Source organism: Notechis scutatus, chromosome 7, assembly GCF_049901735.1.
Source record: "Notechis scutatus isolate UNSWTSFEM ecotype Mainland chromosome 7, rNotScu1.2, whole genome shotgun sequence".
Lineage (NCBI taxonomy): Eukaryota > Metazoa > Chordata > Lepidosauria > Squamata > Elapidae > Notechis > Notechis scutatus.
The window spans coordinates 11,462,020-11,606,198 of NC_142015.1; the positions used below are offsets into that span (position 1 = coordinate 11,462,020).

Here is a 144,179-nt window from a genome sequence, read left to right on the forward strand (position 1 = left end):
TGTGAGTCAGTTGTCAAGCATCCACATGTAAACTTTTTTCAGTGTCGTTGTAATTTTGAACAGTCAGAAAATGAACTGTTATAAGTTGAAGGCTGACTGTATATTTGGCAAGGCCAGGACCACTTTTGGGGATGGATAGCGAGGTCAAGGAGAAAATGCAAGGTTTAAGGCACCCTATTGCCCCTCTGCTATTTCTCACTCAATGTGTGAAAAATAATTGTTTGGGGACCAGCCCAGTCTTAGGAATATGATCTCAAGAGTCTATGAAAAGGATGCTTGCAATCCATTTTTTGAGCCTGTGGTAACTGGAGCACCAGGTACCTGAAGATCCATTACTGACTTCTTCTTGGCATTCTTCAAAAGTACCATCTGCTTGCCCACCTTCTCTATGTCAACCTAGCTTGGTGCTGTTCTTAGAGCGACAGACAATCCTCCCTTAGTAATAGACTTTCTGAACTGCACTCTTCTCACCAGACACCAAAACAAAAGTCCTGGATGTGGCAATAAAAATCCAAGCCAATGCATATGACTCTCTGCTCAAAGCATCCATATCACCACAGGACAGAAAAAGGAAAAATATATCTTTAATAGCTTTGTAAGTAGCATAATATTTTGATTCACAACTAGTTTTATTTTTAAGAGAAAGAAAAGATTGGGGGAGCTCAGGGACTGGGATAGGTCAGTTTGGATTGCATTTAGCATTGCACCTGCACTGTAAAAGACTGGCTAGCAGGATGTTCTGTACCTTGCAGTTATATATAAGAACCAGAGAACCCTGTTGGATCAACATTTCAGAGATATTTCTTCACTTAAACACAGAAATAGCATGAGCATGAGCAGACAAAATAGCAGAAGGACCTGGGAGTGATATCTGACTTCCTGCTGGCTTCCCCACTGACTTTCCTTGTAGGAAGCTCACAGGCTCCTGGATTTTGGATGCATTCTGTAAGGTAACCTGTTTGAGGAACGTTGATTCAAGAACTGTTGCCTTATGAATGCAACGTTTTGCCCATTTGAAGTTTACAATCAATCAGATGTGAGAGTTTTAGTAGCATATAGATGAAGTCCAAGATGAGAACAATCAAGTGACTCCCAAAATTAAAAATAAAGGACCTGGCTTTTACCTGGATAAGGAATCTCACCTGGTAAGTCCAATGCATTCTACGATTGCTATTGAGTGTTGAAAATGCCAAGTAGAATTCAGACCCATAATCTGCTACTCTTTTATTTGGGGGAGGTGTGGAGTTAAATCTGGAGCTTTCTACGAGTCAAGCATGTGTTTTATATTGCAATGGGCTCAAAGATACACCATTTAACTATTCCAGAGATGCACAGAGCTAGAAGCATTTTGCTACAGAGAAAAAAGGAGAGGATATTTTTTTTAAAAAATTCACACATATTTCTGCCAAGATCACTTATAGCATGAGGCCAGGCTTTCAAGTAGATTGTCAATATGTGAGTTACAAAACAGATTCCACGGTAAACATTTTCACCAACTGGGGTTTTCAGAAGGAAGGATGAATATTCCGATGGATCTTTAGCAATGCATTCTGTTTCAATAAGATTTTAGTCAAGGTGTACTTTTTAAAGATGGGGGCAAAATATATACAGTGGAGATACAACCCATTATCATTTACTAACACTCCAGACATCAAACCTGGAAAGAGAGAGCTTTGCATTAAAATGCAGAAATTCCAAAGTTTGCCCTGGAAAACCATTATTTGCATATGTGCCACTTCCAATCTTGCAATTGTGTCATCTGTCTCATCTCGTGTGCGCACGCACGCACAGGCAAGCGGATCATGACTGGCTGCAAGATCTTGTTTGGCCTTCTGTTAGGCAGACACTGAAAGCTGCTTTATTCTGAAGCTGCACTGCCTTTCCTATGGAATGATAATAATGAGGGGGAGAGGTTTCGCACCCAGCCACCCCTCCATTGGCCACATGAGGTAGGTCAGCCCCGTTTCTCATATAGGGATCAGGCACAGCACGGTTAAGAGATCACCCTGCATGTTGGCGGCAGAGCCAGCAGGTTTCCTGGCTTTTACAAGCAGAGCCATCCTGCTTCCTATCAGAATTATTCCAAACTTTACTTGATTCAAATAAAGGGAAAGCCCCCCCCCCAACAACAAAAACCCTACATTATAGAGCAAATGGTACAGCAAAGAGCTAGTAGGCAGTATTAATACTGGTAGTCAGAGAACAATTTCAGCTGCAATCTCTTCCAAATCTCAGATCCAGGGGTAGGTTTGATGTATATTGGGATCCCTATCTATCCTTCCCCTGTGGGCTGCTTAGCAAGCCACCCAATCTGAGCATGTTTTCTGAAATGCCACAGAAAAGATTAAAGATAGCAAAGATGCGTCAGGTCAGATGAAGCACAGAAGTTGAACCATAAAAGCTTTGAGAGAGGGGTGGGGTGGGGAATAACCTTTCCCTAAGGCAACCTTGCTTCAAGGGGAAGCAAACCAGAAACATGCCTCTGATTAGAAATGCATCATGGCCACTCCTGGAAAGGGTGTTCTGCCCAGAGGGTGTTCTGCCCAGACCAAGTCCAGTTTAAGTCACTGCAGTTAAAGTACTGAAGCCAATCACAGGTGCTGCTGTTTCCCCTATAAATGCAACCTCAATGGATATACAAGAATACAGGTATAGGTGCTGAAGTCCCTGTCACACCTGCCAATTACCTGCTAGTGCTCCACTGCCATCAACACAAAGGAAGAGTCAAGTGCCTGGGTATCCAAGCAGATTCTCTCCAACAGAGGGAATCCCTTAGGCCTCTGCTATTAATTCTCCTTAAGAGTCAAATTCTCCAAACTGTCTTTGACCTCCTTCTGGGTTTTGTCACCAGCAGGTTTGTTGGGGTAGCTGCGCTCTCCAAAGATGGTGCTTCCAATTCTGACATTGGTAGACCCCACTTCTATCTGTGCAGAGTTAAAGGTGAGAGAAAGAACCACTGTTAGGAGCGTGACATGAACTGAAGTAACCCTCAGCTAGGAATCTGGAGCAAGAATGGAGATCCCCAACCTTCGCAAACTCAGAATTCTGGGTTCTGAAGCACACCTATCGTTGGCTAGTGTGGAGAAACACTGGTTTTAGGTAACTGGTGGAATGGAACGAGAGAGCCCGCCTCACAAGCCCACTGATCAAATGGCAATAGTAGAAAACATCTATTACAATAAAAATGAATGAATCATAGTCTGAATCCATACAAGCTGATTTATAGGAGCACATCTGGTGTATCTGGCCAGTACTGTCTAGCCGTTACCCACCATGATCTCAGGACTTAAGGACTTCTACCGATATCTAGTCCTTCTAATAGGAGATGCCTATTGGTCTTCTGAATATGGAGATGTGCTATCTTTGAACTACAGCTCCCCGTAATCTATCCTAACGGATAAGCCATTGTGGAAGCTACCATAATTTATGTTCTGTGGTAAATTACATGCTTTGCATCCCTACCAAAAACCATCCAAATTCAGATGATAAGGGTTCTGAATGAGAGATTCTAGCGGATGATGCTTAACTTTTCTTTGAATAAATCCAAAGAGAAAGAACTTGCCTACTTTCTGGTCCACGTTTAACAATGGAATAGATGGACCATTCCACTTAGCTGGAAATAAGTCTATTCATTTACAGTTTGATAATTAGGAGGTTAGGAAAGATTATCTAGACCCCCCAGTAGCTTCCTTCAATGGGAAAGATGACACTGTCAAAAGGTTTCTCAAAATCTTTGGCAAAAGTGACAAATAGACTTACTGCATGTTGAAAGTCTGTAGACATCCCCATGCTCAGCTCAACCATTCCAATTGGGATATTGAGCTTTTCACAAAGTTCTTGACGCAGAAATATTAACAACTGGAGAGAGAAGTTGGGGGAGGGGGAAAAGAACATAGCTCAATTTTTTCCTTAAAATCCAAGATTTGCCTACCAGTATTATCTTTCAAAATTTTACCTACCTGGAAGTCAGGATTGGGACCCTTACTGAGATCATGCCCAAAGCTTCCAATTGTCATCAAGCCAACAAATTCTAGACTGGGACACTTCTGAAGGATGTGTTCCACCGTTGTGATTAGTTCCCCCGGGGGAAGCCCATGTTTACCTTTAAAAGAGAACATATCAATGCACTTTCTGTGGGAGGAGTTCTTTGTAGGAAGATACCCCCAGCAAGATGCATTCACAATTATGGCAAGAAAGATTCTTTATCTAAGACTAATGAAACACTATTCCTCCATACTCATGGAGAATGACCTTGAGGCCGTTTGCTAGCCATTTAACTATCTCAATACAACTGGTGAGGTATCTGTAAAAGGAAGCCCATAAGTAAAGTTGTTGGGGGTATAGGTTTTCCAAGTGATTTCAAATCCAAACATTGTAAGGTTCTGTGCATGCATACCTGTAGGCCCATGTCTTTTACAGATATCCTGCCAAACTCTACAAAATGTAGATGTCCCTTCTCTCCAGCCAGTTCTCAAAAATGAGCTTCTTGACATTATAGTCAAGTGGACAAAGCAGCCAAAACCTTATAATGACTCAGTCATGTTCATGTGTGGAAGAACAACACCTGGTCTACTTACTCATTTCTCCACTGGTGTTTATTTGCACCATGATCTTTAGCTTTTCAGAAGAGTTCTTTTTTTGCCAAGTACTGTTCACCTTATCTGCCAGTTTAATGGAATCCACTGTTTCCAGCATAAATAGGTTTGGCACCACTAAAAAAAATAAAATGGGTCTTAGCAAATATAATTTGTGACATACACTAGACCAATGTTTCTCAACCATGGCAACTTTAAGGCATGTGGACTTCAACTTTCAAAATTCCACGAGCCATGCAGACCCTGCTGAGAAATATACCTTATTATTCCTAAATTCATTAGTAAATGGTTAATAAGTTTCTTTTGTAAAAATTTTATTTGGGTTTTAACAAAACATAATACAAATAAAGTATCTTTTTTTGAGAATAGCATGGTCCTGGGTTATCACTTCTCCATATGGACACAAACTCAATTTCATATTCATCTTTGTGTTCTATTCCATATCTTATTACTATTTTAACATTTTCTCAATAATTTTTCCCTTCCCTTAGTTTTCTCAACCTTGCTTTAAATTATCTCATTCCTTTCTAAATTCAATTATATATATATCTTTTTCTAAGTTTCAATTTCTTTCTAATCATAGTATTTATACTTTTGTCTGTCCTGTTTCAATTTCATATTTTCTTTTCTCATTAATCAGTAGTTACTGATTGGAGTATGACACCTTTGTATCTTTTAATTTTTGTCCCTTCAACTCTCATTTAAACTTCAATTTATGCCTTTACAATTATAACATTCAATATAACACATAACTTCCAGTCGAATTCTGCTTGGTACATTCTTAAATACACACTAGGTTCTTAAAGAGAAAGTATATATATAACAATAATAAATAAAATACTTATTCTATTCCAATTCAGCTCTATCATTAATGTTAGTTACAATCTTTAACATCTTTAACATTTCTTTTCAATGGGATATCATATTTCCTTAGGAACACTTATAATATTTCCACATTTTTCCCATATTTCTTTCATATTCCTCTTCACTTAAATTTTTATAACTCATTAATAATAATTAAAATGTTCCCATCCTTTCCTAATTTCATTCTCTCATTCTCTTTATTTCATTTATTTATTAACAAACATTCCATTACATTACAATGAGTATTTTATCTATCATTTTAATCACACTTGTTTCATATTTTCTAAGTTCATTTCTATTTCTAGTATAATACTATCTTATGTACCCTTGCAGAATCCCTCTTTCAATTAAATTTTCACTCATAGTAAGTGGTTAATAAGTTTTGAAAGTGGAAGAGGATTTGCTCCCACTGATACTTAAAATACATCGAATTAGACTACTGTAGTCCAGTGAATTGGCTGTATGTGTTCCGATCTAGGCTTCCTCAAAAAGCACTAAGCAGACTTTTTGTCCCAGTAAAACCCCTTTTATTAAACAAAGGTGAATTTCTTGCATTCACATTCAGCCAAAGGCCTGGCAAACAGTCTTTTAAGGGTCTAATTAGGAGCACAGACCTTATCTAGCCTGGAGAGCTGCCAAGTAAATATTTTCAAATGCAGTGCTGACAAGGAAGGGCTTGGCAGTCTCTGAGATGCAGCAATCTCCACACTGCTGCAACAAATGAACAAATTGTTTTCTGCAAAAGCCCCCTCCCCTTTTGCTCTTCTTCTAATTCCTATGGGAGGGACTGTTCACCTGTGGCTTTACTCCCACATCGACCCTTATTTCGTAATTGTTCTTTTCTTTTGGCAGCTTTGCGCATGCGCAGGCTGGGAACCAGCTCCAGCTGCTCCCCTGCCTCATTGCTGTCCGACTCTGAAGGCAGCTGATAACTGCCAGTCTGCCTGGCCCCATCTCTGCCTCTGATGCAGAGCCCTCATCCAAGCTTTCCTAAGCCTCCAGGACTGGCCCATATTCCTCCCCAACCTTCTCAGTGTCTGACTCTGCTGCCAGCTCAACTAGCTGCCGACGGGCCACAACAGTATGTTTATTCCCTGCCTGTTCAAAATTCTATGCATTTTCCCACTACCTATTTTCTTGCATCAATTCTAGAAGTCCCTTGGATACACGTGTTATATTATCATTTATTAAGCATCATTTACATAGGTGGCACAAAATAATTAAATACAATAAGGCATAGATTCTTAGGATTGGAAGATTTGCGCAGAAGAAAGGAGAGAATGGACTGTTCATTACCCAATACAATCTGATCACTAACATTTCCTAAGCTTTATTTCATCCCCCCATTCAATTAACTAATTCACAGTTACTTGATAGTGAGATGAGTAGTACATACACTTAATAAAAAAATAAAATAAACATACACATCATAATCTGACCTTCCAAAGCAAAGTGAGACATTCATTTAAATTGAACATCAGGCCTTTCTTGCTATAGTAAGTTTTTCTCCTACCACCTCTTAAATCAGTACTAAAAGCACATATAATTACCAATTAGCTTGTTGACATTATTCTTCTGCAGATGGCCAATAAAATGCCATTTAATCTCCGGACAAGAAGAAAGAATCTGAGATAGAGACAACAAGAAATGTGATACTCTGGCTTGAAACTTAATGGCATTATTTTATATTTATCCATCAAAACTGCTATATAAAGATACACAGGGTTATAAGTCACAGAACAATTGCAATTTTCAAACAAAGGCAAACAAACCAACCTCTTATAGTTGTGTGTGTGTATTGTTGTTGCTATGTGTTCATGTTTAACTTTACTTAATCACTATTGTTAATCACACTGACCAGATTCCAGAACAATCCAGATGAGAAAATTGTTTCCAATTACTAGGGCTTTCAAGTACAAAGAACTACCTTATTCAAGTTCTAGGTCTCTTATTTAGACCCAGACTAAGCTGCAAAATTTCAATAGGGAGGAATCATCTGCAGAACAAATGAGTATCATTTATTCCAACAATGGTATGTTCTACATTGATCAGAATACAGATCACTTGAAATTTTTATCTAATAAATACACATACCCCTACTTACTCTGGAATCTGATGCCTTTTCTAATAATTCTTGGACCTACGGAAAATAAAAACATCCAATTAAGGTTTCAAAGTTTATTTTCATTTACTTCATGCAGACTGTTATAATTGACAATGCAAGATAAAGAGCATTAGGAAAAGTAAGTACAGGAAAGAGAAGAAATTTCTGCCCAAACTGTGCATGGTGTCACCACCTGCTTATTCGTCCTATCTTTGTACATATACATCCAACAGAAGTGTGATACCCTATCTTATTTGCTTGAATAAATGAATTAGGGTTATAAAAACAAATTAACTTTGGATATGTATCAATACTACTACCTATTGGTAGGTAAATCATAAAATGAAGGATAACACATAATTTTCCATGTGTATCAACTCTACCAGGTAAATCACAAAATGAAAGATTCTATAATGAACTCTGATCCATTTGCAGCATAAGAAGATTCTCATATCTGTTGGGAAGTACTCAAATCTATTTTAACTGCTTTTAAACCTCAACCTTTGAGGTGTGTGTGCATGTATGTATATAGTATGTGTTATGTGTGTGTAGGGATATATACTTTCTTTTGAGAGCAGGCAATTTCATTTTTAGTGTATGCCAGTGTGCTCACAGTAAAAAATTACAATGTTATCTTATCTCATCCCATCTTATCAATTAGACTGGGCACCAGGAGCTCATGCCTCATTTCTTCCTGTCTTTCAACCTTAGATTAAGCCAGGTACTCACATAGTTTTCTCCAAAGCTGCGCTGCCCATGATTGTAAGCTTCAATGACCATTTCTGCTGGTTTGGTTTTACTGACAGCCACCAAACGAGGTGGTATGGTAGGTAAGGTCTGCATTTGCAAAGAAAAAAAAAGAATATGAGCAAGTCTATACAGGCTTTCTGATAAGCTTGGTAAGTGAAATGTGGAAAGCAATCACTAAAGATCCATCAACGTATCAGGTAAAAGGCAACCTGGTTCCCTTTCACATTTTGGATCACTCCTACAAGCTTTATTCATTGGCAATGTTGGGGCAGACACAATCCAAAGGACATGGAGAGGACCAGACTGCATACTGCAGGAACAAGGCAAATTCATTCTTTATTGGATTTATATAGCTACTCATCTCTGGGCATACAATAAGCCACTAGTTAAACAAAAGTTAATCACAAATAATACAAATAAAATGAATACATGGGTGAACAGATCAGAGCCCATCTTACAGGCTACCCTATCTCTAGGATTTCCCAAGCCTGCTGGATAAAAACCAAGTTGTCAAGGATTTCCTATATTCGGTTTATCTAACCACAGTGATGATTAACATGTAAAAACAACAGCTTTATGGCACCTTAAAGAATGCATTAAAATCGAATGGACGTTCTCACAGACAAAAGGATTCTGCATCTTTAGATGCCTCACCCCTTTCACTCAGGACAAGTCTGACCAAACACAATGGAACTTAATACTGGAGAGTTAGGTTTCAGATTAAAAACTCAGAAGCCTGGGAGCCCCTTTTCCTACTAACATTGAACTAAAAGGCAAAAGCATTTGAGAGCTGCTGTTCACTTCATCAGATGCACAGAACGGCTAGGCTTTAAATTGAAATGAATGGGGGAAAAGGCAGAAGGCAGGTTGGCTACCTTCTCTCCCCATGACCTTATTTAACCTGGACATCAGCCTAGCCATTCTCCACACAGCTAATCATTTCATAATAATACATATATCAACTTATTTGTTTTTATATTTATGCATTCTCGTGCTGCTAATGATAAATGCATACAAACTTTTAAACATTTTTGTGGTAAGCATGCAGCTAAGAGTAACACATATTAGTTGGTTTAAAAAAATAGATCGTGCATTTTATCTATTGTATTGCAAGCCATCTGGCGCCCCGCAAAAGTCAGAGGGGGATATAAATCCGATAAATAAATATATTTGCATGCCGTCCTTCTCTCCACCAGTCCCGGGCGGGGATGAAAGTAGTTGCGGCTACAAAAAAAAAAAAAGCCTTTTGAATCAGATTTGTGGGTCGGGAAAGGACCTCCTCCCACACAGGATTTGGATTTGAAGCAATTGGAAGGTTAACAGTCTCGCAGCTGATCCCGCCTTTCGCCGCCCGAGGAACTCCAGAGGCGCGGGGACTACGCCTCCCAGCCAGGGCGGCCTCTGAAGATTATGGGAGTTGTAGTCCCCAAGCCTTGGAAGGCGTCCATCAACGGTCCGCGGGGAGTCCCGCCGCTCCGACCGCGGAGGAGCCCAAAGCACCCATTGCGAAGTCCAAGCGCAGGGCCGATTCAGCGATGCCCATCCCGACCCAGGCGAGCGTAGGCCCCGGCGGGTCCTGCCCTCCACCCTCGTCCCGGGACAGCACCTGGGGCCTCCGAGCCGCCGCCTGCTGCACTTGCTCCCGGACCGCCCGGAGCATCTGCGGCAGGCCTTCCCCGGCAGCCATGCCGGCTCTCCACATTCCTCGCCGGGCCTCCTCTTCCTCTGCGCTCAGCCCCTCTAGGATCCCGAGTGTGCCAGCTTCCGCCACACACGCGGGAGCCAATCGCCGCTCGAGGTTGCGCTCGGCTGGCCAGTGGGATTGGGAGGAAAGGCCGGAAGGAGGCGGGGCTAAAACAGCTGACCGGCCCTCGTCTTCGGCCATTTTGGAAAGGTCGGTGGGGGGGAATCGGCGAAAGAACGGGGAGACGTGGAAGTTGCAGCACGCATGCGCCCCACTAGTGGGTTCCGACAAGGCTTGAGGCGCGTGTGCCACGCTTGTGCTGAATGGATGGGCAGCTCTAAGAAGAGCCGAGGGCGAGGGTGGAGAACATGCATGCATGAAAAGCTCTGTACCTAGCGGGGTTGTATTGAAGATTAAGGCTGCAGGTTACAGACCTGGTTCTACTGCCAAAACAGTGTTGCAGTCCATCTTCACCTTCCTTGAAGATTGCACAAGTGACGGATGGCAGGTGTGCTTTTCTCTGGGATACATGAAGTTCCCCACTCAACATCCGTTTTCCAGGGTTGTTGCAAACAGTCAGGTTACCTGCTGAGGAGTTTGCTAATTTTCAGTATTTCTGGAAACCTTTGGTTCCCCTATGTTTCCATTGATCCTGCTTTCTCCCCTCTTCTGTTTCTACTTTGGCTGTGTTTCTGAATGGCTCACCACTTGAGCTCCTAGAATATTCTATGTCAGTTGACACCAATTGGGTGGCTTGTGCATGCCGGTTCCAGTACTCATCTTCCCCATTGATCAGAGAGAAGCTGAAGCTGTCCTTGGAATACAATGTATCTGAAAATGCAAGATTTTCATTTTGGGAAGAGGGAAGGATAGGATGGATATCATTAAGAATTCCATCCAAATCTCCAAAACTCTATAAAGTCTTAGTAAGACCACACCTAGAGTACTGCATCCAGTTTTGGTCATCACACTATAAAAAAGATGTTGAGGCTCTAGATAAAAGTGCAGAGAAGCGCAACCAGGATGATTAGAGGACTGGAGACTAAAACATGAAGAATGGTTACAAGAACTGGGCATGGCTAGTCTAGTGAAGAGAAGGATCAGGGGAGACATGACAGCAGTGTTCCAATATTTGAGGGGCTGCCACCGAGAGGAAGGGGTCAACCTATTTTCTAAGGCACCCGTAGGCCAGACAAGGATGGAAACTGAACAAGGATAGATTTAACCTGGAAATAAGGACAAACTGCCTTTTGTCAGAAATGGTGTAGGGTTTCCTGCTTAGGCGGGGGTGGGTGGGTGTTGGACTAGATGACCTACAAGGTCCCTTCCAACTCTGATAATCTGTAATCTCCCATATTTATAGAGCCACTAGACTGATTGGGATAACTTGCTCATCTGTAATGCTTTTGGCTTCTGCTGCCAAAAGCATTACATTAAATAAACCACAGCATCACAGAATATGAATTCAACTGCCACGACCATCACTCAACCTTGTTCCCCAAATATGGACTACCCCATCTGGGCTTGTCTATAAGGAACACAGTGCTTCCTTTTTTTTCCTCCAGGACATTCATAAAGTAAAGAGTTACAATACAGTAGGGAAACTCATTTCAACTTTATAAATGCATCAATTAAGATCTCTGATAATCAAGTTCTAATGACCCCCACAGGAATGCTTGGCACCCCAGCTCCATAAAACGTCTTAATTTAAAACAAGATTTTTGTGTGTGTTTCTTGTGTTCAGGAAATGTTTCCAAGATACTATCCAATTCTTAGATTCTTTATATATTTTTGTGCCCTACTGCCAACATTATTTCAAAGCCCAGCATATGTGCAATAACTCCGTACTTTTCACCCTGAAAAGAGATCCCCTGAATATACACATTAGGGTGTACTTATTCTAAAAGCAAAGAACATTTTATTGAGTAATTACAATAAATATCAAAATGTACTGGCAGTTTAATACACAATTTTCTAAGGAAACAATCCAACAGATTAGAAACACAGCAGCATGGTGGAACGGCAAATGTCCCAAAAGACAGCAACATTGATTGCCTCCTATAGAGAGCTCATTTGAAGCATAAAAGTCTTTTCACATCCTTGCATATAAAAAATAAGTGTTACTTTGTTCAATGGTAATACAAAAGGAAATAGAAAAATTAGTTGATATGAATCCAGAAAGCAAGCAGCTGAGAAAGGCTCATTTTAACAAAGCTGCTCTCTTGCACGCACATTCTTTCACACATACACAAAAATCAATATTTCTACCGTAGTACCTAATTAGCTGGACAGATTTAATTATCAGGAAAAATCACCCACATCTTAATTACAGAACGCTGTTTAAAAAAAATTGAAAAGAATTTTAAAGTTTCATTTAGTTAATCCATATATTAAAAAAATCCTAAAGATTTATTCTAAGCCACATTTTTACATCAGTGTTATATAAAAAGTCATAGTATACTTTGCTGGGATGTAGTATTTGCTAGTTTAAAAAAGCTTGAGCAGAAGAGTAAGAAATCCTAATCTTTTATACATGAAGGGAAAAAAAAATCAAATGTCACTGCTCCCATAAATCTTATGTGAATGCTTATTAACTTTATTTTTATATTCCAGTGCACGCATAATTGTTTCTGCAAACTTCAGTAAGAAGGAAGCTAGAAAAATAGCAGCTTTCTTCTATTGCAGGATTGGACATAACCCAGGCAATGAAATTCAGAAATTAAGACAAATGATTACAGACCCATTTTAGTGCCTAAGCTATTTTATCATACAATTTCTGAAATATTTGTTTCAAACTTTCTGTATTTTCAGTTGAAAAGGAAAAACCCATGACTTCTACATGAAAACAAGCTTAAACAAATAAACAAGAACATGGCTGAACCCAGAATTGCAGACTTAGATATATGATTTTGATTACAGTATTTTTGATATGAACAGAATCTAGATAAATTTGGCTAGTGACAACTTGCTAGCCAATTAATTGCCCTATAGCAGCCACATCAATCTTTTGGTGCTGAAAGGTCAGGTGATAACAGGATGGCAGTGTGTGATAGAGAAAAACATCTATGAAGAGAAATAAATTTTCTAATATACCCCCTCCAGCCCAGTCAAATTCTACGTGGTATATGCATTCCATGACCTCCAGATGTCTGCTTTCCTAACACTGGACAATATCAGAATGAGGAAAACTAATCTTGTACTGCACATTTCACTATCAAAACTTTGTCTTGGGCTCATTATGGTCCCAATATTTTCAGAATTAGATTTGATATAGCTGCGTTCACCCTTAAAAAACCATTCCTTCTCTTTCTTGTTTCATCTTAGTGAGAAATGGGCTTCTTTGAAGAATAGAGGAATACATTACAAAGCCACATGCTAAAGGATCTAATGCTTTATAACTTGCATTTATCAGACATGGAAGAATGCCAGGTTACTTTATAAGGTGTGAGATAAGTCTTTAAATCAGAATAGTAAAAAAAAAAAAATCTACTCCTTGATGTTATTGCAGTTCTAGGAATTTCAACAATTCAGAACAATGCATTGTATGGGAGCCAATGGCACACTTAATGGACTTCTCCCCATGAATTTGGGGGTAATGACGCCATAACTCTCACGTTTTATTCATACACAAAAAATTACACAAAGGGAAGTACACTTGATGCTTCTTCTGCTCTGCTTTCCCTACAACCTATATTGTGTTGTACATAATCACTGCTTAATGCAACTGCAAGAAAAGGCCAAATTCTAACACAGAATGGGAAGCCAGTATGTCACCTGTACCCTTGTCAATTGAATGGTGAGGGTTCATATGACTGAATGCTCCTATACTAAAAATGTATTCCCCAAAAAGTTAATATCTCAAGAATACCAACTAATCAGATACACTTGCAGGATATTTCTATATTTAATTAACCTGGCCAATTATGTGACCTCTTCAGTGCTGGCAACTTGAAGTATAATAAACCCAAATATAAATCTTATCGCTTCCATAAAAACTCATATAATAGCAAAGGTTGTTCATAAGACAGCACTGTTTCCTCTGGATTCATAACTAAGGGTACCTTAGCACGCTTATGCTATTTTTTCTCCAGTTTTAGTGGAACAGGCAAATATTCTCCATACAGCTTCCTTCACTCCAGAGGAATTCTGGATGTTCATTACATTAGCTCAACTTTACACAATGAAGACACGTGGAAGAAAGCAACTGCAAGTGGAGGAATAGGCTAAGGCGTCCACCTTAGCAACATTAAGACTTATGGACTTCAACTCCCCGAAACCCCAGCCAGCATAGTCTTAATGTTGCCATGGTTGGACACCCCTGGGCTAAGGAAAAGCTCATTTGAAATTTAAGGCACATGTGGCAAAGCACTTGAGATTCCCTTTATTTAGTTTGCAGGCTACAAATTCCGAATCGTAGTCCCCATTTTATAGAGAGGCTTGCTTCAATCCCTCTTGCACATTGAGAAATGTTAATGTGGAAACACCCCTCTCCCAAAGTCACACTTCAAGAGCAAGGACTATAATCAGACTGACAGAAATCTCCCATGAAGATTAAAAACCAGCAGGACAAAAAGATCACCTTTCTCAATTAGATGATGGAACAAAACTGAAGAGGGATTTTTCACTGGCATATTCCAAGAAAGGTGCAGGACACCTCACTTGATGACAACTGAAAATTGACCAAGTTGTTTGAAAAAAATTAGAAAAGGAAAGAGAACAAGAAGTGAACAGAAAGTTTTTCTACTTGGTCTTTGTCCAGCATAGGCAAAGCATACTTTAAAAAGGACCTAGGAAAGCTTGCATTCTTAACACATGGAACAGACACAAAAGATGATTTAGCAAGAGGGCTTATTCAGGCCTTGTGGCTACTGGGCACTGATCTTATAGTGGGAGGCACCGATTAGACTTAGATGAGTCTTTTGAGTATCATCACCTAAGAGATCCGGGGTTCCTGGTTCTGCCAGTTACAAGACATTATAGTCCTACTTGCTGCAGCTTAAAAGCAGGAAAATATATGCTACTGATATACCAGCTATTCAACTCGCAAATGCTGATTAGTGATTTTTTTAAAAAAAGGTTCCCCTACTTCAAGGAGAAAAAAAGGCTTTTGTTACAGACTGTTTGGATTACAAATAGGATTTCAGCCCTAGAAATACAAGAATCTTGGGGTTAGAACTGAAAATTTTGGCGGGCTGCCCAGTTAGTCTACATCACTGTGTCTCAACCTTTACAACTTTAACACATGTGGACTTCCAACTCCCAGAATTCTTCAACCAACCATCATGGCTGGCTAGGAATTTAGAATGTTGAAATCCACACTTCTTAAAGTTGGTTAGGCTGAGAAACACTAGCCTATGCAAAATAAATAGCACAGGCCAACACGAAGAATGAAAAAGTCCTGTTTCGGGGGAACAGAAAGTTCTCTCAATCTGTTTTTTGGAGCAAGCCATTTCTCGGACCACATGCAACCCCCACCTCCCCATTCTTAATGGAAAGATACACACCAAATGGAAAAAGCAGCATGGGATTTACAGAGTCACTAAGGGCACCATCTGAGACATCATTGGTTGCTGAAGGAGGGATTTGGATACAGCTTGGTGTTTTGGATTCCTGCTTGCCGGGCTGTCCTCAGAAAAAAAATGGTGTTAAAAATCAGTTCCCAAATTATTTCACCTACTTGTGGATCACTTCAAAGGGCAGCCTTCTAGAATATAGAAATGCTGAATGTGTCTACTTTATCCATAAAGCAGTGGAATAGGAGAGACCCCGATGTTGCACCATTGGAGATTACCCAAGCCAAAATGCAGCCCTCTATGATGAGTCTTGATCAGTCAGATCTGGGTTCTACAAATAGGCTGCCAATTACCTAGTGAACAACCATGACATGGCTAGAAGACTGTGTTAAGATTTTAAATCAGTAGTTACGCAGGTTCATTCCAGACCATGAGCTGAAAACCAGAATCAAGTTATGCTTCTCTATGGATTCCTGCTATGAGCTGCATATTATAGAAGAACTTCCAGACAGAGGACAAGCACTTCTCCATTTAATGTAAGGACAAAAGAACCATTTCATCTGACATTTGTCCCATAGTGTCCCAACCAATTTCTACAGGGTAGGAAGGTGGACATACGGTCTAGATGTGCTCTGCAGATCTTGAAATAAGCACCAACTGACATATCTTTAGTTAATGTTTAATGCTCCATGTTTCTATTCCAAGGCTTTTAATCTGTAGTGTGTGTACTTCTTGTTTAAAAAATTCAAAATTAGCACCTTTATTTTTGAAGGAATAGGCTGCAACTGATGACTAGTAAAATCCAATTACTGGAGACGATGCTCATGAATGCAAATAATTCAGCATGCAGAGATGATCTGCTCATCCACATAAAGTCCAAAAAAAAAACAAACAGCCTACTGAACCTTATCCCTTCAGAAGGGTTGGGACTGTAACTCATGGACTTCCCAGTTACTCCAACAACTTACATTACGGGGAGTTGGAAGTCCCAAAACTTCTAGAAGGAATAAGGTTGGGCTATATCAAGACTAATTTGCCATTACCAAAAGAGGGAGCGAGTTCTTTTTTCAATTCTCTCTCTCCCCCGAAAATTCCTATGTGGTGGACTTGACCTGTAGTATATGTACAAGTATAAGGGGATAGTTGGGTTTCTCACATGAAAAGACTTCTCTGGCTCCAAAAATAAAATTGAGCATGCTTCATCTTATTGAAGTGGAGGCAGAGTCAATCATGGGCACGCTGCCTCTTCTTTTACCATGATTCACTGTTGCTCCCTCAATCGGCACAAAGATCAATAAGGCAGCATATCTTGACTGCTAAGAAAGATGAAGTCAGAAGACTGAGTTGCAGTGCTTCTTCAGGCTGTCTTTACAGAACAGAGGGTGTTCTTCTTTCTGGCCTAGTAGGTTCAGTGCTTCATCACATTCTGGAAGGTAGAAACCACACATCAAATAGCCAAATGCCAGTTCGGATGGATTCAGACAAGGATTGTGCTGTCCTTCTGGCTGCTCATGACTTCACAAATCTTCCCCTGCTTCCAGCCAACTTTCATCTTTTAGCTCCTCTGCCTGCCCTTCAGAAAACTTAGTGGGAGTCCCAGCGTGATCCATAAACATGTTGGGTATATCTTTGCCGAAGTAGATTTTGCTGTTAGAGGCAATCGCTTTGTATTTCATTAACTGCAAGTATTCCGGGGTCAGTTTTAGCTGCAAGGAGAGAGAAAGAGAGCGCACCCACAGTCCAGTTATGAAAAAGAGTTTTCAAGACTTCTGCTCAGGCTTTGGATTAAATTATCAATCTTGTGGCTTATAATACTTCGAAAATACAAAAGTAGAGCAAAATAAATATGCAAGATAAAGCTAAAATGAGGCTTGTTAATTGATTCAGCCACTACCTTACTGTGTTATACAAATAGGCTACTGCATTCAGCCACAATAACAGCTTGTTTGAATATAGCACAATATCCAGAGACATTCTGAACAAATGGTTATCCAGTGGCTTCTGCTCTTTGCGATTATGATGACGTACAGACAACAACCCTATATATATCTGCCTTTTGTGTCCCAATCTGGATCTCATGGCAGCACGACAGAGCACAATCACTGTTGCTAGTTTTGGGGCTAGTTTTTGTATATATTTTAATGTTGTATATTTAATATTTTATATCATATAGTCTGCCTTATTTTCACTGTGATGCTTCTGACACAAATGAATCAACAATATGTACATGGGAGAAACATACTACCAATCTACATTTGGGATTTAGCATGTTGTGTAAATACCATATTTTTTGGTGTGTAAAAAGTGGGTGGAAATGTCTGTGCATTTTATACAGCAAATGTTGCTGAAGCCCTGCCCACCTGCTGGGGGCACACGGAGGCCAAAAACGGGCTGCAGAGGCCAAAAATGGGGCGTGCGGAGGCGGCAATAGGCAATGGCAATCCCTGCAGCCTGAAACAGCTGATCGTCGGGAGGCTGATCCAACCAACAATCAGCTGCTTGTGCTAATCAGGCTGTGCTGAAGCTGAAACAAGCTGTTTGCTGTTTGCTGCAAGGAGGCAAATTGCTGGGAGACAGAGGCAGATTTTTTTTTGGAGGGGGGTCCTCCCCAAAAGCCAGGTGCATCTTATACTTTGGAGCATCTTATACTCCGGAACATACGTTATCTTCTCCTATGTTTCTTATAATATCTCAGTGCTGCGACTATAACTATGATGTAGGGATCACATGAGAGAAACATCTACTTCTATGTTGTGGTTAGACCGTTGAGGAGAGCGAGGACTCAGATGAGGGGCCAGGACCATTAGGGAGTGGACTGCTGCCTTCAGAGATTGGGGGGGCTGGCAGCAGCGCTGAGGAGGTTCCTGAGGAGTCTGTGCCAAGTGCACGTGCGCGCAGGGCTGCTCATAGGAAAGAGCAGCTGCAGCAGTACGGGTGACTTGGGAGTAAGGCTGCAAGGTAATGGCCCCTCCTTCAAGAAGATAAAAGCCACCTGTGAATTAGACGTTCTTTGTAGGAAGCAAAAACGTTTTGAAACTCCAGCCTCATGGACATTGCAGTATCTTAAGTTGGTATTTGAAGACTCTTGTGTTGTAAAATATTTCTTATCTGTTATTCTTGGCAGCTTCGCAGAGTTTTGGCAAGGCTTGTGTTTATCAAAGTTAATTAGTTTGCAGCAGCCTTTTAACCGGGGAGTCGTAAGAATCATTAAAAGGTTTCTGTTCCCTTTGGTTCATGTTTGTTTTATTGGAAAAGGGTTTGGGTCAGAACAGTCTGTGTCCAAGAGGAAGAGGAAAAACCTAGCATAATTTGCCAGCCACAAACTGGTTCATAAATAAATAACTAAAAAAATCAATGGTTAGCAATAATCAAGAACAACTTTTTAAATCAATAAGATTTTTGGAGTCACACAGATTCCATCAACAACCTGAGGATGGAGAATCTCAGACAAGGGGACAATTGCAGTGAGAACAAAGATCAAAACAAGTTACAACTCGCAGTTGTTGCATCAATAAACTGAGCTCCAGGCCATGGAAGCACAGTGGAATCTCTCACCTTGTTGGCTTCTGCTATCTTCATAGCTGTGTAACATTCAGCATCCGCCTTCGCTTTTTCTCTGGCAAGGTATGCAAAATCTGCAAAAAGAGGGGAGGTGGATGAATAAGACTTCCAAATGCAGAGAAGCCTCAAGTGATCCTGAAAATTTGAAAATTAAAAGAGGCAGGCATTTTCTAGAAGAAATGCTGATTTCTATCTTCAGAATTGGTCAAATACTTTCCATCTGAAGTCATTTTTTCTCTTAATCTTGATCAGAACAACAAGGAAAAGAATACAGCCAATCATTAAGAGAACAATCTGGAGGAGGAAATGAAGCAGAGCAGTTTCCCTTAACCTGATATCGTGCAGGCATTCTGAGCATCAACATAGCCAGTAGACTTTGTGTAGTATGAAGGGCACTAGGTTAGGCAATGCTAAAATAAAGCATCACCCTAGCATGCTCAAAACCTCTTCCACTCAGCTTATGGTAAGTGACAAAAAGAAATCTGAACAAGAAGGAACATGCTCCAGTTAAAAACTCAAACTTTTCTGTGTGAAACCTACTGGTAAATCAGATACTTTTCAGAATCAAGTGGAACAGATATAATTTAGACTGTTCTAGTTATTGAGCAAAACTCTTCTGCCACACACCCACAAGTCAGTGAGGTAGAGATGGTTGAAATTAGATCTGGGAGATATGAAATCAATTCCCTATAAAGCGCACAGCTGAAAGACAGTACTGATAGAAAAGTACAAAGAATTATGATTCCGCCTACGCTGACAAGCACATGTCACCCTCCACTTCCCCTGAAATGTTTGTGTTCAGCAGAAACATAATCTATTGCATAATCTTCTACCCGCCACGAAAACAAACTAATAAAATATTAGTGTTTTGATAGTTAGCAAAGCTATTATTCTAAGAGAAAGAATTTCCAAGTTTAGAAAGCCAATTCATAAAGTAACCGCTAAATATGACCACAATTAAGCCTCAAATTTCTGTTGCTAAGCAAGACAGTTAAGTGAGTTTTGCCCCATTTTATGAATTTTCTTGCCACAGTTATTAAGTGAATCACTGCATCTGTTAAGTTAGTAACACGGTTGTTAAATGAATCTGGCTTCTCTGTTGACTTTGCTTGTCAGAAGGTCCCAAAAGGTGATCACATGACCCCAGGAGTCAATTGCCAAGCATCTGAATTTTGATCATGTGACTGTGGGGATGGTGCAATGGTTGCAAGTGTGAAAAAGTCATAAGCTTTGTTATATAAAAGCAATACAGGTAGTACTAGACTTACAACCATTTGTTTTAGTGACCATTCGATGTGACAATGGTACTGAAAAAAGTGACATGACTTTTTCACACTTAGGACCATTGCAGCATCCCCATGGTCCCATGATCAGAATTCAGATGTTTGGCAATTGGCTCTTGTTTATGACAGCTGCAATGTCCTGAGGTGATATGATCACCTTTTGCAACTCCCCTGACAAGCAAAGTCAATGGGGAAATCCATACTCATGCGGTTTTGACACACTTCCATCCATTAACATCTCCATGTCAGTTCATATACCAATGCACTAATGTCAGCAGCCCAAAGTGCGTGCAATTCAAGAAGTATACAGCACAGTATCCAATTGCCAGAACAACTACACGAGTCTGAACAAAGCCCCAAGTTTGCTACTTAGGATACGCTGAACATCCTGTCTCCTCTCTTTCACTCGCTTAGGATACAGCTGGATCATTTCAAAGGCCTGGCACTCAGCAACACGTCTCGATGTAAAAGCAAGCTATTAGCCTTCTGCCAGGGCCTGCCTGGTGAGATGCGGCTGATCTGTAAACCACTAATTAGCTCCTTGGGGACATGCTGCATTGCTTGACAAGGTTCATAATGAACTTAGCTTAGCAAACCGGTGCTTAGAGGCAGGCCAGAGAAGCCTTTTCCCTGCACCAGCAGCTTATTCCAAAAATAGGATCAACAAATGGGAAATCCTTATGTCAGCATCTCCTTCTTACAAGGGTAGCTTGAAGGCTTTTGCTTGGTGGCACAGCACATGCTTTATAGGCAAAGTGCCCAGGTTCAGTTCTGGCTTGTGATGTAGAGAAAAACTTGGGTTTAAAATCCTTAAGAGCCAATGCCAGTTGGTGGAGATATCACCCAGGCAACTTGTGATCCAGATGCTAATCCCATGTAACTTCAACTAATTTCAAAGCCTGTGCACAAAGGGGGTAGGCTCAGAGATATTTGGATTGTTTTTAAGGTCTGCAGGTTGGGGGAGCGAGATAAATTGTTGCAGAGAGGAGGAGTAGGTGATTCATTCTGCCTCATTTATAGCATGGTGGCATGGTTAGGACACTGAGTTGACAAGTAGTAAGCCCATGTTCGAGACCCAAATGCTAACATGGAATAGGGTGAATTCCCATCATTTCCTCCAGCTCCTGCTGACTTACCAGTTCAAAAGTGTGCATTATCAAGTAGGTAGGTACCACTTTGCTTGGGCACATTAACAGGGACATGAAAGCAGCTCTCAACTGGGCATACCCTGGGCAACAATGATGTCACCGGCTAGTCCTTTGAACACGGAAGCAGCCTGGTGCCTCTGACATAAGTGCAATGCAATTTGTTGCTCAAACCTGCCTACTGCACACTCCTTCAATGGAAGTTAGGAGAAATTTCCTAATGGTAACAAGTAATGGTAACAGTCAATTTTCTGATTCTTGGTTTAATGGCAGTTCAAGGAGGATTTAAAAGTAATGAGTAGCCTTTGCTGGAAGTTTTCAAGTGAAGCTGAATTGTAACCAATGCTTTAATTTGGATTTTTGCACTAAGCAGGGGTTCAAACTCAATAATCTAAATATTATCCTTCCCATTCCATGATTCTATGATTTACCTCCTTATTGCTTAAATAAAAACTGGAATAAGCAAGGAAAAGATTCTTCAAACCTCAGTGAAATGGGGAGATGCTCCTAAAGCTGAAAACAGACAAATGTGGTTAAACAGAAGTAAATCACAAGATGCTGCTTCTACAGAATTACACCATAGACACTATTGATTCACCCAAAACAAGATAATCTCCATTAACATCATTAAGATTTTTGGAATTTCCTTGTTCTCTCTGTAAACTGGATTTATCTCTTTCTTAGATTTCTGGTGATCTTCAAACATGGAACATAGTGGTTGAAATCCTCAGACAGGATAAACACCTCTAAGACACTGCTGCTTACCTTCAATCTCAGATATTCTCTTCTCTGTTTCTTTTTCCATCACCTTCTGCCCGTATGTTATCTCAGCCACCTGGGCAATTTTTTCTGCCTCTGCATAGGAGAGAAAACACACCCAGTTATTATAGGAGGCAGCAATGATGTTCAATGAAGCCACAATTTCCTGGAGCAGGCAGGCTTCATTCACTGCCTCTCTGTGGGTGCTTCCCTCAAGGGTGCTTAGAAATGATGACTTGTACACCTTTTCAGAAGGTTTTTTTTTTCTCTCTCTTTTTCACAAGGGTGGCTCATATTTTAAATTAGGATTTATCTAATGATCTCTGATTAAGTTAATTACCCTAGAGGAAATTGTTTGTTCCCCCCATCATTTTACAAACTGATTATTTTTTATTCTCTCAGAGAATTCACAGCTTGCAGTCTAAAATAATTCTGAGTTTATATCCAGTTTGGTTCAGATCCAGTGGGAAAAACACTCCCTTAATTGTTATATGCAGTTGCCATTTGAGCTTCTTCGGCGACAGACCGAAACCGCGACTCTGCGTGGTTTCGATCCGTGCTTGCCGCTGGAGCGCCCCGAGCCGGCTGGTTTCGGGGCTAAGCCACCCTGTAGAGGTGGTGAAGAAGGGGGAAGACTGCCTGCAGGGTTGAGGAGAGCCGCATCTCTCCTCCTCAGCTGGCCATTACTCTCTTTCCCGAAGGCGGTTGTAGCGGTGGTCAGAAATGGCCACCACAAAGAAGAACTCGACCGGAAAAGAATGTGCAGGAGGAAGATAAGAAGAGAAAGTTTTGGTTGACCGGGTCAAACAGCAAAAGCAACAAATAAGGTACCCTGGAATTTAAACTATAAAAAAATAATACTGTTCCCAAAGAAGATCTTTAAGCAACAAAGGAGAGAGAAAAGGGAAGGGATTTGGTTTTTTTCCCTTTTCCTATACTGACAGCTAAGAGACTTAAGCAAGAAATTGGAAAAAAAATCCACTTTGATATTAATAGGCATTTAATGCTGAAAATAAAAAGTCAAAGGGATAATAAAGATTTCTGGATACTTAAAAGCTTTTGAAAACAGGAAAGGAGGGAAAAAGAATAAAAGGGTAGGATCTGGAAGGGAGGAGACTGCCTGGAATTAAAAAGAACTCACAGTAAAAGCTCAACAAGACTTCTAAAAGATACATTTTAACTGAAACATGGCAACAAAATAGTAAAACCCCAGGAAGAGAAAGTGAAAAAAGAAATAAGAAGAAATAGCTCGGGAGTATTTGGATTACTTGGTGATCTCTGGATTCTTGGTTACTGCATTTGAATGACTAAAATCAATTGGGTGGTTGTTTAAAAGTGTTTAAAATGGCTCCACTCTTAGAAGAACTGAAAATGGAACTTAAAAAGTACAAAGAAGATGGACAAGAAGGGAGAGGTTCTTTTGGCTTCGTATTTCAGTTCTTAGAAATGGAGATTTGGAACTATGAGAAACAACAAGAAATGCCTGCAGAACAAGAAGATTGGGACAAAGAAGAAGCCATCTTTAATGAACAAGTAATCTTAGGTGGGGGAAAAAAAGGAAAGGTGGGGGAAAGAGAATGGAAAGTTTAAGACTGGGAAAAACAACCCCCAAAAAGAATAGATTGAAAAATAAGTATAAAATCAGAAAGCAATAGAAGAGGGAAATGCAGAAGAGAGAATTAGAACTAGAGAGACAAGGGGGTAAAAAGGGGAGGGAGAAGAAGAGAGGGAAGAAAGAAAGTAAAAGTTATAAAGGAGAGAAACAAGATATAGAGAAATAGGGCCTATTTAGAGATAATGGGTGAAAATCTAATTGAAAAAGGGATTCTGCAAAGATACATAAGATAGTATTGTTATATTAGAAATAGAAATAATTTCAGAAAATATGAAACAATGTATGATTAAAATGTTTGATAAAATAGTTATCGTAATTTAGTGGAATGTTTGTCAATAAATAAATGTAATAAAATGAATATCTAATGATTTATAAAACATATGGGAAAAATTAATTATGGAGATTATATGTCTCTTCAAGGAAGTATGATATTTAATTGAAAAGAAATGTTAAAGATGTTAAGACTTTAATGAGTATTAATGATAGAACTGAACTGGAATGGAATGAGGGTTTTAATTACATATATTTATAATCCTTTTTAAAAGAATATAGTGTGTATTATAAGAATGTACCAAGCAGAATTCGATTGGAAGTTATGTATTATGTATTATATTGAACGTTACAACCTTAAGGTATATATTGAAGTTTAAATAAGAGTTGAATGGATAAAATTAGTAACTACAGGAGAAAATTTGTTTAATGAGAAAAGATAATACGAAATTGAAACAGGGCAGACAAAAGTATAAATATAATGATTTGAATTGAGATGAGATAATCAAAATAAAATTGAGAAAATTAAAAGAGGGGAAAAACTATATAGAAAATGCAAAATAGAAATAAGATATGGAATAGAGCACAAAAATGAGCATGAAACTGAGTTTGTGTCTGTATAAAGAAGTGTAACCCGGGACCATGCTATTTTCAAAAAAGATGTTTTACTTGTATTATGTTTTTTGTGTGTGTGAAAACCCAAATAAAACTTTAATTAAGAAAAATAGTTATATGCACAGTGTATACTTCCTAACCTCTGCTTTTGATCTCCCTCTACTCTTTTGGAAAATGCAGTTCACAGAGACAAAACAAGAAATACCACCTTCTATGTTCTGCATAATTCTACAAGAATATTTATACATGACAGCAAGAACTGCACACCAACCAATGAGAGCCTTTTTGCGTTCTGTTTCAGCCTCTTTCTCCACAACTTTCTGCTTCTGAGCCGCAATCAACAGTTTTGTCTTTTCACTCTCCCTAGAGGAGATCAAGACAGGCTTTAGCTAAAGGATTAAAATGACTTCCATAACAAAAGGCATCTTCAAGTTTCTGAACGGATTAAAATACATACATATATAGAACAGCACTTATATATACCGCTCCACAGTGCTTTATAGTCCTCTCTAAGAAGTTTATAGAGTCAGCTTATTGCCTCCAACAATCTGGGTCCTCATTTTACCGACCTCGGAAGGATGGAAGGCTGAGTCAACCTTGAGTCAGTGAGACTTGAACCGCAGAACTGCTGGCAGACGGCAGTCAGAAATAGCCTGCAGTACTGCATTCTAACCACTGCACCACCACAGCTCTTATATGCACAAATAATAAGCATAAGAGATTCTACAGACAGCTCAAACTGATCCATCATTCGATCATTCATTCCTATAGTAGCCCATCTCAGTCAATGACTCTTGGTGAGTTACAATTCAAAAAAAAGATATTGCAATTGAAACATTTTAAAACACTAAAAAGTTCAGATTAAACATACATAATGGCAAGATACTTGGCTAATTAGCAGTACAGTTAGGAAACGGGGTCCTTAACATACTTAGCAGATAAAACTGGGTGAGCAGTGTTTTTTTTTCCATATGTCATATGACTGTAACTTTATAGTCCTATAGCGTATGTGTAATGTATGCACAAACACATGTAGTGACTATAAAGAAGAGGACTGCAGAAACTTACATGAGCTCATAATTTCTCCGAATTGTTTCTGGGATGTTTGGCTTTGTAACTCGAACTGCCTGATTGAACAGAAAAAGTGAGGATTATGTGGAAAGACTCTCAAAATGACCACAATATTAAGAACCACAGAGCTGATTGTTCAAAAGGCATCCTGAATCTGTGAATAGGAACCAGCAAGACTGAAGCAACAAAGGAAAAACTAGTTATCAGTTGGATAGAGCTTATAAGAGGTTTCAATAACTCCTTGTTTAGATAAGCACCAATTTTTTTTATAATCTTATAATCTATTCAGACATATAAAACTAATCATGGAAGTTGCCTAGACCAGATCTTGAAACACTCCCATTAGGAGAAAAGATTATAATCTAGAACCAACCTAGAACCAATATTTTGTCATCATGTTTGCAACAATGGTAGAATCTCTGAACTTCAAATGGGATAACATTAAGATTAGTTTGCAATCCTCTCCTCTATTCCAGTGATTCTCAAAGTCTCTTTCAGTAGTATTTTAAATTTTCTCCATTTTAATATCTAAATATTGTTAGATATACCCTGCATTAACCAAAGCTCTTTGGGGTCCCTCAATCATTTTTAGAATGTAAAGGGATCCTGAAACCAAAACATTGATCTTTCTATCTAGTTTTGCACCAGAATTTTGTTCTTGAAATATACTCCCGATTTTTTTGTTACCTGTATGATGAGTCCTGGAGCCATAGTTGTCAGATCTTGTTGGAGAGCCAGTTTTAGGTTTTCATCAATCTGATCTAAGAAGGGATAAAGCATGAAACAAGAAATTGTGAACAAGCATGAAACAAGAAATTGTGAACAAGCACATCAGCAATGTTGATTCTTTGCTGATACACTTTCATGTGTAAACAGAAAGAATGAAGAGAAGAAAAGCAGTTGCACTTGCTTGCTCATTTACCAAAGACAAGACAATATTGTTGCAATAAAAATGGGAGAGAATATGGATGACAAGGCATTTATTTTCTGTAAGGAATTATAGGTTATTGAGACAGTAGTTCCTTTGGAACCAGAAGGCCTCACTTTCAATTCCAATCCCTTTTATGCCAAAGATCACAGAAAATATATGGATTTTCAAAATTTGCTGAACTTCCAGCAATATTAGCCATAAACTTGTGAATTTATGGTGAGGAATACTAAGTGAGGAATACTGGGACTTACAATTCAAAAATATTTTAAGTATATCAGGGCCACTGATAAGTAAGAGGAATATAATCTTCAGTCAGTCATATAATCAGTGACACTTTCCAATGTTCCTGTACTGCTAAATAGTTGTAGAGGTAAAAAAATGGTGCAAATTTTCACTCCTGCCTCATCAAGCAGATCTGCCAAAATTCCTGATTATGAAAACTTAAACTACAAAACCACTATTTGACTGATTTGCTTTCTGAAACAAGATGAGGGTAGATTAATGAAGAATATGTAATGTACTATCATGCTCTAGTTGTGGGTTCAAAGGAAATGATATATCACACATTGCAACATTTAATTACTTCCACTGAGACTAGCTAAAAGCACCATTAATTTTTTGATTGATAGATTTTGTATCATCAAATTGGTCTCTGTTCTTAGCAACCACATATATTTTCTGTCTTTAACCTGATCTTTCAGGTTTTTCAATGCTGCCATTAATATTAGAAAAGTAATATCTATTACTGTGGATTCAATGATTTAACAATATGCAAATCCATAAATGCTCTCAAATTATGGGAAAGAGAAAGGAAATTCACAAACCTAACCCTTAAATTCCTTTCATTCTAGAGACATTGGTAACCCCAACAGTTCTCTAAGGTATTTTAATTCAAGAGTTCTGCACGTCATGCCAAAGACACTCACCAAACAATTCAATATAAACTTCCTGAAGTGTGTGAACACTGCAAAACTGGTTCAGCTCATGGTGAATCTTGTTGAAGATGAGAGCCTTATCATAGTCTGCAGTATAGTTCTTTACTATATCATAGACTAGGGAGAAAGAAAAAGGGGTCTTAAAAAATTGTGCAGGCAAGAAATGGCACCTCAATTGTTATCACTACAGCCATGGTTTGAAAACAGGAAAAACTCAGTACTTCTGTCCAGGCAGCAAAGAACCCTGGGAACTGAGTGATTTTTTTAAAAAACCCAAATTTTATTTCCTTGGTATAAAATGTTCATACAATATATATTCCTTCCAGCACAATTGGTGCAGCCAACTAATACAATAAATGCAATCCCAAATCCAGCTCCAAAAAAGAGGTTGGCAGCAATAACTCACCTGCACTTTGGATCAGGAAATTCACAACCTCAATTCTGTCAAAATAGATCATCACACCTCCGCTGCAGGAAAAAAAAAATCAAGGGTGGGGGGGGGAGAGGTGAGCATCTGGTGGGATGGGTCACTTGGAAGAGAAGTGATGTTGAAAGCTGTGCTAATCTAAAAAAAAACAGGAGTTTGGTAGCACCTTTTTCCGATGAACACCTTTTATTAGAAGGCGTAAGTTCTTCTCACGTAAGCTGACACCTTTTATAAAATGCATTAGTTGGAAAAAAAAGTGCTACCAGACTTCTGATTGAAAGAATAAGGTATCAAGAGGTAGCTCAGAAAGTGAACTCTACCTGCCCCCAAACAGATTTTTGTTAAAAAAAGAGTAGCAATTTTAGATCCATTGGTGCCTATTAAGACTACTGCAAGAGGTTTCTCTGTGGATAAGTAAAAGGAAAAAAGTGCCATCTAGTGGTAGAGCAGAGCATTCTTTGGATTTATAGAATGCAATCTGGCCTCCCATCTGAGTGAGAAAAATAAAGAAAGCAAAGATAATACTAACAGTAATATTGCCTTGGGTGCAATCCCAAAACAATTGGAGCACCATTTGAACACCAGCGGCATTGACAAATTCACCATCAGTCAATTGCAAAAGACAGCTTTATTTGGAACAGCTTACATCCTGTGACCATACCTCTAACACAATGAAACATCAACATCTGCCTATCCCACTCAGATCCTGGGGAAGGACTTGACAGGTGGATAAAAATGGCAAATCCAGTCTGAACATCTGGCTAACTGTGTGACAAGCCATAATAATAATAAAAATTGCATTGAAATAAGATGCCTGGATGAGAATCCTGCTCAAACACTTACAACATCAGGATTGGAAAAGGGGGAGAGTTTGCATTTTCTCACATGGGCTCCATAAATGGAAAAAATATAGAAATGAGGGGTGAAATTAGAATAGAAATTGGTGGATTTCTTGCAGACATTTCATGATGTTACCTAATTTGGGTAACAAAACGTCTGTGCAAGAAAACAAGCAAGCTCAGAGTACCAAGGACCCCTCATTTTAACCCTGAGCTACTAATTTCTATCGAAAATAGAAACATAAGAAATGATTATATTAATTAGCCAAGCTACATAACTTGAGGTTTTTCTTAGCAAAGTAATTGCAGCTTTGAATGCCAAACATCTTAGCTCCAGGTTTCAAGACCGACAAACCTACTTGCATTTTTATGCCATCTTTAAAAACAGACTCCTGGGCTGTGGTATTATTATTTTTATCTTGCCTTTATCATTTTTATAAATAACTTAAGGCAGTGAATGTGGCTAATACTCCTTCCTCCTCCTATTTTCTCCACAACCACCTTGTGATGTGACTTTGGCTGAGAGAGATTGACTGGCCTAAAGTCATCCAGCTGGTTTTCATGTCTAAGGCAGGACTAGAACTCATGATTTCCTGGTTTCTAGCCTGGTGACTTGATCACTACACCAAACTGGTAGTTATGGAAAGCCAAATACAGTATCATAGATACGAGATGATTCCATTTCCTATTTATGTCATCTTATCTGAAAACAGGAAAAATAACAGCACCATATTTTCTGACACATCTATACACAGGAGGGAAGCACTAATCAAAGTTACAAAACAAATTCTAGATTTATGTATGTGAAAAACTCCATCCACCTGTGGAGAAGATAAAGGCTAAGAAATGGCAGATTCATAGATAGGGGTTCAACCTCACCTTGTGCCACATGGAACATTCTTTACTTCATCTGTTTGTAAGGTGGTCTAGAAAGTAGAAAGAAAGAGGACTACTAAGGAACTGCTTTCCTTAAGCTGAATTTCACTTCTGCAACAAGAAAAACAAACTTTTCTCTGGGATGGGAAATAAACAAAATTTGGCAGCCGACACTCACATAATCTTTTGGGAGGGATAAACAGCTGCAGGAAACAAGGTAATGTTGCATAAAGGAGATCACAACTGTGAAAAGCTTCATATTTTACTTTTCTCCCTGACTTGGAGGATTTTTAAATTATTGTACTACAACTTTTTATTTCCTGGTGCCAAATGATGTTTTTGGTCCAAGCAGAGCAGAAAAATAATTTTGGGGAGTGCAGAGCTCCATGGGCTGTAAAAAGTGGTCCTGGAGTTACCCATCTTTGCAGAATAGCTTGCATAGCATTGGTCAGTCTCTTTGGCCCTACTCAGGTAAATGTCATCCGTCTGTCTACATCTAGCACTACCTGATTATCTTAGCCCCATCTTCTCTGCAACCTATCTGAGCCAGAAACAGACTGGCCATTCCAAAAGTTGCTCAACAATAGTTCAAGACAAATATATTCAACATGCTGATTGAGAGAAGGTCTTGAAGAAAATTTCTTACCCTTATTGTGAAAAAGTGAAAAGATTTGTTTGAAAACAGGTTTAAGGTCCATTCAGATAAGACAAAAGGAAAGAATGTGAAGGAGTCAGAAAAATGTGGCACATGCAAAGAACAACTTTGTTTGCAGATCTGCAATTGTATGAGTAACTTTACAAGAACTTTGCATAGGCTCATTATCAAAATTTACAGAGGTAAAATGCTTAATAAAACATAATGGAAAAAATATACATATTACAGGACAATAAAATAATAAAGGGCAGTTAAGATCTATGTCAATTTGGGAAGTAGATAATAAGAAAAATAAATAAACCTTATTGCCAAATAACAATGTTCCATACACATGAAACCAGTTTTTCTACTGGATGTAACAATTAAACAAATTGGGGTATGTAAATAATATTTGTGTCACAAGCTTGTATACATCTTGTCTGATTTATATGTATTATGTATTATTATATTATTGTAAACTACCCAGAGTAACATCTTGTGAGATGGATGGCTATATAAATTTGATTACTAAATAATGTGGAGTTTATAGCTTGCTACACTATATGAATGATGGTTATTGCAAACTATAATTCCTGGTCATGGAAACCAAAACTGTACTCATTCTAATTTTCCTCTGGAGACAAGCTAGGATCAGTCACAGTTTCAGACTAAGCTATGATTATCATGGAGAATTGAGATCCAAGAATAAAAGGTTACATTACAAATTTAAGAATGGGCACAATTCTTCTTCATGTCACATTCCATTTTTATTCTACTTTTAACCTCCTCAAGCATTTCCCACATTATTTTCCTTACCCAAACAACTTGTAACAGAAAACCTGGACTCTGAACTATAGGGTGTGGCAAGCTTCTTTAGTTCCTTTCACAACAGTTATTACATAATGAACCACTTAACAAAGCAGTTCCTCAGCCTTGCACCCAAGATACACAAAGAGCATTAGAGTTATATATTAACAAAATTGCCCCAAGATGCATTTAAGAGCATCAAAATATACAACAATTATGAATATTGAGCTATATAAAATATATATATATATATTGGACTGAAATTACACCTCATATTGTTGAGACCATAAATTAGAATCTACCAAGAAATGTCTATTCTAAGACAGCATTCAAAACTACTCTGGCACAGTCAGTAAGAGATCTCTGTGCTTCTCCCCCATAAGACAATTATATATAAAGACAAGATACCTGTACTGATTTATAGGAAGTTATGAAAGGGAGCATTAGATGGAAACCAGGTCCACTTGTAGATGTCAGAAGTGCTCCTCCTCTGTAGGGGAGAAAGGTATATATTTAAACAGATAATGCTCTGATTCTCTGATCAGCAATTTTAGCCTTTTGACATTCCCACCAACCAATTCCAGATTATGTAGTACATTAACAAATGCAAAGCTTGCTTTCTCACCATCACATTTTGCCTGTGTCCTTTTATCAGAACTTTATTTACAACATTTGTATAGCATCTACAAACTGAAGATCTCTGGACAGCTCACCATAAATACAATTACACGGAGCTTGCAACAACCTCAGGTTCAAAGCCCAATTTTTCAACCTAAATACTCAAGTTATTTATGAAAGGAGGGGGGTCTTCTCCAGTGCCAAAAGACCACAAGTGTCCCAAGCTAACCACTCTGGAGGTACTATTTTGAAACATGTACAGGCAATCTCAGCAAGCATATTCAGAATGAGATGCATTTGCACACACTCCTCAAATGGTCCTGGAGAAGCAGATTTTCACAGCTATGGCATTCAACTTAAAGAACACTCTCCTAAAGAAAGTCATGCGTGGCACCAGGTTGAAGTGAAGGAAAAAATCCATTTGTCATTTATTCAATTTTGCAAACCACATTTCTTAGCACACATGCAACAATATAAGAAAGCACAGCTCTTTCCAAGTATCTCCCCTTACCTGTAGTAAACACCAATATGCCCTTCTTCAATCTTGTGTATTGCAGAAAAAAGAGAAGCTGCCATTAAGCTAGCAGCCAAAGCTGCAATGGCACCTAATTGAGTCATCCCTGAGAAAGTAACCTGAGAAAAGCAAAAAAAAGGAGCAAGATAAGCACTTATGTGAATCTGTGCAAGACACAGGTTCTCTGCTTTGGGACTGTCTAAAGTTATAGTTAACCTTACATGATTGTATCACATGATAATAATTGCATGATTGGATCAAGGTCCACAGACCCAGCATACTTTTTCCATCAATAGCTAAGCCGACTGTTCTTTGAAAGAACTGGAAATTCAGTTACATATTTACTTATAGCATTTGATGACCAAGCCTACTGCCAGGGAATATTCAGACTGTTTCATGTCATGGCTATAAGATATGTTAACCTATATTTCTTATTAACTTTGATTAAAATACTTGACATCCTACAAACCTCAGCTGCTTTTTAGGGTGGCAGGAGCAAACTTTCAGTCTTCCTGGTAACAGGAATCAATTTCACACAATCAATTCTTTAATGTTTTGTCAACTTCAGCATTCATGTGAAATAAAAAATGTGATCAGAAGATAACTGTAAAAATTGGGCTGCTGTTTGTAACTTTTGCAATGTAGGGTCTGTGGCTGTTGGCATATTCTTCATGCAGAAATTAAGTGTCTCTAAAGGCAGGACTAGAATCACAATGTGGAAACAAGAGCTTGGCTAAAGTCTATAAGCGTAAAAAATTTCCAACTGTAGAATAGACTACTGCAAGTGATAGGTCCTCCCTTTTGATATCAAAGCAGAAATTATTATAAAACGGATGTTTAAGCCTCAACAACTTGATTCTAATTAAATATATTGATTTGCAATTCCCAGAATTCCCAATTTCTGGGCAGCACTAGGTTAGAGGCAAGAATACTTCTGGTTTATCCTGATGAATCAGAGAACTGGACTAAATTATCCCATCATCCTATTCAGTTCTAAGATTCATTTTGCACAGAACTTTCTGACTGTGCCTGCATTTTTCTTATCAGTATGACCCAAATTCTGACAGATACTACTTTGTGATGTTGTGTTGTGTTAAAAAAAAATTAGCAGGTTGCAGAGCAAACAATCTTTAAATGCTACTGCTTGACTCTCATTAAAAATCTCCAGAAGCCTTCTGACTGACTCACAGAAGTGCCCAAGTTGCCAGTTCTTTGAATTTTCAACCACTGCTAGTGATAAGGAAACCAAGCAGGAAGAACTTAAAAGTGTCTTTTCAATTCTTGTAGCTTATGCTTCTCTCAGCTTGCCAAATACCTCTTTAGACAACCAAGAAGAGATTAATCTGCAAGTACGCCTATGATTTGTGGTATATCCAAATAGCAGGAAACATACATTAAGCAATCAGTTTCTGTGAGCTGCAGCTATAGCAAAGATATACCCCTTATTACCCAATTCAAAATTTTCACTACAATTGAAGAAGAAATGCCCACCAGCTTTATGAATAAAATTCCAATAGAAGAGAATGAGCTAAGCTGCAAAACTCATAAAGCTCAAAATTTGTTGACAATGAACTGTGACTGCTAAATAATGGCAATTATATGCATGAACTAAGCTTGATTACTTATCAACTGAACCAATTGTAACTTGTTCAACAAGTCCTGGCCTAGTGAAGTCAAGCATATTAGCCTAATCTCCAGACAAACTTGTTAATGATTTTTTAAAAAAGTTCACCTGGCACCTTTATCTGTAAATGAATTTCTATTTTTCCCACCTTACCTAGTCCTTTAGAATAGCAATGTCCAACCTTGGCAACTTTAAGACTTGTGGACTTCAATTCCTAGAATTCCCCAGGCAACGTGTCTTAAAGTTGCCAAGATTGGACACTCCTGCTTTAGAAAGACAACTGTTTCATCCTTTCAAGCTTCTCTGAGCTCCTTCCCAAACCCTCATTTTCTTTGGATTTCAAAGACGGGATTGTATTGGAGCATATCTGTTGAAAAACATATTAAAAAAAAAAAATACAAGAGTTCCTTTTGATGCATGCATCTGCAAGCACCAAGACTTAAGCTCTCAGTAACCATGGAGCTCAGTTACTCTCACCCAACCATTCTCATTCCAATGAATCTCGCAGGATTGTTGTGGGGAAATTCCCAAAGAAAGACCCTCTCGAGCTCTTCAGAGAACAAACAGGACATAATGAGAGAAGAGCCACATAACAATAGAGGAAAACGCTGTCGAAATTGTTGCAGTAAAGAATTGTTGCAACAGACTTTTCCACTGGGAGTCCAAAAAGGCTACCTGGAAGTTTCTGTAAGAGGTTTTTTTTTTTTTCCCCCAACACCCCTGGAAGGCCCAGATTGGGGAAAGACGACTGGAAATGGAAGGACCTGGCTGTGCCATAAGCGGAGGACAAAATTTGCAGCTGAAAACTGGGATGTTATTATTATTTTCCCCCTACTATTGTGCGCTGCCCAGAGTTCACTGAAGTTGGGCGGCCAATGCTTTCAATGGAGCATAAATAAAAATAATCCTCATTCTTATTTCTCCCCAATGAAAGAAATGGGAGGCTCTCCGGGCCATCTAAAAGGGGCGAGAGAAGCGAGGAGGCGGCCTAGAGAGAGCACCCGGTTGGGGGGCGAGGGAGATAGAGATAGTAACGAGAGACTCCCTACAGCCGGAAAGAAGACGCGGAGCCCGGCCGGGAAGCACCGCCGAGAGGGAGGAGAGGAAGCGAGGCGCGGCCAAGCAGAGAAAGACTGCCGCGCTTCACAGCCCCGGCACACTTACAGCCGCCCGCGCCTCCTGCTGCTATGGCTGCCCTGGCTTCCGGATCAGTCGCGCGCCTGACGTCACCTCCCTGCGCCACCGCCGCCAGAACCTGTTGGACATTCGCCCCGCCCCCCTGAAGTATGGCCGTTGCTGCCTTCTTCTCTCCGACAGAGGGCGCCAGAGCTCTTGGAACCGCTTCTTCGCCAGAGACTCGTCTAGTGCCTTCTTATGCGTGTTACCCGTAACGTCGGAATGGTGTACCGAGCCGCCATTTGAAGTAAGGAACGCGCGTTCAACTGAGTGGACAGGCAACGATGCGGAGACGCGTTTCTTAGACGGTGGCTGCCTTCAGCCTCTTCTGGGACAAGGGTGGAAGTTATGATTCGAAACGTGGGGCCTACATGGGTCACAATGGGCTTGCTTCCCTATTTGAGTTGGCAGCCCGTTCGGTTTAAGACGTTCAGCGATTTCGTAGCAAGAGAGAAATATTACATGATATAGGCTGGCCTCGTACGTTGCATGAAGACAGTAGCAAATCATGACATCGTGGTTTAGTCAAATGGCTTGGTATGGTTTTGCATCATATGCGGTGTTGCTGTCGAATAATCGTTGAGTTCATACCCCAGATTAAGCCATTAACCATTATTTACAAACAACAGGACTTGGACACCCAATGCACAAAATGGTCTGGTTCGTTTTTACCTTACTGTGTCATTGTTATTTTTAAATTATACTTTCTGAATTGTATAAATCCAGCCAGTGTTGATATCCTCAGTATAACTTAGTTATACTGGTTATAATTAGCTGGTTTCATTTGAACATGTATGAATAAGATAATTAAGATTTAATCAGGTTGATAGTCAATAACTTAAAAATATTTTTTATAATAAATTAACCAAAGCATGACTATTTGCAGATGTTACTGAATTGCAACACTTAGCACTCCAGATGACACAGTTAGAAACATCTGGAATGGGTATTTCTTATTTTCAGTCCTGATTTGATTTTGTGAAAAAAGAAATTCCCTTTCATTAGAACTTTACCTTTGGTGTGTAGATTAGCAGCCATTATAGTTTGTAGTGGTTTCAAAATCAACAAACTGTTAACTGCTTTTGAGATTTAAGAAGTTTGCTAAGCTTACTTCACCAAATTAAAACCACTAAAGTATGTAAGAAAAATGCATAAGCTCTTGTATTATTCCCAGTTCTATAAATCTGATTCTCCAAATTATTGTAACTTCTGAAAAGACTATCCAGAAGCATAAAGAGAAAACTCATCTAAAATATCATCAAAGGAGAATAATTTCATCTCCGCTTTATAACAATCACTATGTATATGTATAGAACAAACCTGTCCAAAGAATTCTGTGCCAACTTATAAAACCAAGTAATGAAATATCAGCAATACAGTATTTATCCATCCAAATGTTTAGCTCCAAGCCAAACATTAAAAGGGTGTTTTGGATGAAATATACAAAGCATTAAGTTTTTAAACACTTGCCTAGATTTAAAGCCTTGATAAAATGCACTAAATCTTTTAAGGTTTTTAATGAATTTAGCAGGTGTTTCATAAATCAGAATTTGGCTCAGCCCTTCCTTTAATAGCAGTAAACTAGGAAATTGCTGTGAGCTGAGGCAAAATGCATTCCTGCAACAGAGAAAACAAACAAGGTTTTTGAAGAAGAAAACTGGCCTCATGTCTGGAATGGACACTGGTGACAGTAAATCAGATTCCATCTGTGTATCTATAGTTAACAATATCAAGATGTAACTGGGTAGAATGGTAAATGCATCAGAAGGTTAAGGAATCATCATCAGCACAGCTTGGCCATGGAAGAAACGTAAGAAACTGCTATAGTTACATGAACGTTGTTATATTTCTTTTTGTAACCTGGCCAAATCCAGTTAGATTCACTCTTGGCAAAAATGAAAACTTATGTCACTGTCCCTTCATAGGGGCAGTGAGAAGCTTATGTGATGGAGATTTCTTTATTCCTCACTTGTCAGGTAGACCAGACAGGAAACAGATCTATCTTATTGTGAGGTTATATTAACAGAATCTTGTGAGTCTGAAAGTACAAAACTGCCACCATCTCTTTCTGCAGCCTGATATGTTAGGCAGGGATCCCTTCTCAGTTTCTTTCTTTGCCTGTTACGCAGCTGTGGGCTCCCCCAGTTATCTCACTGTTCTCTAAGCCAGCGGTTGCCAACTGGTGGGCCATGAGAAAATTTTGGTGGGCCGCAGAGAAATCTCACCCCCAGAGCACCCCCACAAAGCAATTAATCCAGGCTATACAGAAACACAAGGCTGCTCAGCCCACATGGCCCTCAGGAACCCTCCCCACCCACTCACTCCTTACCCGGTAAACTTGCCTGCTAAATTGCTATTTTTCCTTTTTCCGACCATCAGGTGTTCTGCTGTGCCAGGAGATTTAGATTAACTAGGAAGCAGGAAATGGTTGGATTTCTTGCTTTCTAGCTAGTCTTTAGATCTTCGACTCAGCACAGCCGAACCTCCCTTAGGACTGAAGGTTTGCTTGCAAGCAAATTCAGTGCAGACTCACGGCAAGCAAATTTGAGAGACTGAGCTAGCCGATGGCAGATAGATAGATCACTGAATGATTCTGTGAGCAACTCAATCTGCCTGCTTTGCCTAATTTTGGGTAAATGTTTTTAAATGTTTTTTAAAATAAAAATAAAAAATTCAATATTTACATGCATGGTGTGTTGTGAGTTAATATTGTGAGTTTGCTTGCTAGCAAATTTTATGAATTTGCTTTCAAGCAAATTTTATGTGACAGACTGAGCTAGCCAATGGCAGATAGATAGATCTCTGAATGAATCTGTGATTCTGTGAGCAACTCAGTTTGCCTGCTTTGCCTGATTTTGGGTAAAAGTTGCTCTTTTTTTTATAAAAAAATCAATATTTATATAAATATTTATAATATTTACATACAAGCCATGCCCAGCCAGTCACACGACCACCAAGCCACACCCACAAATTCGGCTACACCCACAGAACCGGTTAATGGTCCCTGGGATCTAAAATTATGAGTTTGGTGGTCCCTGAGGTCCAAAAGGTTGGCGACCCCTGCTCTTAGCAGCATCTCTTTCTCCCATCTCACTGTTCTTCCCACAATTCACTAAATCATTATTTCCTTAGTTGGGGTTTGTTGAAGAGCTGATACTGGCTGGATTCATATAACATGCTGGGCCCAAGCTAAACACACGATAGCTTGGCATGATGCATGACATAGTTTTATCAGATCGCACTTTCACTGTGGTATCCGGAACTGAAGACAGTCAAGTATGCAAAAACAGTAGAATTGAAATTACATTTAAATAAAATTTTATGTTTGACGTGGCATGCAAGTTTAGCACTTACCTGGTATATATAAAAGCATCAAAATCTCTCAAATGAGGAAGCCAGTTTGCACATCAGGGCAGCCATGTTCATAATGAGTACTAATATGCATGAATATGCGTGTATATGCAACAAAAAGGTCATCTTTATTTCAAAGTGATATGAAATGCTGTAGGAGCCGGGTTCTTTTTTATTTGAAAGAAAGCTGCCACTGACTCATCAACTTTTTCTCAAAATCCCCTTAAGTCATTTTTTTTAAAGATGTTGGGATGTGGAAAGAATAAAATAAATTAAAGCAGATTAAAAAAAGCCCTCTTCCCTTCCTGTCAATAATTTCCTTTCAGCTTCACTTGATCCTAGTTTGCATGCCTATGTGCAAAAAATCAGGCCTCCCATAAAGCGTGCTCATCTTTGAGGCGCTTTACAAACAACATATCAAATAATTATTAGGCACAGCTATTAGCGAAGATTAGAAGTGCCTCATGTCTTCCTTCCAGTAACTTTGCCTCAACCCATGAGAACTGAAAAGCAGAAAATTAGAAAACTTCTTCCAGAGATGGAAGGGCTTTTTGCACCTCTCTTTGCAAGAAAACACAATAAAGAACTGCTCCTGATCCTGGTGCCAGCCAACTTGCCAGCTGTGCCCTCTTCTAGGACATTCCGTGCTAGTTCCCACTGCTTACTTTTCCTCCTTAGCAACCATGAAGAATAGGAAGAAAGGGGAAAAAAAGGTATCTAATTTAGCTCCAGAGTTATACCCAGTTTTCCTCCTGAACTAAACTGTCATATCTCTTAAGGATTTCAAAGAAAAGCAATCTATTATTGTGTGATAGGCACTAGTATATTTTTAATAACTTTCTCAGGTCCAACTAGACAATATGGTTTCTGTGTGCAATTCTGTATATCAACGTCTGACCTTGGAGATGTGTGTTTTCTCCAAGTTTTCTCTTCCTAGCCTTGGAGAGTTCTCTGAGTTTGCTGTTAGGTGTTGGGTTCACAAGTGTTGAAAATTGGCCATGTGGAGAAAGGAACTACACAAGAGCACCACATGCCCTAAAATGACCATAAAACAATTAAAAATGCAGAGAAACAATGACTTCCTTGAAACCAAAGTCAACAGTTAAGATGTATGTAGATTACTTGGCAATAATATGAAAATTCTTATATTGCCTTCTTTAGGGAATTAAGTTCCTCTTTAGCTCATTGCTCTGAATTTCTTGCTCTTCTTTTTGAGGTCAGCCAAGGTCAACCACCTGGGCAAAAAGACACCGCCCCCCCCCCCAATAATCTTGGCAGTGGTCATATGAGCCCTACATGGCATACCTACGTTGCCTCACCCTAGAAAACTGCCTACTTGGAATCTCTCGGTTGATCCCAAGTAATTTGCAATGTGTTCTGTTGCCTTGTTTCATAACGAGAATATGTTTTGCCAATGTCTCTTCTCTTTCCTCATGCTAATGCAGTTTCCCAAAATTATAACATCATTCTGGAATGTTGATCCTGTTCTTGGGGCTTTCTGCAAAGAAAATCCACTGGGCTTTTAGTTGCCTTTTCAGACTTGGAGGAGTGGGGTGGTTTGAGATGGTCTCTAAGAGGCCACTATTTCTGTTGGTAGAGAAAGCTTGGGAGGGCAACTTCCCATCCAGGCTGGAGAATCCTGAAATGAGAAGATAGCAAACCAGTTATCACCAGGAGGAGAAACCTGAGAGAGAAACTGAGAAGAAACTCGGAGTTCTGCAGGTGTCCTGGGTGGGGAAGTGCCCAGAGACAGAACACCCTGATCAAAGCTATTGTGCTGACAGAATAGATTAGTATCCAAAGGAGAAGCTTCAGGCAAAACCTGATGGGAATGACAGTAGGGATTAAAGCTGGAAAATAACCTGATCCAGAGGAGTGACTCAGATCAGCATTGTTTGACAAGGGAGAAGGTTTCAGGGATAAAGGGCTGATCCTGTCAAAGATGGGGGAGTGGCAAGAGCCTAAAGCTCCCAGTGTATATCCCCCACCGGAGTTCCCCTGTCTGCAGGTACAGGTGGAACACTTTCTCAACAGGTAAATAAGCAACTTAGTTAAGAGCAGCTCGTTCTTTCTCAACCTGGATTGTTTCAATGCCATGTTATGACCTCTCTCCCACCTTTTTATGAGTCAGACACCTTCAAAGCAGCTATGGTTTTCAACCCACTAAGCTGCCCCAGCTGGATTGGATAATTAGAGTTTTAGAATATTTATCTGTTTACATTTAGGTAGAACTGCATGTATGTATGTGGGAGACATATAAAAAAGCTGAAAATGTTAACCCAATGCTGATTAAGAGTGATTGGGTTGAGGTATGCCTGTGTGTGTAAACATACTGATTTTCATAAAAAAAAGAATGTAGGATAGAATATTCCTTATTGGTCAAGTGTGATTGGACACATAAGGAATTTGTCTCCGGTATATAAGCTCTCAGTATACATACAAATAACAAAATGATAAATCATATATCATAAGATACAATCATAAATCATAAGATACAACCAACAAGTGATAAGTCATAAGATACCAATAGGAATAGATAATAGGATAGGTGCAAAGAATAATAGTAATACAGCCCTACTACAAAATATGTTTAAATTATAATCTGTTTAATTGAAAAAATTCCTATTATGTTTTACAAATGGAAAAAGATGGGGATAGTGCTTGCAAAATAAGAAAAACCAAAACTCAAGAATGGGCCATTACTGAAACCATTTGGCAGTCCAAAGGTACAGAAGGAACGACAACTTTTGGTGAAGACTGAAAGTGACACAGCTTATGCTAAATAAATAAATAATTATCACTGGATGAACTTTTCACAAATATTCCTTTCCTATGAGAGAGGCTTCTGCCTTTTTAACTTTTTTGGAGAATTTGGAACGCAATCCACCATTTTTGGATATGCTGTTGAGTTCTAGTACTAGCTTGCCTGTTTTGTATTCTACAGTTTTCCATCCTCTTGAAGCCTGCTTGGCAGGACAGCCTGGAAAAATAAAGCTTCATGAGACAACTTCTCTCCCTTGGGGTAGAATAGAAATTGGGAAGCCAAGGAAACTGCAGAATAAGCAATGGCAGCTCTTCATATAACAGCATTTTTACCTGCTCTAATCTAAAAGTCTCCAGGTGAAGTGCATAACATAGGAACCATTACAAAAATCAAACATAGAAAATTCTGGTGTAGGAACGGTAATAAAAGGAAATCCATATTTATTTAGCGTATGGCATACCATAGCAATATATATTAACATTTCAACTAGACTAGTAGAACGCAATAAAATACAAATGTTAAAAAGATATATAAATCCATAATTTCAATCTCTTATTTATATATGTGTGTATTAGAGATCTTTTACCAGGGAATCCTAGAGTTCTCTGCCTTCTATCTTTATTCTTAAGCATTCTTCTTTATCTACTCTTACTGATTCTTCTTATTTAGAAGTAAGCAGCATAGGACCCACAGACAGCATGGTGTCCACAGATCCTTTTTGATGATCATCAGACTCTAGTTGTTTAAAATGTTTTGTAAAAAAAAAAAGCTGACAAACCTCTAGCCTCTATCACCATATTTAATTACAGGATAATATTTAGACCCTTAGTTTAGATAGAGGACATTCTTGAGGCTTTAGTAGATGGTCGCCGTGATGGTCATAAATATGAAGACTGACAATTAGTCACTGCTTTCAGTGCTATTGTAAATCAATGGCTGTAAGTTGAGGACTACTTGTATAAGTACAACCTTCCGCAGTAGCATCGACTTTTTTCCCTCCTTCCAGAATGTGGGAACAGATAGCAATTAGCTTGGGTTAAATGTTGCAAAAATGAAGCGGGAAAGAACAGCTAGAAGAAAGAACAGATCAGACTTCAGCCATGGATAGTTAGGATGTTTCTATATAATCTATCAAAGCATGCCTCTGTTGAATTTTGGCTTATGTGAAGTACCCCTGCTGTCAACAGAATGATATTCCATCTGTGTGTAATAACTTTAAATCCCCCAGGCAGATCTCCTGGCTGTAGCCCATAGCTAGCATGCTGATAAGGCCTGGTTAAATGCTTTAAACTGTCATCATGAGAGACCCAGTCCTCTCCCTCAACCTCTTTTCCCTGGACATGCTAAGCCCATGGCGGGGATTAATCCTGCTGTTGCCCATGGCAAGGCCAGGCTAAGACTGTATTAATAATTCACCAAAGAAAAGTTCTATAGATGGAAATGATGTCCTGGCAGAATTCATAAAACATAAATAAAGAAAACCCAGATGGCCTTCATGACCGAGAAGAATGCTTGGGATAGGAAAATGGAGGAAAAATGATTGTTGGCTGGGTTTTGTATTTATTCACTAAGATCTGCTTATTTTAGCCGATCCAAGTTGCATCTTAGCTGATGACAGCCTCTTGCTGGCTATGACTAGGCTCAGAAAGTCAATAGGATTGGGCCCAGTTTGATGGAAGAACCTTTGATGGAAGAACCTTGAGGCTGCAAGCTAGATGGGGATGCTGAAAACACATCTTGGAAGAAAGCCGTTGGCATCTTGATGCCAAGAAGTCATCGAGAGTTAAGCTCAAGTACAGCCTGTATGGTCAAAGCATGTCTCAAATGTTTCTTTCTGTGTGCTTGGAGGCCAAATAGAGGGCTAGCAGGGAGACTCCTACTGATTGCCTCCTTGCCTAACATGTTCACATGAAGTGACTAATATGTACTCAATGTGTTGAAGCATATTACTCTTCAGACACCCACCTTCATATTTGGTAATCATGCTATTTGTCATACTAATCACCATTGTTCTTGCTGTGATTTTCTGGGATGGTAGATGCCTCTGAACAAGTGGATTTTCCAAACTTCAACGATGGGAAAGATGGCAAGTTCCAGCCAACAATTCTCCTTACCTTTAAAGAAAACAAATTCAAGTTTGCAGTGTTTATAACTGAGGTGAGAATACCACTAGAATTACTTCTTATACACCAGTGTCTGGCAACTTTAAGATGCATGGTCTTCAATTCTTAGAATTCTCCCCAGCTGGGGCAATTCTGGGACTTGAAGTCCATGCATCTTAAAGTTGCCAATGTCAAGAAACACTGGTCTAGAGCCAATCTTCTACTGTTTTGACTCTACCCACATTTATTACTTTTTAAATGAGACACTTGATGTGCCATTAATTATTGCTTGTGGCATTACAGTTTCTGCTGAACTAGATTGAGCCAGTGTGATTGGTTCTTCCTGTCTAACACAGATGAAAACCCAAACCTGCCTTGCAATTATGCAAAATGGAAACAAAAATCTACTTCTGCTTTTCTATTTCATTGTCAGTGTGCTTAAGGGTTTCTTTTGGGAGTATTTTTGAGCTAATTCTATTGTCCAAGCATGGGAGGGAGGGAGACAAGATGCTGTTATCATTGTTCTTGTTACTCTCATTTTCCATCACTTTGAAGTTTTTTAGCTCCCCTGAAAAGCTCCCCAGGAAGAGTTGTCTGATGGTATCTTCTCTTAAGAATGGAAGTGTAGGAAGCCCAGAAGCTATAGATGTCTGGGAAAGAAGATAAAAGGTAAGAAGAGATGTAAGTTTCCCCTGTCATGTCTTTTCCAACTCCAGAGGGTGGTGCTCATTCCTGTTTCTTAGCTGAGGGAGCCAGCATTATCCAAAGACATTTCTGTGGCCACATGGTTAGCTTGACTATATGCCCAGGCATACAGAACACTTACCTTCCCATCAAAGTGGTACCTATTTATCTACTTTCAAACTGCTAGGTTGGTAAACTGCTAGGTTTCAAAGAAAAAAAAAGCCAAAGCCTAGGTTTTGTAAAGTTGCTAGGTTTCAAAAAAAAACCTAGATTTTGTAAAAACTGCTAGCTTGGAAAAGAACACTGTGTACTAAATCACAGAACAAAACATTCACACTTACACATCAGCCACCTTGTGACCAAGTGAAAGGCATTCTTCTCAGGAGAACTGCAACAAGCAATTGCAAAAATGAATGCTCTTTCAATAAATAGTCTTGGTGGACAAACAAAAATACACAAGAATTTTTCAGCACAGACCCCATTCTGAAAGACCTTTCCTAGATTGAGAAAGTACATTTGTGGTACAGTCAGAAAACACATGGAGTGTAAGTAAAACTCATGGTTTTCTTTCTGTAGGTGGAAATAAATTCCAAACCCATTTATCCCTCATTTCTCCATAAAGTAAGCAGTGGAAAGCATGAGGGGTGTGGAAGAACCTCAAGTATTTCAAAAAATGCACCCAATCTTTATAAACCAAAAAGGGTCCGGAATGGAGATTTGGCCTTAACTATGTATATTTGCAAAGTAAGCAATACTGATGTTTGCTCAAGTAGAAGAAACTCCAGGTGGGGAAAAAGTAAACCTTTGTTAAGTAGGTACAGTTGGTGTCAGGCTCTAAAAAAACCCAAAAAGGTCACACTTGAGATTCTATTGAGCAGATTTCTTTATTGTTTCTCACCTGTAGACAGAATCTTGCCAAACTAAAGCAGACTAGTTGCATCATAAAACATGTATTCTGGGAACTATTGGAAAGGAAGCGTCTTCACCCTCTGTCTCTCACACAAACTGTCTAAACTGAGTTGTCTCTTGCTCCTCTGGAATGCACTCCCTCCCTCCTGGGAATCTGGACAACATTCCATTACAGTTGAATAGTGTAAGCAGGCACACTTTGCTACTATATTCAACTTGTCCCGTTTACAGATATGACATGGGCATACCTATCACTGTGTCTCCATCCAACCACTATATGCTGATATAATGGTAAGTATTTGAATAAAAAAAAAAGAGAGCCTTAATGAGAGTAGAATATGCACATGGGTCTTTCAAACAAAGGAGGTTCACTGTCTTTTTTTTTCCATTTCCCCCCAAATCATTTCCTGAATTATTTTAAAATTCAAAGCAAACATCCCCATCCGCTGATTGTCTGGATGGAAACAGAAGTAAAATGCAAATCAAATATGGATAGATCTTGTTGTCTTTCTGATGTTTGGATGTTAAGATGGCCGCGCATTCACATGCTGCATCTCAGTGCTCTTCGACTTGGTGTTTTTTATGGATGTTTTTGTGTGGATTATCCTGTATTGTGAACACCTCCTGCGGGGTATGGTTGGTTGTGTTTAGCTTAATTTTTTTTCTTTTTCTTTTTTAGTGGTGTTTGTCTAGTTTTACTTGTGGAAGAGAACCTCATTTCGTTGCACCCGCTTGCGAGTGTAATGACAAATAAATTCTTATGTCTTATGTCTTATGGCTAGGGGAAAAAATATAATCCTGCAATTCATAAATAAAATGTTTGTTTCTAGCTTCAGTTTTCTTTGGCATGTACGAACCGATACCTAGGAAGGCAGTTAAGTCCCCCTCTTTGTCACATCTAAAACAGTTCTGACTACTTAAAAAAGTACAGAAAGACAATTGTTCCATTGGAAAATATGGTGAATCTTAACCCCAAGACCATTTGTTTTTTTTAAAAAAGGCACCACCGGAGAAGGAAAAAACACAACCAATTAAATCTCTTCAACATTATTTACAGATGATGGTGCCAACTTGCGTTCGGGTAGATCCAAGTTCATTAGATGTCAGCATTAACAATACTGCACTTGGCAATCAAGACAGAACTCAGACTGTTAGTCATTAATCACCATCTGACAGGCCCGAAGCAGAAATTCAGAAAATGGCTCACACGTGTCTCATCCCCAGTAACTCTCCCTGTTGCAATGACGGCTCTCTCATGCCACTGACTTACTGCTTTTCAACAGCACAGCTCAGGTGATAAGGCCCTTATTTTGTTCTATGTATATTTATGGGAACCAAAGGAAAGTGGGCATGTGTCTTAAGTGCATGTGATCAATGCAAGATTTGTTTATAACAAATAGGTTTATTGTTCATATGTACTGAAAAGTTGTCTCACCAGCATATTTATCTGTTTTTGCAGATATGTAGCCTTGAAACTAGATGCAGTACAAGTGACCTTTAGAAGTTCTTCACCAATTTAGGGGCAGAGAAATTCGAGGATTTTCTTCTTCTGAATTTCCAGGGAATGGAGCAATTCTTCCATGCTTTCTCAAGAGTGGGATTTATCTTTAACAAATGTAAATCAATGTTTCTCAACATTACTACTTTTAAGATATATGGATTTCAACTTGCAGAATTATGAGAGTTGAAGTTCACACCTCTTAAGTTGCCACATTTGAGAAAGACTATGTTTGAGTAATCCAAAGATTCTGGAATCAAAAGTCAGCTCCAAAGAGGGGAGTGTAAAGGAATTCAGTGTGTCTTCCAATTTTTAAAAAATGTTTTCTTCCACTGAAAAGGAGCCTCCCATTCCACCCTGTTTAAACTATTAACATGATTGGGGTGCACCTGGGTGGAATTTCTTTCTGGTGAAGTTGTATTGTTGGAATTGGGGTAGAATTTGAATATGTTTGTGTTTGACTTCTCAATCAATGATCTCCCTTCCCAGTTTTCCCTGTTTCTTAGTTGAAAAATGTGAAAAAAAAAGAGAGACATATCTATAGATATCATGTAGATAGTGCCTAACTAAAGTCAATGTTAGGAAAAAATGTTTCTTGTGAAGTTTTCACTTTTTTCACTTTTTGGGGGGGGGAGAGGAAGAAACCCAACTTATCTATTTTCACCAAGTCAGAGAATTGATTAAAAATGCAGAAGAAAAGTTCAATACAAGTGCCAAGGCTTTAATTTCTCAGCACCATTGGTTTGAGAACTATAAGGAAAGCCATGCGTCCAGGAGATGGCAACTCAGAATGACAGAGTTGGAAGGGACCTTAGAAGTGTTCTAGTCCAACCCCCTGCTTAAGCAGGAAACCCTATGCAATTTCAGACAAATGGTTGTCCAATCTCTTCTTAAAAACTTCCAGTGTTAGAGAATCAAGATTTCTTTACTTTTGTACGTGATTGTTCCATCTCTGGACATTCTATAAATAATATCCTGGACACTCCTTCTCGTAAATCGTATATGGACTTTTCTTGGGCATTTGTGGCGTCTCGCATAATTAGTGCTAACCCTATAAACTTCATCAAACTCCCTTAAGATGTCATCTTTGTCCTTTTCCAATAATCCAGCCAGTATTTCCGCCATTAGTTGTTCCAGGTCTTCTTCTCTGGATTCCACTACATTTTGGAATCTCAAGTATGTAGCCGCCTTGTCCATCTCTAGGTAGACCAGTGAGTCCTCCATTTCTTTGCTCGCATTCTTTAATTCTTCATCTACCCTTTCTAATTTCCTTTCAGTTCATTCAGTCCTTTTCTCTACCTCTTTTATTGTTGCTTCATTTTTCTCCAAGGTCTGCTGTAATATTCCAACTTTCTCCTCTACTTTAGAGATGTCCGCTTTCATTTCTGCTTTTAATTTCCCCAGTAAGAGAACAAAGGCGAGACTACAAGTTCTTAGCAGCTCACTTAAATCAGAAAAGAATTGCATTTAAATGGCTAATCCCAGAAGGGATGTTAGTGTCTTGGAAAGAAAGGAAAATTAAAATAGATTCCATGGAAAAGGCCCAGGAATTCTATGAGCGGCTGGTGGGTCCGGAAGACCAGAGCAGTAAGGAGGAACTGGAAACAAACTCCCAGGAAGATCACGGTTATTACAAAAATAAAGATGGAACTGTAGGAAATCAAGGAAATACTCATTTACATCAGGAGACAGAAGAAACTACACACTTTCAGGCACAAGAAGAGATCGGAGTCGTTACAAGACAAAGAGTGAAACAGAATTAATTAAATGGAAGAAAAAAAACTACTATCAATTAATATAAATGGCTTAAATTCGACAATAAAAAGGAAAAGGATATTAGCTAAACTAATCAAACAAAATGCCGATATAATATGCCTACAAGAAACTCACATAAAGAAAACATGAAAAACACCTAGAATGTCTGAAATTAGGGAAGCTATTTACCGCACCAGCAGATACAGGAAAAAAGAAAGGGATTGCAGTATATGTTAAAGAGGATTTGAAAGCAGATTTAATATGGTCAGATTCTGAGGGAAGAACTCTGGTTTTGCAGATCTGGATCAATGCCATCCCAATTCTCTTAGTGGTAATCTACACCCCGAACGGAGATCAAAAAGAGTTTTTTAAGCATCTTTATGGAAAAATAGTAGGATTGGAAAAAAGAAATATTTGTATCATAGGAGACTTCAATTCTATTGCTGATTATCAAAAAGACCACAGTAATGGGGGGAAGAATAAAGGGGGGGAAAGAGAGCTTCCCAAGACTTGTAGGGAAATGATGAAGCAGTTAAATTTGACTGATATATGGAGAAGATTACACCCCGAGAAAAAACAATTCACATTCTACTCAAATCCCCATCAAATATGGACACGAATTGACATGGCATGGATGAATGGGGAAATAGCAAATGAGATAAAAGAGATTGAAATTTTACTTAATGAATGGACAGATCATAATCCAATTCAGATAATATGGAAGGGTAGGGAAAAACCAAAGAAAATATGGACGCTAAATACTCAATTAATAAGAGAAAAAGAATATACTAACAAACTCAAGGAGGAATTAAATTATTTCTTAAACAAAAATGGTAATGGAGTAACTACGAAACAAAACATTTGGGATACAATGAAGGCAGTAATAAGAGGTATAACAATCTCTTATAATGCCAAGAGGAATAAGGAAAAATATGCCCAGCAAAATAAATTACAACAAAAAATTAAGGAAATAGAAACTCAATTACAGAGTACCCCAAAGGATTCAAAATTGCAAAATCAGATAATGATAGCTAAACATAAATTGAATTTAATTGAACAAGAGAAAATGATTATAAATTTGAATTTGACTAGACAAACTTATTTCGAGCATGCTAATAAGCCAGAAAGATGGCTATCTTATAAACTAAAAAAAAGGAAAGAAAAGAGATTGATATATCAGCTAATAGATGGAAAGGGGGATATACAGCAGGAGGTAGAACAGAAAAAAGAAATTGCTCATAAGTATTTTGAAGATTTATATAAAAAGGAAGATGTTAATGAGGATGGAATAAGAAACTATTTAGATGAAGGGAAGGATAAAGCAATTGGGGAAGAAATGGTAGAACTATTAAACAAAGACATTACTTGGTTGGAATTGAAATCAGCAATAGAGAACCAGAAAAACAACAAATCCCAGATGGGATTCCAGGGGAGCTGTACAAGGCAATTGCAGAACAAATTGGACCTCTTATGGTGGAAGTTTTTAATGATGTTTTATTGGCAGCCAGGATGCCGGACTTGATTTTTTAAAATGATGTTTTATTGGCAGCCAGGATGCCAGGCATTGATTTCGCTGATCCCGAAGGAGGATTCGGATCTCCGATATATAAACAATTATAGGCCGATTCCACTGTTAAACACCGACTACAAAATATTTACTTCTATTATAGCAAGCAGACTAAAAAGAATGCTAAACGTGCATATACATGAAGATCAAAATGGATTTCTCCCAACCAGACAAATTAGGAACAATTTAAGAATAGTACTAGATGTCTTAGAATTTTAAGAAGCTCACCCCGAAAAACAAATTGCACTTATGTTTTTAGATGCAGAGAAGGCTTTTGACAATTTAAATTGGCAATTTTTAATCCAAAAAATTTATAATATGAATTTAGGCACCAAATTTGAAAATATTATAACAACTATTTATGATACACAACAAGCTAATATTATAATAAACGGGGAATATACTCGCCCAATAAAAATAGAAAAAGGAGTCAGACAGGGCTGCCCACTCTCACCCCTGCTCTTCATATTATCATTAGAAACATTATTAATGCGAATTAGACAGAACCCAGATATAAACGGATTAAAGGTTAAGAAAGAAGAATATAAGTTGCAAATGTTTGCGGACGATATGATTTTTTTTCATTGAGGAACCAATAGAAAGAGGACAAAAATTAATGAATGAATTAACAATTTGGAGCAGTAGCAGGAAGAAAACTAAATGACTAAAAATTTAACAGAAAAACAGAAAATAGAGTTAGAAGAAGTTATGGAAATACAAGTGACAAAGAAAGTTAAATACTTAGGAATATGGTTGACAGCACATTGTAAGACACTCAAGGAAAATAATTATGATAAATTGATGTAACAGGTAAAGAAGGATTTAGAATCATGGGATAAGCTGCAACTTTCATTATTGGGCAGGATCGCTGTCATTAAAATGAATATTCTTCCAAAATTTCTATATCTATTTCAGACAATCCCAATTAAAGTACACAATTTTTTTTTTTTTGAAGAACTCAACAAAATAACTGTTAAATTTATTTGGCAAGGGAAAAAACCTAGAATAAATTTAAAGGCAATGCAGGATATGAAGAGCAGGGGAGGACTGGCACTTCCAAATTGGGAGTTGTATTATATTGCTGCCTCTTTAGTATGGTTGAAGGAATGGGTGAATTTAACTAACAAGAGAATATTATTTTTAGAAGGCCATGATTTGCAGAGGGGGTGGCACGCTTTTTTATGGGATGTAGGGAAAACTAGGCAGAAATATTTTCACAGACATCTAATCAGAGACTCATTATTAACTAATTGGAAGAAAATACGGAAAAAAACACTATTTAAAAGTACCAATCTGGATTTCAACAATGGAGGCGATGATCCACCCAAATAATCTGGATATCACTAAAATGATTAAATATAAGGACCTATTGGATACACAAGGAAATTTGAAATCGCGGCAAGAACTTCAAGAGCGAGGACAAAAAATTGATCAGTGGGCATACCTTCAAATTCAAAGTAGATATAAACAGGACAAGAAAGAATTCGGAATCAACAATAAATTCCAGCAATTAGATAAAATTTTATTAGGATCAGGCAAAAAATATATAACAAAATTTTATAATTATTTATTAGAAGTCGAATTAGAAGAAGAAATTGTAAAAGGGAACATGATTGCCTGGAGTAGGAATGTAGGACGTAGCATCACCTTAACAGAACGGGAAAAGGTCTGGGGTAGAAACAATAAGATTACAAAGTCGGTAGCATATAAAGAAAATGCCTATAAAATGTTTTATAGATGGCACCTTCCTCCTTCAAGATTAGCGAAGATGCACCCCAATATGAGTCTGAATTGCTGGAAATGCAAAAAAAAAAGAGGGAACTTTTTTCCATATGTGGTGGTCCTGTATAGAAGCTCAAAAATATTGGCAGGAAATTAGAATTTGGCTGGAAAAAATGACAAGAGAGCAGATCGAATTCAAACCAGAGTCCTTTCTGTTAGGGATCTTTGACAAACAAATATCAAAAAAAGCGAAGTACATAATAATACACATTTTGACAGCGGCCAGATTAGCTTTTGCCCAATGTTGGAAGCAGCCTCAGGTTCCATCAGAGGAAATGATCATTCAAAAAATTTCAAGTTGTGCAGAAATGGACAAATTAACTTTGGCACTAAAAAATAAAGGCACCTCAATATACTACAATAGCTGGAACTGCTGGTACAAATGGATAAACCAAAGATAGATTTTATACTATAAGGCAAAAGAGGATAGGATAAACGCATAGCAGTGATATACAGATATATGTATATCTGTTAGGTGTGTGTATATGGCATAAATTAAGGGTTAAAAAAAAAGAGAGATCTTACAAACTGTTGAAAATGAGAATGTTTTTTATTGCTTTCTATTTTTTCTTTCTATTTTCTTCTCCTTTTCTTTTCTTTCACTTGTGTATGTGTTGTTGGTTTGTTTTAATTGTAAAATTAATAACATTTATTTATTAAAAAAAAACTTCCAGTGTTGGAGCACCCACAACTTCAGTTGTTCCACCAATTAATTGTTTTAACCGTAAGGAAAACTCCCTAGAGCCTCCATCACTGCATCAGTGACGATGACTCTTGAATCTTCGTTATTTTTGTAGCTTTTACTCCCAAGCTCTTTTGAGAGGTAGCAAGCAAGAATAAAAAATGTCATTTGTTTTTAGAAATTTATGAAGTTTTGGGGAATTCTACAGGCTCACTACAAAACCAGCACACTTGCATGAGCACAGCACTTTCATTTTCTTCCATTCATTTATGTCCAATTCTTGGAGAAAGCCTGGATAAGTCCCTGCAGTTTTCTTGGCAAAGTTTTTCAGGATGGGGTTGCCCTTATGTTCTTCCGAGGGCTAAGAGAAAGTGACTATCCCAAGGTAGGACTAGAACTCTTCTGGTTTCTACCTGATCCTCTAACCAAACTGACTTAAATATTTACCTTCTGCTAAGTAATGTGAGGGGTCCTTGGTGCTCTCTGAGCTTGCTTGTTTTCTTGCAGACGTTTCATTACCCAAACTAGATAACATCTGTGCTAGTCCAGTGAGACTACCAGTGACTAGCACTGATGATGTTACCTAGTTTGGTAACAAAACGTCTGCAAGAAAACAAGCTGAAAGAGCACCAGGGACTCCTCATGTCAACCTTAGCTACAAATATTCTTTATTAGTAAGTGATTTCCTTTGCACCAGAGAAGCTTCCCTTCCAAAGGAATCTTTTGGTAAGCACATGGGAAGATGAGTGGAATATGTCTTGGCTTGAACTGCAGCATCTTCTGAGATGGGCCAAATCCTCAGGATGCTGGTGGAAGTCCTACTGGATGAACCCAAGGAAAGGAAAACGGGGGTCTGACTTGAGAGTTTGCAGTGGGAAATTTATGTGGAGGTTTTTTCTTTACTTAGTTTTCTAGACACCAGCCCTGTGGACAACTGCCAACATGCCAGGTCATCTTGTCCATAAATAAAAGGAGCAATGTTTCCAGCCCCAGAATCCCAATTTATAATGGGAAAATGTTTAATGGCCTCACTAAACCACAATTCATCCAGGGATAGAAATTATACTTGCTTCCAAAAAGAAAAAAACCCACAACCCTAACCACACTTGAGGAGTGCTTGGAAAGGTTTGGACAGACTGGATGGGGGTCAGGGGAATCTGGGGGTGACTAGGACTCCACAGTATTCTGGGATTTTTGACTCTCAGACACTACTAGATGAGTAAACTGCAAGAAATGCATAAAAGAAAAGAAGCTGCAAGCTGTTCAAATAGAAGCACTCCAAAATTGATTAAAAGGGTTGGGGAATGCAGAAAGCAGCTTAGAAGTTACCCTTGCCAGGTGATATACTACACCTTTGGGCCACATTCTGCAACGGTGACCTGTGGGAATTCATTCTCAGAGTGAGAGTGTATGTCTTTTATTGGACGGTTCTGAACCACTCTCTTTTCTCGTTCCAGCATCCATTTCCCCAAGCACCAAGGAAACAAGAGCCAGCTCTCTCCTAGGACTTGGAGTAGATCGTCTGTAGAAGACTTTGCGACAAGATCATACACCATCATACCCTGCCACAGACCCAGGACAGAAAGGAGTGTAAATTGCATAAAAACACACTTGCTAATATGGAACCCTTAGTGATATCTGAACTTGTTTGTTTGCATGCAGATGTGTCATTATCTGACTAAGTAACATCATCAGTGTTAATGAGTGTGAGATTTGCTCTCTGTTTACATATAGTAGCTTGTCCTGCCTGTGTTGGTGGGAGTGTGGTTTTCTCCTTGGTAGGTCCTTGATTTGGGTGTTGTGTTTGCTTGCTTGCTTGTTAATCCCTGCTTATCTGGGAGTTGGCTGCTGGAAAGGATGTGTTCTAGCCTTTTTGTTTTCTCCTTTTTAATTGTCTCTTTTGAATGGCGTGTAAATGTGGTTTATCTTGATATGTCTGTTGATGGCTGATTTGTCTTGCAGGAATTCCCTAGTGTATTTGGATATAGCTTGGTCTATGATGCTGGGTTTCCAACTGAAACTATGATTTAATCTGTCTGCTGTAATGAAGCAAATCCCCACACTCACTAGCACTGAGGATGTTACCTTGGCAGGTAGTGAAACATCTGCAAGCAAACTATCAGTTGCAGAGAGCATCAAGGCCTGCACAGTTCAACCCTGAGCTATAGGTATTCTCTTCTATTGTTTTTCCTTATAATTAAACATTTCTGGTCAGCTATATAAGATATGTTTAAGATTAGATTTCCCTCCAGTTTAAATGGAGACTCGCTTTCCCAGCACCATCAGTCTTGTTAATGTTTGTCAGGCCATGATGCAGAGGAAAACAATGTGAGAGAGAAAAAAATATTCACCTGGATGGAGTACAAGTCAAGACATCATTTACCTGCAGTTGCATCACTTCTACTTTCATATTCTTTTCAGAATTGGATAACTCTTCTTGTCAGTCTGTTGAGTGGTGAGCTGAGAGAAAGCAGGAGCTGATTATTCTGGAAATGCATAAAAAGAGTTTTCCAGCACGACTGCTGACTTTAATCCAAGCAGCTGTGTTCTTTCACTTTGGCATCTAAACCCATTGTGTAAGTTCTGGGCTTGAAGGAAGCTAGTGGTGTATATTTGTCATTGCCTAAGAAATAATGAGAAGGGGAAGGAGGCCCCTTGCTTAATCAGACCAGCGAAAGCTACAAAATGGCTGTTGAAACAGAGAAAGAATAAAATGAGACAAACCAAAGCAGAGCTGAAAGCTGAAACAAAGGGAGAGTGAAAAAGTCACAGCCAGCAAGGGATGCCTACAGCATGCTAAAGAGTGTGGGTTTCCCTTTAGATATCAAGGAAAAGTCTAGGGTCCAAGTCAGAGTATATATGAACAATGGATTGTGAATACCAGCCTTGTAAAAAAAAAAGAAAGAAAAAAAGTTAGTAGCTGGATCTAAGATCATGCTGTGGTATTGGGGTAAGAAAAATTAAGAGTTCTTTCTTCTGTAGCAAATTGCTGTTGTTCTATGTTGAATGTAGTGTGTGTGTGTATAAGCGTTTAAGCAGAATACTTAGTTTTCCTCTTGTCAGCCTCCTGTCAATATAACGGCCTAAAATTCCATTACTTGCCTGTATGAAGTTTATTATTACCAAAGGTAACCCAGTCCCGATTAAATACTGGTTTTAAATACAACAAACTAGGACAGTCAATAGGTAGAGGAAGGTTCAAAAGTCTCTGGATTCAAAAAATCTACTTTTGGCATTTTGTTTAACTAAAAACACACAGAATGTATCCAGATCAGGATAGTGGAAGGTATGAAACTATTAGCATTGCCCCGCAATGATCTCCTGCTGATGAAAATGTCCTTCTCACCTCAAATAATTTGTCTCACTCCCTAAAACATAGCCAAAATGAAACAGCCAAGAATTAAAAAAAATAACTAAAAAATTCCTTCCAAAATTGGGTACAGCTATAGCAGATGCAATAATTCTGCGTGTTAATGAGACAGAGAGGGAGGGAGAGAGGGAGAATGAAAAGGGGAGGGTGGGGGAGGTATATATTATACCCTCTCTCACCTGGACCTGCTTGAGAAGTCCCAGCCAACTAATTGCATTTCTCCAGATCATCTCTTCCAATAAATCAGAATTCCAGAACCCTTTCAACTTTGCAAGCTGATATCTCCTAATAATGAGAAAAATGAAAAGCTATGTCTTTCTGGAATCTACCCAGAACAATAAATCTCCAAAGTAAAAACACACCCCAGATTTCCAAGTGCATTTGTTTTTCCCAATATTGTTTTAGCAGAGTAACCTTGCTGCAATAAACCCGGTCCTTGTTAGATGGTAATGTCCACTAGTCTTCTGACAGATGATACCCAGTATAAAGAAAGGCAGCTGGAGTCAACATGCCTAGGAGGAACTAACCTATGGATCTATCAGTTGGCTTCATGCGTGTGTTTCCTTTGGTTTGCTAAGATTAATAGTGTGGCCAACATCGGTTTCCCATTTCCCCTGTTTTCTTAACCTACAAAAGAGACTTCTGTGTGTGTTTTTCTTTTATTTTTATTCTCAAGGTAGTTGAGAATTTCTTTTGAATTTCCCCAATGGAGTTTTTAAATTTACTTTTTTGTTGAAGATGAAGGAAGGGCACTGATGCTGGGAGTGTTCTTTTGGATTTCACATTTCAATACCACATTGAACCTTCTCTGGCTGCCTGTACTGATATAAGTTCCTCTGAACCAGGACTTATCCTGTGCAAGTTTCTTGGATAGGCTGCTTAGCTCTCTTCATCATCTACATCAGCAGCACATGAGACAAAGCTGCCTCAGAGAAGAACTTTGCAAGAGCATGTCCACACTCATTAAGAACCAGGCCAAACAATACTAAAGTGGCAGTAATGGCAATTTCAAAGTTGTTGCTTATTAATCACTCTGTCAATCTTGACAGGGCTAGTCACTCCAAAGAATCCAGCTATCTGGGGAAAAGGAAAAAGAACCACCTGGGGACTGTCTAACTACCCACAAGAAAAAGGATTTGGTCAATCTGCAAGAAGTTTTGCAGTACAGATTGTCCTTGACTTGGTTATTCATTTGATAACCAAAGTTACAGTGGCACTGAAAAAAGTGAGTGACATTAGCAGCATCTCCATGGTCACATGATCAAAAGACTTGGAAATTGGCTTGTATTTATGATGGTTTCAGTGTCCTGGGGGCCACACGATCAGTTTTTACGAACTGTCAAAGTCAGTTGGGAAGCCAGATTCACTTAACAACTGTGTTACTAAATAGCTGCAGTGATTCATTTAACAATGGAGGCAAGAAAGGTCGCAAAATGGGGCAAAACTAACTTCTGTTGGCAATGGAAATTTTGAGTTTGGTTGTGGTTGTAGGTCAAGGAGTACCTGTGTGTTCCCCACTCTTTGGATTTTGGGAGCTGATTCAGGAAACTGCTGAGTAGAGGGGAGGCATATGCAGCTCTCATCAATAGTCCCAAAGCCAGGATTTCTGGAAGTTTGCATTATTTACAGGAATTGGGTATGTCTAGTTTAATGAAAAGAAGGACTAGGGGTGACATGATAGCAGTGTTCCAATATCTCAGGGGTTGCCACAAAGAAGAGGGAGTCCAGCTATTCTCCAAAGCTCCTCTGAAGGAAGCAAAGGATGGAAACTTATCAAGGAGAAAACCAACCTAGAACTAAGGAAAAAATTATTGGCAGTTAGAACAATAATCAGTAGAATGACTTGGCTCCGGAAGTTGTGGGTGATCCAACACTGGAGATTTTAAGAAGAGATTGGACAGCCATTTGTCTGAAATGGTACAGGGCTTCCTGCCTCAGCAGGAGGTTAGGCTAGAGGACCCCCAACTCTTATTCTGTTATGGTAGGCTGGAGAACAAGCTGGCAGCACCTATTGGCCAATGAAACTTCAGGAACCTGCCAGACATGGACATGTGTACTTGTTCGTGTGTCTGTTTCTTCATGGATTCGGTGCTCCTAGAGACTGGAGGCCTGCATAGGGCTAATTCTTTGGTGGAAAGCAGATCTGGATCTCCTGCTACCAGGCATGCTAGAGGAAGAAAATAGTTTATATTTGGCTCAATTGCAAAGTGGTTGGAAAACTGAAAGTAACTTTTTGGTATGAGTTAATGGCGATTGGTTTTCTTACTGGAAAACAGAATCCTATATGCTGAGCTTTGGGTTCGATAAAGGGAATGTTAAAACTGATGGCTTTTCAGCTTCTCTCAGTAGCCCAGATGAGCAGGTGTGACATTGACAAGTTCTATGAGTTTTCCCCATTTCCCCCCTAACGTCAACTAGTCAAGCATAGTCCCAGGGTGTTTGAGTGTTTAAAATTCTTCTCCCTTTGTGCGAAATGGGGTCAGGGCTGGTTTGTTTTTTGTTTGCAGCAGCTCTGCAGTGATTTTCAACTCACATCAAAAAGGAAGGCTAGCAAGGATCTTCAAATTGCTTCTGAAGGATTTCTGTAATGAAAACAATACCGGCACCAAGTGCTTAATCGTTGAAGTGCTACAGGATGCTCAGAGTGGATGTGGAAACACAGGCTCATGGATTTGGCTACATCCTTAGGGAACTCTTCCAGTTGCAGCCAGCAAGGAGGCCATTCTGTCTAAGGTGCATGCCTGTCTCCATATTTTCACTTTTTCTCTGGCAATGTATTTTTTTCTTCAGTGGGCAACAGGCGATTACCTTATCAGCTAGCATAGAAAGACAAATATATCCAGAGGATGCTCTGTGGTCCCCTTTGCCACTGGCAAAATAAACTGATTTAATTAAAGATCAGAGGCTCAGGCCTTGTCTCACATCCCTTTCTTGTTCTAGCAGCTTTTCTCTGCTCTTTCAGATCCTACAGTGATTGGCAGAACTGTCTGGAGACAATGAGGCATAGTGGGCTCACCTCCCAGTGAATCACAGATGAGACAGGTGAGGGTTGAGCAAGCTCAAGGAGAAATCCAGACGGGTGAGTGAATGAGTGAACAAATGAATTAATATCCACAGCTCTGCATGGAAGAAGAAAGAGAATCGCCCTCCTCTGAATGTTCCCCACTGCTGTGAGGCACTAAGGCTGCAGAGATGTCCCAGTGAAGATGACTAATGGGTCCTGGATATAGATCAAAGGCAAGCCAGGCTTAGCTTGATCTCTAGATGCCTGCCCGTGCTTGCACAGAGAAAACATTTCTTTGGATGTTTCCATTTCAGCAGGTCAGTGGAAAGAATCTCTCTCCATTGATAGATCTGTGGTAAGGCTGTATAAGGGGCCCAGGTGTTAGGCGATGCAGATGGCAGCCCCCCAAAATCCTTGCAGATGGCTAGGAATTATGCGAGCTGGCCTCTGCAACACGGTTGAAAGGAAAGGAAGGAAGGAAAAGACAGAAAGCTACTTTCCTAACCCTGATTGGTATGAGAAAACCACACACAGGAGATGTCTAGAATCATATGGAAGGGTCTTCCAGCAACACCTGACCCCTGCATTCATACCAGAGGACAAGGATTGAAGCTTAGTGGTGGGTTATAGGTAGAAGAATTGTGAAACTGACTAGTGGTGGAAGGTTTATGAAATTGACTTTGTTCTCTGATGGAAGGCCTTTATGCAATTGATTCTAAAATAGCAAGAATGGATGGACTAGAAAGCTATGGAGATTTGTTTATTTTTCTAATTGTATCCCACTTTTATTATTTTTACAAGTAACTCAAGGTGGCCAACATACCTAACCCTCTTTCCTCCTCCTATTTCCCCACCCTGTGAGGTGAGTTGGGCTGAGAAAGTGACTCACCCAAGACCACCCAGCTTGCTTTCCTAGCTAAGGTGGGACTAGAAGTCACAGTCTCTTCCTTTCTGGCACTACACTGAACTTGAAAGAGAAAAGTATGTATGTATGTATGTATGTATGTATGTATGTATGTATGTATGTATGTATGTATGAAGTGGTTTGCCCTTGTCTCCTTCCTAGAGCTGATGGAGAGGGACTTATCCAAAGTCACCCATCCAAGTCCAAAGCTTTCATGGCTTAGGCCAGATATGAATTCATGGTCTCCTGTTTTCTAGTCTGGTACTTCAACCACTAGACCAAACTGGGAAGAGGAAATTCTGTCTGTCTGTATACATATGTATGGATTTAGGAAGTGGTTTTACCCTTGTCCCCTTCCTAAGGCTGAGGGAGAAGGACTGACCCAAGGCCACGCAGTTGGTTTTGTGTCTAAGACAGGTCTACAACCCACATGCACACAGAGAAGAGGGAATATAAACTGGGTCTGTTGTAGGCATGCTTCTCTTTCCATCTGCCTGAATGATAAAAGAACCATCTCAAAGATGATGGAGAGCATCACTGCTGCTGTTTTATGCTCCACATTTCTCTCACACTATGAAGCCTCTCTGGCTGCCCATATTTCCTGCTCTGAAAAAAGCTAATGAAAAGGATTTGTTAAGTATATCGCCCTAGGAAGTTAGCCTCCATTTCTGGATAAGCGATCACACACTGAAGAATAGGCCAGTCATATGAACCTTGTGGGCAGTTGTAATGCCACCCATGAGAATTTAATAAATGCCAAATTAACTAGTAGCAAGAAATGATAGAATTTTTCTGCAAAAAATTACAAATCACATCAATTATTTCTCAGGTGAATCTAGTCATTATTTTTGAATGTATCAATTTGCCATGCAAAGTGCCAACTAGCTGTCTCCCCACCCAGCCCCCAGATTAAGTAGATGATTGTTTTGTTCCTATTGGTTAGAATCCATAAATAAAAATAATAGGAGATATGAAAGAATGGAGTCCTATCTAGGTCCCCCCCCCCCAAGGTACTGGATATCTAGACTCTGAAAGCTCCAACTGGGGAAGGAGATGGGGGAGTCTTGATTTACTGAATGATATTTATTGTTTTTAAATATATGATAGCTCTGCAGACCCAAGTTCTCCTAAATCCATAAACATCTTTTTTTAACTCACTCAGCTCGGCTTGGTGAGGCCCCTTTCGGCAGTCGTTTATTTAACTTTTTCCACATGTGGAGCCTGTCGCCTCCATGTGATTTCCGGGAAAACACTGGGATGAGAGAAAGAGAATTATTTGGGAATTGTGGGGAGAGGATGGGCTTCATCTTCTGGCTTGCTGGAACAGGCCCACTGCCACTTGCTGGCACAGCCAACAAAATCTTACCCAGCCAAGCCAGCCCTCATTAATCATTCGAACTACTCAACTGCCAGCTCCTTTCAAGATCTTTCAAGAAGTGTTTTCACCCAAAATAGAACTTGAAAACACACAGGGCTCTACTTTCAGGAGCTCATCAATCTGGCTATTATAGAGAGTGTCAAGCAGATCCTGACAGACAAGGGAGCTCTGTTTGAGCAGCCTCTCTCCCCCCCTCCCCAGCTCTTTCTCAACCTGTCATATCAAGAACCTGATCAAATCGGACAGCTTTATTTGTACCTACAGAATAGATAAAAGGGCTGTTCATTGAAACAAATAGAAGGGAGGACAAGGAGGGTGAATCCGGAGACCTCTCACAAGAAGGAACAGGGAAAAGGCATGGAGTCCAGGGCAGGGCAGGACAAGAGGAGGAAGGGTGGGCTGATCCCAGCCTTGAAGGCTCACATGACTGCATGTTGTGCTCTCCAGGGATCCCAGTTTAACAGCTGCACGTAATTATGGGGAAGAAATATTTATATAGGGCTCAGGAAAGGGATTTTCATTCTGTCACTGAGCCCTGCTTGTGATGGAAAAGTAACCAACTCCATCCTTGTCATCTCCAAAGGTTTTAATTTTCCCCCAAAAAGCAAGTTTAACGAACACTTTGAGGAGCCATTGGCCCTCCGGTGACAATGAATGGACAAGTAACTCCATAAAAGTTGAGCTGAACCAGGCACATATGAGCCGTGGTGGTGCAATGGTTAGAGTGGAGTATTTCAGGCTACTTCTTCTGCCCACCGGCTGCCTGCAATTTGGCAGATCGAATCTCACCAAGCTCAAGGTTGATTCAGCCTTCCCTCCTTCCGAGGTGGGTAAAATGAGGACCCAAATTGTTGGGGGCAATATGCTGGCTCTGTAAACCGCTTAGAGAGGGCTGTAAGGCACTATAAAGCAGTATATAAGTCTTAAGAGCTATTGCTATTGCTATAACCTCTTACTTCCAACTACCTTGGAAAGAGAACCAATCTTAGACATGGAAAGAGGACAATCTTAGACAATCTTAGATTGGGTCAGTAGGGAAGTAAAGACACTAAATGATGATGTATATAGTTGGGTAATAAAACATCTGCAAGCAAACAACCAAGTTTGGAGAGCACTAATCTTGAGCTACAGGTATTCTTTTCTATTGGAAGTTCCTCCCCCTCCTCTATGGTCGCTCAGATAAGTTCCTGAAATTCAAGAGCTCCTTGATTTTCAGCTTCATTCTAGTGCAGCTCCAACAGCTGGTGGAGAGGCGAAGCAGCTCAGTTCAAATATTCTTAGAGCTAAGAACCTCTTTGGTGGCTTTGGACAAGGCTTGCTTCATGTAGCTTCAGTTTTAGGGCTTACATTTCAAGAATGTAGTAATGCATTTGTAGTAATGCATTCTGAACTTCAGAGAACATGGTTAAGTATGGCTACTGCTATGCTCATTGGGATTTAAAGTTAATGTCTTCTTTTCTCCTCTGCTTCTGTCAAGTTACTCCTTTCCTTAAAGCAAAAATGTTTCATATCATATCATAGTGAATCATATCATAGTGAAATACTTCATTGCAATAATACATTTTTTTTCTTTTAAAAAATAGAGAAGACTTAACTATTTTTTCTCTCACTGAACATTTCTTCTCACTACTTGATTTTTTTTTGCAATAAGCCTATATATTGAAAATTAGAGCAAGACTTTTAAAACTTAAAGCTTATTTTCCAAGGTAAAATCAACTTTCTTGACCAAATTAGTGGTGTATTATAGATTTCAATCTCAGAAATGCTTTTAGAGCTGTTCCTTTTCTGATATTAATGGTATTCAAAACCTTGCTAAACATGATGATCTGGGAGAAACATCCATATCGATTCAGATACCATATGTCTTTTGTGTAGAACATTGAATGACAACTCAAACAGCAACTATAATAAATTGGGGGGGGACGGGACATTTCAAACATTGCTTTCCTGTAGAAGAATTTTCCTTGCCGGCCTATAGTAAAAGGCTTGGCAAATGTGAGGACAGGACTAACCTATGTGACCCCACAATCTTTTCTCAGTCTTCACAAGGGCAATGTTTTTATGCACTAGAGATCATAGATGCCCCTCATAGAGTGAACAGCAATGAAGATAACATTTACAGGATACTTCTATTGATGATGGTGGATCAAGTTGTCTGAATAAATGTTTCATGTTTAAAATGAGTGTATTTTCTTTGATGGGAGGCAGCAGCTTCTGGTGGAGATGGGTTTTCTTCTAAGGCCAGATTGTGAGGGCACACATTGGGAATGTTTGAAACAAGAGGTTGGGTTACATGCCTTTTTCCTTGGAAGTAACCTTCTGAGGCTATATGCCAATAATAGGCAGGCTTAACAAACACTGGGTGGGGCTAGAGAAGCAAAAATGGCTGGATTGTCTCCATTTCTGATATCCTTTTCATCTATCATCTTGACAGTGATTACTTTCCACGTCTCTGCCTCCCTCAGACCAGTCTGCTTACAATAGATCCTTTTTGAATTAAGGCTTGCAATTTTCTTTTGAAATTAGAAAAAAGGAATCACTGGCAAAAGTTTATAATTTGCTCATCCCTGGGTTACAGAGATGTTTGATCTAGAATAGAATAGAGTAGAGTAGAGTAGAGTAGAGTAGAGTAGAGTAGAGTAGAGTAGAGTAGAGTAGAGTAGAGTAGAATAGAATAGAATAGAATAGAACAGAACAGAACAGAACAGAACAGAATAGAATAGAATAGAATAGAATAGAATAGAATAGAATAGATTTATTGGCCAAGTGTGATTGGACACACAGGAATTTGTCTTGGTGCATATGCTCTCAGTGTACATAAAAGAAAAGATACATTCATCAAAGAGTCAAGAATCCTAAGGTACTAGTTGAACAAAGCTCTCCTCATGTTCTAAGATTGCTTGTAGTAGACAAGTTTCCTTGTTCTATAACTTGACACAGTACCAAACTGTTACAGGGGAGCATTAGGTCTGTCTAGCATGTGATATTTCTACAAGGTTATAGTGAGCCTCCATGAACACAGGTCAATATTCTATAGCAGTGGTCCCCAACCACCGGGCCCCGGACCGGTACCGGTCCATGGATCATTTTGTACCGGGCCGCCTATTTTGCTTGGGCGCCGCCATCTTGTTTCGACGGCGCTTGAGAAAGTGCTTCCGGGTGATCTTGTTGGTCGTCGGTTGGAAAGCGGCGTTTGGGAGCTGAAGAAATCCTCGCGCCTTAGTTTCGTTGAAGAGGGGGGCGACTTCGAACGAAGAGCCGTCCCAATGGCGGTGGAGTCTCGTGTTACTCAGGAGGCGATTAAGAGCCCGAAAAGCCCATCAACTGCGAGAAGGTACAAAGGAGGAGTTGAAGGTGGCGGGGAGAAGTGGGGGACGGCTGGCTGGCCGGTCGCTCGGCTCGCCTTGCCTTGGTCGTGCGTGCTGATGTCGGTACCGGTCCGTGGATCGGTCCGTGGATTGTACCGGTCCGTGGTACAAAAAAGGCTGGGGACCACTGTTCTATAGGATCTAAGCATGCTTCTTAGAACAATTGTCAGACATTCTGCATGACAGAGGTCTGTAAAAATGCTAACATGGAGGAAGTGAAAGAATATTTACTGTTTTTAGGGCTATTTAAGATATCTATAGAATTCATAATAAAAAAAATAGTAATGGCCACCTAGGGAGCAAAACATGACATCTAAGAAATGGATGGATGGGTGTCCAGATGGATTAGGTGTTAACTGATCTTGATTCCTTTTCAGCTCTATTCCTCCAAAAGTAGATTAATTTAAGCTCTACTAGTAAACCTGTAGCAGATGCCTGGCCATATTGTTCAAAACCCAAACGTTGTGGGGGGTACTAATGGTACAATATAAAATTATATTGTTTAGAGGGGGGAGGAAGTGAGAGGATGAAAGAACCCTGCCAAGTAAAACTTTACAGAATATGTAGATTCCAGTTTGTGGCTTGCAGCAGTTTTAAATCCTCTTGATACTACCCTACTCATTTTTTAAAATATTGAAGTGATACATCCTTCCATACTCTCTCCCCTCTCCCCTATTCCAAAAGAAGACATTTGTGGTTATTTCTGCTCTGCCAGCTATTAAAACCACTTGTACAATCCGTGTTGAATGAAAAATCAGTGTGCGGCTATGAAACAAAGTTCTTAGTTTACACTGGAGACATTTGCTTTCCTTCTTCTTTAGCATCTAACCCTTCTTCAGTCTGTTCCTCGGTCTCAAATGGTGTCCTTGAGAGCATGGAGGATTAAGGAAACCATGGTGGTTTCAGCAGGAAGAAGTATGGGCTACTTCCAGATGTGTAGCTCCAAAGGACACTAGGCTTCCATTCTTTTTCTGTTTAACTGGGAAAAGAAGAAATGAGAAAAAAACTGGAAAATTACAAACAAAAATGGTTGTCTGGAATGGGTATAGTTTTTCAGGAACAAGAGAAGTTCATTATAAAAAAATCCCATCTGGGAGCAGCCATATCTATAATATAATTAACAGCCACGGACTCTGGTGATTGGATTCACATCATGCACTAAACTATATTTTGTTTTAGCCATGACTTGAGTAAATCACAAGCGGTGGCTTCACAAGCCATAAATCATGATTTGTAGATTGTAAAAGCCATGGGTTTTAATCAGGATTTTTGGACAAAGCCAAAGTGGCTGGATTGGTCCCTTATGATCAGCCATCAATTGTGGTTTATAAGGCACAGTTGTTGGATCCACATAAGCTGCTGAACTAAATCTAAATTTGACACAGTATGATTTAACTCAAGTTTGTATTTAGCCACCTGGACACTAGCCATTTCTAAGTCAGACATTTGGAGTAGTATATAAATTTGGTCAAATAAGTAACCTCACTCGGTAAAGGAATTCCTGCAGATTTTACTCCGCTAGTCGTTGCTGACTCTAGGTGGTGGTACTCATCTCCATTTCAGGGTCATTGAGCTAGCACTGTCCAAAGACATTTTCACAGTCATATGGCCAGCATGATGTCACAGAACACTGTTACCTTCCCATCGAAGTGTTACCTATTTATTTGCTTTTGAACTGCTAGGTTGACAGGAACTGAGGCGAGGATGGAGCTCACCCTGTCATGTGGCATTCAAGTCTCAAACCTGGGCTGCTGGCTTTCCAGCCAACAAGCCCAGTGTCTTTAACCGCTGAGCTACTGCGCCACCCCAGTTGACCCCACTAGTGTCTTATAGTCAGCCAATCCTCGCTGACAAGACAGAAAGTTTGGCCTCACTGTTGTTATTTTGGAAAACAGTGCTGGCTTCTGAAAGATCCTTTAAGTTATTAATGGGAGAATGCACTCTTGATTTTACTGAGTGATTACGGTACATCCTTCACTTCTTCCAGACTGTTCAATGATGCAAAGGCAGATTAAAAAAATTAAAGTTATAGTATATGCATACTTTGCATATACTATACCGATTATAAATGTTCATCTATATACCCATAAAGAAGCAAAGATGATTTTCTTGCAAATCTTTGTCCACTTTTGATCAGAAATGCAATACATTTCACCAGAGCAAGTATAACTTATGATCAAGTGATTTGTGTGCCTGGTTATTCTCTCCATGTACTGCTAATAGCTCTGATCACATATCTCATGAAGACATAATGTGTTTTTTAAAGTGGATTTGCTACTTTGCTTCCATGTGGTGTGCACAGTACTGATGCAAACAGAAGATGAAAAGCATGTAAACTGAGCCGTATCATTTTATAAACAATTGTTCCTAGATAAATATGTTGCATAACACTGCCCCATGGTGATTTATTTAATAAACCATGATTTGATAAACCCTAGCTTGGTATACAGTATGACTTGCTGAAGAAAAAAAAAAAGGAAGCTGAGGATGATTCTTTCTGGGAATCAAGTTCAAGAAACAGCCTTTCTAAATGAAGAGGTCTGCTAAATGTTTCCAGGAGATGTTCTTTGGGGGGGAAGAAAATGATGTCTCTCTAGCTATTTGTCATGATGTTAAACAGAGGGCTGACTGCTGATCATACATCATCAAGGACCATCTTACACTAAACAATAGGTCTGGCTGAAAACTGACATCAACAGAGCCCTCTAGAAAATCACTGTGGCATAGATTTGTCCTGGCCATTGTCTCAGATGAACGTTTTGGAAAAAGAGAAATTTTCTTCAATGCTTGTAATGTGGAATCCATACAAGGAGAGCATGAATGTGACATAAAACAGATAACCACAAGCAGTTCCGGATTGCAGTTCAGTGGGGAGCATATGTTTTGCATGCAGAAAATTCCAAATTTAAATACTTTGCATCCAAGTAGAGCTCAGAGTAACTGAATTACAGAGTTGGAAGGTTTTCTAATCCAGTGGTTGCCAACCAGTGGGTCAGGGACCACTGGTGGTCCATGAAAATTTTTTGGTGGTCCGCAGAGAAATGTTACCCCCAAAGCACCCCCAAAGTAATTAATCCAGGCCGCCCACATGGCCCACAGGAAGTCTTGCGTCGCTTGCATTGCAAACAACATGGTGGGGGGGGGAACTTGCCCAAGTGCCTCACCTGACCACTGGGCTGCTTCTTTCCACTTCTGCTTTTGGCTGCACGTAAGGAAAGCAGCAAAAGTCTTCCTTTCTCTCCCCCAAACTCCACCAGAAATGAGTCTTTGGGACCCTGCAAGACATCCTGCTCCAAGAGGCTGCACCAGTGCAATAAGTCTCACAAAGACTCATTTTTGACGGAGTTTGGGGGAGAAAAGAAAGACTTCTGCTGCTTCTGCTGCTTTCCTTGCATGAAGCCAAAAGTCTCTCTCTCTCTCTCCCCCTGAGAATGGAGTTGGAGATGGTATCCTGCGATCCCAAATAAAGAACGATCGATTGGTAGGAAAACAGGGTGGGAAATTTTCCTGCAGACTTTTTTGGAGATTTTCCCAGGGTCTCTGGTCCGCGGGATTTAAAATTATGAGTTTGGTGGTCCCTGAGGTCCAAAAGGTTGGCGACCACTGTTCTAATCCAACCCCCTGCTCAAGCAGGAGATTCTAAACCAGGGGTATCAAACGGTGATGTCACATGACATATTGGGACTTTTTCCCCCTTTGCTATACCGGGCATGGGTGTGACCAGAGTGTGATGCATCTGGCCCATGGGCTGGGAGTTTGACAACCCTACTCTATACCATTTTAGACAAATGCCCATTCAGTTTCGTCTTAAAAACCTTCAGTGATGGAGCACCCACTACTTCTGTAAGCAAGCCCTTCCACTGGTTAGTTGTTCTCACTGTCAGGAAATTTCTCTTTAGTTCTATGTTGCTTCTCACCTTGATAGTTTCCATCTATTGTTTCTTGTCTTACCTCTTGGTGCCTGGAAAATAGGTTAACCCACTCTTCTATGTCGCAGCCCCTCACTTCTTTGTGGCAATTGATGGACTCTTCTCTGAAAACCTTGAAGAGTTGCTGATCACCTATTGTATTTGACCATGGATGGAATTAAATTAATAACACTTAACAAATGTCTCACTTAACAATATAAATTTAGGGCTCAATTGTGGTTGTAAGTCAACGATTACCTGTATTGTCTTCCCAAAACTTCTGTGATTGTGGTTTATTAGATGACCTTGAGCCAATTCTGGGCTGGAAACTCACGCCCTATTAAGCTGTGTTTTCTTTCATCCTTGATTTGTTTGATGAAAACAACCAGCTAGATTCACAACAGTGTGATGGACACAAGTTATCAATTTCTTTCTGCTTAATCTTTCCCATACCGGGAAAAAGAAATCAAGGTAGAGGGAAAAAGAAAGACTTCAGAAGAAAGGCAGTAATTAGAGATGATAAATAATAAATAAATATGGCACTCAAAAGCCAAAATCTGTGATACTTCAATGGAGTTTCAGAGGAAAAGCTTCCACTTCAATGCCTGGTAGGCACCATTCAGTCCCTATTAGTGCACCTCTTTTTTTCCACCCAGCTCTGCTATTTTTGCACCAGCATCTGCCTTCTTCTTGGCTAGAGCAGAATTCATCCTTCATGGACTACAGATCTTTGATGCTCTTTGTATTTTCCGAGATTCCTTTGTGGACATCTCCACTGCAGCTTTTCTCTATGTGATGGATTAACCGGGAGATTTAGCAAAGGGCTTGCACCTTGAGAGAACAGCTTGTGCATGACAGAACCCAACACGTTTCTTTTTTCCAGCCCAAACGTATAATGTCGCCTTTGTTAAGTCTGGCTGAGTTGAAGCCAAAAGGGGGTAAAAAAGAAAATAAAAAAGCAGAATTGCCTTTTCTGCAATTCCCCAGGACCACAAAACGCTTTCATATTTTTCTGCTCGGGTATCAAAATAATCCTAATCGTAATCAGCAACAGTAATGAAGTGCCTTGATTTTCCCCATTCCTCTCTTGCATCCTCATGCAATTGGGGCAGGGAAACGTATCCCTATACAGACACACACACAGAGGCCTGAGCCGTGGCTGCGATAAATCAAAGGGAAACAGAGCCTGCCAGTTAGACTAAACAAGTGCATTTGCAAAGCTTGCTAGCCCTCATTAATCATCCTGACAGCTCTAAAAACACATTTCCCCTTTAATGACTGTATTTGGATAATCAGTGCTTTTTCCTTCTGGGTGAGGGTTTGAAGAAGGGACAGCTGGTGCTATTGCAGCCATTCACAGGAGGGGTGTGTGTGAGAGAAACGGGGTCAACCAGGAGTCAACCACAAAAGGCCTTTTGCAGTTGTGGTCCAGAACTCGGACAGGGGTTGTTTGGCCGTCAGAAGATCCGCAGTTCTTTGCCAAGAGCTGGAACACCGAGAATGTGCCATGTCCCTCTGAGCTGTCCAAACAACTGCCCCCAAAAGAAACAAAGACATACAAAAATGAAATTATATAAAAAGTCTCTGGCTAGATTGGAGGAACCTCTGTTTGAATTTAAGTTAGAGGTACTCAAAGTGAGGTTCCCAGCCTGAAAATGCAGGCGCGTCTTCTGGAGAAAGAACTCCAAATGCTGGTCCATATTGTATCAGCAAAAGGGAGAAATGAGTCAAAACATCCGCACTTCGTTTGAATTAAGGTGAAGCATAAGCAGAGTGGCCTGGAATGTATAGGTAGTACATTCTTAAAACCACAATTGACTTAGGACCACAATTGGGATCAGAATCTTTGTTGCTAAGCAAGGTGGTCCATTATTATGACCTTTTTTTAAAAAAAAAAAGTGAATCACATGGTCATTAAGCAAATCTGGCTTCCCCCATTGACTTTGCTTGTCAAAAGCTAGATGGGAAGATCACAAATGGTGATCACATGACCCCTGGACAATGCAAGTTTCATAAATATATGCCAGATGCCAAGGACCTGAGTTTTGATCATGGGTCTGTGGAGAAACTGCAATAATAAGTGTGAGAGCCAGCAGTAGGTAATACGTTGTTACTTTGAATGGTCAGTAAATGAATGGTTGTAAGTCAAGACCTATCTAGTTTGTGCCATGGCTTCACTTACTGCTTTGTGGAGTGACAGTACTTGGATGGCAGAGGTAGCCAAAACAAGATAGGCAGATAGATATAGAGATAGAGGTATATAACTTTTTAAGTTCACGAGATAGAGATATTAGATACCGATAGGTAGGTAGGTAGGTAGGTAGGTAGGTAGGTAGGTAGGTAGATAGATAGATAGATAGATAGATAGATAGATAGATAGATAGATCAGGCATTGTTTTTAAAATAACAAGTGAGGGGAATCCTTGTCTTGTCAGCAAGGATTGGCTGTTATGAAGAAATTATAAATCACCAGTGGGGTCACTTATTTAACTAAATTTATATGCCACTCCAAACATGTCTGACACAGAAATGGCCAGTGCCCAGGTGGCTAAATACAAATGCAAGTTAAATCATAATGTGTCAATTTTACATTTAGTTCATCAGCTTGTGTGGACCCAACAACTGCACCATATAAACCACAATTGATGGCTGATTGTGATGGATCAACCCAACCATTTTGGCTTGTCCAAAAATCCTGATTAACACCTATGCCTTTGTGTGTGTGATGTGGTATATAGCAATATATTTGCTATTGATTGATTGCCACACCTCAGAACCCAGAACTCTTACTTCATCTGAAGACTGCAATCCCACTCAGCTGGATAGAAATCCATGAGCAAAAAAAAGCCACATTGATTCCCTTGCTGCTCCAATGACAGGAAACCAAATCAAATCACATGAAAAACTCTCGAGTGCAAGTTGTTAACTGCAGAATGATTAATAAAGTGCATCTCGTATCCCCTGTTAGAGGTGGTTTTGGCAATATCCAAGCAGTAGACTTGACAGGGAATTCTTTAATGCAGATGAAATGGCAGCAACCTGGCAGGTTACAATTAACAGTAACAATCAGAATAGAGCTGGAAGGGACCTTGAAGGTCTTCTAGTCCAACCCCATGCTCAAGCAGGAGCCCCTCCATCATTTCAGATAGGTGGCTGTTCAGTCTCTTCTTAAAAACCTCAAGTGATGAAGCATCCACAACTTCTGGAGGCAAGCTGTTCCACTGGCTAATTGTCCTCACTGTTAGGAAGTTTCTCCTTAATTCCAGGTTGCTTCTCTCCTTGATTAGTTTCCATCCATTGTTTCATGCCTTGCCTTCTGGTGCTTTGGAAAATAAGTTGACCCTCCTCTTTGTGGCAGGTCCTCAAATACTGGAATACTGCTATCATGTCCACCCAGTCCTTCTTTTCTCTAGACTAGCCAAACCCAATTCCTGCAACCAGATAGCCTGCTCCGTAAAGTTTTGTGATTATTCTCTGCCTGAAGATGCAGGGCATGAGAAATGTCAGGGAGCAGCTGACCTGAATAAATTGAGGATTTTTTTTGGGGGAGTAAAGCCTTCCTTGGGATAGGAGAACAAATACTTTCAAAAGGGTTGTGTGGCTTGATGGCTTAATTGATCTTCCCTGAATGATCTCTGGTGTATCTAATGCAAAGAATGAACCACATTACTAATTTGGGAATGGATGCCCTTGTTATGTTATAAGAGTAAGTTTGGACTAGAAAGCAGGAGACCATGAGTTCAAGTCCTGTTTTAGCCATGAAAGCCAGCTTGGTGACTTTGGGGCAGCCATTTTCTCTCAGCTCAACCTACCTCCCAGGGTTGTCGTTATTGTTGTGGGGAAAATGAGAGGAGGAAGGTACACTGGACATATTTGCTATCTTGATTTTTTTTTTTGCAAAAATAATAAAGGTGGGATAGAAATGAATGAATGAATATTTAAAATGTTTCTAGAGAAAACTAGAATGATAAGAATATGTTATCAAATAGCTCTGTACAAAAGCCTTTGCACATTCGTCCTTGATGCAGAAGGTTGGAGCTAATGCATTCCATCTCATGAAATTTCCAGATGGAACTGACCTGCTTTGAGCAGCCACTTGGCTTTGAGGCAGTTGGTTTCTTCCCATGGGTAACACTTGCACAGTCTCAATTCAAGGAGAATATTTGTCCTTGCAGACATTTCTGCAAGATGTTTCTACAGACATTTCTTGTAGAGCTGATGATGTTACCTAGTTTGGGTAATGAAATGTCTGCAAGAAAACTCAAAGAGCACCAAGGACCCTTTGCTCGCACGGTGTATCACTAAAGGGCCACAAAAGCAGCTGAAGTGAAGTGGTGCAATTGCTCCAACCTGTCAACATTTTGTGCTCCTTCATTTCTTGAATTAGCTCTGATGGGGTGGTCTGATTGCTGTGCTCCATGGCTAAGCCCTTTTTAATGCTTTCAAGACTTGTATATCTAGGCTGGTCTCAAAGCTAAGCTAGGCATGTTTGGTGCTTTCTGCTTTCTCTTCTTTTCCTGCACCCCAAACCCACCTCAGGTTTGTAGGATCCTATAGTCCAGCACAAGCTGCAGCTTGCTTGTCCAAAATGTTTACCAAAAGGGACTTAAGTAAGGAGTGGAGGGGAAAGTGTTCATGAAAGGCTATTGGTGGATTAAACTCCTTTCCCTAGTTTTTAAAGCAAGGAAAGTCCAACATTCTTGCCTTTACTGACGTGATGGTGCAGTGGTTAGAAAGCAGTATTGCAGGCTAATTGTTCTGATTGCCAGCAGCTTGATCCTGACCAGCTCAAGGTTGACTCAGCCTTCCATCCTTCCAAGGTTGGTAAAATGAGGACCCAGATTGTTGGGGGCAATATGCTGATTCTGTAAACTGCTTAGAGAGGGTGATAAAATACTGTGAAGTGGTGTATAAATGCTGTTGCTATCATAGGCAACTGTAGAAAGAGGCTTCTCTCTCTCTCTCCCCCTCCCTCCCTCTTTTTTGTAACCCTGAATTGGATCATTTCCTCTTTGGAAAAATTCTATGATATTTATATTGTAGAGATATTTCTCTTCCCCAGGAATGACTTAACAAAGGCATTGAATTATTGTGAATTTACACATTGCTTTTACTCTATGCAAGTGCAGGTAGCAATTGGGGAGCCTCATACAGTTTGATGTCCCTGCATTGATCAACTCTAAATCTGTTTGGTGAAGCAACTGCAATCACAGTTTCACAATCACAAAGTTTGAAAGTTCCTATTCCTGAATATAATCAAGAGCTTTTTGTCACTTTGACTTTTTAAAACCAGACTTGGTTTGATTAAAACATTTTTAAATTGTTGCTTCTTAGGCAATCTACCATTGAGATTGGATCTCCTTTTAAAGAACTATTGGAAAGATTGGCAACAAGTTGTTAGTTTTTAAGTCCCAGTTAAACATAAATAACTTAAGTCACATTGATCATAGCTGCATCCACCTAGTTCTCTAAGTTATGTGAGTTGAGTCTTTCCATCCATCCATCTCCCCCACACCCATCCATCTATACCTCCTTACAGCAACCTTGTGAATTAAGCAAGCTGTACAAAAGATGTTTTCCAATTGTTTTTTCTTCCTCATACAAATCACCATCTCCACATTCATACATTGTTTTAAACCAGCAGCTCTCAAATTCTGTGATATCATGATGACTTAAATGAAAAATAAATGTGCACAATCCCTAATGAATAATATTTAGGATTTTAGTGTACTTAAGTGATATTCAAAAGCCCAAACTTGACCACTGTGCCATGTTTGGACACCTCTTGATTGCTTATGACTCCCCAGAGGGTCCTAACCCCTGTTCTAAGGCATAGATTATTTGGCACTGGTGGGTTGAATAAACACTCTCTCTTTCTCTTTCCCCCCTTCTCTCTAACAGACAGAAAGAAAGACATCAGTTTATAGCTGGAAGGGACCTTGGAGGTCTTCTAGTCTAACCCCATGCTCAAGCAGGAGACCCTGTACCATTTCATACAGGTGGATGTCCAGACTTTTCTTAAAAAACCCCAGTGATGAAGCACCTTCTGAAGGCAAGCTGTTCCACCGGTTAATTGTCCTCACTGTTAGGAAGTTTCTCCTTAATTCCAGGTTGCAGAAAGATATATAGATTCTTTGCTACAGCCAAGTATTCAGACCAGTTTTCTCATGCAGGTTTGGCAGAAAACTCTTTATACCAAGTTCGAACAATTAATCATGTCAAATAATCTCAGAGTAAGGGAACCAAACCACTTTGCTTTATCGTCCCCTTTTTATCCAGCAAACCATGAACATTAAATTAATAGCAACAAATGCAACTTCTTGGCCCCTGCCAAAAAGGGCATCAGCTATCTTGTTGAACCTAAAATTTTGAATGTATATCACATTTAAATTATTGAATCTGAAAGTGGCTCATATCTTGATTGAACTTAGTATTAAAGCTACCAGATCCAAGGTGCAAATATATGGACGTCTCCATAAGATGGCAACAACTTGTATTAAAAATTATCTTTATTATTCTCTAATGGTTATATTTTCCTTTCCAGCTTTAGGGGCCTCTATATATAGTCTTAGGAAATTTAAGAAGTCTGCTACCTCAGACCAAACATTTACCTAGTCTTGCATTTTGTCCCTAAAATACCCAACCAAATATCTGTTACAAACCTCTAATGAAACACACTATCTTTGTGCTAAGTCTCCAGGAATTGTTATTGTGGGGCATAGTATTTTTGATTCTTGAGTTATAGCTAGGATGACCAATCACCACTGACAGCTTTCTTTGGTATTGTAAAGATCTCAGTACACATAGTCCTTGACTTACATCAGTTTATTTAGTGACCATTACAAGTTACAATGGCACTGAAAAAAGTGACTCAAGGCCATTTTTCACACCTATGACCTTTGTAGCAGCCCCATGAACATATGATCAAAGTTCAGATGCTTGGCAACTGGTTCATACTTATGACAGTTACTGTGTCCCAAGGATGTGATCATCCTTTGCAACCATTTGACAAACAAAATCGACGGGGTAGCCAGACTGACTTAACAACCATGGTACTAACTTATCGATTGCAGTGATTTATTTAACAGCTGTGGCAACAAAGGTTTTAAATGGGGAAAAACTCAAATGTCTTGCTTAACAACAGAAATTTTGGGCTCAATTATGGTTGTAAGTCAAGGACTACCTGTACTACAGGAGAGCCAGTGTTATAGAAACTCCAAATGCTAAACAAGGCTTAGCTTGCTCACTAGCAAGGAGAATGTGTAGATACAACAAATCAGTTGTTACTTTAGCAAACAACAAAGGATTAAGGACTATCTGGGTGAATGAGGAGTTGTCAAGACACTGGAAATCTCAAAACAGAGGAAATGTCATTATTTTTCTTTTAAAAAATACAGTAGAGGGAAAGCTGGATTATATATACAAAGAGATGCCAGCGGGTCTAGTTGCAGTGAAAAGATCTCTTGGGAAGGAGAGCAGAACAGAAAGAATGTTTAGTTTCAAACACCTGAATTTATATCAAAATAGCAACACATTTTTTGCACATATTTTGCTTCATATCAGAGATGACATCCATGGAGGAAAAAAATCTTAAACAAAGAGAGAACAACAAATAATTGAGAGTTGTTCAAAGGGAAAAGGGGGGGTTAAATGCATTCTTTAAATACATGAAACTTCTCATCCATGAAACTTCTCACCTCTGAAATATTATGCTAAAACTAAGAAAAACAGGTGCTCAAGGCCCCATGAAAATTTTCATGGCATAGAAACTTTCTACAAGGTATTATTTCCAGCTCTGCGGTCTTCTGGTAGCTTATTTTTACAGCTTCATAGATGTTTTTAAAAAGCAGGGAATGAAATTGTACACTTGCAAAAATAATTTACAACTGCACCTTAACCTCTGAAATTCTCCCTAGTGTATTTGTATTACTGACTGGAGAGAAGATTCTACATGCACATTGCCATGCCAGATGTATAATTCAGACTTAAGAACTAATTTAAACTTTTTTGCAAGGAAGTTTCAGAAACAGCAGTAGCTGCCTAACTTCTACTTTGTGCTGCCAGTTTGACATCTGTATGCAAAAAGCTCTGTGATAAATAGTAATCTTCCAGTATTTTATTAAATATGTAGGATTACAGATGTGCACGAACATGTACACACTCACAGAAGATCAAATCTATATTAGGCCACATGTCAAAACTAGCTAAAGTGCAGCCTAGTCTTCTTTTATTTCCTCCTCATTTTCCTTAGAACCAAAACAGGGGACGAAGCAAAGAGAAATGGACTAGATTCTTTCAGTATTTGCCACTGCAACTAAATCAATTGAGTTTACAATAATAATATCAATAATAACATTAACAACCAATCTGTTAACTTTGATTTTCTGCAAGTCATAGTCCAATTGAAAGAAAATTCCAATAGGCTGAAGAAACCAGATGTCATTGAGCATCGGCCAAGTGTACAGTATAATATCCATTTCTGAAAATTGATACTAAACTTTTTTGCTCTGATCAGAAAGTTGATAGAGGTTATAGTATCCCTAGCATTGAGGATGAAATCCCCAACTATAAATTGCTGGAAAACTCTGCTCAGAAAGAGCAGGGAGAGTGCTCTACAATTACTACCCACCTGCCTTCAATTGAGGACCTGTATACTGCACAAGTCAAAAAGAGGGCTGTGAAAATATTTACAGACCCCTCACATCCCGGACATAAACTGTTTCAAGTCCTTCCCTCAAAACAACGCTATAGAGCACTGCACACCAGAACAACTAGACACAAGGACACTTTTTTTCCTGAATGCCATAACTCTGCTAAACAAAAAATTCCCTCAACACTGTCCAACTATTACAAAGTCTGCACTACTATTACTGTTAATCTTCTCATCACTCTTTATCACCCATCCCCTCCCACTTGTGATTGTAGGACTGTAACTTTGTTGTTTGTGTCCTTACGATTTATATTGACTGTTTCCTAGTATTATTTGATTGCTGATTGTACCCTATGATTATCATTAAGTGTTGTATGTTATGATTCTTGATTCTTAATGAATGTATCTTTTCTTTTATGTATACTGAGAGTATTTACACCAAGACAAATTCCTTGTGTGTCCAATCACACTTGGCCAATAAAGTATTCTATTCTATATTCTATTCTCCCCTCCATTCTGCTTACAGGCCTTTTAAAGGCCTCTCAAAGGCATCTGCTCAGCCACTGCAGGAAATGGATGGGAGATTGAAAAGGTATTTGTGCCAATCTAGCAAGACTCTTCTTAAGACTTTTACTGGCTTGTTTCATACACTCTACTGGCAGTTGAGTTGCTGAGAAGGTGAAACGCATGGTTGTCATTCTGTGTGGCAAAGAACAAACACTTCTACTTGGTTTAGAACAGGGTGGAGGCAGCCCTGAAACCCTCCAGATGATCTGGACTTCAGTTGCCATCTGGACGGAAATTGAAAGAGTATTGTTGATGACAAGATCATGAAAGGTGTAGTTCCAAACCTCAGGAAAGGAAAGGAAAGGGAAAGGACTTCTGCATCCGAACTCAGTCCAAGCTATGGAGGAACCACTGCAGGCAACAGCTTGCTCTGCAAGAAGTCTCTTTGTGTCATTTCATTTTGTACACCGTGGCTAAACAGACAATAGATTTCACATAACACCCTAGATAAGCCCTCAATTCCTTAATTCCCATAACATTCCATCAATCATATTGCAGCATAACTTGAAGGCCTGTCACACAGCATGCTAAAAACAATGGCTGGGGCTTCCAAACATGCTGAACCAATTAATCTCATTTTATTTTATCTTAGCTTAAAGATGTGATGCTAGCCCAATTAATAGGGCAATCTCTGAAAATTAAAAATGAATATCACCTATTATAGCTAGCTATGGGCCACATTTGTGAGTAGCTACAACTTGAGCTTAAAGCTCTACAGCAGGGGAGTCAAACTAGATTTCTTTGAGGGCCGTGTCAGCATTGTAGTTCTCTGGGGAGCGGGAAGGGGGTGCTTAAATCTAGTGGCACCGGCCTGGAAATAGCAGAGGACAGGACTGCGGTGCCTCTGCTAGCAAAAACAGGGTGCGGGGAGGCCCCATGCGGTTGGCCTGCGGCCTGTTTTCGGCCTAGACAGCCTCCTGCAGCACCCTGCCAGTCAAAACAAGGCTCAGGGGGCCGCATGTGCTCCCCCTTCCTGGTGGCCCGTTTTTGGCCTGGATGGCTGGCTGCAGCACCCTGCTGGCCAAAATGGGACATTTGACCGGCAGGGTGCTGCAGGAGGCTATCCAGGCTGAAAATAGGCCGCAGTGGGACTGCGAGCGGCCCATTTTCACTAGCAGAGGCATCGCGGGTCAGTCCTTTGCTATTTCCAGGCTGGCCCCACGGGCCAGATTTAAGCACCCTGTGGGTCGGATCTGTCCCGCAGGCCTTGAGTTTGACACCCCTGCTCTACAGGATTTTACACAGTCATCTTTTATATCTTTGAAAAGTCATATTTGAACCCAAACACTTATTCTCATTACTCCTGTCCCCAAATATATGAACAGAAAGTTGTTTCATTTGACTTTATTAGTAGGGCAATACAGTCTGTACTACAAGTGTTTAAAATGTGATGGAAGAACCTTCATCACTCAACAGGGGAACTTCTGTTTTGCACGAAGTAAGTTCAGAGTTCAATCCCCCATTTCCAAGTTTTCACTGAGAATAATCCCTACAAATCCCCAAACTACAAATTGGTGGATCTTCCTCAATAGGAATTCACTTCAATGTGTGGAAATCAATTTCAGTCATTACCGCTGAGAATTCTTGGAGTTAAGTCAACACATTAAGCAATGCCCAGGTTGCGGAAGGCTGGTATAAACAAACTTGAGCTGTGAGGACCATCCTAGATGGATCAAGTGTTATTTCTGGATAAAGCTGTTACTACCATTCTTACAGATTGACATCCATGATTGCCTCCAATAAAACCTGCTAATCGCAAGTCACTTGTTGCATCTTCAATAGCAAAACCATCCCCCAATTTATCAATTAGCTTCTGGGAGAAGTGTTGACAAGGCAGTAGTTTTTCAAATCCTTGACAATTATCCAGGCTAAAACCTCCTTACAGTAGAGGGAGAGAAGTTGTACTTCTCCAGATGTTGATGGAAATCCAACTCCTAGCAATCTTTATTACAGGCTATCCTGACTGGTGCTGATGAAAATTGCACTTTAGCAATATGCCAGCAGCCTTCAAATTCTCCAATCTGAATTAAGTATCCTCAAAGAAGGCCCCATTCTGGTAAAGAGCAACTTTATGGCCAACATACAGCTGGGTCTACCTTGGTTACTGGCTCAGGAAAATAAAGAAAAAATGGAGATTCTCACAAGTGTTGTTCAACTATAGTAGACGTTCTAGCCTGCAGTCCAACTCCTGGCAGAAGACCTACTTACTAAGTAGGGGCCTTATGAATTGACTTCCAATACACCTAGATTGGAAAAGCTGTTACTTGCCCAATGCACAAAGTAGGTGGCTAGTATGGAAGAAGTAAAAGAACACCCAAACAAAAGTTATTCAATGGACTCACCACCACATATAATGCTGATCTCCCTTGTGTCAAATCCAAGTACCCTTCCATTTCCCACAGACCAGGCACTCTAGAGCTGATGCTTGCTGAAGTCCAAACCATCCTGAAAAGTCCCAGTTTGCCTATGGCACGGAAACACAGGGATTGTCTATGGAGATCCTCAGTCATCCAAGTCATGGTTGTCCCAAAGGTGCTTTTTCAAAAGGCAACTGGACTTTGTTTTTTCTTGAAGAGGTTTCACTTCTTATCCAAGAAGCTTCTTCAGTTATCTACCATTCAGTCAGAACTGAAGAAGCTTCATGGATGAGAATCAAAAACATCTTCCAGGAAAAACAATATCCAGTTGCCTTTTGAAAAAGCACATTTGAGGCAAACGCAAGGATTATACTGTGAAAAAGAGTGACTTCGAACATCCCAATACCCTTCAGCGCAAAAGCCAACTAGTGCCCTTGCCTGTACTCTTGGCAGGAAAAGAAAATGAAAGGACACACTTAACATATATTTTAAAAAGGTTGCTGAATGATCTGAAACTCAAGGCAATGGATCCAGAGGAGATGAAAGAGGAAAATGAAAAATATATACATCCCCTCCCTTCCGAGTTCTCAAGATGTCTTGCAGTGGATGAAGCTGGACTCTTAAGAAATCTGAATTAAAATCGGAACAGTAGAGAGGTAAATCCCTTGGCATTTCGGTGCCTTTGGGAAAAATGTGCTGAAGCCCTGATAATAAAGCACTGTTCTTAGCACGGTATCTGTTCATAACCATAACAGTACTCTCAAAGAGCATTTACTTTTCTCCACCACTAGGTAGTGCTGCAGCCCTTCCATGCCCATTTCCCAGGAAGGTTTTCAAACCCTTCTCTCTCCCCCCCCGCCCTTAAAAAGTCTTTCCTGGACTCCAGTTGGTATCTTTTCTTATAAGGAGAACTCACCACTCCACTGAATAGAGTCAGCTCAAGAGAAACACTTAGCAGAGAGAGCAGCTGCAGGCAGACTTCACCCATTCAGCAGAATGAAGCATTATTTTGCTGAGGTGGCAGTCAGACAATAAGGAATACTAGTGGTGCAGGCACATTGGTTTGGAACATCCCTCCTCCCTTCTGAATCTTGCAGAAAGAATGGTAGCATATGAGAGACAAAGGCATTACGTGGACCTGTCCTTGTTGGCCAGAGACCCAATGCTTGTCTTCCCCTGCAATTCCTGATCAGAACAATCTTGCCTCAGTTTCCTCCATGAATAGGCCAGACTCACAAGTAACCTTCCCTTCCCAGCATGGCAGACTGAATCAGCTATGCTTGCCCAATGCACTAAATCACAAACCACAACCGGAGGACGGCTTGATGCATTAGATGCCTGTGATCTCCACTTCCACCGTTCAGTCATCTTAAAAACAAAGGGACTCTGTTCATGGTTTGGCCACCCTTCAGATTGTTGTCTTTGAATTTTCAAGGCCGCCTTGCGCAACCAGCCAGCCAAGGGGAAGGTGTAGCACAGAAAGGCGAAGGGAGAATGCAAAAGAGCACACGCGATGGGGTAGATATAGCAAGTATTCATTTATTAACAAAATAAGACTTACCAGGAGGGAGTTCTATTCACCCCAAAAGATCTGCAGCCTTCGGTGCTGCCTTAGTTCTGCAATTTGGGGAAGGGTCTCTGCACCTTAACAGCTGTTCCATACCCACAGGTCAAGAGAAAGTGGGCGATAGGGTCATTAGGAAAAAGGGGGGAGTGATTTTTTTTTTGTTGGTTGGTGGTTGGGGTTTTTTGGTACGTAGATTTGAGCCTAAAGACAAAGATAAAGAGGCCCCCAAGGGCTACTAGCTAGACTTGAGGATCCAGCTTGAAACCAAACTGAGCAAAAGTTCTCCGAGTTCCTCATTTGGCATATAAGATTGTTCTCTTCCAGTCTCTCAAGGATGTTTGCTAATTTCCTTAAAATTCAGGTCTTTTGAAGAGAGAAAAAGCAGGGGTGGGGGGGGGGGGTGAAAGGAGGGGAGAGAACAAAAAAGAAGCCAAAGCAAAATAAAACAAAACAAGTGTGAAAGCTGGTGGAAGGCTTGCATGCCCCTCTTTTATGGGAAGGGGCTTCAGTTTCACCCCAAAAATCCCAGTACTTGGATGCTCTCCTTTTTGCTTAGGGCATCCACTCTCTCTGAGAGCACAGGTGATTTGGTTTCTGCAGAGGAGACAGGACCAATGGGTTCTATGCAGAACCACCAAGCTCTCCGCGGCCAGCCTAGTGCCAGCAGCTTGCCAGTCCCGCCTTCCGCAGTTAAAACAAAGCCACCAAATAATTTCCCAGCCAACCTGACCGCCCCATTCCCCTTTCTTTCTTTCACAAGACAGGAAAAAAATATTTTCCAGTTACTATACAAATGCCAAAGAAACCGAAACCAAGAATAAAACCAAACAAAAAAAAAAGGGGGGGGGGTGTTGGTGGTGGTAGATAAAGCAGGGAGAAGGAAGAAAAGCATTTTGCTGAACATCATGCCGGGCGTTCCTTGGGACCAGGGCAAAGTTTTCTTAAAAAAAAAAATATTTAAAGGGGGAAAAAAGAAAATACAGTAAGCTTCTCCCACCCCACATGGGCAAAACGTTTTGCTTAAAAAAATAAAAATAAAAGAGTGGGTCAGATTTTGGGAAAGGGGGTAGGAGACACAGACGTTTTGCATACCATTGATTCATTGGTGTATTAATGCACTTATTTTCCCAGCTTTAAGCTAACATACAGGAAATAAATACACACTCCGGAGGCGAGGTCGCATGAGAGGGCAGGGCTGCTGGAGTTACTGATATCCAAGTGCAGAGGCTGAGGTCAGTCTTTGGCCATAAAGGGCATAGGGGGAGTAGTAGGGTCCAGCTGCAGGCAAGGAAGGGACCGGCAAGGTCCCCGCCGTCGGCAAATTGCTTTTGCCGTAGGGATGGTAGCGGTTTAGTCCCAATGTCTGCGGGCTTCTCAACGACAGAGATCCGGGTAAGGAGCTGGGGCTCCCCGGGGCGGCAGGCGGGAGGTGGAGGTGGCAGGACGCAGCAGAGCCCAGCCCCGAGGTAGGATAACCAGCCAAAAGTTTTTCCGCCCCCGGCAGAGTCGTGTGGGTCCTTAAATGGGCCAGCAGTTCCTCGGAGGTGGCAAACCTCTTGTCGCAAGGTCCACCGGCAGACACCCAGTTGCATATATGGGGCAGGGCGTCATTCTGCAGCATGAAGCCATAGGTGTAGAGCGAATGGCCAGACAGGCTGGGCGTGGCGCTGGAGGTCAGGGCGCTGTGGAGCGGGTGGGTGGGATACACCAGGGGATATCCACTTTTCAGGCTGCCCGGGTCGTGGACGCAGCTGGAGCAGTTGCTGGTGCCCAGGTGGGAGGCGGTGTGGTAGCTCAGGCAATAGGGGTCTCTGCATAATCCCTGCATGAAGGAAGGTGGGGAGGCCCCCGTCAGCGGGCTGGAGCTGGGGGGCTTCCCCGGGAGCCCCAAGGCCCCTGGCAGTTGGCTGCTGCTCACCAGGCTGGGCTTGGTAGGATCCAAGCCGGGTACGAACTGGGAAGGATAGCCCGCATACGCCCCCACGATGGAGCCGTGGTAGCCGATGCCGGAGGGGGGCAAAGGAAACACCGAATGACCCGGCTTGTAAGGAGATACCGGCGCCACGTGGCCCGCCGACGCCAAGGCCGGAGGTTCGGACTTGCGGCCCGAAGCCGCCTCGCTTTGCGTCCCGGGCTCCACGCTGCCGGCGCGCGCCCGGGTACCTCCAGCTCCAAGCGCCGCGTCTGGACTGGCTTTGGCCACGATCTCCGACTCCTTCTTCTCATCGAGGCCTCTGCAGTCCGAGTGCTGCGGGGAATTGCCCCTCGAGCCGCCCGGAGAAGAGGAGGTGGAAGAGGAAGAGGCGGCGAGCGGAGGGAAAGGTGGGCAGGCGGCGCTGGGAACTCGGAAGCCGTTTTTCTCCGCGCCCGATCCGGCCTGGTTCGGCGGGACGCCGCCGTCCTTCCGCGGATCTCCGCCGCTGCCGCCTTTGGAATACGGCTTGAAGCTCGATTTATCCTCGGCGGGCGCGTCGCCCAGTTGCTTGAGGGCGCTGCCGGCTCCGGCACCGGCGGCGCGACCGCTCGACTCCTTGTCCGGCCCAGACAGGCCGGCTGCCGCGCCGGAGTTGAGTTTGGAAGCGGGCGGTGGATCCGGCTTCCCGATCTGCGAGCAGGTTTGCGCTAGCAGCGCTAAGGGGCTCTTCTTCGCGTCCAGCTATGGGGGGAAGGAGAGAGGAAAGGCGAATGAGAAAAGCTGGGCGAGAAGGGGTCCCGGGTCGCAGCGCACCAGAAACTACACCTCCCGAGGGACAAGAGTGTCCTTTCTGACGGCTGGAAGTTCCCCGCCACCGTCCTCTAACCGGCCTCCCTGCCTAGGAATTGCCTTTTCCTCGGGCTTTACCCCCTTCTCATCACCGCTGTAAGGTCATCCGCGCTATGGGTTGTGCTTCTTCCGACGTGCAGCCGCCCGCTCCGGGACCCGGAGAGAAGTCGGTGCAAATAAGTCCTCCCCGGGCCATTTTGCTATAAACCCCTGCAGGCGCCCCTTGCACCCTTTCGAAGCAGCAGAATTAAACCGCGGCGCAAAGTTGGGGAAGAAGGCGCCAAAGGTCTGTCTTTCGTCTGTCTCTCGTCGCCACCCCCCGCCAAGTCCTTGCCCTCAACAGGCCAGCCAGCCAAATCAGCTCGGGCTTAAGGCTCGCTCGCAGGCAAGTGCCCTCCGACAGCCGTCCACAAAACTGGGGCGCCGGGGCGTGGGAGCAGAGACCCCCGAACTAAGCGGGAAAGGAGATGGGGCTCCGGAAGCGCCGCGGCCCAGGCAAGCAGCCGAGCAAGGAGTTGGGAGCGAGCGCGGCCGAGGGCGAGGCTAAGTGGCGAACGAGGGCGAGGGCAGCAGTGGAGGCGAAAAGGCCCAGCTTTGGCGGACGGGCAAAGGAAGGCTCGGACTTGGCACTGACCTCGATGGGGCTGACGGGCGTGGAGGAGAGCGGCTGCAGGTATTCCGGGTGCAGGAGGTGACCGCTGTGGGCGCTCAGCATTTTCAGGATCCTGATGGGAAGCCGGTTCGCCTGGCGCAGGGGGTCCTCCGGGGACAGGTGCGAGAGCACCGGGCACACGGCTCCGGAAGGCTGGGCTGACGAGGCGGCGGCCGAGCCTTCGCCGCCTCCTCCTCCTTCGCCGCCGCCGCTGCTGCTGGGCGATGTCCTTGCGTTAGATCCAGCGGGCGAACCGCCGCTCATTTGGGGGAGCGAGCCGGGCAGGGCGGGGGTGGGGTAGGGTAGGGCTGGGGAGGGGGGAAAAGGGGGGGAGAGGCAAGCTCCGCAGCGCGAAAAGCCGGGCAGGGCGCGTTGTGGAAGCGGCGGCAGCAAGGACGACCGCACCGGCCCCAGCGAGAGACGGAGGGGGAAAAAGCCCTTCCTTTCCCCGAGCTACACGTCTAATAGCTCCGGTCTGCAGCACACTTCAAAGGCACCGGCCTGCTCACCAATCGGAGACGTGCCAAGGACCTCGGGGCGGGGCCATCGGCCGGTGGGGGGAGCTTAGCCTAGTGGAAAGATGAGAAAGTCACTTTTTAATCCCCTCCTACTCGGGAGCGCCTTGGCATCTCGGAGGCCGGCGGAGCGACGCCTCCCGGGTTCCTCGCTCTGCTTGCGCAAAGGGCTCGGCCTGGCTCCCGATTCCGGGGTGGGGTGGGGTGGGGAAGTGTAGAATCAGTTCCCTTCTTCCTTGCTCTCTCCCGATCCCCAAATAGCCATTCAAGCCCGTGTTTTCTCTCCAAATACAACACACACTTTCGTATATACACACAGGAGAGACGCACCCAAACTCCATTGGCAAGGTTTTAGAAAACGGCATAAAAGGGAGAAGGGAGTGGAGAAAAAGGACATTAGCTGCGTGCTGCTGCTATTTCTGCTTCATTTCTAGGTGAAAGGGGGTGGATTCAAAGTTATTCATAGCCCAGGAGGCTAAATTCTTCAGGAAGCCAAGTTCAGTCATCCTAGTTCCAGCCTTAGATGTGGGCTCACCAGGTGACTTTTAGGGTAACCTGTTGAACCTGCGGCCTTGGATCTCAAAAATTGCCTCCTTCTTCCAACTCAAATTTCAGTTTACTTTTCACTTACTTTTTATTAAATTTAGAAAGTTGCCCAATTCCTTAAAACTTGGTTAGGTTCCCGCTCTGGTAGATTTTCTCATCTTTTTCATTACCAAAGTGGGATCTTGCCTTAATTGCTTATTTCACTCATCCTCATCCTGTAGAGTCTTTTTTCCAGGATTCTTTCTTGGTTTTGATGTATCAATTACTCATGTCTCCCTTTTGTTAGAATGCTGGACTACTTTTTGCTAGAACTTTTTCTCCATCTTACCTGATTGTTACCTGGGTTGTTTTTGTTTTATTTATGTTGCCTAAATTCTTCACAGTGATTGATACGACCCTACAGTATCACACCTTTGATGCATGGGATGCATATTTTCATTACAAGATATTTCCCCCCACTATTGCTCCCCAAGAAAGACAGAAGCACCTCTTCAGGGTTGGTCACTGTGCACCTTTTCATAAGTTCAGTCCATCTCCATTACAGGCACAAACAAAGCAAAGTTTTTCATAAGTTAGAACTGTTTCATCATTACTGGAATTGAAGTTGAATGCCTGGAGGTCCACAACTTTGCCTTCAAAGATGTTAATTGCCAGGGTTGGAGCTGCATTTTGCATTTTAACAGTTTCGTAGTTCTTTTCTTGTGCTGATAGGAATGGGAGTTGTCCAAACAGTAAGCAGATCAGACTGTTACCTCCTTCACCAAAGAAGGAAACTTGACCACCTTACACTGAAAAAATAAATAACACACAAGGAAATGCATCAGAGTTTTGCTGCCCTAAATTGATGAATACGATTAACCAGCACTCCTAGATGCTTGATTAACTCTTTCTGCTCAGAAGGAAGAAAGTTTATCTGCAGAATTATCAGCTTTGTCACCACCCCATTGCCTTCCAGTAACAAACTACGAGTTATTCAATCTAAGCAAAAGGTAATCTCTAAAGTCTCCTTTGAGTCAGGCTCAGTTCCTGGGAACTGTAGAAACAGATCCATGTACTTTTCATGGTAATGATACAGAACTGCTTTGATCTTTGAGGCGCTGGGAATGTTTTTTTCCTTTCAATTTCTCAGTCCACCTCACAACTTGGGGTGGTATTTCATCAACTACCAGCAGAAGTCTGATTCTGCCTTATTTTTTTAAGTGACCAAGGTTGAAGGCTGCCTCAGAGTGTAACAACCATATCGGTGGTCTCTACCAAAGTCAATTAAAAAAATTCCAGCAACCTCCTCCTATTCCTAGTTTTCTTCTTGTTAGGGTGTGTGTGTGTGGGGGCGGGGTGTAAAACTTGAAGGCAAAAATAGGAGTGGGGTCTCTCTTTTTTACAGAAACACCTTTACGCTCCTTCCATCTCCTCCTTGTCTCCCAGTAGACCAGGAGTGTAGAGAAAGATATCTTTCAACAGTTTTCTTTCTCTCCAGAAGATGATACATTTATTCTGAGGTTCACATGAAGTCAGCAGGTCATAAGTCATCCTGTTCTTCATTTACATTTTTGAAAAATGCAAGAATTATCTTTGGAGGTGCTACTAACTTCCATTAGCACATAACAAGTCCAGGGAAAGGACAGTTGGATTTAAGAAGCTGAGGATGCCAGAAAAATCTGTACATCACAAGGAAATGAAAAGACAAAATGCTACGTTGTTTTTTGTACACCAGTATGAAATTCTTCAGGCCTGCAGGGGAAAAAGTAATCATGGCTTTCCAGATAATAATTCAGTGCAGAGATAGAATCAAGTAATGGTCAGGCAGATTGATGAGCATTGCAGACAAGCAGAAGGAAAGCACGGTTGGCCTCAAAAAGCATTGCTACAGGAAGAGCAAAAATATCAACATGAATCATCCATGTGAACTAGATATTTCTGAAGAAATTCAGCTGGGAGATATTTTACGACATGAACCATCTCCTTGAAAGAAGACTGCAAATCACACAGAAGATCTGGTGAAGATCAGTAGACCTTAATCTTGTACCTTTCTTCCATTATTGTAAGTGGGATTTAAGGTGACGAAAAAATTAGCTATTTCTCACTATTCTTCTTCCTAACAGTGGCGTTCCTGTCCGATAAGCAAGTCACATTTCTTGCCATGATATGATATTCTCTTCTATTTGTCTCTGGTTTTTTTTTCTAAATATACTCGATACTACTGTAGCTACTTATCACCCTCACTTCTTGGACTGGATTACAGGGTGATGGTGGTGTCATGTATCTGGAGTCAATTACATACATGGACACAAATGCACACATAGAGCAGTGGTTCTCAGACTGTAGCTTGCAGACCCCTGGAGGGCCACAATGTCACGGGGTCTGCGAAATCTTGAAGAAATGTTATTATTTAAATCCCAAATTAAGTCTTGGGGATCCAAGTCCATAGTCCATGGCCACAAAAGAAATTTCAAGGGGGTGTGGTGAAAAAAAGGTTGAGAACTACTGACATAGAGAATAGAAAATTACCATAGTGCAGCATCATGTCCATAATGAGAGGACTCTTCTCCCCTGAAGCATTCCTAAATAACTAGAAATTGACCTTCCAATGCCTAAAATAAGATGACATTCTGTGGAGCATTGGATGGCAATAGCACTTAGACTTATAGACCACTTCACAGTGCTTTGCAGCCCTCTCTAAGCAGTTTACAGAGTCAGCCTATTGCCCCCAACAATCTGGGTCCTCATTTTACCCACCTCGGAAGGATGGAAGGCTGAGTCAACCTTGACTCTGAGATTCGAACTGCTGACAATTGGTAGTCAGCAGAAGTAGCCTGCAAGATTGCATTCTAATCACTGCACCATCACAGATCTACCAGATACGGTCCTATTCTTACTTCCTGCTGGGTTTCCTATGAATGAAATCTTTCAAGCAGAATTTTGGAACAGAAAAGAACAAAGCACAGAGAGTGGAATATAGGAAGATTGCGGGCCTTAAATTAGCCATAATTTTTAAGGGTTAGGGTTAGGGTTAGAATCACAGGCTCAGTCAAATGGGTGGCAGGGACCGGAGATATCTGTGAGACAGCAGGCAGGAAAAAGGGGGTGGGGAATCAAAGAGCGTTTGGGGTGATGTCACAGCTGCATTGTAATAAAAACACCTAAGAATGACTAAAAATGCAGCCTGATCTGGAATAAATTACCATCTGAAACTCCAGTAAACCTGCCACTGTGATTGGTGTGGCAGGCCTGTAACAGACTTCTAATTCAAATTGTTTGACAGTTTCCAATTTCCTTTCATGTCCTTCTAAGTGACAGAGTTGGATTTGCCCGTGGAACGCCACTTGGCCATTGCTAGGCTGCATAGCTGGACTGAGAGAAAAAGGAACAGGCTTCTGGGTGAATTTTCTCAACTGTGAATTGATGTTTCACAGAACTCTTTCCAAACTTTCCGTCCAAGAGTACCAGGACTCAGTTTCTCTTCTCCCCCACCTTCTCTCCCCCCCCAATCCTAGAATAAAGGTTTTGGGTTACAGCTACCTCAAGGGGAAAAAAAAGACTTCTCAGAGCAGAGCAAGCGAGCTGTATAATTAATCATATTAGATCCTGACAGATGCTTTAGTTTGCAACAATGTTAGTAATATTAACTATGTATGGCTACTCATTACAGCCACTGCCCACGTGGTTGGATTCTGGGAAGAGAACTTGGCCGCCCTTCTCTTAGCCAAGGAGGCTTGTCAGCATCAAATACTATTTCCCCAACTACCATCCATCACCCCTCATGTCTGATGTGTCAATTCCATCTTTGGAGATCTTTCCTAAGTTAGACAATAAGCCTTTACATGAAGTGAATGGCAAAAGGAAAATGGATACATGCGCGCGCGCGTGCACACACACACACACACACACACACACGCACGCACACACAAACACACACACACAAAATAATATTTGTAGCTCGTGGTTGAAATGAGTCCTTCATGCTTTCTTTTCTTGCAGACATTTCATTACCAAACTAGGTACCGTGTTTCTCATATAATAAGGCCGGGTCTTATTTTTTTTTGAGCCCTGAAAAAATGGGTAGGCCATCTTTTCGGGGGTGACTTAATTCCCCCCCTTTGCATCTTCAGGCGGGCGGGCAGCGACAGCTTGGATGTTGACCTCGGCGTTGGTGGGGCACTTCGTATCGGGCTCAATGCAGGCAGCACCATATCCGGGTGTGCAACAAAAGTACTTCCTAACGGCAAGCCCCCCCACCATTCCCCCCCATTTCGCATGTTTTAATATAGGCCTTAATTTGGGGAGAGGGGCTTAATTTCATTTCATGCCTATAAAACATGCTGGGACTTCCTATTGGGGGAGGCCGTATTGTTGGAGAAACAGGGTAACATCATCAGTGCTAGAAGGGAGTGGGGTATTCTGGGAGAAGCTGTGGCCATTTTTTTCTTAAATAAAGCTGTCAAAGTTTCCCCTACCTCCATCCCTCCCCCTGAAAAAAAAGAAAGAAAAAAAGTAGAGGAGGAATAATAAAATAAAAGTAACTATTAACAGAAGTTAACCATAATTATGAGCCACAACTCTTCCAATTCAAACCAGCCAATTAGTGTCAGCTAGAATAAAATGTCATCAGAACATCAAAGATGAGTTGTGTTGAATTGATGAATATTTAGGGAAATTGTTGCTGCTACTGATGCTCTTCCTTGAAATATGTACAGGTAATCCTCGACATGACCACAACTGAGCCTCAAATTTGTGTTGTTAAATGAGGCATTTGAAAAGTGAGTTTTGCACCATTTTATGATCTTTCTTGCCCCAGTTAAGTGAATTACTAAAGTTGTTAAGCTAGTAACATGGTTGTTAAGTGAATCTGGCTTCCCCATTGACTTTGCTTGTTAGAAGATTACAAAAGGGATCCTGGGACATGGTCAGTTGCCAAGTGTCTGAATTTTGATGCTGTGACCACAGGGTTTCTGTTCTGTACAATCATTTACATACTCGTAAACACCGCGCGGTGATTGGACAAGACGCACGGCGAGCTGATTGGCCGAGCGAGCCGCAGTGATTGGCCCGCCGCGAATCTCCCGCGATTGGTGGAAACTAATCGCGGGAGATTCAAAGTGGTGTCATTGGCCGCAGCCGCCGCGGCCAAAAGAATAAAAGCCGCCGCTTTTCCCTTTTCGAGCCGAGCCGATCTCGGACCAAATAAAGAGCTGAAACTAAGTCACTGGCTCCGAGTCTTCTTCCACGACGGACACGACACTGGCGACGAAGGTGGGATTCCAAGCCTAATTCCCGAAAGCATGTGTCAAGACCGACGAGATGGCCAGCATCGCCCCACCAGCGCCTTTCAACCCCGCTACTGAGGATTGGGAATCGTACACCGACCGATTCCTGATGTTCCTCGAAAGTAGCAACCTAAAGGACGCGAATGGGCAGAAGAAAAGAGCCGTCTTCCTAACACACTGCGGGCCCGCGGTGTTCAAGATGGCGAAAGCCCTAACGAAGCCCGAAGACGTGAAAACGATGGACTGGGCCGTTCTCGAGCCCTTACTCCGAAACCACTATGCCCCCGCTGTGCCCACCCTCATCAGGCGGCACGACTTCTACAGGCGAGACCAGAGAGCGGGCGAGAGCATCAGCGACTTCGTGGCTGACCTGTGGAACCTCGGGGGCATGTGTGGCTTTACGGACATGGACGAGGCGCTCCGAGACCGCGTCGTCCTAGGGCTCAGAGATCCAGTCCTGCAAAGCCGACTGATGGCAAAAGGCGACATCGCCCTCGCCGACGTCCTCGCAGACGCCACCGCCACCGAAGCAACCCGGAAATCGGCGGCGCAAATGCGGAGACCCATTGGGGCCACCGATGCAGGCACGACAACCGAGGCATGCGCCGAAGCAAGCCTCCGGGAAGCCACCACCACGCACCATGGCAACCTCGACTCCGGTTCCGACACCACGGACGAGGAAGAGGACATCCATCGACTCCAGACGGAATGAGACCGGTGCAATCGGCGGAGTCGTAAGTCGGGGCCCCAATGCGCCGGGTGCGGAGGCGACCACCCTCGATCGGAGTGCCGATTTTTTGATGCGATATGCCGGCACTGCGATAAAAGAGGCCACATTGCCCGAGTCTGCTGACTTAAGAAAAACTACAGCCCCCGGCGGAGAGAGAGCAGCAACCAGAGACGAGACGGCACCCCCCCAGGCCCAGAGACCGCCAATCCGAAAATCGCTGGAGCCGAGACGGATGGGGCCGCCGAAATGGAGGGAACCGGCAGAGAGAGGAAACCCACCAGACGGTCGTCATCGGCCATTCATCCAGCGAAGACGCCCGGAAGGTATATGTGGAAGTGAGCATCGAGGGCGAACCATGCAAGATGGAGGTGGACTCCGGATCCTACCTCTCCATGGTTGCATGGCGGGAAATCAAGCGCCTGGTGCCCAGAATCCAAAGAAGGGGACTGGAAAGCCAGAAACTAATCCTCAAGGACTACCAGGGAAATCACATCCCGGTAGTCGGAACAGGACAGTTTGAAATAAATTTCAAGGGGCGAAAGGCAAGGCTTCCATTGACGATCGTGGACCGAGACCGACCCAGCCTTTTAGGATTGCAATGGTTCGCGCCACTCGGGATCGAATTGACGGGCATCGATCACATCGGGGAAGCCGATTGGGAAGAACAACTCGCAAAGGCCTTCCAGGAAGTGTTCGACGGCACCCTAGGCAAGTACCGAGGGCCCCCTATTTCTTTCAGCCTAGACCCCAGCGTTCCCCCAAGATGCCTAAAACCACGGCGGGTACCTTTCGCACTCCGGCCCAAGATCGACGAGCAAATAAACAAGCTCGTCAGTCAAGGGGTTCTCGAACCAATTGACCACGCCAGGTGGGAGACCCCCATAGTCACCACAGTCAAGCCCGATGGGTCAGTGAGAATCTGCGGGGACTATAAGGCCACCCTCAACTGCGCATTACAACAGAGTGCCTATCCCGTCCCAGTGGTTCAGCATCTCCTACACTCACTGGGGGGAGGCAAGGTTTTTGCAAATCTCGACCTGGCGCAAGCATACCAACAACTGCCGGTCGACGCAGAAACCGCTGAGGTGCAAACCATAGTAACCCACCGGGGGGACTTTCCGATGTAAGAGACTCCAGTTTGGAGTCAGTGTGGCACCAGGAATATTCCAGAGCCTCATGGAAAGACTCTTGCAAGGAATCAAGGGGGTGGTGCCCTACTTCGACGACGTACTGGTGTCGGCAGCCAATCAAAAAGAACTGGAGGGTCGTTTGAGGGAGGTCCTAACGAAATTCAAAAACGCGGGGCTGAAGGTTAAAAAGGAAAAATGCCAATTACATACCGAGAGGGTCGAATTCCTAGGGTATCTTTTAGATCGGCACGGAATTCACCCAACCGGAAAAAAAATCAGAGCAATCAAGGAAGCCCCCAGGCCGAAGAATAAAACGGAACTACAGGCATTTCCAGGGCTCCTTAATTTCTATAATGTTTTCCTGCCACAGAAGGCGACCGCGGCGGAGCCTTTGCATAGGCTCTTGGACAAGGCGGCCCCGTGGACTTGGGGGAAACGCGAGGAAGCCGCCTTCCACAAAACCAAGGACCTACTCACCTCGGATGCTGTCCTCATCCAATACAACGAGACCCTACCGCTAGCTGTCACATGCGACGCATCACCCTTCGGCGTCGGCGCCATCCTCAGCCACACTCTCACCGACGGGAAAGAAGCACCCATCGCCTTCTTCTCAAGGAACCTCACCAAACCGGAAAGAAACTACAGCCAGCTGGACAAGGAGGCCCTGGCTATCATTGCCGCTGTCAAAAGATTCCATGAATACATCTACGGCCGGACGTTCACCATCGTCACCGACCACAAGCCGCTGCTGGGAATCCTGGCAGGAAACAGGGCCACCCCGAACATTCTATCTCCAAGAATGACAAGGTGGTCCGAATTCCTTGCCGCCTACAGTTACTGGCTCACACACCGACCCGGTAAGACGATCACCCACGCAGACGCCCTGAGCCGCACGCCGCTACCTGACTTGGACACCGACCCGGCACCCACGACGACCACCCTTAGCATAGAGACTCTGCCCGATCTACCCGTAACTGCGTCAGACATTGCCCGCGAAACTAATAAAGACAAACGTCTGGCGCGAGTGTTACATTGGGTAGAGAAGGGGTGGCCCGAAAAAGACGTCGACGAAACATTCAGGACATTCCGGAACCGGCAAACAGAACTGTCATTACAAAAAGGTTGTTTACTGTGGGGAGATAGGGTCGTCATTCCGGAGAAATTACAGGGAAAGGTATTGGAATTGCTGCATGAGGGACACCCAGGCATCGTGCGAACCAAAGCTTTGGCCAGAAGCTACGCATGGTGGCCAGGGATAGACAAACAGATCGAGGCTTGGGTGGCAGCATGCAACCAATGTCAGGAAACCAGGCCTAGCCCCCTTGCCGCCCCAATCCTGGAATGGGAAAACCCCAGGGGACCATGGTCCAGAATTCACATAGACTTTGCCGGACCCACAAAAGGACACACCTTCCTCATTACGGTAGATGCTTACTCCAACTGGTTGGAGGTAAGCAACATGAAAACTACCACCACGGAGGCCGTTACCAAAGAACTCAGCAGGCTGTTCGCAACCCACGGCCTCTCAGACGTCATCGTATCCAATAACGGGCCCCAATTTACCTCGCTAGAATTCGAAAAATTCCTAGCAGAGCAGGGGTTACGCCACGCATTAACAGCGCCGGCACATCCGGCGGCGAACGGCAGGGCAGAACGGATGGTTCAATTTACAAAAAAAACAATCCAGAAAATAGAAAACGGGGAAATCCAAGACAAAATAAATAAAATGCTTTTGATACAACACATAACCCCGAACACAACAACTAACAAAAGCCCAGCAGAACTATTAATGGGGAGGAAATTAAGGTCCCCATTAGACAGACTGCACCCCACATACAACCCAGAAAAAACCCCAAACTCCTCAAGCAAAGACCGAACATTTAAACCAGGCGACACAGTATACGCAAGGAACCTTACCGGGGACCCACTGTGGATACCAGCAACCGTAACCCAAGTGACAGGTCCCCGCTCGTACCGTTTACAAACAACTGACGGGCGAGCATGGAAATGACACATCGACCAATTAAGGTCGAGAACTACCACGGGAAACACAACCGACACGCAAACAGACACAGACACATACCCAGAAAAAGAAGGGGACCCCCCCAACACAAACCAAGAGGGGAGGGAAGACCCCAATAACCAACCCACACCAGAAAGAAACTGGGAATACTCACCAACAAACAGCCAGCTCGAAGCCTCACCAGGAAGAAGCAGCCAGGCCAGCTCAACCAGCCCAGAAAGACCAGGCGGGAGCGGCAACAACCGCAGCTCAACCAGCCCGGATAGACCAGGAGGGAGCTGCGACGAAAGGCCCGGCTCACCCTTCCAGGCGGTTCCATCGACGAGGCAGAGAGCAACACAGAACCCGACCAAACCGGCCGGGAGCCAAGCACCAACTAACCTGCGCAGGTCAAGTAGGCAAGTATGAAGCCCCACCTACTTACGGGACTATGTTACGTAGGACCATACCAAGAGGGAAGGGGTGTTCTGTACAATCATTTACATACTCGTAAACGCCGTGTGGTGATTGGACAAGACGCGCGGCGAGCTGATTGGCCGAGCGAGCCGCAGTGATTGGCCCGCCGCGAATCTCCCGCGATTGGTGGAAACTAATCGCGGGAGATTCAAAGCGGTGTCATTGGCGCGGCCGCCGCAGCCAAAAGAATAAAAGCCGCCGCTTTTCCCTTTTCGAGCCGAGCCGATCTCGGACCATATAAAGAGCTGAAACTAAGTCACTGGCTCCGAGTCTTCTTCCACGACGGACACGACGGTTTCTGTAAGGGCTTCTGTACGCAGTCATAAGTCACTATTTTCAGTGCTCTTGCATCTTCAGTCACTAAATGAACTCTTGTAAGCCAAGGGCTATCTGTATTCTGCTTCTGTGTTGTTTTTCTCGAGGATAAATTCTCTGGAACCCCTCTCTTTTTTTAAAAAATTGAATGATTGATAGAAAACATCCCTTTTAAAGCTCTCAAGTTCAATTCCTGAGATCTCCAGGTAGCAACGGGGACATTTTCATGCTGGAAACCCTGGAGAATTGCCAACAACTAATGGAGACACATTTCTGAACAAAAGCGGTCAGCAATTTAATTCCTAGTAGTAAGGTGGATGACGTTTTGTAAATTCTGGGAAATAAAAAAATGTTCAATTGAAAGTGCCATTTTTTTTTAAAAAAAAAGAGAGACTCTTTTTTCCTTCCTAAAAGAGAAACAAGAGTGGTTTATAAACGTTTCTCAATCTTAACTCAACAGAACGTAAGATTCCCCCTCCTAAACATTCCCAGGCTTTTGGAATAATCCTGTATTGTAATTTAATAACTGATTGTCTAACTCTGAGAAATGGCTGCAAGGATGAGTAGACTCGGAAAAGGAGTTTGCCTATTTTCCTGCACTAAAAGTGCTGTTTACAGTTCTCAAGCCTGTAATTTGAATATAAAAAGCCTATGTTGGCTAAATGGTGCATTCTGTTCTCAAAATGGCTTTCTTCCATTTTCCAAGACTGAGTATGCAGTGTCCATGCTGTTGCATGCAAAAGCTACAATTTTACTCTATGGCAATTAAAGCCTACCGACACTAGGAAATGTGTCATGGGGAGAGACATAACTACTTTTCCATACATGGAGTTATCCCGATCCAAATTATGATTCAAAATGTAGCATTTGATATTTGAAATTATTTTGATAGATCAATACTTTTCATTCAAGTCAAAAAAACCGATCAATTGACCCACAGTTATTTCAATATTTTGAGTTTCTTCCTATTTATTGGCCTGGTGATTTCCATAGTGAAAAATCAATGGAGAGGGGCTGGGGGAAAGCCAGTGACATAGGATACAGAGAGAAGAAAATGGTGCTGAGGGACTTAAAGACATATTCAATTCCTGATCCAGTCAAAGTATTTTAAAAAAATCTGAATATAAGTCATGTGGCAAAAGGACCTTGATTATGGAGAAAGGTTAGAAGAAATGTAATTGTTTGGTTGGGTCCAGATGGACCTCTTAGTATGCAATGCAATTGATTAATTGCATTGCATACTAAGTACAAAATTTTACAGAGCATCTAGGTCTATGTTTTTCAAACACTGCTGACTGGAATTGACTTCAACTCCCAGACTTCCTCAGCCAGCTGACATGTTGGCTGGGGAATTCTGGGAGTTGAAGTCCATCCATCTGACATAATTGTCAAGTTTGAGAAACAGTTATTTAAAATGATGCATATCCTTAGCTAACTGGCCATATTTTAACTCCCTTTGTCTATCTTTCATCTGACTGAAATAATCATTTTTAGGCATCATTTGCTAAAATTGCAGTTCCACTATGATGTTCGGTTTAACTCAAGTTAAATAAAAATGGTACAGGTAGACTTTGACTTACATCCACAATTGGGACCAGAATTTCTGCTAAGTAGACCATAACCTATTACTTGATAAGATAGAAAAATGTGGGTTAGACAACATCACCACCAGATGGATTCGTAACCGCATTCAACGTGTAGTCCTCAATGGAACTGCATCTACATGGAGGGAAGTATGCAGTGAAGTACCCCAAGGCTCTTTTTAGGCCCAATACTCTTCAACATCTTCATCAATGATTAGGACAAGGGGATAGATGGGGAACTCATCAAATTTGCAGACGACACCAAGCTGGCAGGAATAGCCAACACTTCAGAAGATAAGCTTAAGATACAGAAGGATCTTGACAGACTTGAACATTGGGCGCCATCTAACAAAATGAAATTCAGTGGTGAAAAAAGTAAGGTTCTACATTTAGGCAAGAAAAATCAAATGCACAGGTACAATATATGTGGTACCTCGCTCAATAGTAGTAACTGTGAGAGGAATCTCAGAGTCCTAGTGGACAACCATTTAAATATGAGTCAGCAGTGTGCAGCACCTGCCAAAAACCAGAGGGATAGAATGAAGATCACAAGAAGTGTTAATACCAATTTATAATGCCTTGGTAAGTCCACACTTGGAATACTGCATTCAGGTTTGGTTGCCACGATGTAAAAAAGATCAGACTCTAGAAAGACTGCAGAGAAGAGCAACAAAGATGATTAGGGGACTGGAGGCTAAAACATATGAAGAACAGTTGCAGGAACTGGGTATGTCTAGTCTGATGAAAAGAAGGACTAAGGGAATGCTGATAGCAGCATTCCAATATCTCAGGGGCTGCCACAAAGAAGAGGGAGTCAAGCTATTCTCCAAAGTACCTAAGGGCAGGACAAGAAGCAATGGATGGAACCTAATCAAGGGGAGAAGCAAGTTAGAACTAAGAAATTTCCTGACAGTTAGAACAATTAATCAGTGGAACAATTTGCCTCCAGAAGTTGTGAACACTGGAAGTTTTTAAAAAGATGTTGGATAACCATTTGTCTGAAGTGGTGTAGGGTTTCCTGCCCAGGACTAGAAGACCTCTAAGGTCCCTTCCAACTCTGTTATTCTATTCTATTCTATTCTATTCTATTCTATTCTATTCTATTCTATTCTATTCTATGCTATGCTATGCTATGCTATGCTATGCTATTCTTATTCTTTTCTTATTCTTTTCTTATTCTTTTCTATTCTTTTCTTTTCTATTCTATTCTATTCTATTCTATTCTATTCTATTCTATTCTATTCTATTCTATTCTAGGAGAATGCTACCTGAGTCACGTCCAATTTTATTTATTTTTTGCCATGGTTAAGTGAACCACTGCCATTAAGTGATTCAATTGGTTGTTAAGCAAATCTGGCTTCTCCCAATGACTTTGCTTGTTGGCAGGAAGCAAATAATGATCATATGACCTCAGGATGCTGCATCCATCATAAATATATTCTGGTTGCCAAACGCCCAAATTTTGATCATGTAGCAGTGGGGATGCTGCAACGGTCATAAGTAGGAGGACCAGGCGTAAGTCACTTTTCCATCCTCTGTAGTCTCTTTGAATATTTGCTAAACAAATGATTGTACGTTGAGGACTACCTATATTTGGAGCAGATCATTAATTTCTCCCCTATGTTCAGCCAATGTCACAATGCCTTCAAAGGACACTACTTTCCCATTAATTTTCATGCTGCACAAATTCCAGAGTTTCATAACCTCAGTTATGAAACTCACCCAATTGTATGTACAAGTTGATCAATCCACTGCTGGCATGTTCAAAAGTACCACCAATTGGGACAGGGAAAAAGAGATGGAACTGTATACAGTGGGACAAAAATTAGCATGATAAACAAAAGTAAGGAGTTTAGATATCGAAGGTTTAAAGCATTTGGAGCATAGAAGGACTATCTTGACAGTTTGGAGCTCAATACAAAGCAGATTTTTTTCTAAGGTCTTCTTTCTAGTATCCTGCCACACATTCAGTTATTGTATTAAAGAGTTTCTAGTTGTTCAGATGAGTTTTGTGCATATGGTTTATTACATGCTTATTTTCTTTTAGTGCTGCATAAAATGCATGTTCATTACTGCTTTTGTTTTACTTTCATTGTTACAACTGTACAACTTTTTGCTATGCTTGTGAAGAGGTTATTTTAGCTAAACATTTAAAGAAGAGAGGGAAAGAGGGGATGTGTGTTTATATATACCGGTATGTATATATATTGTTGGTATACAGTGCATACACACGTGCATTCATATGTGTGTATATGTATGCGTATGTATATGTATATATGTATGTATGTATACACACATTTCCAGTAAAATGTTTAAATATTTAGAGCAATACTAGTCTAGCCCATCCATTCCCCACCTACCAAGCTGCACTTTGACCTTAATTCCTGTTTGCAAAATCGAAGGCCTGGATGTGGGATGGAAGGGTCAGCCTTTGTGTTCAGTATCCTGTTGTTAAGATCACACCTGTGCTTTTAAAGAAACACTCCATTAAGAAAGATACTGCAATTTGGGGAGGTCAAATTCTTTCTGTTATGAAGCTGGTACTGATAGTTTAAGAGAGGAAGGGGCTGCTGCTGCAGACTTCCTGCAAAACTTCCTGGTGCTTTGATCAGTCACTTCCCTCTTGAGGTCCCACTATTCTCCATTTGGTTTCATTCATTACTTCCCGACTTTCTAGTGCTGTTCGGACTTTCCTTCTGCCTAGTCCACTCCACAGAGTGCTCCTGAGCCCAGCATGTCTGTTGCTGCAAGTTTCCAGAATGTTCCTATTCTGAGAATTGCGAAATACAAATTCTACATTTGCAAAGGAGGGGTTATCCCTAAACCTCTGCAGGGCACCAAACTGAGGAAAGATCAGATAGATAGTAAAACTGAAAAAAGAAAAGCTTTCGGTGTTCTCTATTTTTCTCTCTTGATTTTCGTTATAACAGTCTTGCTCTATAAAATGATAGAGATGCATGTGAAAAAAAAAACAAGCTGCACAAAACACTTTAAGAAATTCAAAGATATTTCAGCTGTGCTTGTAGAGAAGTACAGGGCTGTGTATGGCATGTTGTTTTAAGAAAGGATAGACACTTCATCTTTAAGATTTGGTTTTATGATTAAGTCCTTACAACCATTCACTAGAAATTGGTGAGAAAAGAATTTAAGTTAGCCCTATTCAGCTGCTGTGTATGCTCATGGTGGGATTAAAAACATACGTCTCTGTGTATGCTGAGATTGTAGGCCCATATACAACCCCTTTCTCTAATTTTTATTTATTTATTTAATTTATTTATTTCTATCCTGCCTTTATTATTTTCATAAATAACTCAAGGCAGCAAACATATCCAGCACCTCTTTCTCCTCCAATTTTTCCCACAACAACAATAACCCTGTGAGGTGAGTTTGGCTGACAGAGAGTGACTAGGTCTCTGTCATCCATGTGGCTTTCACTAGAACTCACAGTCTCCCGCTTTCTTGGCCTTAACCACTAGACTAAAGTGGCTCTATATCTGAATCTCCATATTGTTCTTTTATGTCAATCCCATTAGAAAGACCAAAGCAGAAAATCAACTCTACAGGAAAACCAGAACGACATTGATTGAGATTGGCTGTAATAACCACCTTGAATCTTGAAAGTCTGATTGTGCTGTACTTCCCTCCTTCTTAAACCCCAGTGAATCAAGGAGGTGTTTGCTAGAGCCGCTTCCAGATAGCACTAGCAATGGCACTTAGATTTACATACCGCTTCATGGTGCTTTACAGCCTTCTCTAAGCAGTTTACAAAGTCAGCATATTGCCCCCAACTATCTGGGTCCTTATTTTATTGACTTCGGAAGGTTGGAAGGCTGAATCAAGTTTGGGCCAGTCAGGATTGAATTCCTGGCAGCAAGCAATGAGTTAGCCTGCAATACTGCATTCTAACCACTGCGCCATTGTGGCTCCTGATATTATCTTGTTTCTCATGACTTCAAAGAATGCTTCAGCCCTCTTTGCCTAGATCACAGTTCTTGCATACTTCTGTCAAGGTCACCTTCCTTCCTCTCTACTCTGTGATAGAGTAAAAGATCTGCAGAGTAATCTGTGCCCAGTCAGCTCTGTTGCTCTACATAAGTATCAAAAAGGGTTCTTCACCCAAGTTAAATCGAGCATATTTCCAGTTAATTAGATGCAGAGAGAGGTGGAAGTTAGGAATGTGGTGCCCACTCATCTCACCCTCTTTTGGAATCCAATGCTTGGAATGGCAACTTTGCGGTGATTCATGGCAGTGCTGGCCCAGCCTGCTCAAGGCCTGAGTCAGGGCCATCTTCCACTTAACTCAGACTGCTGGACCCTGGGCTAGAACAGATCATATATCAGCTCCTCAACTTAATGGAACAAAGATGGCTCAAAGGCTTTTCGGAGGAGAGGCTTTGTTTGCTCTTGGATATTTGCTTCACGCCTTTTATTTTATGGATAAATCATCATCTATTAGCCTTCCTTGAAAGAAGTTGACAGCAGCCTTTACTCAAATCACAACAGTCCTTTTCGGCTGACTTGGTGGAAGAAAATGTGTGTCAGCAATTCTCTCTGGCCCTCCCCATCCTTTCTTTGCAAGTTCTACCTTGCAACTGTAGAAAAGGCTCGTTTTTTTCTTCCTGCTAAACAAGTGCAACCTAGAGACAATCTTATTTATTGCAGAAGACATGTTTTAAAACAACTGACAAAATGGCAAGCTCTAAAATGACAAGCAAACTAGTGAGTTTTTCTTTTAACGATTGCATAGATTTCTAGCATGGATAAAAATAGTGAGTGCACTTGAAAGCTGTAATTAGATTTAATATTATTATTATCATAAAGAAAGTGAGGAAATGTTTGGCTATTGACTAGGGTTGCCAACAAACATATGGAATTCAGGCTGGGTGAACATCTTGGAATTGTAGTTCAAGTAAAGTAGGAGTAGAGTGGCCAGTTCTGAGCTGCAAAAATAAAATAAAATCTGAATGCCGATGGATAGCAACAAAGAATTCAAATTTCCTGTATCTCTTTTCTGCCATTTACTGGTCTCTAAATCACCTCTGGTCTCTAAATAGCTTTAGAGAAGGTCTTATTCATATATTAACCATTTCAACTTTTCAAGTTTCAAGTTGGTAGAAGCTCCATTATAGGCTGCCATTTTAATGTCTAATTTCTACTTTGCTTTATGAGGTTAAGGAAGGGAAGGTTTTTATAACCTTCTCCCCTAAAGAAGTAGAGGTGTTTTTGTTCAGATTCTGCAGAGTGTTCTTTTTCTGAGGGTTTCTCTGAAAGAGAAATATTCCAAGCAACATGAGATATATATTCCTCAGGACAAAATGAAGTCTAGAAAATACATAGGTACTTTCAAGACCATGGAGCAGGAGGGGAGGAGGGAATGGAATTGCTGGAACTATCAGCAGAAAATAAGTAGAGATACCATGTTCAACATATCTGGTTTTGAGGGGGGGGCATACAATATGCTAAATCTGAATTAGCAAGTTTTGATTCTGTATATTTATATCAGATGTTATGTCCAAGCAAATAAACCATAGTATAGGCTAAGATGGTGGCCTGGTTCAAAAAGGGTACTGGGTTTCTGCAACATAACAACAATTGTCATTTCAGCTTGTTCCAGTACAGCATTTCTCAACTTTGGTGGCTTGAAGAGGACTTCTGAACTTCAATTCCCATAATTCCCTGATGGCTAGGAAATTCTGGGATTTCAAACCAGCAAAGGTGAAAAACACTGCTCTATTGTCAACCAAATCTGGAGATCATGAGCCGATGAAGGAGGATGGGTGAAAACTGTTGGGGGTCTTCTTGATAAAGATTTTTGGGTGCCAGAGATATGGTTGTTGAGGGTGACGATAGTGAATTTGGCTGAGCTTGGAAATGAGCTGGTGTCATTTTTCAGGCTGTGGATGGATGGCAGGTCTATTCTTAACACTAACTCATAGGCACAGGATCACAAGTCATACAGTTTCAATTCTTCGTTGTTCTCTTCTCAGTCCGGTGATTAACATTAAAGACCTGTGTGAACATTGTGGGTTGGGAGGCTGGAGAGGTGAGGGACAAAGAGGTGAGATTTATTTATCTTTTTTTTCTTCCTCTGCTTCCATTCCCTTGATGTGTGATTAACAGCTGTTTTTCTTTGTGGCAAAGCAGTGGGATCTTCCTGTTGTTGATGTAATGGAGATACTTCCTGGTGTGAAATTCTACAGGATGGATTGTACAAAGGGGAGGGTTAACTCAAACACACTTATCAAAGTGCTTTTGAAAAAAAGAAGAGAAAAGCACTCTTCTATTCTGTGGGGACAGGCAACAGATCAAAACACACACCAAAACACACACGGAGTGCTTGACATCAGGTCAAAGTGACATGAGTTAATGATAGTTTTTGTATGCTTTGTTTTTTCTTTTTTCTTTTAAAAAAAGAGAGACCGTTTTATTAGCAACAATGCTCTTAGAAAATGCAACTGGGTGACTGTAATTTAAGAACCCTTTTTTTCACTGTGTAAAATTTAATTATTGTGTTTCTGTGAGTTATTTACATGTATGGTTGTAACTTCAGGTCATCAGTCCAATTGTCCCAGCACTGGAGGTTTCAGAAAGTAATGATTTTCTCTGTAGAGCAATAATATCACAGAAGAGGGAAGCATAATTGGGCATCCTAGCCCGATACAACTAAATGTAGCCATTCCAAGTGTCAATTGTTTAGAGGTAATAATCTGATTCACTCAGACCTCTCTACTATACAGTACATGCAGGTATGAATCAGCTCCCAGAATTCTCAGCAACTGCTGTGCTGGCCTGAGTTTTTGGATTTGAAACTTAGGCAATAAGGGGCTTCCATTAAAAAAACCCCAATAGAAATACTGCAAAGACAATCAAAGTTACATTGCAAATACATCATATCAAATCAACATGAAACCAGAACAATTCAAGTTATTCAGTTCATACCATGATCATATCATATTCATACTATGATCATATCGTCATGTTCATACTATGATCATATCTTCATGTTAGCAAAAAGAAAGTGGCTTGAAATAGGGTGGTCTTTAAAGACAAATCAAGATAGGGTTGTATATACCATAACTCTTTCTATGTACGTAAATTTCATAATTTAGGGGCCACCACTAAGCAGGCTTTAGCATTATCTATGATTTCCTTCTACCAATCCTAGATAATCTGGTTTAAAGTAATTAAGCTTGCTCCCCAGAGTAACATAGAAGTATTTTCTATTTAAGCTAATATCTCCAAACCTTAAACCTGGAATTTAACCAGCAGGACTGGTCTTTACAGATCCTTTAAATATTATGTCAAGAGAATAAACTGCACTAAAATCCATTTAATCCAATTTTCTGGATCATACAATGGTCTGTGAGAAGCATTTAGAATTCCTGATAATATATTATAATATATTAATATTTTTCCCATGAACCGGAATTTCCCAAATTGGTAACATTTGTGAGTCAATTTTCCATTAATTTGTTTATTCCATCTAAATTGTCATCTTTATTTAATCTGCTTAATTGCTTTGGGAAGACATCTATCTTGGTTGCCAGCAAAGTTCAACTATTCATTGAAGCTCTACTTTTGACCAACCTTGTCTCTTGCTACATAGATAGCCCTAAGCTCTCACATTGGGTGTTTGAGAGAAAATCTCTCTATCCAGGGGTGGGATTCTACCAGTTTGCACCTATTTGCTAGAACTGGTTATTAACATTCTAAGCAGTTTGGAGAACCGGTTGTTAGAAGAAATTACTGGCCTAATCCTGTAAGGAAGGCAGGAAGGAAACATTCTGGTGTAGCTTACAGAATCTGCCTCTCCGTTAACCCTTATTACATTCTTGGCATTCTTGGTTCTCAGGAACTTCTCTGGAATTTTTCCCCCCTTCTTTGCTGGTACTTTGCTTGTGTGGAATGACCATTCAAAGTTACAATGGCACTGAAAAAAGTGACTTATGACCATTTTTCACATTTACGACTGTTGCAACATCCCCACAGTCATGAGAGGCCAGGCAAGGAGATGCGTGCCTCGATGTGAGTGATATTGAATTGGCCACATCCATTCAATAACATGACCACCAAGCCATGTCCACCCAGTCACATGACCACCAAGCCATGACCACCACCTAAGCCACGCCCACAGAACCGGTTGTTAAAAAATTTGAATCCCGCCCCTGTCTCTATGCACACTTTTCACACATGGTTTAACATAAGTCTATCATTCCTCTTCCTCATCTTTGTTCTAAACTAAATGCTTAGTAACTATAGTCTTTCTTTATGGAGGAGGTGCTGGAATCCTCTTATCATTTTGATTGTCCTTTTGGTGCTTTCAGCTCTAGTTTGATAAATGTCTTTGAGTTGGTTTTGATGTCAGGTAACTGTATGGAGACACATTGATCATTCTGATCTGCTTTAGTTATGACTCATAGTTCTTCAAGGAAATTTCACCAATCTTTTTGGTCCCATCTAGCTTTACAATATTATTATGGAATGGTTGCATGGCTTTAGTTGTTTCACCATAACAGTCCACAATATGCCAAGTGCAGCTTTATCACAAACTTTTGGAAAATCTCAAATACAGTGAAACTTGAACTGACTACTGTTAGGATATGTGCAGAGTAACCCTTGTATAAAAAGGACATGCACACAGAAAATGGTTTATGAGAACAGTTATGAAGAAATATACAGCTACGCAGAGTTGACCAAGTTGTATTAATGTTTACTTGAAGAAATAGCACAGTCGGGAGGGTGGAGCTGGCGTCATGGTGGTACAACACATGATCTTGATCCTCCAAGATTGCCATCGATATCTCCATTTCTGGACAGTCCCAACGGACCTAAACCATCCTGTAGAGACGGTGATTGATTAGGGCACATCCTGTCAGTCCCAGGGACATTGCAAAGTCCCTGGTTGATCCAGGAAAAGCCCTTTTGCCGGTGGTGGAGAGGCAGCCATTCAAGCTACTGAAGTTGGGACAGCTCCGGAATGGAAGAGATTGAAGGAAAGTGTGTCAGTTTGGTGAGATGAACTTTTACTTATTATTGCTTGAAGAGAACATCCTGAAAGATTTAAGTGAAATTAAAAGTGAAGAGAAAAGAGTTTAAGTGGCAAAATTAAGTTAGTTAAAATGAAAGTTTTTTCCTTTTCCCTTTTTATTGGAACTCTGAATTTGGTAAAGTTACTGAATTTTAAACTGGACTGGTTTCTTTTAAATTTTCCTTGTTTTTATTTTTATTTTTTTAAAATTTTTTTTGAAAGTCTGTTTTGATTAAGACTCTTCCTTTGGATTTGAGTTTTATTTTTTATTTTCAAAAAAAATGGTATTGGATACATGAGGGGGGAGTGAAAGTGAAGGGAAAAAAAATAGCGCTACCATCTAGAGGCTTGGACATATTGTTTCTTTCTTTCCTCAGTTTGTTTATGTACTTGTGCTATACTCAAGGACTCTGAGCTTTGCACTGGAAAAGATAGTGGGATGAGCATGGCAGATTGTTTATACAGGTACCCATCTGTGAAACTAAATAATTAGAGCTTCAAGCTGAAGTTGAAAGAAAGAAGATTGAAGTGATCTTGAAAATACTGGAACTAGAAACATTGAGTTGATTTATAAAAGAGCCTTGGATACTCAGTGGCAGTGTCTGGTTTAACTTTAGGTTATTTTTCATCTCCTTTTTTACTCCCCCCCCCCAAGTTGGATTTTTATATTTGGATTTTAACCTTCTATTCCAGAAACTAGAACGTAAATCTTTTGCTTCTTTTTTTAATCCTCTTCCTTTTCTCTCTTTTATTAAGATTAAAGTACATAAGTGCCTGAAGATTTTTCTTTTTCCCTGTTTCTTTTTTGGAGTGGCATTTGCCTGCCTGTACTCCTTTTTTTCTTTTTTCTTTTCTCTCTTTTCTTTCTCCCTCTCTACAGGTAAGCACTACAAGATGAGCAGAAAGACAACAGCACCAGCTTCCTCAATACCAATAGCCTCTTCACCATCTGGAGGACAATGGTCAATACAGACACTCTTACAACAGGAGAAAGAGAAGGAAGTGACATTACAGATGATTATGCAAGGAATTCAGAAGATTGAAAAGGGAATGGAGTATATTGAGCAAAGAACTGAAAAGACAGATGAGAAAGTAGAAAATATTCAACAGATGATGATGAAATATGAAGATAGATTTTAAAAAATTGAAGAAGATACACAAAGGGACAAGAAAATTGGAGATATTGATACTCAATTGAGTGATGTCGAGAAGGGCAGATTCGAACCATTAGGATGGGAAATTGACAGATCAGAATTCTACTTAAGATTTCAAAATGTAGAAGAAGGAAAAGATGAAAATCTTGCTGAAATAATGACAGAAATATTGGCAGAAGCACTAGAGATAACTAAAGAGAAGATGATGGATGGGATGGATGAAGTATTCCGTGTCTATACAAGAAACAGACTACCAAGAGAAGTTCATATCAGATTCACTAAAAAGATTATCAAGACACAGATACTGCAGGTGGCAAGAGAGAAAACTACAAAGATAAATAAATTGTGGTGCTGAAACAGATACCAAGAAGAGTAAGAGAGATGAGAAGAGAATACTTATTTTTGACAAAAGAGGAGTAAATTACAGATGGTTGATGCCAGAAGGCCTCTTGTTCACCTGGCAGGAACAAAGACACAGAATTGATACAGTTGAAAAAGCTGAGCTATTCTATTTAGAATATTTCAGAGGAAAGGAGGAAGAAGCTAGAAAGGAAGAGTCACTAATTGAATTCCAAGAGGAGTGTATAGCAGTAATTGAAAAAGAGAAAGAAGAAGGTGCAGTAGGTGGTATACCCAGAGAGCAACGAGAATTAAGACCCACTAGAACAATAAAACCCCCTCACAAAGCTTAACATGGATGAAAGAAAATTGATTACAATTAACATAAATGGACTCAATTTGGCTACTAAAAGAAGGAAAGTATTTCATAAATTAGAGAAATTAAAATTTGATATAATTTGCCTACAAGCAGTACATATCAAAAAACAACATGAATATATATTGAAACAAAAAAAAAATTAGGGAAATTATTCACATCGCTGGCACAATCTAAAAAAAGAGGTGTGGTATATTAAAGACACAATTTTGGCATAATTAATTTACATAGATGACGATGGAAGGATTTTGATGGTGGAAATAATGGACAATAATGCTAAAACACTTTTAATTGCAATTTATGCTCCGAGTGATAACCAAGAAGAATTTTACAGAAAATTACATATGAAAATAATTGAATTGGACTATGTTAATATTTGTATGATGGGAGATCTTAATGGAATAGTTAATGATTGGTTGGATTACAAAACGAAGAAATCAACAAAGAAAGCTAGAAAGATATTACCAAAATCTTTCTTTTGAATAACAGAAGAATTCAATTTAAAAGATGCATGGAGAGAGAGAAATGTGGAGAATAAGCAATACACCTTTTATTCAAACAGACATGCTTCATGGTCTAGAATAGACATGATATGGATGTCAGCAGAATTACTGGCCAACATACGAGAGACTGAAATAGAAACAAGCACTTGGGCAGACCATAATCCAGTGACAGTTACTTGGAACGGATATAAAAGGAGATCTAGATGGACCTTAACTAATCTGATATTAAAAGAAAAAGACTTCAAACAGAAAACAGAAAAAGAACTTGCTTTCTTTTTTAAAGAAAATAAAAAAGAGGATACATTTCTACAGAACCTCTGGAACACGATGAAGGCCTACACAAGAGGCTTAATAATAGATTATACAAGGAAAAGAAATATAAAACAGAAAAAGACTTTCAAAATATTGGATTACAAAACATTGGAAAAAGATTTACAGAAGTCCCCGCAAAAGAAGACATTAAAAATAAAATGGATATAATTAAACATAAAATGGGACTAATGGAAAAAGAGGAACTAGCACAAAAAATTAAAAATGCTAATCAGAATTACTTTGAAGATGCAAACAAACCAGGCAGATGGCTAGCTTATAAACTGAGAAAGGAGAGAGAATCAAGAAGGATTAGCCAACTAATAAATGAAGAAGGACATGCTTGCTACGGAAATGAGGAGAAGAAAAAAATTATACAAGATTACGATGGAAAATTGTATTTTCAAGAGAATATTCAAGAAGAAAAAGTTAAGCAATATTTACAGAAAGCGAATTTATCTCAGATACCTAAAGATATTGAAACAATGCTAGAAGGCAATATAATAATGATGTAATTAACAGAAGTCTTAAAAAAACAGAATGTTGGAAAAGCACCAGGTCCAGATGGCTTACCAGCGGAATTTTACAAGACTTTCCAGGAAATATTGAATATTCACCAATTAGAAGTTATGAACAAAGTTATGTTAAAGAAAAGAATACCCAAAGCATGGACAGAAGCATATATTGCACTTATACCGAAGGAGGATACAGACCTGCAGCAAGTTAAAAATTATAGACCTATATCCCTATTAAATTCAGACTATAAAATTTTTGCTTCAATTTTGGCAGAAAGACTAAAAAGATATTTAAATAATTTTATCCATCTTGACCAAAATGGATTCCTGCCAAAGAGACAAATCAAAGACAATGTGAGAATTATTTTGGATACTCTGGAATACTATGAGGCACACCCTGAGAAGCAAATGGCTTTGATGTTTTTAGACGCACAAAAAGCCTTTGACAATGTGAGTTGGCAATTTATCTTATTGCAATTGGAACAAATGGGCTTTGGTAAAAAATTCATTCAAGCCATTGAAACGATATACTATGAACAAACTGCGAAGGTTATGGTAAATGGAGAACTAACAGAATCTATAGATATAAGAAAAGGGACAAGGCAAGGTTGTCCACTGTCACCCTTGCTGTTTGTGTTAACATTGGAAGTGTTGAATAGGAATATTAGAGAAGACAAAGAAATAAAAGGAATGAAAATCAAAAAGGAAGAGTATAAATTGCAAACTTTTGCAGATGACCTGGTATTTATATTAGAAAACCCATTGGAAACAGCACCTAAATTAATAGAAAAAATAGAAGAATATGGAAGAGTAGCAGGTTTGAAAATAAACAAAGATAAAACAAAGATATTAACAAAGAATATGTTAGTAAGACAAAAGAAAGAGTTGGAAGAAGTTTTAGAAATACAGGTCACAAACAAGGGATATTTAGGGATATATATCACACCAAGATGTACCCTGTTTCTCCAACAATACGGCCTCCCCAATAGGAAGTCCCAGCATGTTTTATAGGCATGAAATGAAATTAAGCCCCTCCCCCAAATTAAGGCCTATATTAAAACATGCAAAATGGGGGGAATGGTGGGGGGCTTGCCGTTAGGAAATACTTTTGTTGCACACCCGGATATGGTGCTGCCTGTGTTGACCCCGATACGAAATGCCCCACCAACGCCGAGGTCAACATCCAAGCCGTCGCCCGCCCCCGAAGATGCAAGGGGGAATTAAGTCACCCCGAAAAGACAGCCTAGCCATTTTTTCGGGGCTCAAAAAAAAATAAGACCCGGCCTTATTATATGAGAAACACGGTAGCACACTAAAGGGAGATAATTATCTTAAACTCAAACAGCAGATTGCGACAGATTTGACAAAATGGGGAAACTTACAATTATCATTGATTGGGAGAATATCTACAATTAAGGTGAATGTATTGCCTAGAATTCTATATTTATTCCAGACAATTCCAATCTGACTAGGGAAAGAGTTTTTTGAAGACTTAAATAGAATTGTGCTGAAATATATTTGGCAGGGCAAAAAAGCAAGAATAAAATTAAAACTGTTACAAGATGCAAGAATAAGAGGAGGGTTTGCCTTGCCTAATTGGGAGTTGTACTACCAGGCAACAAATTTGATGTGGGCAAAGGAATGGATAACATTAAGGAACAATAGACTATTGACCTTAGAAGAGCATGACTTGGTGTTTGGATGGCATGCCTTCCTTTGGGATTAGGGAACTAAAACACAGGGGTATTTTAGAAGACGTTACATTCGAGAGGCATTGTTTTTGAATTGGGAGAAGATAAAAAGACAATATTATTTAAAAATTCCATTATGGATATCTACTATTGAAGCTTTTTCTTATCCAATAATATATAAAAAGGAACAAACAGTTAGATATGGTGAGATATTGAATAAAAAGGGTGAACTTAAATCTATGCAAGCGTTGGAAGAACAAGGTGTAAAAATGAACTGGTTTTCATTTTTGCAAATACAATCTAGATTTGACATAGTTGTTAAAACAGAAGGTATTTATGATAAGTTGACTGATTTAGATAAGATTTTGATTTTGATGAAAAGGTAATTAAAAAACTTTATGGACACTTATTAGAATTTAAATTGGAGGAGGAACAAATTGAAGAAACGATGATTGCCTGGGGGGAAATTTTGGATATGGGATTGATTTAGAAAAGTGACAAAAATTGTGGTCTCAAAATTATAAAATGACAATGTCAACTGCATATAAAGAAAATTTGTATAAGATGTTTTACAGGTGGCATCTATCCCCGACGAGACTTGCAAGAATGTTTAAGAATAAATCGGATAAATGTTGGAAATGTCATACCTGGTTCATATTACCATATGTGATGGACATGCTCGGATGCAAAGAAATATTGGATTAAAACCCACACATGGTTGGAAAAAATGATAAAACAACATATAGACTTTAAACCAGAGATCTTTTTATTGGGAATTGTACCGGAAATATACAACACAGAGTTGAAATATTTGATTGTAAATGTATTAACAGCGGCTAGGATTGTATTTGCTAAGAACTGGAAAAATAATAAAATACCTATGCAGGAGAAAGTTATTAAGAAAATTATGGACTGTGCTGAAATGAGTAAATTGACATTTGAAATTAGAGAACAAGAAGATAAACAATTTTATATGATATGGGATTTGTTTTATCAATGGTTGGACAAAAAGACATGGTAATGTGATAGACTAGATAATTCTGTGATAGAAATTTAATAGATTGATATAAAAAATAATAGAGACATATATAACCATTAGTTGAAAGTATAACATAAATTTTAAGATAAAATTTGGAATATCTCGTATAAAATAATGGAATAAATAGTTTAGTCATGGATGATTAATAACTGAAAAATATATAAGCATATGTTAGTTTGGACAATGTGAAAATTGATATAAACTGTGAGTAAATGACTATAAGGGGATAGCACAAAAGATTTGTAACCAACTGACACACTGTATGTATATAAAATGGAAGATGGTTTTATGTTTTTATGTTTTGTATGTGTATGTTTGTTTTTAAAAAAATAAAACTCTTTAAAAAAAAAGAAATAGCACAGTCCAATAAACAGTCCATGTCATACGCGTTTTTAACAGTCCAGAAATATCCAGTTATAAAGTCTTCTTACATCTAGTTATAAAATCTTCTTACCGGTTCCATGTCTTTTACAGCAAACAAATATCAAACCATAATACAACAAATAACCTTCGATATCAACAGAATATCAAAACAGGGTTAGTCAGTATCGGTCCGAAGTCAGTCAGTATCATTATTAAGAGAGATCATCAGTGAAAAAGAGAAAGAGAATTAAACCATGATCTATAGCTCCCTCTTATGGCAACTAGTAGCATAATTAACTAACTAGAACACAGCATAATACATTACAGTATTTTTCCTTAAAGCTACAAACATATATATTTGTAGTTTATATATTGTCAACCCAACTACATTATTTACATATACATAACAACTACTACTTTTAGTCAGTGGTGGGATTCAAATGTTTTTACTGCCGGTTCTGTGGGCATAGCTTGGTGGGCGTGGCAGGGGAAGGATACTGTAAAATCTCCAGTCAGAGGTGGTATTGGCCAGTTCTCTGAACTACTCAAAATTTCCACTACCGGTTCTCCAGAACTGGTCAGAACCTGCTGAATACCACCTCTGCTTTTAGTGCTGAAACTTTGAGGAAACAACTAAGGCCATGCAATGGTGATGTCAGTCTGTGCTCCATTCAAAATCCAAGAAAGAAATACTTAGACTCCATAGATTAGAGAAAAGAATTCTTTTACTGAAAAATGAAATGGTAGCTTCAGGTAAAATTCTGAACCTGAGAAATTAGGCGCGCAGATCACATATACAAAGTGATGGAATTGTTCCCACCCCCCAAAGTTCAAAAGATTCTTCCAATTAAAAGTTCTGGATATGATCATGTGGACATCTTCAGGTGGTGATGAGGCCTCTGTCCGTTGACCTTGGCATATTTTGATAAAGATTTGCAGCTGCACAGAGAAAAGAAAGCTAACCGAGAAATAGAAACCTAAAAGCAGGAATTTATACTCCCCCCCCCACTCCTCATTTACACAACACAAGAATGTAACACCTCCAGCTCTCTTCCCAGACAATTCCCCCTCCTCCCCCCGTTACTTATGGCAGCCAAAAGATGCAAAGCAGTAGCAGAAGATCTTGAAGGCTGACAGGTGAATTGAATTGCAGAATGAGCCCAGTATACTTGTATACTTGAAGCATACAAGTTCTATGGTCTCTCTCATTTGCGACTCCTCCCTCTTTTAAAAGCTACTTTGCTCTAAAGCAGGGGTATCAACTCACATCATCATGCCGGCATCACATGACATATCGGGACTTTTCCCCCCTTTGCTAAACCGGGAGTGAGCGTGGACAGTGTGTGATGCATCCGGCCCATGGGCCGCAAGTTTGACAGCCCTGCCCTAAAGTGCAGATAGCATATGTCATAGCCTGAAGCTGGGTGTAGCTTCTAATCATGGGTTTACATGGAATATATTTTGCTAAACAATTTGGTACAACGAATAAACCAGCCACCATTTTGCTCCATGAAAAATTCGCTCAAGCTTCCTGCTATTGAGCTACTGATATAGTTTTCTTGGGAATTATTGTTCTCTCTTCCTTTTAACAGAATTTGAATGCTGTTGTTCCATGCTTCCACTCACAATGGGAAAGAAAGTAGGCTGTAGCAATTGTAAGTGCCATAAGATCCTTCAGTATGCTTTGCAGCTAAAGGAATGTGAAGTTAGATCTTTTAGTTTGATGGTTTTATTCCAATCACAAAGAAAGAAGGAAGGAAGGAAGGAAGGAAGAGTGAGGGGAGGGGGGAGGAAAGAAAATGGATGGATGGCTAAGGGTAAAAAAGGGCAAAGTGCACTTCCAATGGGCAGATGTTGTCCTTTCTTTTACTTAGTTAAAACAGTACTAGTTCATAAATAAGGAAGTGCAAATTCTTTTGGTCACATTGAGGGATCATTGGTGTCAGGTGAAGCTCCATTCAAAATCCAAGAAAGAAAACCTTAGACTTCATTGTTACAGAGAAAAGGACTTTTACTGAATCTGAAGTGGTTGCATAAGAAGAAATACAAGATCTGAGACAATAGGCGCGAAAATCACATATAGAAAGTTATCCCATGTTCCCATCCCTAACAGTTCAAACTGGCCATCCAATCTGAGGTGTGTATAATGTCATGTGGGTGCATCTTCAAGTGGCCTTTCACACATCCGGCATGCCAAGATGGTTGGCCTTGGCCTAGAGAGATAAGTGATTATATCTGCACAGTAAGCAAGTGAGCATAACTAAGAAAGCATCCCAACTTTTACAATACATCAACTTCATCCTCCAACACCCTTCCCCCCAGGAAGGCCTATTATCCCCACCCCCACCCCCCACCCCGTTTCTGTGGCAGTCAGAAAGAGAACTGGCAGAAGAAGGATTCTTGGAAGTTGACAATTGGTCTTGAGAGTGAAAACTTTCCTTACTTACCTTCTTCATATATTGCTGATCTAATAAGCAGGTTGCTTCAGCTCTGAGCATTACCAGCCTGCAAACTCATATTACATGCAAAACCATAAAACAATCATACAGCCTGTCTCCATCCGTCTGAGAAAAAAAGGCCACACTTTTCATGCCATCTTTTGTTTATTATTCTAGTGCAGATGGAGCCAGAAAGCTTAGAACTGTGTTGAATGTTTTCCATGATGAGGAAAGGCCAATAGTTTGGCAACAGTTGGAAAAGGAAGGGTGGTGGTAGTGGGGAGACCTTACCCAAATAGCAGCCAGTGATGGTGCCTGGACAACCATTCTAAAGCTTCTCCAGGTAACTCCTATCATTGAAAAAGGTTAATAGCAACAGCAGTTAGATTTATATACCATTTCACAGTGCTTTGCAGCCCTCTCTAAGCAGTTTACAGAGTCAGTATTACCCCCAAACTACCTGGGTCCTCATTTTACTGACTTTGGAAAGATAGAAGGCTGAGTCAACCTTGAGTCAGTGAGAAACTTAACTGCTGGCAGCTGGCAGTCACCAGAAGTAGCCTGCAGTAATGCACCACTACAGCTCTAAACCCTGTTAGCTATGAAGAGGGCAGCTCTTGAAGATGTCTTCTTCTCAAGCAGGGGATTGGACTAGAAGTGCACTAAGGTCCTTTCCAACCTTATTATTCTGTGTTCTATGTTCAAACTATTGATCTATTACTACACACAACCTTGGGGGAAAATATTAACTAGGGCAAGGAGTGAGCAAGGGCAGTAGATATTCTACATTTAATTTATTTGAATTTTATTACGATTATGTTTAGTTATGTATCATATTTATATGGCTGACTATTTCATAACAACATGGGATGTAGATTAATACTGCCTAGAACATTAACATGATATGTAAGTATCCTGTAAATTGAGAAGAATAGAGCCAGTTGGATGTAATGGTGAAGATACCCAGCTAGAAACTGGGAGATTGTGAGTTCTAGCCCCATCTTAGACCTAAAGTCAGACCTGGAAAGTCACTCACTTTCAGCCCTAGGATGGAGATAATGACAAACCATTTCTGAAATCTTGCCAAGAAAAATGCAGGGACTTTTCAGGTAGTTGCCAGGAGTCAATACTGACTTGAAGACACTAAAAAAATAATTAACACTCCAACCAGGTATTAATTGTTTCTTCTTTTTTATTAATAATGTCCCCCATTTAGGAATCCTCAGAACCTTTCAGAATCCGTTCAGTACTTTTGAGAGTCTGGAGCTATATGTTGCATAACTGCACTGTGCTAGATTTACTCTTGATACAATTTCTGTGGACCGAGAAATGATTCCCATCTAAGGAGAAATTCTTCAACAAATTTTAAGGGTTACAGTTAACAGTAACTCGGTTTTTTTCTTCCCAGCATGGATTGCCTTAAGCAGCAGCAACTCTATGTGACAGTCAGTTATAATTTCATATCCTGTATAATTTGCCTTGAGCCTGGTATTATTTTGAAGAACTATGGAGAGAAGGAATGATGGCCACCATAAAAAGGAAGAAGTGGAGAGGTTTGGAAGACTTGGAAAAAAATTAAACAAAGAAAAATGATTGAGAAATTTTGGAACTAAGAATAAGTCTTATTTCAAGTTAATCTTGTAGGTTGATACTTTGAAACTGTAGACTTAGCTTCAGACATGCAACTGGACTTGAAAAGAAATCATTTCAGAAAACAGCAATATATTTTTACACAAAAATAATAAAACATCTTTCTAAACAAGCCTAGCCAGCACCTAAAGTTTTTTTTAAGGAAAACAAAGATGTCGAGATGAAGAGGTCAGTTGTGCTCTCTTTACTGGATATTTGGGCTTCTTTGGCTAAAGGGTTCTGCAGTTCTGCTCTGATTTCAGATATAAAGATTTCCTCCAGTTTTTGATTCTCCAGTTCTTTAGGGGAAATGTGGGCATTATGGTTTGGATCTGAATCTGAATTAATTTCAGATTATTAACATGGTTGCTTTAAAGAGATGTTCCAAAAACATTTACTAGCAAGAAAGTTCACCTTTTTCCTTGGCTAAATTAGCATACTAAGGTATAGTTTTCTGTAACAGGCTTCTCCTCAGTTCCCTTTGCTTTTGATGTGATAGGAATGGAGGTGCTCAATTAAAGGCCTATCAGTCCATAAGTAAATCAATGCCTATCAGCCTTGTCACATCAAACAAACGATTATTACACAAACCACCCACCAATTTATCTGCCTGTTCCTCCCTGACAGCTCAGGGTCAGGGCATTGTAAATCCTGCCATGGATTTCAGCCACCTGAATTGGGAATAAAGCTATTCTCCAAGTCAATCTTGCTCCACCCAATTAGTTTCTACCATCTCAGTCAGAACACTCGGAGAGAGAAGCAGCCTTCTTTATTTCTGAATGAAATACTGTCCAGGTATCATTTAACAAGCGATTCATTAAAATAACTTTATATAATTGCTCCTGGTGTCTTGATACAGTGAATTGTTTATACTGATTCTTCAACCACTAAAAAAAGAGAGTACATGGTGTGGTTTTTAATTGACTTTTCACTCAGCAAATTATTCCTGGCATTAAATATCCAAATATTATAATGCTTTTCTTTCTTCCTGCTGATGGCCAGGCTAGGAGATTCATTTATGGCAGGGAATATTTTGAAGGGCATCAGTATTAGTGTCTCCACAGCTGGGATGGGCAGTATGTGGACTCAGTCATTCTTTGCATAGTGCAAAGTAGGTATATTGATATCTATGACTTACTACAAGTGCATTCAGGCACAGCTTTCAGTTTGAGACTGATTTTGAATTTAGGACCTCAGGGTTGAAGCATCCATTTTATCAAATGTTGAACATATTTCCTTTCCTCCATCCACTTTAGGTACAGTGGTACCTCAGTACTCAATTGCTTTGAAACTCATGAATTTGATACTCAATGCATTTTGACAAGAAAATTTTGTCCTGTATTTGTCATTTGCTTGGTACTCAGCATGCAAACTAGAGCTTGTTGGTGTGAGTTGCTTGCTCATAACTTGCTACTCTTTCCAGCTGAAACAAAGGATGACATGTTCAGGGGTCTTCAAACTCGACAGCTTTAAAACTTGTGGACTTCAACTCCCAGAATTCCTCCCCCAGTCCTGTTAGCTCAGAAATTCTGGGAGTTGAAGTCCACAAGTCTTAAACTTGCCAAGTTTGAAGAGCCTTGCATTAGCTCTTCCCCATTCACATCCCCTCGTGGACTTATTCTCAGTTTCTCTGGTCATTTTGTATGTTTTTGCACTTTTTTCTCATCAGTACAGGTAAAATGAAGTTTTTATTTTATTTAATCTAAGAATTTTTTTAGGTATAAAAAATATACAACCTTATCTTTTTACATAGTGTTTTAAAAATGTGCCTTGTCTTTGATTTGGGAATGCATTACTTTTATTTACATTATTCCTCAAAGGAAAAAAATGTTTGGTACTCCTTGATTTAGTTACTCATCACACCTCCCAGAATCAACTAATGACGAGTACCAAGGTAAAGTCTTGAGTTATGGGAAACTGTCTGGTGACATTTTGAATGAGCCTAATAAAAAGACGACTATTCTACAAAGGTTAATGTTTTGTTTTTATTCCCCACAGACCATCACTATCCCTTTCTATCTATTAAAAGGTATAATGACATGTGCAACATGGTATATAATTCAACTTACATTCTGTGCGTTAGTTGTATCCAGATGTCTGATTAACTTCCTCATCATAAAAAGTTTGCCCAACCTGGCCATAACAATCCATGTTTATTTAAAGAGGCCAACCTAGAAATATTGTGAGCTACAGCAATTAAATATTTAAATTTACCACATTTTTAATGTGATTACCTTGATTGTCAATCACAATCTCTGAATCTTAAAATTATTATTTCATTTGAGCTGGTAAAGTCAGTGAAAAAGCACAAAAACTTTCAAACCAAACATTTAAACAAAGGAATGAATATAGGAGGCAGATGGGAAATTCATTGCAGCCATCCAAATTCTTTAAAATTCATCCCTCCCTGGCATTGAGGTGGGGATATAATATTGTCACAAATGAGTTGGGGCTTCTAATTAAGAAACAAATGAATTTAAGACTGCATGGACGACTCAAAGTGAAGATCCAAAAAAATCTAGCTTCTATCAATTGTTGATTGAAAATCCACATTACATACATATTAATCTCTTTTTCCCTCAACATCTCAAATTGGTAACTAATGCCTCCATTGTTCAATCAATTTTGTTGGCTGCATATAGAACAGGAGGATTAAATGCATTAATGCATTCATAACCACCTTATCTTGAATTAACCGATTGTCTTAATTCATGCAATATATGAGATCATAAACTAACCAAGTCTAAATACAATCTCTCTCTCTCTCTCTCTCTCTCTCTCTCTCTCTCTCTCTCTCTCTAGAGTTTTTACTGACCCACTTAGACATTATTGCTAATAATAATAGGTTTATATACAATTTTCTATGCCAAATTATTTCAAAGCAGATTATGATAAATAGAAATAAGGAGCAAGACAATACATTAAAACAAAATAAAACATAAAAGCATATTCAATAAAATATTGAATAGAATAGAAATGAATAAAATATTCATAAAATAGAAATGAATAAAACATACATTTAAAAGTAGGAATGAGAGAAAGAGAAAAAAAAAATCCATCCTGGGAATGCTTGGGTGAACAACCATTTAAAATATTCTATGGAAGATGTTTCCTGAATTTTCAGGGCCAAAACATTGACACAGGGCAGCATCTTGTACAAATTAGCTGTCATGAACTTCTGTTCGATGGCATCTTGGTAGATGCAGCAAGAGATATAAATCCTTACCAAAATGGTACAATGTCTTCAGTTTGTCCTTGGTTAACTCTGATATATCTTCTTGTCCATTATAACCAAACCAGGTAAAGAGCAGTAGTGCCATATAGCTATTAAGTTGTCCAGAGGCTAAAACATACAAAGAATGGTTGCTGGAATTGGGTATGTCTAATTTAATGAAAAGAAGGACTAGATGTGACATGTTAGCATGGGTGACATGATCGCAGTGTTTCAATATCTAAATAACAGACTGCCACAAAGAAGTGAGGGCTCAACCTATTCTCTAAAGCACCCGAAGGCAGCGAAGTATGGAAACTAAACAAGGAGAGAACCAACCTAGAAGGAGAATTTTCCTGACAGAACAATTAATCGGTGGAATGATTTTGCCTCCAGAAGCTGTGGGTGCTGTAACACTGGAAGCTTTTAAGAAGAGATTGGACAACCATTTGTTTGAAATAGTATAGGGCAGGGCTATCAAATTTGAGGCCCATGGGCCGGATGCATCACATGCTGGCCATACCCACACCTGGTTTAGCGAAGGGGAAAAAAGTTGCGATATGTCACATGACACCGTGTGACAACATGAGTTTGACACCCCTGGTATAGGGTTTCCTGCCTGAGCAACGGGTTGGACTAGAAGACCTCCAAGGTCCTTTCCAACTCTATTATTCTGTTATTTCTTCTAATAGACTATCACTCCTAGGCCTTGGAATTGGAAATTAAAGCAGCTACAAGCCATTCCTGTTGCCAAGTAACCCTGACATTGGTGGCTCACAAATGTAGGCTTCCCAGGAGGAAGTGGTTTGACAATGATCCTTGACCAGAATTGACTCTGTTGTAAACTTTAACTCTTTGTACCTGTAATCTTCCTCCACTGAATTTAGCGAAAGATAACTATAATGTTTACCAATCCCTGGTCACTGTTATTAGGAAGCACTGGCTGGTCTGCATGTTGCATCACTAGAATTATAATTTGAAGACTTTTCTATAACCTTGGAAAATGTTCTGTCAGTCCCACCAGGTAGATGAGCCCCACCAGGGCTTAACTCCCCAGGAAGGTTAAGACTATTTTTATTGAAAGTGGCTATAACAACATAATCTTGCAAGTCCAATTGTGCTGTACCTCCTCTCTTTCTTATACCTGTGTGAATTAGGAAGGTATCTCTCTCTGAGCCACTTCCACATAATTTCTGCTTGTTTTGGACTGTTGTGAATCAATAAAAGTGAATAACCTAAATGCAAATTAGGGGTTGAAAACCTGCACACTTGATTGGTCCTTATACAACAACTTGGGATTGGGCCAGAACCAGTCCCTGATTGGCCACTTTTGGGACTGTCCTTATTGGTCAGTAGTTGGAACCTGTTGCACATTTTCATTGGTTAATAAGGCAGCAACTAACCCTATAAAAGGGTTACTGCTGCCCATAGCATTGCTCTGTTCCATTCTGATTCCTGTTATTATTAAAGAGTTGAAGTCACTGGTCAGATGTCTGGTCTCCTTATTCTCCAAACTTAACACTGGCGACGAAGGTGGGATACGGAGACCGAAGAGCTGACTAATCTACAGAGCAACTAACAGAGCACGTGGTTGAACACACACCATCAACGGCAAACATGGCCAGCGGTGCCGTACCACCCACTCCATTCAATCCAGAGACCGAAGATTGGGAGGCCTACATGGATCGTTTCCAGATGTTTCTAGAAACCAACAATTTGAAAGATGCGACAACCGGCAAAAAAAAAAAGAGCTATATTTCTAACGCATTGTGGACCAACCGTGTTTAAAATGGCAAAGTCACTTGCCAAGCCAGCAGAGGTAAAAGAGATGGACTGGGACGTCCTCGAGCCTTTACTACGGGCTCACTATGCACCCGCCGTGCCAACCTTAGTCCGAAGACACGAATATTACCGGAGGGACCAACAGAAAGGTGAAAGCCTTGCTGATTATATCGCGGACCTCCGAAACCTTGGAGGCCTCTGCGGATTCGCAGACTTAGAAGAAGCTCTCCGGGATCGTTTGGTTCTGAGCCTAGAAGACGGCACGATCCAGAGTAAAATTATGGCTAAGGGGGACATCAGTCTCACCGATGCCCTTAAAGAAGCCTCGGCAGCAGAGGCAACCAAGAAGTCGGCAGCCCGAATGCGCTGCACCAACGCACCGCTACGTAAACTCGCCACTGATACCTCGCCTCGCACAGAGAGACACCCGGTATCAACTCACCACGAAGACCTAGAGTCCCCATCCGACAGCGATGAGGAAGAGGTCAACTGACTTCGAACGGAGAGAGACCAGTCCTCACAACACTCATTTCGACCGTGTGCCAGCTGTGGAGCAAATCACCCACGATCCGGCTGCAAATTCCTTGACGCACTTTGCCGCCATTGCGGGAGACGCGGTCACATCACAAAGGTTTGCAGGAGCAAACAGAACTCCAAACCCCGACAGGCCGAATTCCAGTCTTCCGGATTCTTCGGCACACACCGAGAAAAAGTGAACCACTCCTACAGAAACAAGCCGTCCACCATTTCCACCAGGCGTGAGGAAACCAGGCGGGAAGAGACCCACCAAACAATCACCATAGGCCACGCTACATCCCTTGATGCCGGGAATTTAAGGTAGGCGATTTAATCTTTGCCAAAAACTTTTCCGGCGACCCGTTATGGATACCCGCAACCGTTACCCACCTCACCGGGCCTAGATCTTACCGCCTGCTAACAGATGATGGGAGGGTGTGGAAACGTCACATAGACCAACTCCGATCGAGATTACCACCCAGCGGCCATGACTTCCCCGGTTCAACAACTCAAGGGGGAGGGAGTATCGAGGGAATTGACTTTGATACAACTAATAGCAGGTCAACGGGAGCCCTACAGCCCAGCGAAGCACCGGAACGTGAAGCGGGGAGGGAGTTGATGTTTTCAGGGAACTTTAATACGGGGGAAAACGAACTGCAAAACCCCGAAGAAACACGCAGTAGCAGAGACAACCACAGTGATTGCAGCACGGAATCGCTGTGCAGCGAAATAGAACTTAACAATGGTCATCCAAACGCTCCACCGGAACCGGACATTGGACAAAACCCGGTGGAGCCTCGGAAATCATCCAGGCAGACCAAACGGCCTGCCTATCTTGAGGATTTTATCACAGCTCCCCTCAAACGGAACCCAAGGGGGAGGGGTGTTGTGAATCAATAAAAGTGAATAACCTAAATGCAAATTAGGGGTTGAAAACCTGCACACTTGATTGGTCCTTATACAACAACTTGGGATTGGGCCAGAACCAGTCCCTGATTGGCCACTTTTGGGACTGTCCTTATTGGTCAGTAGTTGGAACCTGTTGCACATTTTCATTGGTTAATAAGGCAGCAACTAACCCTATCAAAGGGTTACTGCTGCCCATAGCATTGCTCTGTTCCATTCTGATCCCTGTTATTATTAAAGAGTTGAAGTCACTGGTCAGATGTCTGGTCTCCTTATTCTCCAAACTTAACATGGACTTAAAATGTTTTTCCTCTTGTTGCTTTGGTAAGAGATCTCGCCTGTCTCTGTCAAGGTAATCATAATCATTGTTCTCTGTAGGTTGTTATTAGTTTCCCTTACCCAGATTGACCCTAGAGTTACCCCAAACAGGAATATACTGTATGTAAAGTTCTTCCTATTTAATCTGGGCCTGCTGCCTGAACAATGCAGTAGAATTTCCCAGTTTTACTTCCTGTTAGTTATTCCTAGCTTCACCTTTTGCTCCTAGCTTTTCTTTGATAATTGTCTATGGCTTGGGCAGTATTCCTTATAACAATAAGGTTGTTATAAATATCCTTGTTTCCATCTGTACAATATTGGGGGCATGGAATTTGATTGCTATTTCCTTTGCAAAGTTGAATATTCGTGTGTTAATAATTACAAATGTTGGGATAGAAGAATTCTACTAAACTTTAGCCAGAGTTCTGGGACATGGTGCCTTTCGGATCATCCTTTATCCCAGCTTTGATCATTCCTGTGGCCTTTCTAAAAGCAACCTTATGAACAGAACCAGAAAATGCCTTCAAGATTTTCTGGAACTGCAGAGCTTATCCTAAGAACAGCAGAGTTTGAAAAAAGAACAAGATAATATGGTTGGCATTGAGAAGCTGAGCTGCAGCCTTTTATTTCAACCTATTCCAGCCAAAAGAAAAAAGAAAAAGGGTGGGGGGTTAGATCATTTTGTGAACTGCCAGGACAGTTCCCCACTGTAGCTTGGAAACTCTTTCACATAGGTTTCAACACCTCGCTCTCACACCACATTATGCACAAGTTAATTCAACATTCAGGCTTATGTCAACATCTTTTATTTTTATTGCCACAGCAAAATGTGACAATTGTAATTTGCATTCACTGTGTTTCAAGTAACACATTCCAGATTTTCCTAGCCACTAAATTCTGAAAGTATGTATCTGCAGATTTCCTGGATGGGGAAAACACACACACAATCACACAGAAAATATTTATTTATTCATTCAATTTACACAGCCAGAAGGCAGTCTGAACATCGTTGGGAGCCAGTGGACAAGTCACTGGTCAGAAACACAAGGAAGTCAGAACTGAATGAACCTAGGAGCTCAGGGTGGAGAAGAACAAATGATGCACCAGAAGTCAGAAGCAGTTGTATTTTAAGAGAAGATTTATTGCAACAGGAAACCAAACTATTTCTTCCTGGATAGATGAATGCAATATTCAGCCTAGGTATGTAGAATCAATCAAAAGTGTGAGAAATTACATTTGTAGCTTGGTCTATGCAGATGAGGTGACTAATCACAGATCCTAGCTTTTTCAGCTCTCTTTAATTTTAGCAAGAAAACTTTCTGTTTCTTTCTGAAATAGTTGCTAAGGGGTCCATCTCAAACTGGATTTTCATTTTCAGCCTTATAAATTGAGCATCGCATTACCCAGCCTATCTTTCTCCAACTTGGTTCTTTCAAGATGGCTACAACTATCATTTTCAGATTTGCCAGCCACTATGCTGATTGGGAAATTCTAAAAGTAGTTGTGGTCTATCTGAAGAACACTACAGAGTAGAATTTGTAGACCAGACCCACCTGGCTTAGAATCTTTTTATACAAAGGATTTTCTAACTAGAACCATATTCATTTATTTAATAGACATCACCTTTCCAGGCAATTGCCCAATATGAAATAGTCAAAATTCTAGAAAACCAAATAAACCACCAAATGAAGATGATGTATGGGGTGACCATTACTAGGCCTTTTACCACTTTGTGGAAAATGGTGGAGAAGATGATCTGGACAAGAGGGGTCGTAGTAGCAATAGAAAGTCATAGAGGAAGTGGATTATCTGGATCTCTTGCAGGTTAGGGCTAGTGATAAGGCTGTATTGGTTGCTCTTCTAGATGACATTGATAAGACTTGGAGGGATGGAGGGTGGCCCTTCTATATTTCTAGCTCTCTGAGTAGCATTCAGTACCATTCACCCCATGACACAGTGTCAGCTTTGCCAGGTAAATCAGACAGTAAACATGACTAACTCTACCTTATTGTAAGACTACATTAATGAATCTTGCAAGTTTCAAAATAAAATTCTCACATCATCACTTTTATAGCCTGAGAAATTAAGGAAGGAGTCTTCTGAATCTCTTACTCTCTCCATTGTGCAGCTATATCGTCTCTTAACTGACCAATTCCTAAGCAGCATCTCTTCACCCTATCTCCCAAGGACTTTCCTGTATACCTTTACACATGGTTTTTTGAGAGGCATTGTGCTGCATGAATTATGTGAATTAGTGAAGAGGAAAGATTGTGCCTTTGGCCATTCCTACATGGGATTTCCTCTATTATGTTTAACATATAAATAAAAACAGTAGATTAGTTTATCAATCAGTTTGTAGTGAGCAATCATCAATATGCTGATGGTATCTGGAAAATGTGGAGACTGAATGGGTCAAAACAGACTGTAAATTCTAGCAAGAAAAATGTAGATATTCATCCAGAAAATATCTACATCGAAGTCAGTTCCAAAGAGAGCTTTTTGTTGGATCATGCTGATCTTGAGAGTCTAATTGATTTGAGATCTTGATCTGTTGGGTTTAACTATTTGTGGAACAATAGTTGAAGGACATGAGTACTAGATGTTCTTGTTCTTGGAATAAAATGTTCTGGCATCATTCTTCATATCCTCATCAGCTCATGATTGCACTAAGCTGCACTGTAGAGTACATGGAACTGCATTTGAAAATTATTTAGAAGATAAAACTGGGCTGGGGATTTCTACCTGTTCTCAAGAGTATACCCCCTAATTCTTGGCATTAAAAGTCATTAAAGGCAATCCGGACAAATCTAGTTTTCTTGATCATGTTTGCAATTCATGTGTCTTGACGCGATGGTTGCAGATATAGATGATCTAAATAAAGACCTTTTAAAATATACATATGATTTGTTTATGGAGTGGCGGTCTGACTTACTGTAGGTTACATGTGTGGGAAGACTATATCTATGCCACATGACTGTAGGAATGGCATTATTGTTCTCCTATATACAGCTATATGCTTTCCAGCTATATCTTGGGAAGAATGTGCAGATCAGATTTTTGCTTTTAACAGTGCTTGAAAGGCATATTAATGTGAGAAGGAAAACTTGAACTATGGTATGTTTTATGTGAATATGAAGATGAAGGTTGGTTGCTGAATGCTGTAAGAATGATATAGGATGGACATAAAGCATGTGTGAGAACTTAGCAATTATTTAACACAAAGCAGGAGTCAGACACAGATATAGATCCCCTTAGTTTAATGTATGTGTGATAAATGTACACTGAATGCTTGTGATGGTATTCGAGGTATATTGATTAGGGATATACATGGTGAATTCTTCATTGTGCAGGTGAATTTAAAATGTGCAAACAGTGATAGAAAAGTAGTGGATAATCTGTGTTCTCTTGCAAGGAATAAATATGTAATAGAAAAAGCAGGTGGTTTGTTTCAGGATATGGTTCTGCTGACTTTCTTACATGTAATTGAGAACTGGGTATGTCAGGAGAAATATAAAAGCAGTTTTGAATGTAGAGGGAATCAGGCTTTTCAGAAGGATGTGGTTAAGTAAGAACATGTAGGATCAAGAATGAATGCAGACTGAACCAGTGCCAGTTAAATACAAAGGTGAGTTGTCCATGAAAGAAATACAGGTAGTCCTCAAATTACAATTATTAATTTAATGATTGTTTGAAGTTCAGTTTTGGTCACCATATTATAAAAAAGATATAGAGACTCTGGGAAGAGGGCAGAAAATAGCAACAAAGAAGAGGGGATCAACCTATTTTCCAAAGCACCAGAAGGTAAGACGAGAAACAATGGATGGAAACTAATCAAAGAGAGAAAGAACCTAGAACTAAGGAGAAATTTCCTAACAGTGAAAACAACCAGTGGAAGGCCCTGCTTTCAGCAGTTGTGGGTGCTCAATCCCTGAAGGCTTTTAAGAAGAAACTAGACAAACTATCTATCTGAAATGGCATCTCTTGCTTGAGCAGAGGGTTGGACTAAAAGACCTCCAAGGTCCCTCCCAACTCTGTTACTCTGACTGTTCAGTTCTGAAAAAAGCTTTTTGGATGAGAAGCGAAATGTCTTCAAAGAAAAACAAAGAAAGTCCAGCTGCTTTTTAAAAAAGCACCTTTGGGACAGAAAGTTTATGCTGTTTCTATAACAAGAGTGTACCAATTAACTGTTTTATCGTGTGCTTACCAAATAGCCACCATGTTCAGAAGAACTAACAACTTTTAGGTTACTTCATATGTGGCAGGAGATGCTGCTGAGGTACAAAAGCATACCAAAGACTCTTTGAGTAAAGCTTTTGAAACACCTATCATTTATTCCAAAAACAGCTGTGTCAAGTTGTCCAATCATTTAGTATCTTCCTGAATTGCATTTAAGCCCCTTCTGATGTAAGGCATCAAACCCATCCTTTGGGATCTTCCCTTATCTCATGATGCCATTGAAAAGATTTTGGTTTCTTCCAAAAAAACCACTTGCAGTTAATTTCTGAGTATATGATCTACGGGTGCCTTTTAGGAGTCAGTGTTTAAAGAGCATGCATTCTAATGCTCCTAGTGCAGTTGCATCAATAAAACATTTAATAGCTGCTCACAGTAGGTGGCCCTTCTCTATAAAGCAAATAGCCCATTGCTAACAAGCGGTTATCAAAGAAGTCAAGTAATTATTACTTTGAACAGCAGGCTGAAAACATAGATACTTGAAACAGGAAATGAAGCCCTCTGTTTACAACTCTGATCAACATGCCATTGTTTTGCATGCATAGAGTAACATGAAAAATCCTGGCTTCCATGCTGACATGAGAGACAAAAAAGCCACCAGCAGTGGAGCCATTCTGCTCATGTACTGTATATTCATCAGTGACCTTCTACTCGCACATTTTCATATGAAGGATCTTCCCTGCATTAAATTAAAAATCTATTCCAGTATCTGAATCCCCCAAAATCTGTCCAGATGCAAAGTAGGAAATGAATCATTTCCATCTCTACAATAATATTCAGATATGTCTTGTTTCTTATTCTGAAGGTTTTCTTCATGAATCAATTCTAGGAGCCCAGAGTCATGTTTTTGTGAGATGGGCAGCCACATTAAGATGACAGAGACAGACAGACTGACAATGATAGATAGATAGATAGATAGATAGATAGATAGATAGATAGATAGATAGATAGACAGACAGACAGACAGACAGACAGACAGACAGACAGATAGACAGATAGATAGATAGAATCTATATGGCTAATAAACCAAAGCCCTATGTACTTCTCAAATGCATTTTAACAGTCATTGAAGCTGGTGATCGATCACCACTTATCCACATTTTCTGCAACAGGTTCCATAAATTAATTTTCCTTGGTTCAAAAAAGCACAGCACAGGAGCTTCCTTCCATCATCTTTTTATTCATCCCAGGGAGACCATCTGTCTGTCTAGTCCAGCCCCAGCTGCCTTTGGGGAAACTCGCTGTGACATGAGGAGGTGACAAATCCATTTCCATTTATGATCAGTTATGATGATACCCCAGAAGAATAGAAGTCTATACATAATCATCCCCTCTCCCTTTCTCTTTGTTAACAACTTCAATTAACAGAGAACTGTGTAATGCTTCATCAGTCATTTGGATTACAGATGAAATTAAGCCATCATATTTATGAACTGCTCTGCGAGTTGTGGGAGAAATAGGCATATTTTATATTTAATAACATGCTATTACATTTATAATGCTAATGCAACTAAGGCTGGGCTAGAAAAACCCACTAGTACAAATTTTCATAGGATCAATAGTCTTCTAGGAATGTTGTGGGTATTCTAGGAATAGTGAGTAAAACCTTCAAATTTTTGGAAAGTAGGGATCACTGAAGAAGAAGAAAAGTGCAGCTTCTCTGTTATGCTTTTTAAAACAAATTTTGCATCTACTTCAATTGCTTGCATTACAACTTATAGATGCTGCATCTCCTTGGGAGTCAACCACTGAGAACATCACTTTCCAAAATGTAATCAAACCCCCACCCCCAAATCTTGGGGTTAAGATGACGGGCTTATAAAGAGGCAAACTATGACTTTTAGTCCTCTCTTAGGAGTGAAAGCCATCTGGGTGACTTTGGGTTAGTCATTTTCTTTTCAGCCCAACCTCTTATTGTGAAAAAAAGAGGAGGAAGGAACATTATGGACACTACCTTGATCAAAAGTAGGGTTGAGGTATAAATCTAATAATTATATTGTTTTGTGTGTGTGTTTGAGTCAGTTTTGACTCTTGGTGATTGTCTGAACAAGTCCCTGCAGAGTTGTTTTTTTTTTTTTTTGCAAGATTTCTTTCCATTGCTTCCTTCCTAGAGCTGAGAGAGAATGACTGGCCCAAGGTCATCCAACTGGCTTCTAACCTGATACCTTAACCATTAGATCAAACTGGCTGTCAATCATGATACTAGTTCAGCACAATATATAATCCAGCTCTTCTTATCACACTTCTGGTATAGAAACAGCTGTAAGATATTCTTCTTTATATTAGTCAGTTGAATTTTAACTGAATTTTAAATTTATGCTCTTTATTGTTTTAATCTTTTATATGTTATTTTTATTGAATGACTGTACATTACCTAGAGTTGGTTCATGGACATGGGTGGTATAGAAGTTTAATACATTAATCAGTATTGGTCCTAGGTTCTATGGGTCTGGGATTTAACAGTCATGGGACAAATGACAAGTGATGGCTGTTTCCCTCTTTTCCTTCTCATGATTTCTGAAAGCAGATAGATAGAAATAAGTTGAATACTAATACTAGTACACTTCTGTGTATAAATCTGCAGGGGGTTGCATTAGAATAAAGAAAGGAACAAAAATTAAGATTTATTTGAAATGTGAAGATAAATTGAACAAATGCTATTCCCCATAATGATTCTGCCATTTTGTTCAATCTTATTACATAAAGTTCAATGCAAAGCTCTGCTATTGTCCTCCAATCACACCAAACAAGAACATCAAGAAAATTTTAATGGCTGGGAATAGGAGTTTCTTGGACAGCAAAGTGGCTGAGGATTTAAGTGGGTGACTTGTCTCTCCTTATAACAATCATCTTTCTGATGGGGTCTGCCACCACATGGTTTCCAATATTGCAATTTGATCACTAAGAAAGATATCAAGAGACCCTTTCAGATAAAAAAAAAAAAGAATATTCATGGAGGCTGCAGAGTGATGTAGAGAAATGTAACAAAAGTAATGCAGACAAAACAAGACTTTGCATTATAAAATAAATGATATAAGATCCTGGCTGGGAATTTGGAAAGTGGCAATTCCAACACATTTGAGTGTTCTAGGTTGGAAATGCTGCTTTTAGTCTATTTCATATTTAATTGAAGAGCTCTAAGAACTAGGAAGCTTTTGCCTGGTAATTGCTTCTGCTTGGCATTTTACAATCCTGAAAGTGTCTGGTGTTAATAATTCAAGTCTCTTAAGTGGCTCAGATATTTCTACAAACCACTAGAGTTGCACAAGCCATGCAAATAGTTTCCTAAGCCAAGTTTAAACACATATATTCAGATTTGCGCACAGAAGCCCCACAGTTGACAAGGTGCTATCATGTTGGAAACTAATCAAGAAGAAAAGCAACCTAGCACTAAGGAGAAATTTCCTAATGGTGAGAAACACCAGTGGAATGGGTTGCCTTAAGAAGTTGTTGGTGCTCCATCACTGGAAGCTTTTAAGAAGAGAGTGGAGTACCACTTGACTGGAAGGATATATGATCTCCTGCTTGAGCGAGGGTTAGGATTAGAATACCTCCAAGGTCCTTTCAGTTCTGTTATTCTATTAAGTTCACAATAAAAGTAATAGATTAAGTGGACAAGACTTTCAGGAAATGTTGGTCGATTTCTGTACACCTTCTCTGGTGATATTCATATATAGGCATTGTTTCAGAGCCTTGGCAGAAATTGCTACGTCATTCTCTTGCTTCCACATCATAAAACCCAACTACGTTTTCTTCCTTCATTTTTCCAGTACTGGCATGCTGGTCTCCAACCACAAGCTATAAATCTTGATTGCATGTTCTGTCAATTTCAGTTTGAACTTCAACATAACAATCTTGTACCTCCTGTTTTTCTGTATCAGTGGTCAGAGCATATGTTGTATTATGCTCTTGTATTTGTTGTCTTCAAAGTCTGATATCATTTACTCATTGAGTGCCCAGCACCGCAAGTACTGTCCTTGCCATATCTTTTCTTTTTTTATATATTTTCCAACCTTCAAAGTCTCATCTTATCATGTTTTTTTAAAAAAGAGAATTCAAAACAAAAGCATTTCTCATGGGAAGGATTCTGATAATTAATTCTAAAATATTACTTTGAAGCCAGCTAGATCCTTCATCTGTTTTTAACTTTTAAAAAGCAATGTTCTAATTACCCTTTTGCTGTTTTTTCAAAAGGAATTATTAAAGATTGCTAAAATAGTCATAAAATAGTCATGCCATTTTAACTTTGAATGATTGTTAAGTGAATGGTCACAAATCAAGGACTATGTGTATCTTCTTATTGTATTCTTTATTTCAAGCCAACTACTCAGTTCCATCTTCTCTTCATTTCCCTCTGCCTGAATCCTCAGTCCACAATGACTAGTAAGGGATTTCCACTCTCCCAAAGTGGAAAACAGACTTTTAATTTTTTTTCCTAACCTTACTCCCCTCCCCAGCTGCTTATGGTACCTTTTGGGCTATATCAGCAATAACACTCAGAGTTTGAACTCCAGAAGTATAGGGAATGATAATTCAATTATAGGAGCAATTTGCTTAACAGTCAGGATATCCACAATTCAGCAATTCATAAACATTTCAGTCTAACAAAGTATCACTAGGATCATCAAATATTAAAATACAATTCAGACAAGCTAAACATTGCAATTAAACTAAAGTATCCTAGGCAGCAATGATAGTTATAAAATACATAATACAAAACCAGCACTTGCTCCAATCTCAAATGAGAATGGGAATTGCTGCTAATTTCATATTAATTTTATTCATTCATTGGAGAGGAATTCTAACCAATACATTAACACATTAGCATAAGCTGCCTTCCCAATCTCTTCTCTGTAGATTTCAAGGTTGAAGTTGATAAAATGGGAATCAACAATTTCCAGGCTGTTCTGATTTGGTTTGTAAACATGAAACAGGTGTCTCCTACAATCAAGCCTGGGAAAAGATTAGCCCAAAGCCCCTTGCCTTGAAAGCTGGAAAGGAAAAGATTCAGGATTAAATCTTTGAGTGATATCTATTTGTCTATCTCCTCCCATCCCACCTCCATCAACTCTCCTCCTATTTTTGAAGAAAGCAGATCTGTAAGGTGCAAAGAATCAGGACCATCCATTAAATTGCAGCACAGAAGATTTATTCAAGTCTATACACAAGAAACTGGTGCTAAATAAGGGTCAATGGAATTCAAGGGGAGCTGGACTTGACTCTTTTGTGGCAACGCAAGGACTCTAAACTGATAACACACTTTTCTCCGCCCTCCAGCTCCGCCTGTTCTTCTCCTACAGATCTTCTAAGTAAGTATAATTTCTTTCTTCTGTGTAATTAAGCAATCTATGAAAGTTTTTCAATTATTGAACCAGAGTGAATTTCTCAAGAACTGAAATCTATTGCCTTTTCTTTTTCTGGGCAGGCAAAGAAGGCAGGAAAATACCTCTGATTTCAGTGTCCCAACAACCATAAACATTCAGGCTTCAGGGTCATAATAGATAATAAAGGGTGCTATTGGTTGATGTTCTTTGTGTCTAGATGGACTGGGGCATATGGATAACTCTGAGTACAATTTTAGAGAAGTAAAAAAAAAAGTAGATATGGAAACAATGTTACCCTAAAATTAATGTTTCCATCAAGTACCAAGGAAATATATCAATGGAGCTCTTTCAGCTACTGTCCTCACATTGGGGGAAAAGGTTTCTGCCTATAGCTTTAGTGGATAATTTCAAAAAGATGTTTGGACCCAACATAAGTTATGGTAATCTTATGATTTGGCTAAGGGGATGAAGACTTCTCCTTTGTTTGTTTCAGTTCTGTATGTCACAAATCTATGAAGAGCTTCTTCTGTATGATAATTTGAGGGTCCCAGTAAAGTTAATTAATCTGGGTGGAGACTGAAAGATTAGGAAGCACATGCTGAAAGATGATAGCTGGCAAAAATCATTAGGAGCAGTCTTTGGCAATCTATATCTTGTTATTGATCTGGCTATAGATCATGGTCTCTTCTCCCCTCCACCCTAACTTCACTTTCTCTCCCTCTCCACAAGATCTTTCAGGTCGATATGGCAAGTGCATTGAGACTGTAGCAACACATTTAAAACCTTATAAAAGGTTATTTAGTTGCTAACAGTGCAGCAGTTTCTGCAAAGCCTGCCAAAAGGTTACAGCTTTGGGGGCATCATAAATTACAGACGACAGGAAAGGGGAAAAAATAAGTGTGGTTTTCTTTATTGTCTCCATGATGGATAGGCTCCTGAACAAGACACAAAATACATCATATCACCTTTAATGGGTCCACATTTCTGTAGCCATAACTCACCATTTTAAAATAGAAAATGGTGAAATATGGATTTGTATATTCCACTCCTGACATATTTATGAGTCCTTCCCTTCTTATAAATACAGTGATTGCTGTTTCAAAGTGCCATGTCAGGTATGAGCAGAGCTCAAACAGCTGGTGTGGTTGAAAAATTATAGCCAGACTTGGACGTTTTCAAAAAATGCTCTCGCACAGCAGTAAATTTACAATGTTTGCACTAACTGTTATTAAAACCAAATCCATAGCTTGGCAACAGGAGCCTATTGCTTCATAACAGCTGGAGTTGCAATTTTGCAGAACAGCTGGGCCAAGGCTGCAAAGCTGGGGCTCACATGAACATTATCTGCAAGGAGTGAAATGGTTGGGACTACGTGAGTAAGAGTAATTTGCAGTGGGCAAAGCAACTGTGGGCATTATATGCCTGGATTATGGTTTATGCACACAACCTAAAGTTTCTTTTCTAATAACTTGCCATGCCACTTCCTGTGAGGGAGAACATGCACAGAGGATAAATCTCATAAATTTATTTATTTATAAGACTTTTATCCCACCTTTATTATTTCTTTATTTCTTTATTTATTTATTAGGTTTGTGTGCTACTCATCTCATCCAGAGGTGAGATGTTACGTTACCTTACGTTTATGTTATGTTAGCCAATGTCTTGCCCATTAGAGAAGACAGGCAAGGCTGACTGGACAGGAATAGATAATTTCTTACTTTCCAGCTGTTGCTGAAGCTCCCAATTAGCTCATGCTGACTTTGTGTCCAACCACACTCCTATGAAATGTTTGTGACTACTGCAGAGAAAGACTGAACATGCAATGAACTTTATGGGAAGTGCATTAATTGCATAGACTTTTCAGTTTGTCTGCAAGGTCTTTTAAAAGATCTGTTTCTGAAAACTCCGGAGAGCAGCAGGGAAGACAAAATCCAACCAAATGGAACATTAACTTTGTTTCAGCTTTGCTCAATTTGGTGGCCAGAAATCCTAAGAGTTGCAATACCAAGTTGTCAAATCGGTCTCAAGTGGGAAAAAAAGCAATAAGATTTATGTATGGCTCTTTGCAGGTTTTTTTTTAAAGTTGATGGTTTGGCTTGGTACTGGTCTTGTGAGTTGTCCCATGTGTTTCCTCTTGCCATATGTACATCTTAAATGTGTGCTACAGTGGGGAGTTGAAATTAGTCATAATTCTTTTTTATTGCAATTTAACTAGGTCCAGAAATAAATGTGTATCCTGATTATGAAGTGTAAGCCAAAACTTTAATGGGTAAAACAGATCACCTTCTAAGACAGATGCATATGTCCTAATGTTCTCTTCTAGCATTTAATAGTGTGTACAACTGTTATAATCATGATCCTTTAAGAAGGATGTGATGTATTATATCAAGAATTTTGTTTTAATGAATAGATCTACTTTGGGCATTCTGAAAGTACACTCCTTGTTCTGTCTTCATTACACATTAGTTTGTATGCAGCTTGACATGCAGCTAAACCTACCTATCCTCCAATAAAACAGACCATGTGCATAGATCTGAAGGCTTTATTGAAAGAACAGGATATGGTGAAACTGGGGAGAATGCATACAATGAGAACCAAATACAAGATAGACAATATTGAGTTACTGCTGAACATAACAATTAATAAGTACAAGCAATTTAAATCTCACCAGCAATGCTCTGTGCGTGGGATTTGGGTTTATCATTGGATGACCATGTGCCACAGATTCTTCTTTGCGTGCTTCTGCCTTCTCCAAATGCTAAAGGAAATGAAGTCTGGCTTCCCAACGTGTACTTGTTTTGAGAGTGTGGGTAAATGGGTGGTGTCAGCTTCAAACAATATACTTGGTATTTCTCACTCCAGCCACTAGATTGGGCTAGAGAGCAACAACAGTATATAAAGTTATATGCTGGGGCATGACATTCCTCATGGGTTATACCTCAGGGTCCCCAAAGTTTCCTCAGATAGAGATGAAATCTTTCAAATTCTGCTGGGATTCATGTTGGGAATATGTGTAATTCAGTTGTGGAAGAAATATAGGAAGAGGCAGATCCTGTCTATAAGAAGTAGAACACTGGTAGAAGTACAACTTTTGAAGGTATGGATAAAGTCTCTTTTGAGTTGGGATTGACCTTGTTGATGGCATGGACATCCAGTAGCTATCTTGGCCATAGTACATACAATTTTTACTACTGTCTTCATTCAGAGTATTTTATTCAACTTCTTACTTTAGCCTGTGTTTTCTGAAGGTCTCCCTGCTATTGATCAACTGGGTCTAGCCTAGCTTCTAATTGGCGAGGACAAGAACTCTTTTTGTAATCAATCTGACTCTGCTAAGCTTTTTGAGATCAGCCAAAGCCAGCTACTTGGCAGTTGCTTTTAATATACATTCAGCCCTGACTTTTCTGGGCCCACTGCTGTGTTGAAATCTTCCTTGCTGTTTCTAAAAAGCCTCTACAAAAGAGGCTTCTAATTTCCTACCTAATTCTCAGGGCAGCTGAGATTTTCTCTTGGTGATATTTCTCAGATGACCTTGTTGGAGGTGACACAGGATTTTGTTGTCAGATTTTTATTTCCTCTTCTCTTAATTGTCCACATTTCTCAGACAGTTCCCACTTGATGTTTCTGCATGGGATTATGTTAAGCATAGACAGCTGGAGTTACTTAGATCCTTAAAATGGTTGTAGAATGGGCATTCACACATATCATTGGGCATTTTGTAATGAAATATGCATAAGTACATTACACTCCATCAACAGAGTACAAAAATCTGCATTCCTTTAAATAAAATGCTGAGATGAATTCTTGCTCATCAGGTTGAATGAATGCTGCAAAGGAAGATACAGAAAATGTTTTATCCAATCTCTAAGCACATAATAGCAAGAGCACTCAGACTTATATACCATTTCACAGTGCTTTGCAGCCGTCTCTAAGCAGTTTACATAGTCAGCATATTGCAACCAACAAGCTGGATCCTCATTTTACCCACCTCAGAAGGATGGAAGGTTGAGTCAACCTTGAGCCTGGTAAGCCTGGTAATAGTTGAATTTAGCTTTTAAGTGCTTGTGGAAGAAAAGGTTGGAGAGAAAAAGTCCTTGACCATTGAGCCCAGAATTTATATTGCTAAGTGAGAAATGTGTTAAATGAGTTAGTGACATGGTTGTTAAATGAACCTAGTTTCCTCATTGATGTTGCTTGTCAGAAGGCTATAAAAGGTGATCACATGAGCCAAGTAAACTGCAAGTGTCATAAATATGAGTCAAACATTTGAATTTCATAAATGTGAAAAATGGTCACTTTTTTTCAAATACCATTGTAACTTCAAATGGTCACTAAATGAACTGTGGTAAGTCAAGGACTACCTGTATTTTAGCTTCATTGGACTTACCTCCTCCACAATTTGTGAATTCTTTCAATTAATACAAGCCAATCATATTTTCAATATTTTGTTCCAGGCCTTGTTTGATACAAAATGCTGAATCTTTAGAATCTGCATGAAATAAAAGCTTCCTTCATTTTTGATGGTTCCTTTGAAGATTGGAAAATACAGAGGTGATGGATAGACAGTGAAAACCTTTATTGGGTTCTTCAGTTACAGAACCATGTAGCCACTGTACAGAACCATGTAGGAGTTGCTGTTCTCCTGCAGACTTGGCTTTTCTTGGGCACATGACCATGTAGTAAAACTCAATTTCAGCCATTTCCTCCATAATTTGATGTTGTCCATGGTGGTAGACAACATAACTTAATTTACATAATTATGAAAAACTGCTGTGGTGATATCTCCACTTTATTTGATTTTAAATCTTCTTTTTCCAAATGAAGCATCCTGTATCTGGCATAGTGTTGGACAACAGTGAAGGAGTTCTAGCACCATAGATGATGGGGTTTAATTGACTTCAGACAATCATCATGCTGGCTGCGGAATTCTGGGAGTTGAATTTCACAAGTCTTAAAGTTGTCAAGTTTGGTGACCTCTGATTTAACCCATAACCTATTTAACTCATCAATGAAGTTGTTTTAGGATAAAATGATGGAAGACACCCACTCTTTGTGCTACGTGGAGTTTCATGAAGAAAGGAGAAAAATAAAATAAGAAAACAAAAATGATCTTCTACATTGTTGTCTTCCTCTAATACAAATTTTCAAATTTTGTGCAACGTATCTGACAAAATGCCAACCTATATGATCTCTCTCTCTCTCTCTCCTCCATTTTTCTCCTTCACATGGAACAGCAGGTTAATAACACATTATTGCAAGTTTTAAAGCTGTTACATTTTTTTGCCTATTCATAGGGGCAGACATGTTGCTGCCTTTCCTTCTTTAAATGGCTCAGGATGAAAACAATGCTGCCAAGTGCCTTTGAAACAAGTAATTCCAGAGGAGTACCCAGCAATGCTCCATCGTCATTTTGTCAGATAAAAGGCTTTTAATTAGCTTTTTGTTCCACCCAATTACAAACGGGAGCTTTGACCTTTAGAAGTGATTAGTTTTTAAGTTAACTCATTTGTACGAGACCATTTACTAAAGTGTATGGACAAAAGAAAGCCAAAGTTTCTGGGATGCTTGGACCCTTTCACATCTGTCAGGGTGTGCTGGCCCATCTGTTGTAGATGAGTATGCTTCAGTTCAAATTGGGTTCAAATCCTTAAAATTTTTGAAGCCTCATCCTTACTTATTGGAAGAAGTCTCCGCAACAATAGTGTCAAAATGTTGTGCAAGTGATGGGTATTAGTTGGAACCAATAATGCACCACAAGAAATCTATCTGCTAAAATAGTTCTCTGTTATAACAGAGTGGATCTCTTGATTCAGGCATAGATCTGAAAGGATGGGGGTCCAGAATCTGAGTTCATATACTACCTTGCTGCCTTAGGATAACAGAATAACAGAGCTGGAAGGGACCTTTGAGGTCTTCTAGTCCAACCCACTGCTCAAGCAAGAAATCCTATATCGTTTCAGACAAATGGCTACCCAATCTCTTCTTAAAAACCTTCAGTGCTGGAGCACCCCAACTTCTGGAGGCAAGTCATTTCATTTATTAATTGTTTTAACTGTTAGGAAATTTCTTTTTAATTCTAGTTTGGTTCTCTCCTCGATTAGTTTCCATCCATTGCTTAGTTTGAATCAAATTTCGTCAACCCCATCAGATGCCTTCCTAGCTCTATAGTCTGTATGCATTTGTAGGTTCTTATGTTGTTGATGGGCATAGGCTAAACTTAATGAGTGTTACACTGTTCCTTTCACAAAAGCAGCTACAGTTCCATCTCCCACCCTCAGTATTTAACACCAGAATACTGATGTTATGAGAATATCAGAAAGGACAATGCAAATGCTTTCACCCTAATTAAACCACAACCAAAGGTATGTCTGTTCAAAATCCATGCACTCCCCTTTAAAAGTCCCTCTGCTGCCAGCAGCAGTACTATTGAGCTGAGATTTGTTTCTGAAGAGGAAGCAACTAAAGTGATAATTTATCTTCCTATAATTTTCTGCCACTGGAGTGGGAAATCTAGCAACAGAACTGGAGCATAATCATCCAAGATAGATATAATACCCCTAGCTCTGATAAACCATGCAGGGAACAACAGCAGAAGGTGTAGTGCACAGGCATTGATAAAAGCCAACCTCTAGCAATCCTCTATTATGTTGCCTTTGACTTTCAGAATTGAATGTTAAATTTTTAACATTTTATTATCAATAACTATTTTCTTTTAATTATTGTTGTCCCAGTTATCTTTGTTTAATAATCCTGGGAAATAAAAAGAGTTCTCCCTTACTGCTCTCTCAAAGGCTCTTCTTAGATAAATAAATGTAAATGAACAATAAAAGTCTTTTGCATTTTGCTGGTTCAAAGAATGTCTAAATGTCAATTGTTCACTTTTGTTTCAGCAAGAGGTTTACCTCCAATTTCTGTTCTTCTGCTTTCTTCTTGATTTTTCCTTGAAGCAAGAGGCTTCTGCTAGTGGGCTAGCAGTACAGGAACAATGTCAGAGCAGCAGAATGGCGTGATAGCACAAGTTGGGTCAATGTGATAGTCCATAGGGCAGTGGTGGAAATGGCCAAGATCCATAGGGGGGGTAAATGGCCAAGATGGATGGCTATACTGGTGCAATCAAAGCTCTGTTATGGCTTCCATCTGCAGAGACCCCTGAGACAGGCATCTCTTTTTATGATCCAGGTATTAAAGACCTTGATGCTGGGAAAGACTGAAGGCAAAAGGAGAAGGGGATGGCAGAGGATGAGATGGTTAGAAAGCATCATCAACACAACAAACATGAATTTCTGTCAATTCCAGGAGGCAGTGGAGGACAAAGGGGCCTGGTATGCTGTGGTTCATGGGGTTGTGAAGAGTTGGACATGAGGTAAGGACAACATCATTAATTACTGCTACTTTCATAGAAACGAATGTTTTCTTGCTTTGGTGGAATAAAAGTCTTCAATTGAATAATTTCAGGTAATACTTGACTTACAGTCACAATTGGGCCAAAATTTCAGTTGCTAAGCAAGGTGGTTAAGTGAATCGCTTCTGATTTTACAACCTGCAGTAATTAAACAAATCCATCTTCCCCCATAGACTTTGCTTGTTGGAAACCAAATGGTGCAGTGGTGTGATTCAAATTTTATTTACTACCGGTTCTATGGGTGTGGCTTGGTGGGTGTGGCAGGAGAAGGATACTATAAAATGTCCAGTCAGAGGTGGTATTTGCTAGTTCTCCAAACTACTCAGAATTTCCGCTACCAGTTCTCCAGAACTGGTCAGAACCTACTGAATACCACCTCTGAAATGGTGATTACATGACCCGGGAATATGGCAACTGTTGCAAATACATGCTAGTTCCCAAGTGCTTTAACGAACTGTGGAGAGGCTGCAGCAGTGTGAGAACCGGCCATAAGTCACTTTTTTTCAGTGCCACTTTAACTTCCAATAGTCACTAAATAAATGGTTGTAAATAAATCCATAATTAGTATGAGTTAAAATTATAGTTTTTTTCAGGTATTTTTTAAAGTTCTCTAAATTTTAGGATTCTCTTCAAGGCCAGAGTTTTCAGACCTACTGTTGCTAAACAATAAATTAGCTGGTTCATCATCTTTTCAGTGGTGGCTCCAGATCTAGAATTCCCTTACTGTGGCATTTGACTAAGTGCCCCACCTTTCATAGCTGTCAAGTTAGATATGATGTCTGTCAAACAATTGATACTGAACTGCTGATGCTTTAATCTGTTTCTGAATCGCTTTGGGACTCTGAAATGGGAGGAGGGAAGTGGTGGGCTTGTTTCTATGCTCATGTTATGGTCCTGTTTGGAATCATCATATTGCTGTGTAGTTGTGGAATATCTCCTCTCCTTGTTTCCTTTTTCCTGCCTCTTATTCATCCAATAAAAATATATTTTGCAATACCAAGCTATGTGACAAATAAAATATTTACTTTGCTCTTTAGAAAGAAAAAACTATTCCATTTTTATTAAGGACCTTAATAAGTTATATAATGGCTTTTAAACATATTATTATGTATACCATTGCCATTTTTATTATTACCCCCCTCTCTTTCTCTCTTGCAAAGTTCCTGAAGAACTTGCTCTGAAGGGCAGGATATATGTGATAAAATTAACAAATAAATGAATATTCGGTAGAAGAGTAAGCTCTATTCCACTCAGGACTATTTTTCCTGCATACAAAGATTTTTATCCCTCTATTCTTTTTTTTAAATAATAGCCTTCGCAGCAGCTTACAACTCCAGTTCAAACAATAGAAGATAACAGTGATAAATAGTTAAGGAAAAGTAGACTGAAAACAAATTCAGCAAGGAGAATCCACAACAGTTTGAGATACTTATCAAAAGTGTTACAACCAATTGATATTTTCATTTGAAGTTAAATGGATTCTTTCCTATCATATTTGGTATTGATGCCCAGATATTTTTAGAGCAACGTGAATAGCATTGTCATCATCATCATCATCATCATCATCATCATCATCATCATCATCATCATCCAGGTTATACAACATACATTGATCTAGGTGAAAAAAATAGAGAACCTGTGGTCATTTTTTAAAAATTGGATTAAATCTGTAACACTATGGGAAATAGCAAAAGCACTTAGACTTATATTTAAGAGTCATGGTGGTGCAGTGGTTAGAATGCTGTACTGCACGTTAACTCACTGCTCACTCCAGGAGTTCAATTCTGAATGGCTCAAGTTGACTCCTTCTGAGGTGGGTAAAATAAGGACCCAGATTGTTGGGGGCAATAAGCTGACTCTGTAAACTGCTCAGAGAGAGCTGTAAAGCACTATGAAGCAGTATATACGTCTAAGTGCTGTCGCTATTGCTACCATCAAGATGGTTGGAGAAAAGATGAAGGTCAAAGAAATCTTTGTGCCAAACATTTCAGGAAGATCTGAAAAATCTTAACCTTAAATGGAAGATGCAGAGACTATAGCTGTGGACCAAGAACTGTGAAGTACACTTTTAGCCCAAGATGCTTGAGGCAAGACATGATGAGATGATGGTGGTGGCAAGGTTTCCATCTTCGCAAATGGTATATACAGCAAGTCTAAGTGCTATTGCTATTGCTATATATAGCTTCACAGTTCTTTACAGCCCTCTCTAAGCAGTTTACAGAGTCAGAATATTGCCCCCAACAATCTGGTTCCTCATTTTACCCACCTCGGAAGGATAAAAGGCTGAGTCAACCTTGAGCCTGGTGAGATTTGAACTGCCAAATTGCAGACAGCCAGCAGGCACAGAAGTAGCCTGCAGTACTACATTCTAACCACTGAGCCACCATGAATTTGGTGGTATGAATTTGAGTGTCTATATGTGTGTATGTGTACATATGTTTGTTGATATTAATCCTGCATAAAAACTGTGTTTCAGTTTCTTTCATGAAAAAGGATTCCAGGTTATTTGATTGATTTGGAATTGCTCTTGGCATTTTTAAATTGATTTTATAGTTGGATACAAAAAAAAAGTGCACAGAGAAAGGGGCAAAGCTTCAGTAGCATAGCTGTGACTGCCATCTCTTTTTTTGATTCCCCATCTCTGTCCTACTGAAGCTTCTGTTTTGACTAGAGAGACAGGCAAACAGTCAACCAGACATTGTGATAGTAGACAAGGACCAAGGACAGCAGTGGTGATAGATATTGCAGTGACAATTAAAAGCAACATTAGGGAAAAAAAACACTATGAGAAGCTGGACCAGGGTCTGAAGGAGGAACTGGAGAGGATGTAGACCAGGGGTGGGCAAACTTTTTGGTTCGGGGGCCGCATTGACTTTTACAATTTGACAGACGGGCGGGTCAGCACAAGATTTTTGGGAATCGCCCCCGCCCCCTCTTCTCCTCCTTCCCCTCCCTCGGAGGCCCCGAGTCAGGAGTTGCTACCGCTGGCGCGACTCCGCGCGGCTCCAGTCCGCGTTGCCTCGGAAGGGAAAGGCAAAAAGGAAGAGCCGCGGCGGTGCTTTAACGGGAGCAGCGGCACCAGAGGCTCAGGCTCAGCGGCTCCTGGTTTTGCCTTTTCCTTCCCAAGGCAACGCGGACTGAGCCATGCGAGCTGCACGGCGGTAGCAACTCCTGACAGCCCCAGCCGGACACCTGAGCGGAGCCCGGGCGAAACTGCCTGTTGCTGCTGCCGGAGCACCGCCGGTCGCCTCCTCCAAGCAGCCTGCGGCTCGGGGCCAGCGCGAGCGCCACGAGTTAAAGCGAAGCGGAAAGTTGCTGGGAAGTTGCTCGGGTGCTGGGAGCAGGCTTTAAAGTGCCGCCCGAGCAGGACCGCTGAGCCGGGAAGCGGGCACCAAGGCAGGGCAAGGCTCCACCAGCAGCGGCCTAGCTTTAGGTGGCTCCAAGCAGCCCGCCCGCCCGCCGGGTGGAACCCTTCCGCTCCTTGGCGGAAGACGCTCCAGCCTGCAAGCTTTGCCTTTGCAAAATTTAAGCCTGGAAGCCCGGAAAAAAAGGGGGATCGGCAGGGACTCACCTTCGGAGAGGTCGCACTCGAAGGTGATTCGAACTCCCAGCCGAGGCTTTTGCAAATTTATTTTCTTTCCTACCCCTAGATCGCTCTGCACTGTTTTGCAGCTTTGGGGCCATGTGGCACAGGGCAATACGCCACGCCCAGCAATTTTTTTTCAGGGGCGGGCGGATTGGACAGACC

The 144,179-nt window shown here is 40.4% G+C and overlaps 3 protein-coding genes and 2 long non-coding RNA genes across 12 annotated transcripts; 1 reads left to right on the forward strand and 4 right to left on the reverse strand.

The window, feature by feature from the left end:
- Positions 1–566: 566 nt before the first annotated feature.
- On the reverse strand, positions 567–10,198 carry PLPBP (pyridoxal phosphate binding protein). Its single transcript, XM_026671345.2, has 8 exons — positions 9,920–10,198; positions 8,293–8,400; positions 7,564–7,599; positions 7,010–7,085; positions 4,578–4,712; positions 3,960–4,102; positions 3,760–3,858; positions 567–2,924 (listed from the first exon to the last, which is right to left on the reverse strand). The coding sequence occupies exons 1-8, from the start codon at positions 10,196–10,198 to the stop codon at positions 2,787–2,789; spliced, it is 1,014 nt and encodes a 337-aa protein (XP_026527130.2). The 3' UTR covers positions 567–2,786.
- A 5,826-nt stretch (positions 10,199–16,024) lies between these two features.
- Positions 16,025–35,239, reverse strand: ERLIN2 (ER lipid raft associated 2). 6 transcript variants are annotated; one of them, XM_087969977.1, is made up of 13 exons: positions 35,084–35,239; positions 34,512–34,584; positions 32,408–32,529; positions 31,687–31,768; positions 29,841–29,887; positions 28,102–28,163; positions 27,687–27,812; positions 26,517–26,590; positions 25,827–25,885; positions 25,030–25,121; positions 22,265–22,354; positions 19,066–19,145; positions 16,025–17,216 (listed from the first exon to the last, which is right to left on the reverse strand). In XM_087969977.1, the coding sequence occupies exons 3-13, from the start codon at positions 32,512–32,514 to the stop codon at positions 17,028–17,030; spliced, it is 1,008 nt and encodes a 335-aa protein (XP_087826103.1). In that variant the 5' UTR covers positions 32,515–32,529; positions 34,512–34,584; positions 35,084–35,239; the 3' UTR covers positions 16,025–17,027. The 6 variants fall into 6 exon arrangements, with proteins under 6 accessions (XP_087826103.1, XP_026527133.1, XP_087826104.1 ...); XM_026671348.2 differs by lacking the exon at positions 34,512–34,584 and having other exon boundaries at positions 35,199–35,239; XM_087969978.1 differs by lacking the exon at positions 34,512–34,584.
- Positions 35,240–35,307: 68 nt separating this feature from the next.
- LOC148130029 (uncharacterized) lies at positions 35,308–68,416 on the forward strand. Of its 3 annotated transcripts, XR_015750354.1 has the most exons (6): positions 35,308–35,457; positions 43,364–43,482; positions 43,983–44,096; positions 45,252–45,311; positions 58,637–58,716; positions 68,326–68,416. It is a non-coding gene; the product is annotated as an uncharacterized LOC148130029 (long non-coding RNA). The 3 variants fall into 3 exon arrangements; XR_015750353.1 differs by lacking the exon at positions 45,252–45,311; XR_015750355.1 differs by lacking the exons at positions 45,252–45,311; positions 58,637–58,716 and having other exon boundaries at positions 68,326–68,410.
- On the reverse strand, positions 64,540–68,393 carry LOC148130030 (uncharacterized). The gene is made up of 2 exons (XR_015750356.1): positions 68,280–68,393; positions 64,540–65,307 (listed from the first exon to the last, which is right to left on the reverse strand). It is a non-coding gene; the product is annotated as an uncharacterized LOC148130030 (long non-coding RNA).
- A 12,913-nt stretch (positions 68,417–81,329) lies between the features above and the next one.
- ZNF703 (zinc finger protein 703) lies at positions 81,330–85,262 on the reverse strand. Its single transcript, XM_026671349.2, has 2 exons — positions 84,776–85,262; positions 81,330–84,033 (listed from the first exon to the last, which is right to left on the reverse strand). Exons 1-2 carry the CDS (start codon positions 85,055–85,057, stop codon positions 82,582–82,584), a joined length of 1,734 nt encoding a protein of 577 aa, XP_026527134.1. The 5' UTR covers positions 85,058–85,262; the 3' UTR covers positions 81,330–82,581.
- Positions 85,263–144,179: the final 58,917 nt, after the last annotated feature.

What these genes read in the sequence shown, in the direction of transcription:
- PLPBP (XM_026671345.2), bottom strand. Translation starts at nt 10,198, where the DNA reads ATGGCCGAAGACGAGGGCCGGTCAGCTGTTTTAGCCCCGCCTCCTTCC. An exon ending in AAACACCAGTGGAGAAATGA is followed by an intron (nt 4,103 to 4,577) that starts GTAAGTAGACCA and finishes TCTCTTTTAAAG; the next exon opens with GTAAACATGGGCTTCCCCCG. An exon ending in CTACAGACTTTCAACATGCA is followed by an intron (nt 2,925 to 3,759) that starts GTAAGTCTATTT and finishes AACTCTGCACAG; the next exon opens with ATAGAAGTGGGGTCTACCAA.
- ERLIN2 (XM_026671348.2), bottom strand. Translation starts at nt 32,514, where the DNA reads ATGACTCAATTAGGTGCCATTGCAGCTTTGGCTGCTAGCTTAATGGCA. An exon ending in CGGAGAAATTATGAGCTCAT is followed by an intron (nt 25,122 to 25,826) that starts GTAAGTTTCTGC and finishes GATCTCCTCTAG; the next exon opens with GGAGAGTGAAAAGACAAAAC. An exon ending in GAGAATATCTGAGATTGAAG is followed by an intron (nt 19,146 to 22,264) that starts GTAAGCAGCAGT and finishes CTCTTTTTGCAG; the next exon opens with ATTTTGCATACCTTGCCAGA.
- ZNF703 (XM_026671349.2), bottom strand. Translation starts at nt 85,057, where the DNA reads ATGAGCGGCGGTTCGCCCGCTGGATCTAACGCAAGGACATCGCCCAGC. An exon ending in CGCCCGTCAGCCCCATCGAG is followed by an intron (nt 84,034 to 84,775) that starts GTCAGTGCCAAG and finishes TTCCCCCCATAG; the next exon opens with CTGGACGCGAAGAAGAGCCC.